The sequence below is a fragment of the Pinus tabuliformis genome, chromosome X (assembly GCF_031772625.1).
Source record: "Pinus tabuliformis cultivar Carrire ecotype Pingquan chromosome X, CPIR1, whole genome shotgun sequence".
In the NCBI taxonomy this organism is placed as follows: domain Eukaryota; kingdom Viridiplantae; phylum Streptophyta; class Pinopsida; order Pinales; family Pinaceae; genus Pinus; species Pinus tabuliformis.
Window position 1 is genome coordinate 800,860,201 of NC_142308.1, and position 144,179 is coordinate 801,004,379.

The following is a 144,179-nucleotide window of genomic DNA, read 5'->3' on the forward strand; positions in this document are numbered from 1 at the left end:
AACATACAGAGCGAGTCTCTAGTGGAGCGTATCAACCAACCAACCCTTAAACAATGAATTAGGGTGGTTTATATAGGGAAAAATATCTAAAAATATCTATTACAACAGACCTTAAACAGGTCTGAGGGAAACGAGTTTTTCAACCTAATCTTGTCCTGAAATTAATGCAAGAAAATATGTTTGAGTTGCGCTGGAGGCAGCTGTATCAAAATGAGTTAATATGGCGTCCTCATGGCTCTGCGTTGTTCATTTAGCCATAACTGTGCTTTGGGTTTTGATCCCCTGCTCTTGAGTGGTTTTGATGTGCATTAACTGTGATTATTATCCAATAGGTCATGTTCTTTCTCTTCCATAAAATTTTGCTATGTATATTGTATTTTAAGTACGAGTTTAAATTTGATTTTTATGATTTTCCTTTTGAAAATTTTGAGGAAAGCCCTCCTTGCACATTAGAACAACAACCTCTAAATGCTGCTGAAGATCATCATACAGCCAAGGAGGAAACAAGTATCAAAGCAAATCATCCTATCCCTGTTCATATCAAGCCCTGTCATTCAATCCCTGTACATACTCCCGTGCCCCATAAAGTTCCTGATAGATATAAACCTCTCATTTTACCTCCCATGCTCAAACCTTTGCCTAAAAATCATCCTGAGTATCTCCCAAGATTTGATGGAGAGAATGGAGTTACTGCTTAGAAGCATGTCCAAGTTTTTGAAGATTATCTTAACTTATTTGAAGTGGATGTTGAGAATGTTAGTATTAGGATTTTCGCTCTTTCTTTGCAAGGCAAAGTCAGTAGTTGGTTCAAAACTTTGCCTCACGCAAGCATCTCAAATCTTGAGAAATTTCTCAAACTCTTCCTTGATAGATGGATAGTCAAAGTCAATCTCCTCATGATCATAGAAAAATATAATCAGTTAAGAAGACATCCAGATGAGACTATACAACAATTTTCAGACAGATTCAATCAAATTTATCGTTCAATGCCATTGAATATAAAACCTCCCCCTGATTTGGCTCTACTGCATTATCCAACAACATTTGATCTAGAGATAGAATTTCATCTGAGAGAGAGAAACCCCTCCACTATGCAACAGATGCAGAACATGGCAGTAGATGTAGAGGTTAATTTGAAAGTTAGGGAGAGGAAGCTGAAAGCAGAAAAAGAGGAAGAACTTGATATCTTGATAAAGAAAGCAGAGGAATTAAAGCAAAAGGTCACAATGAAAGTTGAATGTTCAGATCACCATGACACTTTCGCTCAACAAGAAGAAAGGGTTGACATTTCTGAATAGATTTTTACCAATTCAACCAACCATAGATCAGAAGACAGATTCATAGAACAATGTGTGGAGGAGAAATCCCCTAATTTACTATTGACCATCAGACGGCTGGTGGGTTAATTGGGGTGGCGTGCAACTTTGGAGTGGGGCCCGCGCGTTATATTAAAATAATTACGCGCCGACGGGGGGTATAAAACCTTATGCTAATGCGGGTTTGGGGGTTTTATGGAGTGCTATGCGGGTATGAATTAATTTTAATGTTCAACCAAAACTATTGAACATTAAACATTGGGAAAATGATTGCGGAGGGGTAAAATTATAGGGTTTTGGTGAGTAGAGGAGTAGATATAGGTTATTAACTCAACCAGAGGTTGGATCAATTCCAGAGTTAGGACGCGAATGGGTTGATAATGGTCCCAGGTGGACTATTATTTCCTAGAATTGTATGTACATAGCTATAGTGCTATAGGGTGGGATATGAATATTTTTGGGATTTTATATAGTTTTTGTAGCAATCAGGGATGGGAAAATTTAGTTAGGGAGCTATATAAAATAGAATTAGAAGTTAATATGAAATTGATGAAGAAAGCACTAAGTATAGAAATATTAGGCTCTAAAGGGGAAATAGGACTTTGTAGAAGAAATATGAGATCCTTAAGTAAAGCAGATCTTTACTTAGGCAAATGTTATGGAAAATGATGAATTTAAGAGATATCAAGCAGATCTCGACCTCTTTTAGGGGAAGCTAGTGAATGATTTGAGGGAAAGGAAGAAGAGGAAGTTAGACATGCCTCACTTGAGCTGCTCCAAGGGAAAATTGCCTCATACTTGTGATCTGAATGGATATAACACTTGAAAACATAAAATGGATCACAATTCCTCATTCTGCCACCACAAAACTACCTACCCAGCCTACTTACCTAACATTTTCACTTCTTTTTGTTTGGGTGCACTTGAACTAGCAAACCCAGCTTTTCAACTTGTCTTCTTGCTGTCCTCCTATCTAAATCAATACTTATTTCTGCCGGGGCTCAGATTAAGCTGTTGAGCACCCTTGTTTCTCTACCTATCTACAAATCTGCCAAGATTAGGCTGTTTGGACAAATATCCATTCTCTACATTCTACAACAAGAAACTGAAACCTAGGGAGGCCAAGATTAAGCTGTTTGGCCTTCCCTTAACTGAAAACTCATCAAAAATGGATTAACTCATCAAAATTTGGAATACAACAGTGGCATTTAGACTAGCACACTCTCATGGCCTCTTCTTTGGCCTCTTAAGGAAATATGGAACATTGCAGCATGCAAAGTATGACAAATTTGGCATGTAAAAATGTCGATCATGAAATATGAAACCTATTGGTATAGGAAGCTAACATATGTATATTATGAAATAATTATAAATAAAAAACATTACATCAATAATATAGTATGGAAAGATATGTAAAAATATACCTTCCTAATTTAATGTAAATATATAAATAAATAGTTAATAAGTTATTATGCAAGATAGTTTCATTTATTATTAATATCATAGACAGAAATTGTAAGAATTAACTCACAAGACCCTAACCTATTAATAGACTTATCTAAAATAAAAACAAAAATGAATGATCTAATAAGGATTATATATATATATATATATATATATATATATATATATATATATGGAGTACTAAATAAATGTATATTATGAAATCAAAACCTTAAATCATTAATATAATATGGAATAATATGTATATATATACTTACTGAATTAAATATATAAATAAATAGTTAATTAGTTATTATGCAAATTAGTTTCTAGTAAGTTTTAACTCACATGACCTTAACCTATTAATCTACCTATCTAGAAAGAAAATAAAAATCAATTATAAAAAAGGATATATATATATATATATATATATATATATATATATGGAGGGAGTGAAGGAAAATAGAGAGACGAGAAGGGAAAAAAGGACAACGATCAAACAAGGGAAGGAGGGGGAAAACGAGGAAACCGGGCTTGGGACGGGGGGAGGGAGGGAAAAAACGGGGAGGCGGCTAGGAGGAGAGGGCAAGGATTCGGCAGCTACTAATTTTCCAGCCATCATCTCTATTGAGGTTTCTTGGCCTTCTTTTAATTTCTATGGCTTCCCTAAATTTCCGGTGATGGAAATGCGCCACCTTGGCGATAACACGAGCCTCCTCAATGCATACATGGTGCTTCGTCTTCTCTGCATGTTCGGCCAGGGTGGAAGACTAGGTTCTCCTATGCTTTATGTTGGCTGAGGGCTCATTAATCCTTTGATTAATAGAGCGACTAGTCTCACCAACATATGGGGTCCCACAGGAGCATGGAATAACATAGACACCTTTCATGTCCTTGGGGCCAATCAAGTCTTTTACCGATCTAAGGCAGCTACAGACAGTGTTAAGGGGTCTAAAGGTAGAGGGAACATTATGCTTCTTGAGAATTTTAGCAATCTTATCAGTCGTCCCCTGGATGAAAGGGAGATGAACCCCTGAGACTTGCTCTTTAGGGTCTTTCTTGACCAATGAATTCTTGCTGGCTTTGAGGAAAGCTTTCTCACCGAGGTGCCTACTATAACCATTATTGGAAAAAACATTAAGGAGATGAGCCTTCTCTTTATCGAGGCTCTTTTCATCAGAGATCCTTAGTGCCCGAGTAGCTAGCGTGTTCAGAACACCTAACTTTTGAGCGGGGAAATGATGGGAACTGGCATGAAGATACTGCTCAGTATGAGTTTTTTTTCCGAAACACTTGGTGGGAGACTGAACTGTCATCATTCCTTGAAATGAGAACATCAAGGAAGGGCAGGTGCCCATCAACTTCCTGCTCCATAGTGAACTTTATGGAGGAGGATTGATTGTTGAGATGATTGAAGAAAAGATCCAACTCTTCTTGGCCATGGGACCAGATGACATTCGTGTCATCCACAAATCTCTTCCAAAGCTTGGGAAGGAGTCGAGCAGAGGCCAAAGCCTTGGATTCAAAATCTTCCATAAAAATATTAGCAACAACCGGGGACAGGGGGGAGCCCATGGCAACACCACAGGTCTGCTCAAAGAACTCACCCTCAAAGCTGAAAAAAGTTGAAGTGAGACAGATCTCCACTAAACGAGCGGTATCAGGGTCCGTGAGGCGGTTGATGACATCGATGGCCTCTTTTATAGGAATGCAAGTGTAAAGGGATACCACATCAAAACTCACAAGCATGTCCCCAGGGTCAAGCTTTATGCCCTTAAGCTCTTTGACGAAAGACGAAGAGTCTTTGACAAAAGACTCTGTGAGGCCAACCAGGGGTTTAAGCTTTAAGGCAAGGAATTTTGCCAGAAGGTAAGTAGGACCACCAATGGTATTGACAATGGGCCTCAGGGGGGCCCCTCTTTGTGAATCTTTGGAAGTCCATAGATCCTTGGAGTAATGGGGCTACTCTCAATTAGCTTATGGCTAATGGAAGCCACAGAGTTACTAGACTTGATGGCAAGAGCCACTGCCCTTGAGATCTTTTTTAGGGGATTCTTGGAGAGCTTCTTGTAGCTTCCACTATTACAGAGATGATCCAACATCTTATGTCGATAATCCTCTTTGTCAAGGATGACGACAACCCCTCCTTTAATGGTTTTCAGATAAATTTATTTTGTTTGTTATTTATTTATTTATTTAATTTTATTCTTATTCTGTTTGTTATTTTATTTTTTATTTTTATTTTTTAAAATTAAAATATATATGTTTGAAAATATTAGGAAATTTTAATTAAAATTTAAAACAAATATTTAGAATTTTGTTTTTATTTGTCTTTTATAAATTTATTTTTTATATGTTTTTTTAGTTATCAAAAAATAATTAAAAAAATAAAATTAATAATTAATAATTAATATATATATATATATATATATATGGTTTATTATTTAATATTATAAAAAAACAATTTAGTGATTTGTTTGTTTTTGATTTTTATTTAATTTTTTAAACTTAAAATTATAATGTTAATTTTATAATTATTTTTTATTGTTGTTTTAATTTTTTTTTAACCTACAATTTTTATTTTTATTTTTTTTAATTATTATTATTATTATTTTTTATTTTAAATTTTAAATTTTGAATTTGTAATTATTTTTTTGTTTTTATTTTAATTTTTGTTTTAAATTATAATTATAATTTTATTATCTATATATATATAATTTAAAATGGTATTTTTAATTTTAATTTTAAAATTTTGCAATTTTAATTTTATAGTTTTGTTTTTTATTTTAATTTTTAATTTATTAAAATTTTTATTATTTAAAAATTAAAATTTATTTTTTTAATTTTTGTTTTTAAATTATATATATATTTTAAATCTATTTAAATATTAATATAAATATTTTTTGCTATTAATTTCTTTTTAGAAAATTAAATAAAAAATAAAAAATATTTATTCGTTTAAAAAAAAAATTAATTTGTTCATCGGGCTCGCCCTTTAGCCGTTGGCTAGGGGCCCGGGCCGGCAAATGGGGCTGCGTGCAGCTCCCCTCCGCTCGCCCGAGCCCCCAACCAACAGCGAAAGGGCGGTCTCGACAAACATTTTTTTGTTTTTTTAATTAATAAAAAAATTAATTATTAACAAATTAATTTAATAAAAAAACTTAATTATTAAAAAATTAAAAACAAAAACTTTTATTATTATTATTATTATTATTTTTAATATGTTTTAAAAATAAAAAAATTAAAATTAAAATTAAAATTATATATATATATATATATATATATATATATATATATATATATATATATATATATATTTATATATTTAAAATTAAAATTATAATTATAATTAAAATTAAAATTGAAATTTATTTTTGTTTTTTAATTAATATAATATGTTTAAAAAAAATTCAAATTAATTTTATTTTTAAATTAATATAATATGTTTTTATTTATTTATTTATTTTTTATAATTAATATAATATAATATGTAAAAAAAAAATTAAAACTAAAAGTAAAATTTAAAAAAAATTGTAACTATAAAATTATTATAAAATTTTAAAATAATTTTATTAACAAATTTTAAAATAATAAAAAAACATTTATATATAAATTTTTTAATACAATTTTATTATTTGTTGAATTGAGGCTTTTGTGATTCATATCAGGTTTACAAGAAATTTTTCAGCGTAAATCACAAGATAAATCATTTGTCGACACTTTCGAACCAACAAGTGTGGTTCATCCTCAGGACAAGTTGAAGATACAGATCCAGCTTAGCATGTTAAATAGTCTGAGTAGAGACTCCAACGGTTATCTTGACTAACGGCTAATTTTGAATTTAGGACCAGAGTCAAGATTTAATGGAAATTAGTTGAATTATGTGAATAAATAAAAATATAAAATAATTTAAAAATTGTTAAAGGTTAATACATTTTCTGTAAAATTTAAATATAATAATTTATATATATATATATATATATTATTTTGATTTTATTATTTTTTAATTGAATATCTAATAATTTTTAATTTTTTTATTAAATTTTAAGAATTTTAAAATTCGTATATGTTGAATTTAATAATTTAAAATTTAATATATATATTTTTTTAATTATTATTATTATTATTTGATATATATATATATATATATATATATATATATATATTATTTTTATTTTTATAATTTAAAATTTAGTATGTAATTATATTTTTATAAAAATGTAGATATAAATCATATAAGTTTGTTTTTTTTCTTTTTTAATTTAAAAAATATATAAATAAATTTTGTATACACTAATGTCTTTATAAATTTGTAGATATAAAATTTATAACTTTTTTAAAAATTACATATAATTTAATTTATTTTTATATTTAAATCACAATTATAGTGTTTTTTTTTAAGTAATATATATGGTTTTTTATTAACTAACACACACACATATATATATATATATATAAATATTTGTTTCTTAGGAAGATGGCGTCAAGGAAGGTCTCTGTGAATATGTCTAGAACAAAGGCAACAATTCCATCATCTAAAGTTGTAGGTGGACACATTTTGAACATTGTTGAACATACCAGAAGTAAAAGTCGACCAACTGGCTTATCAAGTGCACCAAAGATTGTTTCTAAATGGATGAATTCACGAGAAATAAATAAAACAAATTATACATGGCATGTTCAAGATGTTGAATCTGATGATATTACACATCTCTATCTATACTATGGTATGATTTATTTGGGTGAACCATATGAGGTGATAGGTAGAGTACGAGACATATGTTTGGTGCCGAATTCAAACACTGTTTATGTTCTTGCAAAATTGCCCAAGTCACATGAAAATGTTAGATATTGTCTCGAAAAGTACAAGTATGACACATATCAAGAATCTACACCATTGTGTGAAGAAATCTCATCCAACATTTCAAATAATATTGTAAGTATGCTTATTTATATTTATGCGTAATGTATTATTGTAATGATCATTAAATTTTTTATAAATGATTGATCATTGACATATTTTATTTTCTTTGATAGGATTTTGCTGAGAGTCTTTTAATGATGTTGGAGGGTATTTATTATATGGAACCAAATATTATGAGTGTTATCAACAATTTCCATATAGAGTCAGAACAAGAAAAGAGAATGTGGCAAAGATCAACAATCCATAACACTACAATGGTACATGCAGGGGATCAACAAAGAATCCATATGGTGGGTCAATCTAACAAAGGTAAACATGTTTCTTTTGAAGATGTGGCAGTTGTAGCTCATGCTGAAGCTCAAAAATATGTTTCCATTAGTGAGGAGGAGGCTAGAATTGTTGTTGAAAAGGAGAAAAGAGATAAAACACCAAAAATAAAAATGCCCATGGATGTCACTCTTCCACTTGATGATGAGGATATTATTTCTGTAGAAGAAGAAATGTTAACTAGGAAGAAGAAGAAATAAAAAATTGGCGAATATGTTAAAATCATAAGCAACAATCAAGAACAAAGTGAAAGTTCTAAAGGCAACAAATAAATCATAACACCAGGTGCTGATTTAGAGGATGGAATTATGAAAACAAAACAAAATGCCATTTAGAATCATATGAGAAAGAATAAATGAATTAATGGTGGCAAAATATTTGAGCTTAATGTCACCCAATTATATAGGCCAGATGAAGGGCAATCTCAATATCAAATTAGAAAGGCACATCACCTACATGTCCATAATTTGAAAACATTGTTTAGGTACAATCCATATGCACATGTGGTGTCTTATGTGATTCTTGTTGATCCAAATCAAGTTCTCAATAAGGAGGCATTTGATAGGACATGATGTTTTGACTACAAATATTATAAAATTGGAGGGAACCATTTAGCAGAGGCCAAAAGACAATTGCTCAAGGAATATCCTGGAAACTATCTTTTTGAAACAATGAAATGCATCATTTATGCTGGTTTAACATAAACAAAGGCAAAGTTATTGGCATGGGATCATAATGCAGATAATGAGTATAGAATGTCTATGACTTTCATTCAAAGGGTCAGATTTATTCATAATGAATTTTTAGAAAAATGTGGTGGGGATAAGCTTAATGTCAGTTTAAGCTTTCGGAAGGAATGTTGTATGGAAACAAGTTATCAAATTGAGGATAGAATCCAATCAAAAGGTGGCAAAGTAAATTTAGAACTATTCAGAGGCATAGATAACATTTTCTAGTTGGCATTTAGAACAGGGGAGATATGGGAATTGATTGATGACATTTTCGAATTGTGGGAGAATATTGGCATAAAAAATCAGAAGGTTAAAAGGTCTAAACCCATAATATGTACCAACAGTAAGACAGGTCCTGAAATGAAGCAACTTCCAGATGATATGACTATCACACCTTGGAGAACAATGCAAGGTGTGAAAGATGAAAAACTAGTCAAATCAATATTATGTCATGTGAAGTCAGGTGAATTGTCATTGGAGGAAATGTGCTCGAAATTTCAAAAGTAAGTTTGTTGATTACTTTTATTTTTTATTGGATCTTTATTTTCTTTTAAATATAACATATTGTTGTTGGTATTATTTGTTATACATATCATTATATTAACAATTTTTACTTTATTTATTCAGTCATAAGATTTATATGAAAATACAAGAACATATGGTTAAAATGTTGAATGAAGAGAGTTGGAATGATGTTGTACTCAACTACCCAGAATCAAGTTCTACAACAACACTTAAAGTTTTTTATCTTGCATTAAAATAGGTATGTTGATTTTTACATTCATTTTATTCATATAATTTTTTATTTTATTACATTACTTATACTTATATTTATTTATTTCATTAAATATGTCGAAGAAGGCTACGAATGGAGTACCAAATACTTTCAAAAGTTTCATTGAAAAAATTAAGTTGGAAAGGCTGAGAAAGCATCATCTTAGGAATGTTGAACTTGATCCTACTCTTACTTATTTCATTTGGAATGGGCTGGAGACTATCTAATATCAAATAATACAAGGTGACTGTGAAGACATTGAAAAACTCATACCTAAAAGGGAATATGCCTTGGTTATTGTGGACATTCCTCATGGTTTCAATTTCCCAAACATTGAATATGATAGTGAGCCTTACACTTATCAAACTTTTAATAATTTGGTTACGGGCTTTCAAGAAGTCACAACATCACCACTTTGGATATTTGTGACATTTCATTCAGACACACAATTTGCAATGAAGCTTCAAGGGAAAATCAAACTCAAGGATGCAACTTACATGGTAAGAGTTTGATTAATGTAATTTTTTTGTATGTGCAAGTGGATTGAACTTTTACTATGTCGTGTTACAGGCAAAAGTCAAATCTTATTTCTTCCAGAGATCAGCCAATTACAAGTGATTGTGAGTTCATCCATGTTGAATGTTGGGCAAAAGATGATAACTATAAGTCCATTCTTCTGAACCAAGTAGATGGAAAGAGTCATAGCCAAGTATTGGTTCATGATGCTGTCGTAAAAAAGTTAACATATGAGGATAAAGATGCAAAAGGAGAGATAGTTAACATTTATAAAAAACCACAAACATTGATTAACTATCTTATAGATTTATGTTCAAATGAAGGAGATTGGGTTTTGGATTTATTTTCAGGTTCAGGTAAGTTTTATTATATAAAATTAAATTTTAATCTTTGTTTTTGTTTTATGTGTTTATACTAATTTACTTACTTATTATGTTTGTTCTGGATGATTAGGTACAACACTAGCATGTTGCCTACAAAAAAAACAAATTGCATTGCGATTGAAAGAGGCCCTCTACAATGCAATTTTATTCAACAAAGAATTAATGCTCTTCAATTTCTTCCAGATGAAATGCAAGAAGTTGGTTTGAGGAAAGGAGATTTTAATGAATCACGTGTGGAAAAAAAGGCAAAGAAACCTCAACCACCACTATATGGAATGATTGGAAAAGGACACTTTGGGAGATTTGCAGACATGAAAGATCCAGTAGACGAGGAAAATGAGGAAACTCAAGCAGGAAATATTGTGGAAGAAGAAAATAATGAAGCTGCAGAAGATGATGAACATGGATTATATGATATTGTTGATGACATTTAAGTTATGATTGCAATTCAAACTCAATTTTGAGAGATCTTCATTAGTTTTATTTGTAATGTTTTGAATTTGAGATTTTATGAGAAGAATGAACATTTGATTATTGTTGTTATATGTTCAATATTTGTATTATCTGATTTTCACTATAATTTTTATGCGGATCATTTTTTTGTTGTTGTAAAAACCATGGATTACTATTATTTTTTAACATAAAATTCATCAAAAATGCTTTTTAAAGTTTTTTCTGTTAGGATCTTCCTATTAAAAATCGTTTATTTGACATGTCATTTTTGACAAAAAATATGAAAATGTGTATTTTTTTTGTGAAATGTTTAAAATTATTGTGTTTTAGTAACAATTGTTTGATGTCCATTGAAATATTAATTAACAATACATAAACGTATAGAAAATAGTAACTTTAAAATATTGACCATTTTTATTTTTTTATTTTTATTATTATTTTTTTTTTAACTACGCGAAAAAATGAAGATTTTGTTACAAAGAAAATTGAAAAGAAAAATGATAACACAAAAAATACACTTAAAAAAAAATATTACGGAACAAAGAAGACATTAGAAAATTTAAAGTGTCAAAAATCAACCCTCTAAAAAAAAGGGGTTTGATGCTGCACCAAAACTTTTCAAAATCAGCGTGAAAATCACTAACATCGAAAAAAAATGTTCATACTTAATACAAAAGAAAATTTAAAGTGCCAAAAATATGCTAAATTTTTATTTTATTTTATTTTTTATTTTTTTATTTTTTTTTTATATATATATATATATATTTTTTTTTTTAATTCTGGGATCACCACTTTTCAAAATCGGGTGATTTTTTGCTACCTCAAAAAAACGGGTACCATTTCACTTTCTCATTTGATCGATAACTATGTTGAAATCCATATGACCTACTTTGACAATCCATGGAGACAGTTTCATTTCCTCAATATAAGACTAAAAATGAAAATCCTAAATGAACGTTGTTCATACCTTATAAAATATCAAGGTTGAGTCGTCAAGATGAGTTTCTTCTTTGAGTCTTCACGATCGGTGGATGTGCTCACCTCTACATCCAACATTGTCTTCAAAATCTATAAGGATCAAAGGTTTTGTCCTTTCAAGGAGTCACAATGTGAGAAGGACATCTTCAACAAAAACACACTCACAAATGTGTTTTCTTCTTTCTTGGGAGAATATGCTTTGTCTTCGGCCGCAACAATGTCTAAAATGTTACTACCCAAATTGTACTAATTGGTAAATGTTTTATCTTCTTTCTTGGGAGAATAGGCTTTATCCTCGACAAAAATGTCTAAAATGTTATTGCCCAAATTGTACTAATTGGTGAAAGCCCTAATCCACAAGGTATGATTTGAGGGGAAATTTCTAGGAAGGTCACCCTTGTCATTTTAGCAACCTATCCTTTGCACTATAGGCAAGTTCTCCTCCGGATAAAATGGATTACTAAGACCAAGCAATGAAGTACAAGGTGAATTTGAGAGTAGCCATAGTAAAATGAGGTTTTGGAGTTTTTAGCATTAGTAATGGATGGACATAAAGATTAGTGTCAAATCCAACTAGAGAAATTGAGTCAAGGTGAATAAAATGGAAATGAGGTGAAGGAGAAACTCTAAGAGTTGGCCTATTTCTTTAGGGATTAGGGTTTGAGACTAGAATTTAGAAAATGATAATCTGTCACCTAATCAAGATCAATAATGAATTTCAAGGTCCACAAGAATGGAGCTTCTATGGAAGAAAATCTTCACCACCCAAGATCAATTATGACTTGATGAAATTACTTAATACTTCAGTCAAGGAACCATAAGGAAAGACAATCCATGCTATCAAATAATCACCAAATCATCAAGAGTGGAAAAACCCTAGAACCTCTTCCTTCCAAGTGATAACACTATCCTTTAATGGATTGATCTTGAAAGGCTTGTAGAAGACTTGAACATTCCATGATTAATCCTTATTCAACAAAATAAAACCAATAAAGAAAAACTCAATAAATAGTGAAAAAATTCCTCTAAAGGTGTGACTAGTGCCTTGGAATATGCATGTTGCCTAGATAAGTTTGAATTACCCTAAAAACATGAAAATGCCAAATGATGAGAATGAGTCCAACCACCCATGAAATATCTTGCCATGTCATCAAATCCTCTTGTTCATCAATATCCATGAATACAAGTGAGTACCCCTCTAATCAAAGCTCAAAACACCACATATAGTGATGAAATTCACTAAGGACACTTCTACCAAAATGAGGGGTAACAATTTCCTTTGGACTTGGTAGCGTGTAATATATAAACATTGGTCGTTGGAGCTTCCTAATCCATTTTGTAACTGATTGTGTCTTGCTCTTGTTTTCAATGGAGATATTTGCCACTCAGTGTGGACTACATTGAGGTTTTCATCTTAACACGAAGGGTGCTCATCATGAGAAGAATGAGACGGTCCTCCATCCATTCTAATTTGTGGTGTTGAATTTAATGCATTATCCATTACATCATTAATGAATGTATAACTACACACATTTCCATGATTTCTTATAGGGTTGCAACAATAGCTTGTCATGGGAGGAGGCCCATGTTGGTTCTCAACATGATAAACCATTATCTTATGCACGGGGAAGGTAGCTAGTATTTCTTGTGGCCTTGTACTATCACTTGTAGCTATATGGGGGATGGGATGGTCCACAAGTGGTAGTATGGATTCCTATCTTGTCACCAACACCTAATTCATATGTGATGCTTATTTGGTTATTGTTTTACAGAAATTTGCAATTGTCTATGATGAATCTTTTGATTAGTATACAAGGTTGTGATTCCATGTGGAATTGAAAAAAGTCATAATTGTTTTGAACATGCAGTTCTCCCACGGTTGGACTTTTCACAATACTATTGAAACTATTGTGATAATATTGCTTAAACCAACATAGGCAATAATATTGGCAGTACATAGCACAATAATTTTCTCTTTCGATTTTTTTTTTGAAATTATCATTTTGTCTTTGTCATTATCACCTTATAACCAAATTTTTGTTCATTTAACTCTCAATTCTTAAATATGAATTAGGGGATTTAGCTTTGAGGATAGTGTGACTATTTTCCATTAAGAAAATGAGGGAAAATAGATTGTTTTTGTTTCTCATGATTTATCTTATGAAGTATATACTTAATAGTTAACGATGACATTAAATTCATTAAGTGATATTCTTCTTTATCTTTCATTTTCATCCTTAGATTTTTACCATTATCATTAATTCTTCTAGTATGTTTGAGAATGGTTTCAACCTCATTGGATCTCTTATGGAGAATGTATAATTTTAGATCCCATTCAAAACTCATCATACTTAATAGTTTTCAAGATTTTGGGACTGATAGGATTGCAACACTTCCACTAAATGAGGCCATGGAGCAAAATTTTAATCAAAAGCACAAATCCCTCTATACACTTCAGTGTTGTTGGCATTTATTGTTGAAATCCTCTGTCATGGCCCTAATAAAAATGTGACCTTCACTCAAGCAAAGTCATTGTTTAGGCATGTTAAGTTTTTTAAACCTTATTTTAATGCTTAGAGGGTGATGTTGAAAAGGAACATCCCAATATAGGCCATGATTTTGATGTTATGTAGCTATTTGTGGTAGTATGTATTTTTTGGGACCCTAGAGGCCATTTAGAACCTCCTTGTTGATGTATTTTTGTTCAAAGTTGGATTTCACTTGGTACTATTTTGCAGTGTTCCATAGGGATGCATCACCTAAGGTGTGGGGCATGCCCCCAATGTTTTCCACACTCTTGGGATGAGGGGATGCAGGGGAAACACAAGGGGAAATGTTACCCGATGTGGGGGATGCGTTTCTCCAAAAGGGGGACTTCTAGGAATTTCACCATTGATGGACTGAATCTCCTAACTCTTAATTGACATCAATTGATCTCATCGATTAATTGGAGGGAGAGGGGGGGGGGGGAGAACAAAGACATATAGATATGAAGGTGGGGAGAGATTTTGAGTGAGAAGGGAGAGAGAGAGAGAGAGAGAGAGAGAGAGAGAGAGAGAGAACAACAAAGACATAAAGAGATAAAGGTGGGGAGAGAGGTTGAGTGACAAGGGAGAGATGGAGAGAGAGTGAGGGAGAGAGGAGAGGAGGAAAAAGGGAGAGGAGGAGAGGAGAGAGGGATAAAAGGGGAAGAGAGAGATAGTGGGGACATAGAGATGGAGGGGGGGAGAGAGAGGGATGGATATGGGAGAAATGGAGAGAGAGGAATTGAGAGAGAGGAGAGAGAGATGGAGTTGGATGGGGAGAGAGGGAGGGAAGAAGAAAGACAACTAGATAAAGGTGGAGAGAGAAAGGTAGGGAACGAAAAGGGAGATATGGAGAGAGAGGGAGAGAAGAGCGGGAGGGAAGAGAGAGAAGGAGAGAGAGGGAGAGAGAGAGAGAGAGAGAGAGAGAGAGAGAGAGAGAGAGAGAGAGAGAGAGGGAGTTGAAGAGGGAGGGAGAAAGAGATAGATAGATATGGAGGGAGAGTGTGTATCTTTTGGGGTGAGATAAAGAGACAAAGGAGAGACAAAGGGAGATAGAGAAATAGATGGAAGGGGGAGAGAGGGAAGAAGTGAGAGACAAAGAGAGGGAGGAAGGGAGAGATATATATGGATAGAGAGAGCATGTTTATTTTGGGGGGGTAGATAAAGAGACAAAGAAGCAGGGATGGAGGGGGAAATAAATATAGATGAGAGAGAGAGAGAGAGAGAGAGAGAGAGAGAGAGAGAGAGAGATATGGGGGATAGAGGGAAGGGGAGTGAGAGGAGAGAGGGAGAGAGATAGACACAAAGATGGAGGGGTGATCTAGGTTATATTTTTCTTATATATGTATTAAAGAATCACATGAATAACTTGTAGCTTAACCATAGAAATTTAATGTGCACATGAGAGAAGAAGAAGAAGAAACACATGAAGCAGAAGAAGAAGACAAGAAGTTTGATAACGGAGTTTGTCCTACTTGGACTACGTCTCCGGGCCTTGCTCGATCAATGGGGAGGCCTTCATTCATTAAATGGCATGAGAAAGAAGAAATACAATCATCAGTTACAAAAAGGAGTCTTATACCTCCATGCTGGAAAATGGTCGAGAAATGGAGAGCTCTGTTGCAGAAACTAACATTACCATTGGAACAATAGACCAAAAAAGACCCACTGGAAATTATGTTCAGGCAAGGTTCCACCCTCTGTTCTCAGCTGCTCAGGGTTCTGCCACCTGGTCTCGAAACCCGTATCTCCATCTCTGACCCGCACCCTGATAGAGATGAGTTTTTAAAAGTGTTTAAGGGCAGATTTACCAACACATCAGTTGGGCGCATCGGTAATATTTAGTAGTGGTTAGGGAGGGGTCGTGCGGTCAAACCCCGCCCCTCCCTTTTTAACACACGTTTGGTTATATTAACAAAACGGTGGCTTTAAATGGTGGACAGTTGTTATGAATGTTGTTTATTACCCATGGGGTGGCGGGACCACATTGGTGGCCACGCCCCTTTACTTTCGCCCGCTGTTTGTTGGCTGGTATAAGGGTGAGGTGGCAGGGCGACAGGGTTGGCAGCTTGTGCCCCCACCGTAATCCTTGCTGCCATTGTGTGGAAGGTTCCCAGAGTGGCAGGTTCATGGCCGCCCACCCCAACATATGTTTGTTATGCCGTGTGGGGTGGCGAGGTCATGGCCGTCCACCCCTTAATTTAATACAATGTGGTTCGGTTGGCAGGGTTGGTGGCCCATCGGCCTATATATATATTGTTGGCATTATGATTCAAGTGTTGTCCTTGATGGCAACTCACTCAGAGGTTGGTACAGGTGCTCAGAGGTTGGTACAGGTGATGGCAACTTAATCAGAAGACAGATCCTAGTACAGCTTGCCAAGGAAGTTCATACACGCAGGTTTGTTAAGCCCAAGTCGCGTGTACACGCAGGTTGGCTTCAGCAAAAGCGCGTGTATGTGGAAAAGTACCTTTGGTCCATGGCGGTTAGTCCTTGGAAGTTGTGCCTATGGTTTCGGACCATTGTGTCTCGACGGGCGTGTCGATCCCTAGTTTTGAAGTTGATGGTATTGTGTTACTATGGTTTTGGCTCTTGGTATTGAGCAAGGCCTATGGCTATATAAGGAGAAGAAGATCATTAGGCAATATCATCTTTTGACAAGGCTTGAATATCTGAAAGAGAAAGAGATCTGATATGCAGGGTCTGGGTTGCTTGATCTGAGCTAAGGAGAAATCACATCGGTTGATGGAAGACTAGATCTAAGGATAAATCGGGATCTAATGGTTTGAAATGCACTATTATGATATGGTTGATTATGTGTATTTCTAGATCTGCATACTGTCGCAATATTATGTTCTAGGTCTAACTGATGTCTGGTACAGCTGCAAGTTGAGAGAATTTATTTTTAGATCTGTACGCAGGTTGGCTTAGGTAAAAGCGCGTGTATACGCGGGTTTCGCTCATTGAAGTAGCGTATATCTCTTGAAGCTTGATTTTTGGGTTTGCAGTTGGATCTGACTGTTATTGCAGAGTTCTGTAGACTGCTCTGTGTTCTGGTATCTGGTGATTGACAGGGTTCAGTGGTTCAGTGATTCAAAGTTTGATGATGCTAGTATTGGTTGTTTTATGCTTCAATGATCTGTTGTGAAAGTTGAATGAATTGTGGTCTACAGATTGTAATGCTGTGCTTCAGGAATATCCAGTCTGAAAATGTATGAAAGGTGGTACCTGAAAGAAAGAAGATTGTAGGTCAGCACCTACGTACTAGTATCTTGGCTAGTACAAGAGCAAAGGGGGTTGGAGCTCCCTTCCAAGGAAGTTTGGAGAACGAGAGAAGGTTGTAGCCTTCTGCAGGTTGTAGCCTGCGTACTGGTATAAGGCTGCACCAGTACAAAAGGATTGTAAACTAAAGTTTCATATTAAAGATAGAAACGACTTGCAGCAGGTGGTTTTCACCCACATTGGGTTTCCACCTTATATCTTGGTGTTCATATGTGTGGTTCTGTGTGATCTGTTCTACTGCATCTGTTTACTCTTAATATGGTGAATAATGTCCTCATGCACTTAACTGAAGATAAACTGACTGAATTATAAGATTTCTAGTTATACGTTGTTTTCTGTATTCACAGTTGCGTGTACACGCTGGTTCACTTAACGAAAGTAGCGTATATGTTTCTGAGCATTGAAAAAGTTTTATAGTTCTGATAATACTGATTCACCCCCCCTCTCAGTATTATTTCCAACAATTGGTATCGGAGCAGGTCCTTCAGAGAAGCTTGATCGCTTGAAGGTAGATCGTTCATCATGAGCAACTACGAGAAAGAAGCATCAATCAGGCCACCTGTTTTCGATGGGACAAACTTCAATTATTGGAAGGTAAGAGTTACTGCATATCTTCAATCTCTTGGTACAGAAGTTTGGGACATTGTAGAAACAGGCTATGCTTTTCCTTCAGCTACTCCTACAGATCCAGCTGAGAAAAAGAAGTATGAAACAAATGCAAAAGCAGTCAGTACTCTATTAGGAAGTATATCCCAAACAGAATTCATGAAGGTAATGCACTTCAAATCAGCAAAAGAGATATGGGACAAAATGATCACGAGCTATGAAGGAGATGAACAGGTAAAACAAGCTAAACTTCAAACTCTCAGGATTCAATATGAGACTCTCAAGATGTATAATGATGAAAGTGTGGCTAATTATTTTCTTCGGGTAGATGAGATTGTTAATTGTATGAAAAATTTGGGTGAAGAAATAAAAGAGGCTATAGTAGTTCAAAAGATTCTAAGATCATTATCCCCCAAGTTTGAATCTAAAGTATCTGCAATAGAAGAAAAGGAAAATCTCCGTGTTCTCACTATGTCTCAGCTACATGGAATTCTAACTGCTTATGAAATGAGAAAGGGAGGTCCATCAGACAGAAGGGAAGCTGCTTTTAAGGCATCAGGCAAAGAAGATTACTATGAAGCAAGCAATGTTCCAGAGGAAGAGGAAGAAGAATCAAATTTTGTCAGAAATCTTCAAAGGGGTTCTGGAAGGTTCAGAGGTAAGCTACCTTTCAAATGCTTTGCTTGTGGAAGAGTAGGTCATTATGCTGCAAAATGTCCTTATAAGAATAAAGGAAAGGAACCTGCTAGATGGAACAAGAAACTAAGTGCAAATAAGAAAAGCTACTACACCCATGAAGATAGTGATGGTTTATCAAACAGTGATGAAGATGAAAAAGGTAATAAATATAAGTTGTTAATGGCATTTGAAGATGATGATTATGAGGATGCTGTAGATGTGAATAACCTCTATGATGAAATTACTAGACTCAAGAGATGTATAGAAGAAAAGAGTGTGATCATTGATACTCTACAATTTCAAATTGATGAAAAAGAAAAACATCTTGAAAAACTAGAAGGTGAAATTGTTGGTCTCAGGATAGAAATTGAGAAAACAAAGGCTATTAATCTTAAGTTTGTCAAAGGATCTGAAACCTTGGATGAGATTATCAATGTGCAGCGATCTCCTCTGATCAAGACAGGTCTTGGATATAATGGAGAAACATCTCAAGCCTCTACCTCTAAAAGTTATCTTGATGCAGCAAGGAGAAGCGAGCAAAGGCCAAATAAAAGTCATCAGGTGAATCAGGGACAATTTATCTCAAGAACAAATAAAGACCATCAAGAAATTCAGGGACAAACAGCCTTAAGGACAAATAGGAGCTACAATCAGCCACAGGTAAAATCTTCCCAGTTTGCTCCAAGAATGAATAGAAGCTATAATCGGTTGGATGATAGATCTGATTATCGCAAAAGTTTCTTTAATGGCCAATTCTTTTCTTGCCATAACTTCGGTCACAAAGCAGCTCAATGTGTTGCCTACAAAACAATCATGACTAAAGAAGCTCAAAAGCAAGGGAGAATGACTGGAATCATGAAAAGGACTTATAACAATTTTTCGGTTCTTGAAAATGAAGTTGAATGCTCTATTTGTAATAACTTTGGTCATGAAGACTCTGAATGCAGGAGCAGATTCCGGAAGACAACACAGAAGGAACAAACCTCAAATGTTAGAACATGGAGAATAAAAGAATCACAACCAGAAAGATGTGGGATAGCCTTTTATGCAGAAGGTCAAGAAAGTCTATGGTACATTGACAGCGGATGTTCGAAGCATATGACAGGGGACAAAGAAAAGCTTGAGTCATATACCGCATTAGAAAAGGGGAAGAAAGTTTCTTTCGGGAACGATATCTCTGCAGCCATAAAAGGAAAAGGTGTTGCTCCGTTGAAAGAAGAGGTCAAAGCAGGAAATGTTTTATATGTTGATGGATTGAAGCATAATCTTCTCAGTGTCAGTCAGATGTGCGATCAAGGAACTGAGGTAATATTTAGATCAAATGGATGTTGTGTTCGCGATCTTGATACAGGTAAAACAATGATCAAAGGAAGAAGGACTCCAAATAATCTATATATCTTTGAGGAAAGACAACAATGCTACTTAAGCAAGGATGATGAACATTGGCTATGGCATCGGAGGTTGGGGCATCTAAGCTTTTCACAAATAAGGAAAGCATGCAAATATCAGGCAGTTCGTGGTCTTCCAGATATCAAAATTCCAGACAATACCATATGCAAATCTTGTCAATTTGGAAAGCAAACCAGAACTAACTTTCCAGAAAAGGAAGGATCAGCTAGCATGCCTCTCGAGCTAGTCCATACAGATGTATGTGGTCCATTTAGGAAGAGGACACCTCGAGGAGAAGAATATCTGATATTATTCATTGATGATTTCTCCAGATTTGTTTGGTTAGGGCTCATGAAGCACAAAGATGAAGCATTCGAAAAATTCAAATCCTTCAAAGCCTTGGTTGAAAATGAATCAGGACACAAAATTAAGTGCCTCAGATCTGACAGAGGTGGGGAATTTACCTCAAACGAATTTTTCGATTTCTGTGAAGAACATGGGATAAGAAGAGAATTCTCTACAGCTAGAACTCCTCAGCAAAATGGGGTTGCGGAAAGAATGAACAAAACAATCCAACAAATGGCTCGTGCAATGCTTGATGAATCAGGTACTCCCGCAACCTTCTGGGGTGAAGCTGCACATGCTGTGGTTATTATTCTTAACAAAACAAATGTCCGAGTAAACAGCACTCAAACACCTCATGAGCTCTGGAGTGGTGAGACTCCTTCGGTGAAGCACTTCAAAATCTTTGGGAGCAAATGTTATATTAAAAATACTGATGAGCAACTTGGCAAACTTGAACCAAGAGCAGATGAGGGCATTCTTCTTGGTTACTCTCCATATAGCAAAGCATACAAGTGCTACAATAAAAGACTTGGCAGAATTGTTGACAGCATTGATGTAGTGATTGACGAGAAGGGATATATTCCTAGGCAAGTTCATCATGAAGACATTGAAGAAGATGAAGGTTACCCCCAAAGGCGGAATGATGAAGAAGAAGAACCTCAAGAAGAAGAAGAACCTCAGGAAGAACCAGAGGAGCAGACAAGAATAGAAGAGAAGACTCCATCCAGATATGTTCAAAAGAATCATCCAGAATCTCAGATTGTGGGGCAGAAAGAAGCAGGAGTACAAACAAGAAGGACACTTGCAGAAGCTTCAAGCTATTTGGCATTACTCTCCTCCACTGAACCACAAAATGTTAAAGAGGCTTGCAAAGATGAATGTTGGGTCAAAGCAATGGATGAAGAACTTGAGCAGATCGAAAAGAACAACACTTGGGAATTAGTTCCTAGACCAAAAGATAAGAATGTAATAGAAACAAAATGGGTCTTCAAGAACAAAGTAAATGAAAATGGAGAAGTAATTAGAAACAAGGCCATACTTGTTTGTAAAGGGTATGCGCAGCAAGAAGGAATAGATTTTGAAGAGACCTTTGCTCCTGTGGCAAGACTTGAGGCCATCCGAATGTTCCTTGCTCTCTCAAGCTTTCAAAACTTCAAGGTATTTCAAATGGACGTGAAATCAGCCTTTCTGAATGGGGACTTAGAAGAAGAAGTATATATTGAACAGCCAGATGGTTTCATTCTTGGGAATGATCCAAACCTTGTATGCAGATTGAAAAAGGCTCTCTATGGACTCAAACAAGCTCCAAGGGCTTGGTACTATCGGTTGGACAAATATCTTCACCAACAAGGCTTTTCAAAAGGATCAGCAGATAGCAATCTCTATATAAAAGTTGAAAATAACAAATTGCTAATTCTTGTTGTTTATGTAGATGATATTATCTTTGGCAGCAATGAAGAGACTATGAGTCAAAATTTTGCCTTGGTTATGCAGAAAGAATTCGAAATGTCACTACTTGGAGAATTGACATACTTTCTTGGATTGCAAATCCAACAAAATGAAGGAGGTATCTTCTTATCTCAAACCAAATACCTCAAGCAGATCTTGAAGAAGTATGGTATGGAAGAGTCAAAGCCTGTATGTACACCCATGGTTACAGGATGCAGCCTCAGTGCAAATGATGGATCAGCAGCAGTGCATCAACCCACTTATAGATCCATGATTGGGAGCTTGCTTTATTTGACAGGTACCCGACCAGATATTACACATGCAGTAGGAATTGTTGGAAGATTTCAAGCCAACCCAAAGGAAACTCATCTTCAGGCAGTCAAAAGAATCTTCAAGTATCTTCAGGGGACACAAAACTATGGCTTATGGTATCCCAGAAATACAGATCTCACTCTTCATGCTTACACAGATGTAGATTGGGCTGGAAGTGTGGATGATAGGAAAAGCACAAGTGGTGGTGCTTTCTTCATGGGTTCCAGATTAGTATCTTGGTTCAGCAAGAAACAGAGTTCGATTGCCTTATCTACAGCTGAAGCAGAATATGTGGCTGCGGCATCTTGTTGCACACAACTTCTTTGGATGATGCAGACCTTGCAGGACTTTCAAATCACTTGCACTCCACCCGTTTCTATCTTATGTGATAATACTAGTGCAATCAGCATTTCAAAGAATCCAGTCATGCACTCAAAGACCAAGCACATACCAATCAAGTACCATTTTCTCCGGGAACAAGTGCTTGAGCAGAAGGTCAAGTTGGAGTATGTTCCTTCTAAGGAACAAGTTGCGGATATTCTCACAAAACCACTGCCCAGGGAAACTTTTGAATATCTCAGACAAAAGCTGGGAGTAGTTGATGCTTCATCCTGCTGTTGAAGCTTGTCTGTTCTACAGAAAAGTTGGTATACGCAAGTTACGAAAGGCATATACGCGTATACACACCGATTTATGCGGGGAAAGTCGCGTATATGGAGTACGCTTGTTGCAGAGATTATATCCGCGTGCATACGCTGTTTTGTACAGGATAAATCGCGTATATGGAGTTCTGAGCAGCAAGGGCAAACTCTGGTTTAAAAGATCTGAGATGGGTATGTCAGAATTCTTCAGACACAGTTTCAAAGGGTGCAGCAGGCACAGGTTCAGGGGGAGCAGCTTACAAGTCTCATAAAGCATTGTTGGCATTTCGATGTTTTGGTTATTGGTTTCTCAGAAAGAAATCCTGGTTGCTGATCTAAAAGATGTTTATCAGATGCTACTGGTGACTTTCATAAGTCTTGGTCTAGATCTGTTGTCTCTATGTCATGCCTCTCTTTTGTGATATTTCTTTTATGGTGTCAAGGTCATGTAACGGCCTATGTTGGTTTCCCCACTATGCCTGGGATGAATGATGTAATATAATTGGTTGTTTCTGATATGGCCCCTCTTGGTAGGGAGTATGGATGTATGTATTGAGTCTTTTGGTGATAGGAAGGTCCCTTATGGTGTATAAGTCTTGGTTCTTGTTGAAGAACATCTTTTGCAGATCTGGCCTACTGTCAGGGGGAGCATGAGTCAGCACAGCCAAGCAGAGGTATCAGCATGTCCTCAGGGGGAGCACAGCCCTTTGCCCTTGATGTCAAAGGGGGAGAGTGACTTGGTGTGGTGGTTGCCATCAAGTCCAAAGGGGGAGATTGTTGGCATTATGATTCAAGTGTTGTCCTTGATGGCAACTCACTCAGAGGTTGGTACAGGTGCTCAGAGGTTGGTACAGGTGATGGCAACTTAATCAGAAGACAGATCCTAGTACAGCTTGCCAAGGAAGTTCATACACGCAGGTTTGTTAAGCCCAAGTCGCGTGTACACGCAGGTTGGCTTCAGCAAAAGCGCGTGTATGTGGAAAAGTACCTTTGGTCCATGGCGGTTAGTCCTTGGAAGTTGTGCCTATGGTTTCGGACCATTGTGTCTCGACGGGCGTGTCGATCCCTAGTTTTGAAGTTGATGGTATTGTGTTACTATGGTTTTGGCTCTTGGTATTGAGCAAGGCCTATGGCTATATAAGGAGAAGAAGATCATTAGGCAATATCATCTTTTGACAAGGCTTGAATATCTGAAAGAGAAAGAGATCTGATATGCAGGGTCTGGGTTGCTTGATCTGAGCTTAGGAGAAATCACATCGGTTGATGGAAGACTAGATCTAAGGATAAATCGGGATCTAATGGTTTGAAATGCACTATTATGATATGGTTGATTATGTGTATTTCTAGATCTGCATACTGTCGCAATATTATGTTCTAGGTCTAACTGATGTCTGGTACAGCTGCAAGTTGAGAGAATTTATTTTTAGATCTGTACGCAGGTTGGCTTAGGTAAAAGCGCGTGTATACGCGGGTTTCGCTCATTGAAGTAGCGTATATCTCTTGAAGCTTGATTTTTGGGTTTGCAGTTGGATCTGACTGTTATTGCAGAGTTCTGTAGACTGCTCTGTGTTCTGGTATCTGGTGATTGACAGGGTTCAGTGGTTCAGTGATTCAAAGTTTGATGATGCTAGTATTGGTTGTTTTATGCTTCAATGATCTGTTGTGAAAGTTGAATGAATTGTGGTCTACAGATTGTAATGCTGTGCTTCAGGAATATCCAGTCTGAAAATGTATGAAAGGTGGTACCTGAAAGAAAGAAGATTGTAGGTCAGCACCTACGTACTAGTATCTTGGCTAGTACAAGAGCAAAGGGGGTTGGAGCTCCCTTCCAAGGAAGTTTGGAGAACGAGAGAAGGTTGTAGCCTGCGTACTGGTATAAGGCTGCACCAGTAAAAAGGATTGTAAACTGAAGTTTCATATTAAAGATAGAAACGACTTGCAGCAGGTGGTTTTCACCCACATTGGGTTTCCACCTTATATCTTGGTGTTCATATGTGTGGTTCTATGTGATCTGTTCTACTGCATCTGTTTACTCTTAATATGGTGAATAATGTCCTCATGCACTTAACTGAAGATAAACTGACTGAATTACAAGATTTCTAGTTATACGCTGTTTTCTGTATTCACAGTTGCGTGTACACGCTGGTTCACTTAACGAAAGTAGCGTATATGTTTCTGAGCATTGAAAAAGTTTTATAGTTCTGATAACACTGATTCACCCCCCCTCTCAGTATTATTTCCAACATATATATATATATATATATATATATATATATATATATATATATATATATATATATAGATATATATAACCAACCTTTGATTTTTATAATACCCAATTTTAGACTGAAGGAGACAAATTAATCGAGCCACAAATTTGCCCGGAATCCGACCCCAGTTGGTCAGAATCCGATGGCTGGGTTTGGTTGAAATTGTGCCTCCTTTAAGCCTGCCACATGGGCAGGTTAATCCTCAACTTTGACTGCTTCTATCTCCTTCATTTGGACTCGGACTGGAGTGTCGTTCACACGGTTGGAATCAGGGCAACAAGCACTTCGATCTGATGTCAAGATAATGGCGTTTCTGCCACTTTGAATTTTGAGCCTTTTTCATGCCCCTGGTGTCTTGGGATCCACCTGGATCAATCCTCCCCATTGAGGAGCTTTTGGACCTCCAAAAGCATTTACACTTAGCACGCTGTTTCAATCCACACTTTCAATCACTTGCACGTGAAACTGGTACATTCATGCACCCCACCCATGGCTCAACAACCCCTCCTTGCCAAGAGTTCATAGCACACACTCATTGGGCAAGGATTACATAAAAAGTAATTAATGCCTCAAATACTAATAAGGAAAGGCCAAAATGTCATCGTTGCGTCTTGAAGTGATGGGAAACACACCATCATTTTTACATTTACTTGCAACGTATGATTTACAATGGTGGCCATAACAAGCTACTATCCCTAAAAAACCAACTTAATAAAGCAAACCACCATGAATAAGGTGGATTCATTTGTTGAACATGTTCACCTTTCAGCTCCTCTGGCGATGTTTCAGGAGCATAGAGCATTATACACGTGGTTTATTGGTGTCCCTCTTTGTTGCAATTACTACAACGATTCCTTTTCCTCCAAACCTTCGGAGCTACCTTGGGGCGCTTTCCCCTAGTGTTTCTTCGATAAGTGTCCATGGAGCCCTCACCATCGCTCGACTGTGAGGAAGGAATTTCATCATCTGTCGTTGGCTAATTACTAGCTGTATTGGAGCTTTTCCCCATTTCCTTTTTGGTGTATCCGAGTCCTGCATGACGCGACAACTCCTTGACTTCGATGGGGTTTATGATGCCTTGTCCTTTGATGCCGAGGCCCTTTCCTTGATACCCCATTTTCTTCAATAGCTTGGATCCAATCCCTGTAGTATGTTTTTTAAAAGCAGCAAATTCATCATCATGAAAATCATATGAGATCGTAGAATCGCTTTTTACCTCCAGATAGCTATGTGGTAGTTTTTCCAAGGCCTCATCCTTGGCTTGCAACTGGGGTAGTAACCTTTGTTTTTCTTCCATTGCCTCTTGTAGAAGCCTCCTTAGCTTAGCATTCTCTACTTGGATGCGGTGGTTGATCTCCTCAAGTTCTTGGAGTTCTGTTGCCCTTTTCATTATGTCAGTTGAAATCCTTGATTCATTGCTGGAATTAGACCCCAAATCTATGGGTCATTTTGCTATGATCCCAAGGGTTGCAAACTTCGTCTCACTTCTGGAATTAGACCCCAAGTCAATGGGCCTGCCTCGTGTGAATTCTACAGCTGTTACCTTCTCATCTTCCTCTAACTCGGAATCTTGGCTTTGCTGTATGGTGGTTGTAGTAAACATGCATTTTTTGTTACCTTTAATATTCATTTTTCATACAAGAACTTGAAAATATTTCAAAAATAGATAAAAGAAAGAGGAAGGAGTAATAATGGTATATCGGGTATGTTTTCTTTGTAAAGAAACAAGTAAAAATAAAAGAATCGACCCAGGTATAGCCAAGGATTAAGCCAATGGTTATATGAATGTATACGTATATATATCACAAAGCACATCGTGTTTCGAAATCAAAAAAGAAACAAGTGATAAAGTTAAAGGTCTGGAGTTGAAATATATATATTATGCTTTATAAAGTTCGTCGGGTCTGTTGCACTGCAGAGCTATGTACGTTGGGTTCCGCTGATTGCGATTTGCGATAGGCGGACCTGAAACATATATATATTATTTTTTATAAGCCTTGGCAGGTCCGCGATCATCGCATAACGTTTATATATATGTATATGGTATGCCGATTGGGATATGTGATGGCCGGACCCAAAAATAAATATATTTCATTTTATAATGTCAGTGGGTCCGTAGAACGCCTTATGTATATGTGTTGGCTCATAGCGCCGATTGCAATATGCGATTGGGATTCCGGACCTGATATTATATATGACATCTTTTATATTTCTGGCGGGTCCGCCATATCGCAGATTGTTAAGGTTTGGGTTAATACATCCATTGATAGTGCCGATTGCGATTTGCTATGGGTTTCGGACCCAATATGATATATTACGTTTTATAACTCCGTCGCGTCCGCCATGGCATAGTTTATTAAGGATTGGGTTGATATAACAATAAAATGGGCCGATTGCGATTTGCAATGGGAAGTTAATGCAATGATGAACAGACGGATCCGATGGAGTTATTAAACTGGGTTAATTCTTTTTCAGTTCCACTTTTGCAAAATCAGTGTTAAAGCCAAATTTGAAGAAAAGGCAGTTGGTCGAGTTTCTTAGTGTTTTGGCCAATTAAAATGTATCTAATACATGTGTAAGCCCAAGTTTATACAAATCAAACACATTTCATTATGATTAAAGCAGATTAAGGCATATACAAAGGAAATCGGCAGTGGATTAACAGAGTCGAAAAGTGAGCAGTCATAGTCATCTTCTATGTTCAATTATTTTATGTTATTTTACGTTCTTTGAGATGTCTTTATCCTCTTTGTAATATTTTGTAATAATTCTTACTTCATATAGTTAGAGAAATAGTTTTAGTATATTGACAGTTTCAGAGATCAACAACTATTTCATAATGTATAAAAAGAGGAAAATTTACAGAGAAGTGGGGGGTGGTTGGAATTTTGGAGAACCCGGAGACTAGGCCACTGTATTCTTGATATCATCGTTGATTAATGAAAGAATAAGAAGTTTCCATGAGTTGTGGGGTATAATTTTCTAACCTTCTCTGTCATGTGTCATGTTATATTTCCTTATTTCAAGTATAGTAATGAAGCTACAGGTCTTTATTTGCTTATGTAGATGAAGTTAAAATTCCTTAAAAGAGCGCTCCTATACTTGAAGTTTCCACCTTCCATTCTAAGTTATAGATAATAGTTTCTATGAAAGACCAGCATATTATCTTTAACTTCTCCAAGAGTCACATATAGTAGTTTTTGTGTTAAGCAACATATTGTTTATGATTCAGTTCTCATTTTCATAATTCTTCTAAGTTACAGATAGTAGTTTCTGTGAAAAACTAACATATTATCTTTAACTTCTCCTTCAAGCTTTCTTCACCCATAATTTATATATAGCAACAAATGGCATTCTGAAATGTTTCGGTCATACATGTATTAAGGGTTAAAGACCAAGTTTTCCAGGTCCTTCATTTGAGAACACAACAAATAATAAGTGACAGTAAATAATATTTATTAATGTCTTAAGCACAATTTCTATACAGTTAGGAAATTGGTTTCTTAAGGTACAACATTAATTGGTGCCGTTGCGAGGGAGAGAAGACAAGAATATTTTTCCCTGGGTTTTCAATATTTTCCTTTGATTGTTCAGTGAGGAGGAAATGTTTGGCTGTTTTGAATAAAAGCAATTGAATAAGAGCACTTTTCCGTGGGTTTATTAAGTTTGAAGCTGATTCTTGAGAATGACAAGTTTCATCAGTTGGTTGTACATTCACACCTGTGATTTTCACTTACAACATTGATTGGTGACTCCACTGCACTTTGAAGTTTTCTTTTTTGGGTTTTAATGGATCTCCCTGCATTCTTAGTCCATAAATTTGATCCATTTGATTTTACTGGGATCACCAACTATCCTCATGATATGCCTAGATTTTATGCTTGGAATGAGTATCTTCCAAAATTCAGTAGAAAGGAATATGAAGATCTAGCTCAACACCTCCAAGAGTTTCCTGAATGCATGGAGAAATAGGGCATCATTCATGAAGATGTGAAGATGAAGTTGTTTTTGTTTTATTTAGACCAAGAACCTAGGGTTTGGTTTAGGTCTCTTCCTCGTTCAAGCATTTCATCTCTGAAATATTTCCATTTAGTATTCAATTCTTATTGTAGAACTTATTATCCACACAAGTTTCTTTTTGAAGGTTGTTGTGAATATTATGATTTTAAATAAACTTTAAAAGCTCAAGATAATCCTGTTGAGGAAGCTAATGATCTTGTTGATAATATATCAAGCATTCAGAGAAGTTATAGTCGGATTAACTATGAGCAAGTCTTTGAAAGTGAGGAACTATTATTTTCTCAAAATGATGCGGAGAAGTTTATAAAGCATCTCTCTTCAATAATCTCCCAAGCAGAGAATTGGTTGACTATGTTCCGAGCAGATTGAGCATCATTTTCTCAAAATGATGTGGAGAAGTTTATAAAACTTTTCTCTCCAATAATATCCCAAGCAGATAATTGGTTGACTTGGTTCCAAGCACATCAAGAGAGTATTCAGATGGAGGAAAGTTCAACCATGCATCAAGGATTTCTGCTCAGCGGTCAAGAAGAGGAAGAAATAATTAAGTTGCAAATAAATCCCTAGAGTTCTTATTCTGTTAAATTTGATGATCCTCTTATCTATAATGAAAATGGTTTAAATGGAGAACATGATGAAGCTCTTCAAGTTCATCAGTTGGGTGTTGAACCTACAAGAAGAAACCAACAAGTGGAATATTTTGGACAACAATATATTGAGCCATTTATCATAGCAAAAGAGGCTATCTTATGTGAAAATAAAGATGATAAAGAGATTGTATATCATTGCATTGAAGAACATAAGGATGCCCATGGATCAGAGGTAAACAATCTATTTTAAGTTGATCATATGCCGTATAGTAATGTGACAAAATTTCTTTTTCTTCTTGAGGTTAGAATTACAAATTATTTTCAATCAAAGCTTAGAAATGAAAAGTGGAGATATGAAAGTGACATAGATTATTTTCTTAAAGATGTTGTTGATTGTTCTGTTGAACATATTATCCCAACAGAAGGTTTAATTGAGCAGGAACTGATGAGCCCCAAAAATGTACAATTATTTGGGCTCATTCAACCTCCTAATTTGGCTTAGTCCACCATCCTCATTTGTTTATTGCATGTTTTTGATTATTTTTATGTTAATAGAGTGAATTTGGTTAGTCATTATGCCAACAAGTCTAATGGGTGCTTTGTGTAGCCAATTGGGTCAACTTGGAGACAAAATTGAAGGTCTTAATGAGCACTTGGCAACCAAATTCGTGGGAGAACAAGCTAGAGGATTTGTAGGAAGGTGTCCCCCTCATTTATGGGCCCTTACCTTGAATTCTCCACCATCAGCTCGGAGTTCAAAGGCCACCAAATCAATGAGCACAAGGGCAGCCAAGCAAGTCAAGTAGGACTGCTGTTAACTACAAGTCTTGGGCAGCCAAGTCCCTAAATTTTAGGAGGACTGTTGGGTCCTCAAATTGTATAAATAAGAAGGCTTAGGGCCTCATTTTGGTTAGCTAGTGGGTAGTCATTTTTGTGTAGCTAGTTAGTCAATTTGGGGTTAGCTAGTTAGTCAATTTGGTTAGTCATGTTGTAGCTCGGTTTTTGCTCCTTGTAAGCCAGTTTTGGCATGTCATTAGATTCATGATTATTCAATAAAGACAGGAAGCTTTTGATCCAATTCTGAGTTTCTAAGAGAGAAATAGACCTCCTATGTGTTGTAATGTTAATTTCTTTTTGTTTCAGCGCTTTAGTTCATTGCTTTACCATGAAATTCGAAATTACAGGTTTTTTGAGTTAGTTTTTATGAGATTGAATGAGTTTAGCTTATGGTTGAATTGCTTTCGGTTGTTTAGTTAGACTAGTAGGTTGATAATACATTGGAGCTCCAAGGAAAAAGGTTGAGGAAGTCCCCACTGCCATCTCTGTTTGGATATTGGAGTGCAGCCTATACCAACCACAAAAATACGCAGTTCTTCACTTTATACATGCTGCAACATAGTCTCGTTTATGATGGATCTTTCTATGCACTTCACTCTTGCACCATACACCTTCATCACAGCTTCATGCACATTCCTCTACACGCTTTATATTGCTGTTCATTGAGTTCATAGCACAGGTAGCATAGGTTAATGAATTTTCATCTTGGTGACAGTCATAAGCCATTTGATTTATTTACACTGATCTTCATCGTTCTATTACCTTCTTCTTCGTCTTGATCACGCATACAACCACATCCTTGACCTCTGCTCCGCTCTGTTATCTCCCAAACTCCTCCACTCCTCATGTAACTTCATTCTTTAGACATTTCGTTGTTATAACCGTCCATCTATCAACCCACTTCATACACTCGTTCTCCATCCTACTTCTCCACTCCTGAGCCATCACCAGCTCTATCCCTACCTTACACATCTCCCCCTACCATTCCATCACTCCACCATCACTTCAAACACCCACGGTAGGTCATCTTGTAGCAATTTGTAGACTTCCTGTAGAAACCCCTGCGTTTCCTGTAGGATCCCCTGCAGACATCCTGTAGGAGGCCACTCACTCGGTTGCTGAGCCTCTGAGCATGAGGAACCGCTATGGACGGATGCTAAGGATCCTTGGGAACCTATCCTAGCCTCCCCAACCTTTCCCAAGCTTCCCTTCCTTCCGCATCACATCTGCACAACCAAACCCTAATAAACACAAAATCACAATCACTCCATCCACTTAAAGAAAAAATACAAAAACATGTCTTTTAAGATGCAAGTAGCTTAGATTCATGCATTTTCACTCATTAGAAGTAATGGCATCATTGGTAGAAGTTTCATTCACATTCTTTGCATCATAGAGGTTAGACTGGTCAAATTAGGGTTTTCCTAGGGTTTCCATGCTTTGGTTTGCTTTCAGTTCATTTTCGCCAAGTAGATTAGTTTTCTCTGAGCTAGCTTTCGTCCATCATTTAGCAAGCTTCTTCTGAGAGCCTATAGAAGCTGGCTTGAGCCCTAGCGGACTTGTGCCAGCTGACCAAGTGACAGCTACGACAAGAGCTAGTACTTGTGCATATAGCACCGTCGCTTCCAAGTTTGTACGAACTACCGGGTTGATAAAATTAAGAGACAGGAAGCCCCAGGAGTTGTAGCATTATTGCTACAATACTGGAGCCCACCAGGAACCTTCATACATAGAGAATTTCTTTTTTGGAGCTGATCAAGAACATATTTTTTCTTATAATTTTGAAGATCCTGTGGCAGATTACATGGAAGAATTTATCAACAGTCTACACATATCATTTTGTGGATATACTTCTAATTTTTGTTGTGAGCTGCTTTTATGCATAATTTATTTTTTGTTTAGGATGAATTGCATTTTCAAGATTCACTGGCAGAATGGTTCTAGATTAAGCACTCAAATGCTAACCTAGTACCATTGGAAGATTGCCTTCACTTGATGGAGATCAATCATGTACATATATATGAACTTGTACATAAATAAGCTGAGGTGTTGAGAATTTGGTTTTCAGTTGCAGTTATTTAGTTTAACTTTAGAAGGATAAATAAAGGTGACTTTCCCAGTTGGAAACTGGTTTGCAGAGGTTTTAGACTTCAAGATTGTTAGGTTCCAGTTTGTCAAATTTCAGGGTTTTTGCAGTTTTGGACTCCATGCCCAGCTAAGGCTACTGATCTACAATTCTCAATATTTTGATATCAAGGTACAAGCATCCTGTCACTGTAGAGAACGACGTGGGTTCATTGTACAAAATTTTCACACAGCTAAGTTGGCAAAGCAATATATGACTCCATGCCCAATGGATAAGGCACTAATCTATGGTTCTTAGTGCTTTTGTGGCAGAAGAACTATCCCCAGGTAGAGCTAGATGTTGTAAACATGCATTTTTTGTTACCTTTAATATTCATTTTTCATACAAGAACTTGAAAAAATTTCAAAAATAGATAAACGCAAGAGGAAGAAGTAATAATGGTATATCGGGTATGTTTTCTTTATAAAGAAACAAGTAAAAATAAAAGAATCAGCCCTGGTATAGCCAAGGATTAAGCCAATGGTTATATATATATATATATATATATATATATATATATATATCACAAAACACATTGTGTATCGAAATCACAAAAGAAACAAGTGATAAAGTTAAAGGTCTGGAATGAAATATATATATTACACTTTATAAAGTTCGTCGGGTCTATTGCACCACAGAGCTATGTACGTTGGGTTTCGTCGATTGAGATTTGTGATAGGCGGACACAAAACATATATATATTATGTTTTATAAGCCCCAGTGGGTCCGCGATCATCACATAACGTTTATATATATGTATATGGTATGCTGATTGCGATATGCGATGGCCAGACCCGAAAACAAATATATTGCATTTTATAATGTCAACGGGTCCGTAGAATGCCTTATATATATGTGTTGGCTCATAGCGTTGATTGCGATTTTCGATTGGGATTCCAGACCCGATATTATATATGCCATGTTTTATATTTCCAATAGGTTTGCCATATCGAATATTGTTAAGGTTTCGGTTGATACATCCATTGATAGCACCGATTGCGATTTGCTATGGGTTTCAGACCCGATATGATATATATTACGTTTTATAACTTCGTCGTGTCCGTCATGCCATAGTTTATTAAGGAATGGGTTGATATAACAATAAAATGGGCCGATTGTGATTTGCGATGGGAAGTTAATGCAACAATGAACAGATAGATCCGATGGAGTTATTAAACTGGATTAATTCTTTTTCAGTTCTGCTTTTGTGTGCTTTGCGTTAATTTTGCCGTGTAAAGGAAAAAATCAATGTTAAAGCCAAATTTGAAGAAAAGGCAGTTGGTCGAGCTTCTCGGTGTTTTGGCCAATTAAAATGTATCTGATACATGCGTAAGCCTAGGTTTATACAAGTCAAACACAATTCATTATGATTAAAGTGGATTAAGGCATATATAGAGGAACTCGGCAACGGATTAACAGACCTGAAAAGTCAGCAGTCATAGTCATCTTCTATGTTCAATTATTTTATGTTATTTTATGTTCTTTGAGATGTATTTACCCTCTATGTAATATTCTGTAATAATTCTTACTTCAGATAGTTAGAGAAACAATTTTAGTAGTTTGACAGTTTCAAAGATCAACAACTGTTTCACAATGTATAAAAAGAGGAAAATTTACAGAGAAGTGGGGGGTGGTTGGAATTTTGGAGAACCCGAAGACTAGGCCACTGTATTCTTGATATCATCATTGATTAATGAAAGAATTAGATGTTTCCATGAGTTGTGGGGTATAATTTTGTAACCTTCTCTGTCATGTATCATGCTATGTTTTCTTCTTTCAAGTATAGTAATGAAGCTGCAGGTCTTTATTTGCTTATGTAGATGAAGTTAAAATTCCTTAAAAGAGTGCTCCTATACTTGAAGTTTCCACCTTCCTTTATAAGTTATAGATAATAGTTTTTGTGAAATACCAGCATATTCTTTAACTTCTCCAAGAGTCATAGATAGTAGTTTCTGTGTTAAGCAGCATATTGTCTATGATTCAGTTCTCATTTTCATAATTCTTCTAAGTTAAAAATAGTAGTTTCTGTGAAAAACCAACATATTATCTTTAACTTCTCCTTCAAGATTTCTTCACTCATCATTTATATCTAGCAACAAATGGAATTCTGAAATGTTCTAGTCATACATGTATTAAGGGTTAAAGACCAAGTTTTCTAGGTCCTTCATTTGAGAACACAACAAATAATAAGTGACAGTAAATAATATTTGTTAATCTCTTAAGCACAATTTCTATACAACCAGGAAATTGGTTTCTTAAGGTACAATAGTGGTGATGGCCTTCTGCTTCCCCTTTCTATCATTCCTTTCAGGTCTCAGCTCAGGGTGCAAATTCCAACAATTCTCTTCATCATGCCCCTCTTTCTCACAATGTGTACAAGAGGGCCTTGCTCCCCTACTCTTGGCTACCGCGGTTCTCTTTGAGTGGTCATCTTGTCCATGTGTTCCCCTGTTTTCTAGATGAATGACCTTTACACTGTCCGAGTCGATGGTAGTAGGTTCAAACAATAATAAGGAATGTCTAATATAACTATGTAATGATTCAACATAGTTAGTTACTACTTCAGGTGAGTCAAGTGCAATGCCCAAATTAAGTGCTTGTTTTCTAAACTCCTCGGTAAAGCTTTGAACATCCTGACCTCTACCCTGCCTTAAGTATTACCACTCCATTAAGATTTTTTGCTTATAACCCAAGGGATAAAAATGTTCTTTTAATGCAGAAACGAAACTGGGCCATGAGGAAGGAAGGTTACCCACACTCTTACTGCTTCGCAATTTTCTCTCCCACCAGACGAGAGCAGTGCCACTCAGCTGAAGAGAGGCCAACTGAATCTTTGCCTCGTCCTCTGCGATCTGCTGAATCCTGCAGTAGATCTCAATCTACCTAATCCAGTTATTAAGCTTCTCTGCATTAATTTCATCGTTATACATGGGAAGATCAAATTTGACATCTAATTTAAAGAAAGGTTTCTTATGTGTATCCCTTGAATTTCTATGATGATGGTGATGGGAGGAAGAAGAACTTTCACTCATGGAAGGAGAAGGAGGTGGGTCTCCTCCATCATCTCTATGCACTGAACCTTGTTCTTCTAGAGTTTTTTCTCTGCACTCTCAAGTTTTTCAAGTCTGGAGAATAGCTTCTCAACACGATCTGCCATCATGTATAAAGTCTTGTAGAAGTTTACCTCCTCTTCATAAGGAGCCTCTTCATCTTCCATGTTTCTCCTTTGATGTGCACGCCCTGCTTCGAGATCGAAAGAATTTAGTTTCCCTTCACCTCTTCGGAGTCTGTTTCTCGTTAGTATACAAACATGCAATTCACATCTAAAAAGACCTGCTCTGATACCACTTGATCCAGGTTATCTTTTTCTTATAGATGTATTAAAGAATCACATGATGAATTTGTAGCTTAACCATAGAAATGTAATGCGCACATGAGAGAAGAAGAAGAAGAAACACATGAAGCAGCAGAAGAAGACAAGAAGCTTGATAACGGAGTTTGTCCGACTTGGACTACGTCTCTGGGTCCTTCTCGATCAATGGGGAGGCCTTCATTCATTAAATGGCATGAGAAAGAAGAAATACAATCATCAGTTACAAAAAGGAGTCTTATACCTCCATGCTGGAAAATGGCCGAGAAATGGAGAGCTCTGTTGTAGAAACTAACACCACCATTGGATTCCTGTCACCGAGAGGTGAAAAATCGATATAAAACTTGTCCAATTCTGACACTAGACCAAAAATGACCCCTTGGAAATTATGGTCAGGCAAGGTTCCATCCTCTGTTCTCAGCTGCTTAGGGTTTTGCCACCTGGTCTTGAAATCTGTGTTTCCATCTATGACCCGCACTCTGATAGAAATGAGTTTTTAAAAGTGTTGAAGGGTGGATTTACCATCACATTAGTTGGGTGCATTGGTAATATTTAGTAGTGGTTAGGGAGGGGTCAGGTGGTCAAACCCCGCCCTTCCCTTTTTAACACACATTTGGTTATATTAATAAAAAGGTGGCTTTAAATGGCAGATAGCTGTTATGAATGTTTTTTATTACCCATGGGGTGGCGGGACCACATTGATGGCCGCACCCCTTTACTTCCACCCGTCGTTTATTGGTTGGTATAAGGGTGAGGTGGCAGGGCGATGGGGTTGGCAGCTCGTGCCCCCCCCGTAATACTTGTTGCTGTTGTGTGGAAGGTTCCCAGGGTGGCAGGGTCATGGCCGCCCACCCCAACATATGTTTGTTATGCCGTGTGGGGTGGCGGGGTCATGGCCGCCCACCCCAACATATAATATGTTTGTTATGCCGTGTGGGGTGGCGGGGTCATGGCCATCCACCCCTTAATTTAATACAATGTTGTTGATATATGGTTAGGCCAGCGGGGTTGGTGGCCCGTCAACCTATATATATATATATATATATATATATATATATATATATATATATATATATATATATATATATATATATATATATATAACCAACCTTTGATTTTTAAAATACCCAATTTTAGACTGAAGGAGACAAATTAATCAGGCCACAAATTCGCCTGGAATTCGGCCCAGTTTGGTTGGAATCCAGTGGCCAGGTTTGGTCGAAATTGTGCCTCCTTTAAGCCTGCCACATGGGCAAGTCAACCCTCAACTTTGACTACTTCTATCTCCTTCATCCGGACTCGGATTGGAGCACCGTTCACACTGTTGGAATTAGGACGACGAGCACTTCGATCTGATGTCAAGATATTTTCCTTTCTGCCACTTTGAATTTTAAGCCTTTTACATGCTTTTGGTATCTTGAGGTCCACTTGGATCAATGGGAGAGAGAGGGAAGAAGAAAGAGACACAAAGAGACAAATACAAATATTATATAGCATTAACCATATAGAAAGAGGAAGCAGAGCTTTTATAAAAAGTAAAAGAAGATGGATTTAGAAAACCATGAATATTTTGGTTTATCCTTCAAATAGATGCATTGATTTCAATGTAGATGTTGATTCCCATTCCTATTTGATTGATTGCACTGGATGCAATGATTTCAATATAGTTCTTGATTTCTAATTTTATTTGATTACTTGCATTATATGCATTAATTTCAGTGTAGATATTGATTTCTAATCCTATTTGATTGCTTGCACTAGATGCATTGATTTTAATGTAGATGTTGGTTTCTAATTCTATTTGATTGCTTGCACTAGGTTTATTGATTTCAATGTAGATGTTGAGTTCTAATCCTATTTGAGTATTTGCTAAGAAGCATTGATTTTAGCATAGATGTTGATTTCTGATTTGATGTAACTAGATGTATGATAGACATTAATTTCAAAGTAATTAGATTAATAGTGTGCAATGATTTTAGTGTAAGCACACATATATTGTTGATGATGTGCATTGATTTCCGTGCCATATTACTTCAACCATAAATAAAATACTTGAATTTTCATCTAAATAAAATGTTCACTTACTTGAAATGTTTGCTTCTTGAAACTGTAAACCGGTTTTAATTGACTACATTCTTATTATTCCCATTTTCCATCATTCAACATTGTTACTCACTTTGCAATCAAACATGGTAATAGAAAACAACTACCATTGAAACTTTCTTAGGGTTTAACACTCCATAAGTCACAATGATTAAATTTGGAGAAAGATACTATTAATATTGGAGACCAAGAGAGACAAGGTTGACATTTACTACAATAGCTCGAGTTAAAGATTTGAATGGTCTACGATTTCAACCACAATTTTCATATGATCGATATGAAAACATGGAAAAAATAACAGGTGTGAAAATAAGAACAATATAAAAAAATAGTTTGAGATTGATTAGTATGAAGACTATTTGTAATTGACTACATTCTTATCACATTTTCTATCATTCAACACCATTATATTGTCAATTTTCATTCAAAATTTTGTTTCCTTATTTTTCATCATTCGAGTTATTAACAACCTCTATCATCTTAACAAACTGAGATAAATGAGCAAATTTAAAATTAAAATGATCATATTAATCTTAGACATATTTAGCATATTTAAAAATGATTAGAATAATTAGACGTTCTACAAATTTTATGTGATCGCGCACGACTGAAACCGACGTAGATCCATCTTTTCCCTGGATTTATCAAGTGTCAAGAGGGATTAAATTTCTCGAGGTGCAAACCTTTCTTCAAGTTTTGCACTCAAAAAAGTGGTTTACACCTTGAGAGATTTGATTCCTCTCGATGCTTGATAGATCCATGGTTAAGATGGCTCTCTGTTGGTATTGATATTGCTTTAGAAAAAAATTCCAAAATTAATTTGATTCAAATATAAAAACAAGCTTTCTTACTAGCTTAAACAATCTTTCTTATTAACATTTAATAACCATAATTTTTTTGTACATTGCTTCATAGACATAAAAAATTATATAGGTGAAGACTTAAATTCAATTCCTAAAAGGAAGGAAACTTTAAATATTTTTCATAATCAGGTAAATAAGCATACTTACTAAGATTTTTTGCCTACCATTGTTATCACAAAAAATTGATTATCTAGCCTTAATTTACTAGATGGATCGAAGTACACCATGTAAAGCCAATTTTACCATAGTAAAATTGCTTTCACTGTGATAAATTACTTAATAAAACACATTTGTTAAGCAATTTATAATTAAACCCATGAAGAATAATTAAATAAATCACTATTTACTTAATTTTCTTCTAGGAATAATTAATTAAACCATTGTTTAATTAATATTCCTTGTCATATTTGACCCAGTGATGAAAAGTAAACAGATTTATTACTTATCTTATTTTTTCTAGTAATAATTAATTAATCACTAATTAATTATTATTCCTTGTAAGTTTGACTAAACCCCTTAGAAATAATTAAATAAATCATTATTTGTTTATTATTGCTTGACCATATTTCTTGAGATGATAAATAAATCATTTATTTATTTATTCTTTCTAAATAAAAGTTTAAATACATTTTCCCTCCTATTCAAATATAATAAAATATTCCAATTGGTTATTTCTAGAATGGGGTTAATAATATTTTATTATTGCTCATTATTCGAGGATAACCTAATATTTTTTTTATTAATATGAGGGTTTTCCATTCATTATTCAATTTCGATCGTTTTCATTGTTGCACTCACTTTTGTAACTTTGATTATTATCACTATCGCACATCATTTTTATTTTCCATTTGAGTTCCCATTGAGCTCAAACATTTTATTTGCTGGGTTTACACATTATAGAGGAGACAGACTCTACAAAAGATGAAGATATTTGAGGATAGCCAAGAACCCATCCCACAAAGGGGGAATACTAACATTTATTTGTTCCTTTCACATGTGTTATTTAATAAAATATATTCTTTGTATATTTGGTTTCCATTGGGTTATTGGAATTACCCACATTTATTACTATTTCATTTTGCTATTTAACTATGATTGTGGCATAGATCAGGACTTTAGCAGGTTTTGTTTCTATCATTTGCTTAAGATATACAATGTTTAGTTACCATTTATATTGTTGAAACTGTTTGTCATCCACAACCTTAAGTGTTTCCTTTTCGTACACCTTTTAGGAGAAAACAATATATCAAAATTGGTGACTCCATTGGGTTTTTACTTCTGATCCAGAAACCTGGGTGACCTTTAGTTTTCAGCTTAACGTTTCTTATTTTTTTAGTCTCTTAATGTTGTTTACTAGATTTCTAACCCTAGAGGTCCATAGCACACCTTCTGGCCCAAAAAGTGCGATCTCCTAGGAATCAGGTCAATACCTGCGATTTTTAAGGTTTTTGGGATTTTTCAGATCTATTTCTGGGTTTTGCCGAGAGCTGTTTGTTGGGTTGGTTGACCACTGTCCTATCCCTATTAGGCCTTGATCTACTCTATTTTTACTCATCGAAGTGGGATTGAGCCCCTTAGGGCTTCTAGTACACTTCAACCTTTATAGGGGGGAGTTTAGCTGAGTAAGAAGTTTGAGTTTCTGAAGCACTTTCAGCCATATTTTCTAGATCTATACCCTTTTGTTTTAGATCTTCAAAGATAGGTTATTTCCATCAAAATTTTCATTTTAAACCTTATTTGGTCATTTTTCCTTAGGGTCCCATTGGTTTCCCTAGGTTTCACACCCATATCCCTATCTTTTTGCAACGATTTTCCTCTCTGGTTTTTGGCTGTTTCCGCACCACTTTCTAGCAGCATAGTGTCATTTGATCCCAGTCACATCGATGCTTATATCTCTTGACCCTTTTAGTGTGCTTTTAGTTGATTTCTCCACCAACCAACATAGTGTTTGCAAACCCAGTTTGGGTGGGGTTTAGTTAATTGATTTGCTGTCCATTTTCTGTTTTTAATTTCAGTTTATTTCAAAAACGATTTTTCCTTTTTCAAACACGATCTAGGCTTAATTAATAAACACACTTGCACACACAAGAACACCTTAAGTGAAGGGCGCTTAGTTTACACTGCCAAGCTAGGACTTAACTTAATTAATTTATCTCCCCACAAAGAGACAAAAACATATTGTTCATCTCCCTTCACCATTTCCATGTCACTTGTGTCTTACCACCATTATGCCACCGAGGCATTTGTCACAAAGACTCTTAGGCCTTCATCCCCAGTTTCTGCTTGGGCATATTACTCCTCTACGTAGGGTTCAAGTTCATAGTCCCCCGAGTCCTCATACTAACTCTTCTCCTAGTACATTTGATTCCTCATCTGATTCCAATCCTCCACCACATATCATCATTGTGTCTGGACCCACCGCTGGTGCAGGAACCTAACTTGGTGTTAGCTCTGGTTCTATCCTGGTAGTCACATCTAGCAGAATTGTCTCAAGAACCATTCTGGCAGCTCCCATGCTACATTTTGTGGCTGCGTTAAGCGTCTAAGATTTTAGCAAGTTGATAAATGATCCTATACACCATGATGTTGGTTGGCCAACTATGACGACTAAGCTTCCCTCCAACATTCCCAATTTTGAGGGTAATCCTTGAGAGGACCCCACCAATAATGTCCGCTCCTTCCATATGTGGCGTTCATCCAATTCCATCTCCGATGACTCATTTCTTCTTCGGTTGTTCCAACACACTCTCATTAGAGATGCTACAAAGTGGTATGTAGACCAACCCACCGCCTCTCATTCCATTTTCGTGATGCTTGCTAAAGCATTCCTCTCATATTTTTAGTTACCTCTCCGATACAACATTGGTACGAAGCTCTTGACCGCATTTCGTAAGTTCTCTATGACTCTTCATGTTTAGGGGTGGCATAGAAGGAGGAGCACATACCGTTCCCCGCCCTTCGAAGACCGTGTCTACCTCTATTGATTTCTTAGGAGCCTTTTATCACACATTGCAAAAGATGTCATGTCTCATTTTCCTCAGACTGAGGAAGAAGCTCTCCAAACCGCTCTGAGATATGACTTGATTTATGCGTAATCTGGTTATGTTTAACCATCATTCCATACCTCCCACTTCCTGGTGGTGCAAATGCACTGGGGGCATCTCACATTGTGACAGTATCATTGGAGCCATTTCACATCCTTCACCATATACTTAGCAAAGTTATGGCTATCCACAAGGGGGCACAAGTTCCTCCAACACTTATGCCCCTCATGCTAGCAACATGTTTTCAAGGCCAGTCAATGCTCAATCTATCTACCAAATTGTTTCCCCTCCACCATCTTATGCCAATGCACAACCGAGCACTCTAGGCCCTCAAGCATTAGTGCTACAACCTCACATGCATCGTCAACCCCAACAACCACTGCCCCCTCAAGGTCAAGTTTTTGCACAATAGAGTGGGACCAATCCCAAAATTTTGAAGAAAAATAATATGGGGAAGGGTAACACAGGTAACTAGGGTAATCAAGGTAATCAACCTAGTGAACCCGAGGGGAACCAACCAAACACCAACAACCAACAATAGGGTAGTCATCCCAAGTAGAAAAAGGCTATTTGTATGAACAAGCCTTGTGAATGTCGTGGTGTACATGGCCATTATACAGATGAGTTTTCTCTCTTACCCAGATTTGCCAAATGTGGGAAGCTCAAGGAGTTTCTAGAGGTCAACCGCCAATCCAGCAATCGCCTAAGAATCCTGCACCATATCAACTGGCAGCGCGTACAAATCCTTTCCCTCAACAAGGATTTGTTGTTTCTCAATCTCAGCAGGGTCATGCAGCCCACCCCCCCAACCTTCTAGTGCCGGTGACTACCAAATCCTCATGATGAATTCTGATGAGGCTAATACCTCTGATATCAACCTGCAAACTCGGTCGCGTCAATATGACAAGACATTGAATTTGTCCGCCACTAAGTCCAAAAACAAAACATCTACTGAGCCTCTTACAACACCAAATGGTACGTTACAGATCCCTCAACCTAAATTTGAGTCAATTCCTAAGATCCCAAAGGGACCATTATGCCGTAACCCGGCTTCTAACCAAGCTGCCCATACATACAGTATAGTAGACGACTTGGCACAATCACCTACTTCCATGTCTACACTGGAAGTACTCTAGTCATGCCCATCTCAAAAGAAAAATATACTAACTAATTTAGGTGTAGTATATCCTCCCAACGATCGTTTGATTTTCTTCCCAGTTGATACATCAAAACACCCCCATTACCTTCATCCGTTGCTTTCTAGATACTAGTCTGAGTCCATAATGCCATCATCTCTCGATGCATTATTGACAAAGGCTCATCCACTTGTGTGATGTCTGATGCCATTTGGAAATAAATTAAGTCACGTGAGCTATCCCCATCTACCATCACTTTGCGTGCTTGGGATGGTCCTTCCTCCCAACCTTTCGGCATGTATCGCAATTGTCAGTGACTCTTGTCAGAAAAGCTGTTCATGTAGACATCGAAGTTATCAATGGCCCTTTATATTTAAATATTCTGTTGGGTCGTAGTTACACATATGCCATGTCAACCATCGCATATGTGATTTTCTGTAAGATTTGCTTCCCTCATGAATGGAAGATCGTCACCATCGATAAATTGACATACTACGAGACAGAATCGATGACCTCTCCTGAGTCCATTATCTCGACGATGTCTGATAAGTAGTCTGCCACTCCTCCCATCGGTGTTTCACCTGGAGTCTACAAATATTCCTCATTAATGGGTGCTTTCCATGGTCCTCCCCCTCTCATCTAGAAAGCCTGGCTCTTCGAGTGTTTGCATGTTACAAGCATCACGAGATGCTCACAAGAAGTCTAGTACATATGATCAACAACGACCTCCTCAACACCCTGCTGTTACCCTCTCAGCCAATCCATCTGGATCCAACCCCCTAGGACCTCCTCCGTATGTGGGTGCCTCTCCTATGTTCCCACTAGGAAATGTTCCTCCAAGTCTCAACCATTTAGGAGTTGCCTTTCTTTTTCCCTCCTCCCAGAATCTTTTCTGTCCCTGTCATGGCTTCGCTTATCCTCCCTAATATGAATTTGGGGACCCCAATATAGTACATTGATCCCCCTGCAAGCACTCTGCGTGGTTAGTGAAGACCTTATCATGCTTTGACGCCTATTCAACCGGTCCCTATGGACCCTTCCACTACTCTGGTTCCATCGCAACCAAAACAAGAACCCCCTCCTATTGCAAAAGCATCCAGACAGGGGGGTAAATCCAAGAGGAAAGAACCTAAGTACAAGGATACCTATGCTCCTCCATCCCCCAAAGCCTCAAAGCCGTCACCTCCATGCGCTTTCTGTAACGTTGTTGGGCATGCCACCAATAATTGTCCTGAACTCCCTCATCTCAAAACTTTGGTTCATGAAACGTTCCCTGATTCAAATATCCCTGAGGTCCAAATTACCTTACCAGGTTCATCCAAGAAACTCAGAACTTTACGCACAAATCACCCTTGTGCCTTGTGTGATCATGATGGTCACTATTCACATTGTTTCCCTCGTCTCGACAAATTTCACGATTGCCTTGAGTTGCTTCGCAAATACGAGACCACTCGTAGTGCATCACCTACTCCTCTACTTGTGGATTCTGGTACAACTAGTAAACTAGAACAGAGGGAATCTGGTCCTGCCATCGTGATCCTTCCCCCCGATGTTGAGATGAAGGAATACCTGGGCCATATCCTTTACCTATAATCATCCTTGAGTTCCTTGCAGGAAAACCTTTCTGAGGTTCCTGCGCACGCTTCTATTGAACCTCCTTCGTCGGAAGCCCAGGTTTCAACATCGTTAGATTTTTCATCTAATAACTCGTCGTCTATCATTCTAGATGATGCATATGTGAACCTTCTTTCTTAGGATGATGCACCAAGTATCACCACCACATCATGTAGTCAATCTTCCTCTCATCCCCCCATCTTCCATTATGAGGAGGGCATCATGGAAGCCATGACTACCCCTGATTATGCTTGGGATGATATGCACCATCGTGTGTACTTCCTTCCATATTTGGAGTCCACCACTCTAAATACATCTAGTACACCCATAACATACTGAGGGGCACATAGGCCCCTACATCTCTTTATCATCCTTTGGAGGATCTCGTGCCAAGTTGGTCCGAGATGCTTGAATCCCTTTTTCGAGCACTTGGAACATAATGGCGCTCCACAAACTCCTCCTGCTAGGGGGCATCATTTCCATATTTGCATACCAGATCAGTCACCTCCATCACATATGCTTGCAGGAAATATCCAATGCTTGGGGGCATGATGGTTTTCCCCTGGCCATATTCTCATTTGATTAACATGATTTTCGGCCCAGATCCTACCGAATCTAGGTATGGTCGATTATCCTCCCATTCCTTGGACAATTTGTCCTACCGCCCTCTTCGACGAGCCATATTCACATCGCATATAGTAGACATTTGATACCATATCTTCAAATATTCTACTCATTGTCCGCATAGTCCCCATTTTTGAATTCATGGGTGAGGGTGATTCTAGACCTCCTCTAGTAGTTCATTCTCGTTTTCCTCTTCCCTTATTTCTTCACTAGGAACCATTGTTCCAAGAAGCATTAAGGACATCTTTAGACAAGTAAGGAAACTTGGCTAAAAGTCGCAGATCCTAATTTCAATGGTTAGTTTTTCCGTTATGATCTCCACAATATTTAGGACCTTCTCCTCCAAATTTGAGGAACATTCCCTTATATAGGAAAGCCCACTGTTTTTCTTTCGCACATTGTGACCAAACCATAGCTCTGCTTGATGAACCGTAACCACCATTGGAAATCTCTCACCAAGTAATCTAATATGTATCTCTTAGTTTTTGATGATTTGACACTTTACCCGGAGGCCTTTTTTCCAAGAAGGGCCACTTCGTTGCCTCATCGGATTTCTTCATATTCGATGCTTGTACTTTGGGGACCACCTTCTGTTGGCACTTGTCGTCTCACGTGTCGATTTTCTTCATGAGAAACCATCATTTTCTCATGCTTTCATGGTCCCCATCAAGCCTATTCTGTGTGGTAGCATCATCAAGTCACCCTTGTTTAAAGCATCTGCAATGAGTCACATTTGCATCCATGGAGTCTGTTTCACGTCCCATTGTATCATGCAACAATATTTCGTCCATCTTTGCATCTTTTTTATCCTGTGTTTCCCATTTTGGCCTCTAGTCATATTGTCCCCCATCTCCTGCAGAGTCGAGTTAGTCGTTGCCAGGTCAACCATGCACTTTATGCTCTGATAAGGGAAGTCATCTGTTTCTCCCTCAATCCGATTTTACCCATTGTCCTTGGTGTCAGTCCATCAGTCACAGTACTATTTTCCCTTGTTCCTTAGTTGAGGATCCTCATTGCCTCACCTATGGCGGGCCCTATTTTATCGACATCAACACATTTATTTGAGAAGAATGACCTAGAGGGTGGTGTATCTTGGTTCCAACTTCCATTCTTGTTCGGTGCCTCAGATCGAGCAGAGGGACTCATTATTTCCCTTTGACTTGGTTGTTTCATGCTTGTGATTCATACACTTTATGGTCCAATGATGCAATAGATTGTACCAGTGATTCCCAGGTGTATGTGATATTTTATCAAACCTCATGAGGGGGTGTCCCTTCAAGCAACCCCCCATATGCCCCGATGCATTACTATTATGCTACAACCTCAGATGAAGTTTCTCATATTTGATGGGTTTGGTTCCTACTGATCGTAGTGTTCATAGCATGCACGTCTCCTTCAGATGATCCATTCAGTTTTGCAAAGCCCTTCCTTGTTAAGCAGGGCTTCTTTGATTGTTCTACCCTCCCTCCCACCCATTTATTGAGGGAAGGGCCATTATATCTCATGTACTAAGATATTATTGTATTCAGTCCTGGCTCATGTTTTATGTAAATGGGACAAATTGTATTATTTTATGGCTCAGTTATGCCAGCATGTCATGTACCATTCAACATCTACTTCATTGCTTAGTTTTATGTTTTTGGGTGCATCATTATTTTTTACTAAGTTATCTTGACGAGTATGGGTATGCCTCCCCCGCCTCACTGAGATCTGGTACCACAACATAAAAGGAGACTTGTATTGGTCTCACCTCCTCTATCCCTATCCTCTTTCACTTCAGATCCATTGGTCTCATGGTGGAGGGGAAATGGTTTGGTAGATAGGTTGAGCATTGGCTGGCCCTGAAAACATGTTGCTAGCAGGAGGGGCATAAGTGTTGGAGGAACTGGTGCCCCCCTGTAGAAAGCCATAACTTTGCTGAGTATATGGAGAAGGATGTGAAATGGTTCCAATGATACTATTGGCGGCGTGAGACGTCCCCAGTGCTTTTGCACCCACAGGAAGGGGGAGGTCTAGAATGATGGTATAGACATAACCAATTATGCATAAATGAAGTCATATCTTAGAGTGGTTTGGAGAGCTTCTTCCTTAGTCTGAGGAAAATGAGACATGATATCTTTGGCAATGGGTGATAAAAGGATCGTAAGAAACCAATTGAGGTAGACACGGTCTTCGAAGTGTGGTGCACGACATGTTCTCCTCCTTCTACGCCACTCCTGAACATGAAGATTGGTAGAGGAGTGACAGAATGTGATCAAGAGCTCTGTACCAGTGTCGTATCGGGGAGGTAACTAAAAATATTAGAGGACCGCTTTAGCAAGTGTCATGAAATTGGAATGAGAGGTGGCGGGCTGGTCTACATACCACTTTGTAGCATCTCCAGTGAGTGTGTGTTGGAACAACCGAAGATGAATGGATTCATTGGTGATGGAATTGGATGAACACCACATATGGAAGGAGCAGACGTGATTGGTGGGGTCCTCTCCAGGATTACCCTCAAAATTGTGAATGTCGGAGGGAAGCTTAGTCGGCATAGCTGGCCAGCCAGCATCATGGTGCATAGGATCATTTATTAACTCGCTAAAATACGAGAGGCTTAACACAACCATAAAACGTAGCATGGGAGCTGTCAAAACGGTTCTTGAGACGATTATGCTAGATGTGACTACCAGGATAGAACCGGAGCCAACACCAGGTTAGGTTCCTGCACCAACGGTGGGTCCAGACATGGTGACGATATGCGGTGAAGGAGGCTTGGAATCAGATGAGGAATCAAATGTACCAGGAGAAGAGTCAGTATGAGGATTTGGGGAACTATGAACTCGAATCTTGCGGAGAGCAGTAATATGCCCAAGCAGAAGCTGGGGATGAAGGCCTAAGAGTCTCTGTGACAAACGCCTCAGTGGCATAATGGTGGTAAGACACAAGTGACATGGAAATGGTGAAGGGAGATCAACAATATGTTTTTGTCTCTTTGTGGGGAGATAAATTAATTAAGTCCTGGCTTGGTAGTGTAAACCAAGTGCCCTTCGCTTAAGGTGTTCTCGTGTGTGCAAGTGTGTTTATTAATTAAGCCCAGATCTTGTTTGAAAAAAGAAAAAAAATTGTTGAAATTAACTGAAATTAAAAACAGAAAATGGACAACAAATCAATTAACTAAACCCCACCCAAATTGGGTTTGCAAACATTATGTTGGTTGGTGGCGAAATCAACTAAAAACACTAAAAGGTTCAAGATATCTAAGCTTTGGTGTGATTGGGATATGGGTGTGAAACCTAGGGAAACCAATGGGACCCTAAGACAAATGACCAAACAAGGTTTAAAATGAAACTTTGGATGGAAACGACCTCTTTGAAGATCTAAAACAAAAGGGTATAGATATGGAAAATATGGCTGAAAGTGCTTCAGAAACTCAGACTTCTTACTCAGCTAAACTCCTCCTATAAAGGTTGAAGCATACTAGAATGCCTAAGGGGCTGAATTCCACTTTGATGAGAAAAAATAGAGTAGATCAAGGTCTAAGAGGGATAGGATAGTGGTTAACCAACCCAACAGATAGCTCTTGGAAAAACCCAGAAACAGATTTGAAAAAATCCCAGAAACCCTAAAAATCATAGGTACTGACCTGATTCGTGGGAGATCACACTTTTTGGGCCAAAAGGTGTGCTATGGACCTCCAGATTGCACTTTTTGGGAAAAAAAGTGCGATTTTTGCTCCTTGATTCCTGATCGGCAAGTCTTGGAAAAATTTGTCGTCTATGTCGCAGTTGATTCCTATGACCTGCAGAAAAGACCAGAAAACTTACGGAAGTTATAAATTTGACAGATCTAGGGTTAGAAATCTAGTAAACAACATTAAGAGACTGAAAAAAGAAGAAACCCTAAGCTAAAAACTAAAGGTCACCCAAGTTTCTGGATCAGAAGTAAAAACCCAGTGGAGTCACCAATTTTGTTATAGTGTTTTCTTCTCAAAGGTGTACGAAAAGGAAACACTTAAAGTTGTGGATGACAAATAGTTTCAACAATATAAATGTCTACTAAAAATTGAAGATCTTAAGAAAATGATAGAAACAAAACCTGCCAAAGTCCTGATCTATGCCACAATCATAGTTAAACAACAAAATGAAATAGTAATAAATGCGGGTAACTCCAATAATCCAATGGAAACCAGATATACAAAGAATATATTTTATTAAATAACACATGTGAAAGGAACAAATAAATGTTACTAGTCCCTCTCTATGGGATGGGTTCTTGGCTATCCTCAAATATCTTCAGCTTTTGTAGAGTATCTCTCCTCTATAATGTGTAAACCCAGAAAATAAAATGTTTGAGCTCAATGAGAACTCAAATGGAAAAGAAAAATGATGTGCAACAGTGATAATAATCAAAGTTACAATAGTGAGTGCAATAATGAAAATGATCAAAATTGAATAATGAATGGAAAACCTCATATTTATAAAAAAAAATTAGGTTATCCTTGAATAATGAGCAATAATAAAATATTATTAACCCCATTCTAGAAATAACCACTTGGACTATTTTATTATATTTGGTTAGGAATATTCCAAGTGGTTATTTCTAGAACAGGGTTAATAATAGTTTATTATTGCTCATTATTCGAGGATAACCTAATAATTTTTTTTTATAAATATGAGGGTTTTCCATTCATTATTCAATTTCAATCATTTTCATTGTTGCACTCACTGTTGTAACTCTGATTATTATCACTATCGCACATCATTTTTCTTTTCCATTTGAGTTCCCATTGAGCTCAAACATTTTATTTGCTGGGTTTACACATTATAGAGGAGAGATACTCTACAAAAGCTGAAGATATTTGAGGATAGCCAAGAACCCATCCCATAGAGGGGGACTAGTAACATTTATTTGTCCTTTCACATGTGTTAAAATATATTCTTTGTATATCTGATTTCCATTGGATTATTGGAGTTACCCACATTTATTACTATTTCATTTTGCTGTTTAACTATGATTGTAGCATAGATTATGACTTTGGCATGTTTTGTTTCTATCATTTGCTTAAGATATACAATGTTTAGTAGCCATTTATATTGTTGAAACTGTTTGTCATCCACAACCTTAAGTGTTTCCTTTTCATACACCTTTGAGGAGAAAACACTATAACAAAATTGGTGACTCCACTCGGTTTTTACTTCTGATCCAGAAACCCGGGTGACCTTTAGTTTTTAACTTAGCGTTTATTCCTTTTTCAGTCTCTTAATGTTGTTTACTAGATTTATAACCCTAGATCTCTAAAATTTCTAACTTCCGTAAGTTTTCTGGTCTTTTCCGGAGGTCACAGGAATCAACCGCGACATAGACGACAAATTTTTCCGAGACTTGCCGATCAGAAATCAAGGAGAAAAAATCACACTTTTTTGCCCAAAAAGTGCGATCTGGAGGTCCATAGCACACCTTCTGGTACAAAAAGTGAGATCTCCCAGGAATCAAGTCAATACCTGCAATTTTTAGGGTTTCTGGGATTTTTTTAGATCTATTTCTGGGTTTTACTAAGAGATGTCTGTTGGGTTGGTTGACCACTGTCATATCTACCTTAGGCCTTGATCTACTCTATTTTTTCTCATCGAAGTGGAATTGAGCCCCTTAGGGCTTCTAGTACACTTCAACCTTTATAAGAGGAGTTTAGCTGAGTAAGAAGTTTGAGTTTCTGAAGCACTTTTAGCCATATTTTCCAGATCTATACCCTTTTGTTTTAGATCTTCAAATATAGGTTGTTTCCATCAAAAGTTTCATTTTAAACCTTGTTTGGTCATTTTCCTTAGGGTCCCATTGGTTTCCCTAGGTTTCACACCCATATCCCTATCTTTTTGCAACGATTTTCCTCTCTGGTTTTTGGCTATTGCCGCACCACTTTCTAGCAGCATAGAGTCATTTGATCCCAATCACATCGACGCTTATATCTCTTGACCCTTTTAGTATTTTTTTAGTTGATTTCGCCACCAACCAGCATAGTTTTTGCAAACCTAGTTTGGGTGGGGTTTAGTTAATTGATTTGCTATCCATTTTATGTTTTTAGTTTTAGTTTATTTCAACAACTTTTTTTCCTTTTTCAAACATGATCTAGGATGAATTAATAAACACACTTGCACACACAAAAACACCTTAAGCGAAGGGCGCTTGTTTTACACTGCCAATCCAGGACTTAACTTAATTAATTTATCTCCCCACAAAGAGACAAAAACATATTTTTGATCTCCCTTCACCATTTCCATGTCACTTGTGTCTTACCACCATTATGCCATCGAGGCGTTTGTCACAGAGACTCTTAGACCTTCATCCCCAGTTTCTGCTTGGGCATATTACTCCTCTCCGCAAGGTTCTAGTTCATAGTTCCCCGAGTCCTCATACTGACTCTTCTCTTGGTACATTTGATTCCTCATCTGATTCCAAGCCTCCTTCACCGCATATCATCACCATGTCTGGACCCACCGCTGGTGCAGGAACCTAACCTGGTGTTGGCTCCGGTTCTATCTTGGTAGTCACATCTAGTAGAATCATCTCAATAACCGTTCCGATAGCTCCCATGCTACGTTTTATGGCTGTGTTAAGCCTCTCGTATTTTAGCGAGTTGATAAATGATCCTATACACCATGATGCTGGCTGGCCAGCTATGCCGACTAAGCTTCCCTCCGAAATTTGAAATTTTGAGGGTAATCCTGGAGAGGACCCCACCAATCACATCTTCTCCTTCCATATGTGGTGTTTATCCAATTCCATCACCGATGAATCCATTCGTCTTCGGTTGTTCCAACGCACACTCACTGGAGATGCTACAAAGTGGTATGTAGACTAGCTCACCGCCTCTCATTCCATTTTCGTGACACTTGCTAAAGCGTTCCTCTAATATTTTCAGTTACCTCCTTGATACGACACTGGTACGGAGCTCTTGATTGCATTCCTCTAGTCCTCTGCCACTCTTCATGTTCAGGAGTGGCATAGAAGGAGGAGAACATGTCATGCCCCACCCTTCGAAGTCCATGTTTACCTCGATTGGTTTCTTAGGATCCTTTTACCACCCATTGCCAAAGATGTCATGTCTCATTTTCCTCAGACTAAGGAAGAATCTCTCCAAACCGCTCTGAGATATGACTTCATTTATGTGTAATTGGTTATGTCTATACTATCATTCTAGACATACCCCTTCCTGGTGGTGCAAATGCACCAGGGGCATCTCATGCCGCCAATAGTATCGTTGGAGCCATTTCACATCCTTCGCCATATACTCAGCAAAGTTATGGCTATATACAGGGGGGCACCAGTTCCTCCAACACTTATGCCCCTCCTACTCACAACATGTGTTCAGGGCTAGCCAATGCTCAACCTATCTAGAAAACTGTTTCCCCTCCACCATCTTATACCTATGCACAACCGAGCACTCTATGCCCTCTACCATTAGTGCTGCAACCTTCCATGCATCGTCAGCCCCAGCAACCATTTCCCACTCAAGGTCAAGTTTTTTCACAATAGAGTGCGACCAATCCATAAATTTTGAAGAAAAATAATAAGGGGAAGGGTAACAAGGGTAACTAGGGTAATCAAAGTAATCAACCTAGTGAACCCCAGGGGAACCAACCTAACACCAACAACCAACAATAGGTTAGTCATCCCAAGTAGAACAAGGTTATTTGTACGAACCAACCTTGTGAATGTTATGGTGTACATGGCCATTATACACATGAGTTTCCTCTCTTACCCTGGATTCTCCAAATGTGGGAAGCTCAAGCAGCTTCTAGAGGTCAACCACCCATCCAACAATCACCTCAGAATCCTACACCATCTCAACTGGAAATTCACACAATTCCTTTCCCTCAACAAGGATTTATTGTTGCTCAGTCAGGTCAGGCAACCCACCTCCCCAACCTTCTGGTCCTGGTGACTACCATATTCTCATGATGAATTTTGATGAGGTTAATACCTTTGATATCAACCTGCAAACTCTGTCGCATCAATATGTGTGGTGAAGTAAAATTATAAGTGCAGACACAAACTAATTCCTTTAGCCTGATAATGGGTCTAGCCACAACAGATACATTCTATGGAACATTTCCTTAGGTTAGAACCAATTAATAGGGCCTACCTCTTAGTACGCATATCCCGTTTGATGATGTCCTTTCTTTCTCGCTCCAGCTATCTCTCACTTTCTTCTTCAAGCACCTGAAACAAGTAAACAACAACAAACAACAACTGTGATAATAGACAAATTGTAATTCAACCTACTTAACAAGTCAAGAAACTTTAAGCCATGAATATGTAATATGAAAAATCATGTAGGAAATCAATCGATAGTTGCATATATATTGAATCAAGAAGAGATTACAACCATTGTCTTGATGTTTCCGTTCTCCTCTGACAAGACCAGGTTCCCACACACTTCTGCTAGCATTCCATGATGGCCTCAACAATAGTAGTTTTAAGGCTCTTCCCTTTAGGCTTCACTCCAAACCAAATCACAGTTCTCCCTCACACAACTAGAGAGCTACAACTATGAATAACTTGCCATTTACTCCAAACCAAAATAGCACTAGCACACCAACATTAACACTAGCTTGCGCTTGGGAAAAGGGAGGTTTATATCAGATGAATGGATGGGAGATGGATCCTCTTCTCATGGGAGAAGGTCTTATCCATTGCGGTAGTTCCATCATTATAGGGGAAAGGAGCCCAAACTGACATCCTCAATCCCATCCGGCCAAACCATTTACCAGACTTCCGTTATGAAGCTTCTAGAGCTGGAAGCTTCGAATCTTAATTAAAAGTCTTTCCATAACATGACCGACGTGACTGGAACACAACTCAGTCGCTTTGGTCAGTGCTAGGGACAATGCTAATCCCTTCACATCGGTGTGAGGAAGACAAGGGCCATTAGCACTGGTATTGTAAACTGGGAAAAACATAAGTTTCAGGGGAAATGGTGCAAAAGGGAATTGATCTGCTCATGAAGAGGAACACAATGGGGGTTTCATCATGAAGGGAAAGCATGTGGGGTTCACTGTAGAGGTCCTAAAGGATCAAGGAATGGGCAATACATGGATAGTGATAAAATGTCGTGTAACAGATGCCCCCTAAAGCATGAAGGTGAAACTAGAGTGAGGGATGAAATGTTTTATGAATTTAGTGCGGGGAACTGTAGTATGCCATCAGAAAACCTGCAAGAAATTATAGATACATATACATAATTGAGAACTCTGTCAAATGATACATGAATCATGGCATGGATGCAGTCATCTAGAGAATTATAATGTAAATGGATCTAGGTATGGGCGCAACCATCTGTCAAAGAGGATCATAATAAAACCAAGGTATGGTCACAACCATCCAATAATGAGAAGAATCACATATGATAACTCATGGTATGGTCACAACCATCCATTTTAAAGAGACATGTATATCAACATAACCATGTCACATCACTTCACAACCTGGACTTTTGTGATCTGAGTCCAGGGTCTTGCGCTCCAACACGACCTGATCAAAGTACAAATTCTAACATGCGAATAGATGTGTTGACGTCAAACATGCTAGAAAGTTGCTTGATTACCAGTCAATGATGTAAACTATTAACAAGCACGAGAGAAATCACCAATAATGACAATGGTCCTCAAGGTAATATCAACACAATCCACAGAATGTGATTAGAGGAACTGAAGTTGAACACCCATGAAATCACTTGATCCAAAGCCAATGATGTGAACTTGTCATCGAGTGTGAAGAACTTTCCATTAGGGCATGCAAGCTCTAAGGTACTGGAAGGCAGTCTCTCGGTCAACTTCCCAGATAATGAGCTGAAGTCGACAGGAAACGACTGTGTCGAAGGAGGGCAATAATGTTTCCCACGTCATCGACACAAGATGAAAGGATGAAAAATGATTTTGGATGATACAAAGAATTAAAGGTTAATGTAGCTACAGAGGGACAACCCTTGAACATATCGGCGACACAACTAGAAGTTTGGCAGCTTTTGGATCCAGAGGATCGGTGGTCATGACGATGTGGTAGAGATCAAATGGACGGAAAAAATGAACGGCCCAACCCAGGAAGATCAATGATACAAACGAGGATATCCCAACCTGACATGAAGCAGAAAGTGTCATGTTCAAGAGTGAGCTACCGACACAATTGATTAGATTTCCAAATTTTCCCCCACGATTTCTAGCAGGTACCCCAATTATTTTTAATAACAAGCTTGAAGGAGATATCATATGATTTCACTGTAGGTTCATCCTTTGGATGAATCCGACCTAGTAAGTTTAATGAGCCCTAGGAAGGAGAAGCTCATGTTCGTCATGGTGACGAATCCGATGTCGTTTAATATTTTAATGAGTCCGAAAAAGGTGTAACTCAGTATCTTTTTCATGTTTCGAGAGTTTGAAAAAGACATGGAAAAGAAAACTCCACATGGTCCCTTTTCTTACATTTGTGTCTCTTGAGCCCAAAAAGGTAGAAAACAATACCTGAGAGAACCGCTTGACCATTTCAGTCAAGGAGTACCTTTTTCCTAAATAGTGCCTCCCAACCCGAAAAGGGGTAAAATTGTATTGGGCACATAACATTTCGCATTCGTTAACGAGTTCGAAACGCCAAGGGCTCGACCATATTTTCACTTTTAAAGGGTCGGAAAAGAGCTTGACAGCAGACCCCCAATTTTATTCTCTTTTACGAGTCAAAAGGGAAAATACTCGGCAATCTTTTCATATGAGCTTAATGAGTCAAGAAAAGAGCTGAAACATGACTCGTCATAATCATTGAATGTCCATCACCTGCCACTACGCAAAAAGGTAAAGTGTATTATCCAGTTCTTGAGCCAAAATAGGTTAAAATATTTACAAAAACCTTATATTTTCATGAAAAAATGAATAAAAAGGAGAAAAGTAAATATATTTTTACCATTTACCATTTTACCTTGCTGTGAAGAATTTTTACTCACTTTTGCCCTAATTGTTCCGGAGCAAATTACGCGAGATTCGGGAGTTCATTTCTTGAGCCGCCAATTATGGGTAAGAGCCAAATCCTTGAGCTCCATTTTCATGTCCTTTATTCCTATTTTTAACCATTTTTTTGGTTTTTTGAGGGGTTTTTCAAATTTTTTTTCATCCTCGGTCGGCACGACTTCTGGGAAAGTAATCACGTCGGCCAAGGATGATTAACAAAGCTTATTCATAGTGCAGAAAGGCCTATTTTTAAGTAAAATTATAAGTGCAGACACAAACAAATTTCTCTAGCCCGATAATGGGTCTAGCCACAACAAATACATTCTATGGAAGATTTCCTTAGGTTAGAACCAGTTAAGAGGGCCCACCTCTTAGTACGCTTATCTTGTTTGATAATTTCATTGCTTTCTCACTCTAGCTATCTCTCACTTCCTTCTTCAAACACCTGAAACAAGTAAACAACAACAAACAACAACCGTGATAATAGAAAAATTTTAATTCAACCTACTTAACCAGTAAAGAAACATTAAGCCATGAATATGTAATATGACAAATCATGTAGGAAACCAATTGATAGTTGCATATATATTGAATCAAGAGGAGATTACAACCATTGTCTTGACATTTCTGTTCTCCTCTGACAAGACTAGGTTCCCACACACTTCTGCTAGCATTCCATGATGGCCTCAACAACAATAGTTTTAAGGCTCTTCCCTTTAGGCTTCACTCCAAACCAAATCACACGTCTCCCTCACACAACTAGAGAGCTACAACTATGAATAGCTTTTTGTTTACTTCAAACCAAAATATCACTAGCACACCACCATTAACACTAGCTTGTGCTTGGGAAAAAGGGAGGTTTATATAGGATGAATGAATGGAAGATGGATCCTCTTCTCATGGGAGAAGGTCTTATCCCTTGAGGTAGTTCAACCATTATAGAGGAAAGGAGCCCAAACTGACATCCTCGACCCCATCCGGCCAAACCATTTACCAGACTTCTGTTACGAATCTTCTAGAGCTAGAAGCTTTGGCTCTTAATTTAAAAAACTTTCCATAACAGGACCGATAGGATTGGAACATAGCTCAGTCACTCTGGTTGGCGCTAGGGATAGTGCTAATTCCTGCATATTGGTGCGAAGAAGACAAGGGCCATTAGCACCAAGCTTGTAAACTGGGAAAAACAGAAGTTTCAGGGGAAATGGTGCAAAAGAGAATTGATCTGCTCATGAAGAGGGACACAATGGGGGTTTCTTCATGAAGGGAAAGCATGTGGGGTTCACTGTAGAGGTCCTCTAGGATAAAGGAAAGGGGAGTACAAGGACAATGACAAAATGCTGTGTAACAATATGACAAGCCATCGACTTCGTCTGCCACTGAGTCCAAAAACAAAACATCTACTAAGCCTCTTACAACACCAAATGGTCCGTTACAGATCCCTTAACCTAAATTTGAGTCAATTCCTAAGATACCAAAGGGACCATTACACCATAATGTGGCTTCTAACTGAGTTGCCCATACATACAATATAGTAGATGAATTAGCACAATCACCTACTTCCATGTCGATGCTGGAAGTACTCCAGTCGTGCCCATCTCAAAAGAAAACTCTACTAACTGCTTTGCGTGTAGTAGATCCTTCCAACGATCATTTGATTTTCTTCTCAATTGATACATTAGAACACCCCCCATTACCTTCATTCATTGCTTTCCAGATACCAATCTAAGTCCATAATGCCATAATCTCCCGATGCATTATTTACGAAGGCTCATCCACCTGTGTGATGTCCAATGCCATTTTTAAACTAATTAAGTCATCTGAGCTGTCCCCATCCACCATCACTTTGCGTGCTTGGGATGGTCACTCCTCCCAGCCTCTCAGCATGTATCGCAATTGTCAGTGACTCTTGTCGAAAAAAATGTTCATGTAGACACCGAGGTTATCAATGCCCCTTTAGATTAAAATATTCTCTTGGGTCCTAGTTACACATATTCCATTTCAATCATTGTATATGTGGTTTTCCATAAGATGTGCTTCCCTCATGAATGGAAGATCCTCACCATTGATCAATTGACATACTAGGAGACAGAATCGATGACCTCTCTTGAGTCCATTATCTCGACGATGTCTGATAAGCAGTCTACCACTCCTCCCATTAGTGTTTCACCTGGAGTCTACAAATATTCCTCATTGTTAGGTTCTTTCCCTGGTCTTCCCCCTCTAATCTCAGAGCCTATCTCTTTGAGTGTTTGCATGTTACAAGCGTCACAAGATGCTCACAAGTAATCTGGTACGTATGATCAACAAACAACTCCTCCACACCCTACTGTTACCCTCTCAGTCGAACCATTCGGATCCAACCCCCCAGGACCTCCTCCATTTGTGGGTGCCTCTCCTATGTTCCCATTGGGAACTATTCCTCCAAGTCTCAACCATCTAGGAGTTGCCATTCTTTTTTGCTCCTCCAGGAATATTTTCTGTCCTTGTCATGGGTTCGCTTGTCCTCCCTAATATGAATTTAGGGATCCCAGTATGGTACATTGGTCCACTTGCAAGCACTCTGCCTGGTTAGTGAAGACCTTATCATGCTTTGAACCCGATTCAACCGGTCCCTATGGCCCCTGCCACTGCACCAATTCCATCACAACCAAAACAGGAACCCACTCCTGTTGTAAAACCATCCGGATAGGGGGGGAAAGCCAAGAGGAAAGAACCTAAGGACAAGGCTCCCTAAGCTCCTCCAGCCCCCAAAGCCCTAAAGTTGTCACCTCCATGTGCTTTGAGTAAAGTTTTTGGGCACGCCACCAATAATTGTCCTGAAATCCCTGTTACACTAAAATTTGTCACCATGACTATTTACAGTTAGTATGGCTCCATCAACTGTCATACTATCCTCCTTGGCAAGTCTCATACCTCTGCTCTCCATGTCAAACTCCAAGAAAGAGAGAAAGTCATTAAAAATCTATATATCTTTGGGTACGCAGTTTCTCTTAGCCTTACCTGCGTGTACGCACCCCAAGTTCACAATACCTGCGTACTTGTACACTCTGTCTGTAAAGGGGAGGGTGCGTACTCCTGTAAAGGTCAAAAGGTGCAAGTTTCACTCTAAAAAAGTTACTTGTAGTCATTTCTAGAGCATTCTAGAAGCTTGTTTGATGTGTATGGAGCGCCTCCAGATGGTTCATGTATCCCTATGAAAGAGGAACTTATCCCATCAAGAGGGGGGCTATCCCATCCAAAGAGGGGCTTATCCCATTGATGGTGGACCTGAATAACTTCCTCTAGAGCACTATAAATACAGGCATTGGGCCAGAGGGAGGGGAGGTTGAAAGCTGAACATTCCTAAGGGTAGATGCTGCTGGAATTAGGACTCCCTTGTAAAGCTTGAGAGGAGAGATTCCCATCCTTTCCTAGCCTTATTTGAGAGTGGGTGAGCTGATCAAAGTAAAGGAAAACTCTTGCTGGACCCTAGGAGGGACCTGCACAACACCAAGGCTCAGGTTGTAATGGTTTCTTTTGTTTCCACTTAATACAAATGAACTCATTTTTCTCAACAGATTGTTATTCATGATTTGTTTCATATACTCCTTGGTCTGTATGATGGATATGTATTATTTTATGAGTTTATCAGGTGCTATTTAATCTTTTGGCTTGTTAGTGAATGCAGGTTTTGAAGAGAAGGAGGAGCTCATCCAGATCGGCGAGGCTGGACTACTACAAAGCGTTGGACTAAAGGTATGTTACAACCACCTGATTACTTGTATTCTAAATGCATGTTTAGAGAAAGGTAGTGTTTATTTGTCTTGTTTGTCACTAGAAAGCCTTTGCTTCTAGGGAGGTCGGTTTTGTCCGCATTATCGACTCTTTCCGCATGACAAAATGGCGACAAAACCGCCCGCCAAGGGTGTACTTCGAAGGTCTGCTTTCAATCCACATGCGAGAGCGGCCCAAAATTACAACATTGTTGAGGATTTAGCTGTTTCACCCTCAGCAATGTCGGCTTTAGAAGTGCTGCAATCATGCCCAACACAGCGAAAATTACTTTTGTCGGCTATAGTAGCTATTGATGTTGAGGACCCGAACCTAATAATCTTTGATCTAGAAAATAGTACACCGCGTTTGCCTCATCAGATGGCTTTCCAGATCCCAGTGATAGTAAAAAACATGCCTATTCATCGGACTGTAATTGATGAGGGAGCTTCCACGTGTATTATGTCGATACAGTGTTGGAGATTGCTTGGTTCTCCTTCACTAAATCAATCCCCGACAATTCTTAAGGCCTTTGATGGCCGTGGGTTCCATCCGTTCGGAATTCTACAGGATTTGCCTATAGGGGTTGAAGGAAAAACCGTTAGTCTAGATGTGGAGGTTGTTGATGCCCCTCTAGACTACAACCTTCTTTTGGGTCGAAGTTGGTCTTACGCTATGACAACGGTCGTTTCATCGGTCTTCAGAGTAATAAAGTTTCCACACAATGGAAAGATCGTAACCATAGACCAGCTAGCTTATTTTTCATCCGACCCAGCCTCTTCAGAAAGTATCCAGCATGTCGGTAAAACAACTATCCCTTACAAGGATGTTGGCGTAGGATTAGTTAAAGATGCTGGTTTACTGGGAACTTTTCCTTTTCCTCCAATCAACGCCGTGTCTTCATTCACATCTATTCATATGATTACTTCAGACACCATTGTTTATGACGATCCTTGGATCGTTCCTTCTGAATCTGAGATAGACTCATTTGGCGATGCAATGCCTTTGAGTCCATATGAAATTGCCTATGAAGCCGTGCAGTCTTTTACCGACACGAGTTCAACCAAAATCGACCAAATGAATGTGGTCCGTGAGGAATCCCTTTTCGCATCAACCTCGGAGTTAATAATGTTTCCCGAAGTTGTGTCATCTGACGAACAACTTTGTGAAGTCCTGTGTGTAGACGATTTACCATGGGAAGATCTTCATCATAGATTTTCGTTTTTACCTGAGGATGATCGTTTTGAAAACGATTTCTCATCAATCTTTACAGCTGAATATGTCAAAGACGCTCAGAGTCCAATAAAACATTCTGATTCAGAGCTGAACTTGGGAAACATTTCTCGCACTATTCCCATTGACATTTCAGTCAAGCCCGGAATTGTTGAACACATTCATATAGGTGCCTCGTGTTCAGATGACGAAATTCAAACATACAAGTCCCTATTTCAAGAATTCCGCGACGTGTTTGCCTGGTCTTACGAGGAAATGCCAGGAATTGATCCCGCCATTGTTGTCCATGAAATCAAGACTTACCTGGACGCTAAACCCGTCCGGCAACGTTTGCGTCAGATTCACCCACGAAAAGCGGCTGCGATTAAAGCAGAAGTTGAGAAGTTGTTGAAAGCAGGTTTCATTTATCCGATCCCGTTAACGGATTGGGTATCAAATATTGTTCCGGTTAACAAAAAGCAGGGAACAATAAGAATATGTATCGACTATAGGGATATCAATCGTGCTTGTCCCAAGGACAACTATGCAACACCCTATATCGATCAAATAATTGATGATTGTGCCGGCAGTGAAATATTTTCCTTTATGGACGGTTTTTCCGGTTACAACCAAATCAATATTCTACCTGCCGATCAAAAACGGCTTTCATTTGTCCATGGGGGACATTTTCTTATTGCAAATTACCTTTTGGGCTTAAGAATGCCGGAGCCACTTTTCAAAGGGCAATGTCTTATGCATTTCATGACATCAAGCACATTGTGCAACCATATCTCGATGATTTGCCCGCTCACTCCTTACATCGAGCTGATCACCTTGTCCATTTACGAGCAATTTTTATGAGGTGTAGGCATTATCGTATACGGTTGAACCCACACAAATGTGTCTTCTACATAGAAGTGGGACGATTGCTGGGATTTGTAGTTTCAAAAGCCGACATTCGCGTCGATCCCTCGAAGGTAGAAGCTATCATCAAATTGCCTCCTCCTTCGAGTCTACGCCAACTCCAAAGTTTGCAGGGGAAAGCAAACTTTTTACGCCGATTCATTCCTAACTACGCCGAGATTACCAAGGGTTTTACCCGGTTGTTGAAACAAAATACTCAATTCTCTTGGGATGAGATTGCTCAAAGTTCTTTTGATGCGCTCAAGCACGTGTTGACCCATGCACCGTTGCTGCATCCTCCCAACTACAACCAGGATTACTTTTTGTACCTCGCCGCCGCTCATTCCACCATTGGAATGGTCTTAGTACAGAAGATGAATTCGGAACGGAACATGTGATCTATTACCTCAGTCGGACGTTAAATCCCACTGAGCTCAAATATTCAGATGTGGAGAAATTGGCCTTGGCAGCCATTCAAGCTGTCCAACGTTTTCGTCACTACATTCTTCTCCGTAAAACTACAGTCATTTCGGATTGCAACCCTATGATCTACATTTTGACTAAAAAATTGCTAGGGGGCAAGTACTCTAAATGGATCGTTATCCTGCAGGAGTTCGACTTGGAATTTGAAAAGTCTAAGTCTAAGAAATCTTTAGTTTTTGCAGAGTTGATGTGTGATTTCCCGCGTGCTGACATGGAAACTGTGGCAGAGGAACCCATTGCAGACGAATCTCTGTTTCTCATCAGCACTTTAGATCCATGGTATGGGGATATACTTGTCTATCTCCAAACCCAATCCTTTTGGGCCGAACTTTCAAAGTCGGAACGTCGGAAAATTCGATTCCAGTCCCAACAGTACAAAATCATTGGAGATACTCTTTATCGTTGTGGGGCGGACTTGGTTTTTCGTCGTTGCTTAACTCATGAGGAATCTGAAAGGGTTTTAAATGACTGTCACTTTGGAGCGTGTGGCGGTCATATATCTGGGTATGCCACAACCCAAAAGATATTGCGCGCTGGCTACTTCTGGCCGTCTTTGTTTAAAGACTGTATTATTGCAGTCCGGAAATGCCAGAACTGTCAAGTGTTTGATCGCAAGATGCGCACACCACCTGCTCCCCTCCACCCTATAATTGCCGTTGGTCCTTTTGCTAAATGGGGTATCGATTTTATTACATGTAACCCTCACTCGGCCGGGGGCATGCGTATATCATCCTTGCGGTTGATTATTTTACTAAGTGGGCCGAGGCGATGCCTACATTCGAGGCAGACGGCAAGACAACTGCGATTTTCGTATTCAATCACATTATTGCTAGGTTTGGTGTCCCACAAGTGATAATCACTGATCATGGGCGCCATTTTCGAAACATTATGATGACAGAACTTACAGGCCAGCTTGGTTTGCGTCACGATAGCTCAACTCCTTATTATCCACAAGCCAATGGCCTGGTTGAGTCTATCAACAAAGTTTTAGTTATCATGATCCGACGAATCATTGGTATTCATCGGTCGAATTGGCACAACATGTTATTTTCCGCGCTTTGGGCATACCGAACCTCTGTAAAAACATCAACATGGTTCACTCCTTTCCAACTAGTTTATGGTTTGGAAGCAGTGCTGCCCATTGAATGCGAAATCCCGTCACTTCAAATGGCTGTCGAATTACTTCCAGCTACTTTCGAAGAGAAGAAGCGTCTATTATACTTAGCTCAATTAGATGAGACTCGACGTAATGCTGCATTAGCAATCGAGACTCACGCAAAACGGATGAAATCTCAGTATGATCGCAACGTGACCCCTCAAAATTTTTCGGAAGGAGACCTAGTGCTATTATATGATCAAGCTAATGATAAATTAGGTGCTGGAAAATTCGTTCCTATGTGGCATGGGCCCTACATTGTCAAGTGAAAGCTAGCAAAAGGGGCCTATGAGCTGGTAGATTTTGATGGGGACTCTTTGGGTAAGCCCAGCAATGGACTTTACCTAAAGAGGTATTATGCTTAAATGATGGGTATGGAGATTTAGTTAGGTTAGTTTTTCTTTCTAGCTGGTGTGTTTGCTAGTATAGACAGTGTGCTTAGCTTAGAGAGTGTGTTTTTCGTCGTTATTCTGGCTTATCTTGGTTTTACTCTTGATATTGCAGATGTCGATGCCTCTCCAAATGTACATTGGATTCGCTGATGGTGCTTGTCGTAGTACATGGAATATCTCTTCTGCAGCTTGGGTTATCTATTCACCCTCTGACGAGTTAGTTTCTATGCATGGGGTGAGCCTCGGTCAAACAACAAACAACATTGCAGAATACAGTGCAGTGATTGAGTTATTGTCTGAATCTATTTCGTTTGGGATTCAGAGTTTGATAGTGAGGTTAGATTCTGAACTCGTTGTATTACAGCTTAATAGAGTGTATGCCATTAGAAATCCAGTGTTATTAAGGTTATTTTTGAGAGTGCGCCTCTTGGAACGTGAATTTGATTACATTGAATATCAGCATATTCCAAGGTCATTAAATACATTAGCAGATGCAATTGCGTCTCGAATGTTAGACATACATTTGCGATAATCATACATGTAAATTTAAAAACATTTCATCACACATGTTTGACAAGATAAGCCGGTAATAATGATATATATAGATAGGAGTGTGTCAAAAAATACATCGTCTTCGATCATAGGTTGAAAAACACCTTATGATCGGCAAAAATGATAAGTACAAAAAACCAAAATGTCACATGTGTCTACAAGAAGTGACTAGCCAATCACTGGTGGTGCTCTCTATACGACACCACTGCACGCGCTACCCTACACAAGAACCTCCTAAAAGGTCCCGGGACTGCAACCACATAGCGCTGAAGTCTGATAGGGATATCATCTATAGTCGTCTCTGGTATGTCTGCCGTAAGACGCTCTAGGTCCTGTTCCAACTCAGCTAGGGTCTCTGCGGCCGCATCTTGTGGGGCCGGTGCTGGTGCAACTGGTACTCTCCTCTCGAAAGGTCGGAGATTGGCCAGATGCTGTGGACCTACATCTGCATTTTGAAAATTGTCACTGTCAGTTTTGAGACGATATAAAAACAAAAAAAAGTAAATAATTTAAAAAACTTGTGGAAAATGAAGTACCTGTGTCGTCCCACTGTTCTCCCGCTGGAAGAATCATGTCCGGATCTCCGCGAAAATCAACTCCGGAATACGGAAAATCCTGAATCGAGAAGACCTGGTTCTCTAACCAGTGAAAATACTCCGGTCTAAATCGGACAACCTCCGTGCCCTCGTCAGGATGACGGGCCATCACCGCAACCCATCGCATCAACTTAGGCTCTCGGGGAAGCCCAACCTCAACAGTGAGTTGTTGCAGGATCAACCTCGGAACCCTCTCTAGAGCAAAACTCACAACTAAAGGCCCATAACCAAAAGTCTTCAGTTGTCCGTTTTTTTCCCTAGTTAGTTGGCCCTTTAAATTGGCCAACACAACATCGCACCAGTTGAAAATGGTGCCCCGATAGCAGTCAATCGCCATCCGAATTTGGGACCCGGTGGCAATGTGCAAAGCGGCAGTGCCGCAAAGTCTGGTAACTGTAAAGGCAATTACCATAAGTTCAGGTAGGGATATCTTTTTGATTTCTATCCCCTTATCCTGGTTTTGGTTGTTACACCACTCTAGCCGGAGGCTAGCAATGGACTGGCCACCCGGCCTAGTCCCGGATAGAGTCAGTTGTTCGCCCCTCTTGGGCAAACCAGTGAGAAAGTAAATATCAGAGGGCTCTATCTCGAGTTGGTGCCCTCCAATGTAGAAGCACTGATCCTGAATGTTCCACCTTTTGACCAGCCACTCTAAAAAGCGCACCTGGGCCCTCATGCCAGGTATGGCCCAGTATTTGTAAAGACCGCATGCCTTCAAAGCATCAATGGAAGGTTGATGATTAATCGCGGCCAAATCAACATCTTCGTGTTCCCTCTCATGCCAATCAAGCATGGTGGGCAATCTACACACCATAGAACATCTGTTAGAGTCCATAAAAATGAAAGTTTTTGGTTCATTTTGGAGAAATTGGAGTTTAAAAATCCACTCCGCGGTGTACGCAGCCAGCCCTTTAGGGACAAGGCGTATGTACGCACCTTCTCTTAAGGCAAGCTGCGTACGCCCGACATTTTCCCAATGGAGAAAATGTTGGGGTACGCAGGTCACCCATGGGGCACCTGCGTACCCCGAAAAGCGGACCTTGAAACCCCCAAGGCCTGCAAAAAATAAATCTAAAGCCTAAAAACGAATTCTAAACGGATGGAAATGCAAGAGAGGATGTTGTAGAATACCTGATGAGACGACGTTCGGTTTTGACGATCGAATTCTCCGCAACGACCACGGGAAGTTTCTTGCCAAAAGCCCTTTTTCTCTCCTCAACAGTAAAATGGTAAAAATGAAATGGTAAAAGCCCTTTTTATAGGTTTTTTGAGTAAATGAATGTTAAATTTGTTTATTTTCCACCATGAAAAGGTATTTTTCAAAGTATTTTTATCTATATTAAATAGGTATGAGTAATGTGTTGGTTTTTGTGTAGGATAAAAGGATTTTCAGGGAAAATTGTCATTTTTCACATACAAAAACATCAGAGTCATATTTTAAGCCCTTTTCTGACTCCTAAAACATGAAAAGATTGTCGAGCATTTCTTTTACACTCGTTAAAACGGAATTAAAAGACGGTCCCCTTATAGCCCTTTTCTGACCGTAAAAACAGGAAAAGATTGCCGGATTTTTGTCGTTTCAAATTTGATAATGGAAATAAAATGACGTGTCCTTGATCACTTTTTACTTTTCAGGTCAAAGACACTAATCATGAAAGTACTCCTTGGTCGTAAGATCAAGCGGTTCTCTCAAGTATTATTTTATACTTTTTCGGGCTTGGGAGACACAACTTTACGAAAAAGTTTGACCTGGAGTCTTCTTAAGTTTTTTCAGACTCTCTAAAATTGAAAAACGCCGAGTTTCTCCTATACTAGACTCGTTAAAATTTCACAGTAAAGGACCTGTTCGATTACAAACAGGAACGGACCACTCCTTCTTAGGGTTCGAATCAAAACTAAGTTGGACTCATCCAAAGGATGAACTTATAATCAAGCATATGTTATCCTCCTCAAGCTTGTAAAAAATAAAGAGGTACTTGCCAGAAATGGTGGGGGAAAAGAGAGAAAAATGAGCCTATTTGCTATCCTTTGTCTCAGAAGAAGCCTTATTACTACTCTTGAACACGACACTTTGCATTCACCTGGGTTGGGAAATCCTTTGCCTCACAGTTGATCAAACCACATTGAAAGTTTTCAGCCAGGTATTAACTTTGGGTCAAATGTCACCAAGCCATATGTTGTGTCGTTATGTGTTCAAGAGGTCTCTGCATATAAACCATTCATCTGCAAAATACCCGTCATCCATCTTGACCATCCCTGAGTCAGTCCTTACAGCTACATTTCTTCAACTTGATCTATGATTTCGTGTTGTGGGCTTGCCTGCAACGGGTCGCTTTCTATCGACATCAGCACATTATCTAGAAAGATGACCTAGGAATCGTCAGTACCTTGAAATCTGCATGCATCAATGGCAGGTTTCTCGCCTTTGACGACGGTTTACATCATTGACTTTCGATCGAAGGATTCCGTGAAATGTTCGACATCAAATCATTCATTCACATCTCATGGATTGTACTGGGTACTTTGAGAACCATTGACATCACAGGTGGTCTCTCTCATGCTTGTTAACAGTTTACATCATTGACTGGTAATCAAGTGGTTTCTACCATGTTCGACATCAACTCATTTATTCGCATGGATAGAATCGTACCTTTTCGGGAAGTAGAAATGAAGACCCTGGATCTAGTTTCCACCATCCAGGCTGCGAGGAGTTTTGTATTCATTATACAGTAGACTAATCATAAACAGATGGCTGCGCCCATGCTGTGTCTACAAAGTCTATGATTATGATGTACTGCAAAATCATTCCTGTATCAGAGCAGTAGATAGTTAATTAGTTAAGGTTTTCAATCTGAGTGTGGGAATGCCTACCTCAGCGATGATATGATCTTATATATGTATTTTGTGTTGAATACTTGCAGGTTCCGACTGGGCTCTCCACAAGATAATCCTTGAAATGATAAAGTACTTCACCCTTCCTAGATGATATGAAACCCTTATCTACTACAGGCTTCGCACTTTAAGGGGCAATCTATTACACTAAAATTTGTCACCATGACTATTTGCAGTTAGTATGGCTCCATCAACTGTCATACTATCCTCCTTGGCAAGTCTCATACCTCTGCTCTCCATGTCAAACTCCAAGAAAGAGAGAAAGTCATTAAAAATCTATATATCTCTGGGTACGCAGTTTCTCTTAGCCTTACCTGCGTGTACGCACCCCAAGTTCACAATACCTGCGTACTTGTACGCTCTGTCTGTAAAGGGGAGGGTGCGTATTCCTGTAAAGGTCAAAAGGCGCAAGTTTCACTCTAAAAAAGTTACTTGTAGTCATTTCTAGAGCATTCTAGAAGCTTGTTTGACGTGTATGGAGCGCCTCCAGATGGTTCATGTATCCCTATGAAAGAGGAACTTATCCCATCAAGAGGGGAGCTATCCCATCCAAAGAGGGGCTTATCCCATTGATGGTGGACCTGAATAACTTCCTCTAGAGCACTATAAATACAGGCATTGGGCCAGAGGGAGGGGAGGTTGAAAGCTGAACATTCTTAAGGGTAGATGCTGTTAGAATTAGGACTCCCTTGTAAAGCTTGAGAGGAGAGATTCCCATCCTTTCCTAGCCTTATTTGAGAGTGGGTGAGCTGATCAAAGTAAAGGAAAACTATTGCTGGACCCTAGGAGGGACCTGCACAACACCAAGGCTCAGGTTGTAATGGTTTCTTTTGTTTCCACTTAATACAAATGAACTCATTTTTCTCAACAGATTGTTATTCATGATTTGTTTCATATACTCCTTGGTTTGTATGAAGGATATGTATTATTTTATGAGTTTATCAGGTGCTATTTAATCTTTTGGCTTGTTAGTGAATGCAGGTTTCGAAGAGAAGGAGGAGCTCATTCGGATCGGCGAGGCTGGACTACTACAAAGCGTTGGACTAAAGGTATGTTACAATCACCTTATTACTTGTACTCTAAATGCATGTTTAGAGAAAGGTAGTGTTTATTTGTCTTGTTTGTCACTAGAAAGCCTTTACTTCTAGGGAGGTCGGTTTTGTCCGCATTATCGACTCTTTCCGCATGACACTCCCTCATCTCAAACCTTTGGTTCATGAAACGTTCCCTTATTCAAATATCCCTGAGGTCCAAATTACCTTACCTGGTCCATCCAAGAAACTCAGAACGTTATGCACAAATCACCCTTGTTCCTTGTGCGATCATGATGGTCACTATTCCCATTGTTTGCCTCATCTCAATGAATTTCACGATTTCCTTGAGGTGCTTCGCGAATACGAGACCACTCGTAGTGGATCACCTACTCCTCTACCCGTGGATTCTGGTACCACTAGTAAACTAGAATAGAGGTAATTTTGTCCCGCCATCGTGATCCTTCCCCCCGATGTCGAGATGACAGAATCCCTCATCCATATCATCATCCTTGAGTTCCTCATAGGAAAAATTTTCTAAGGTTCCTGTGCATGCTTCTATTGAACCTCCTTCATTGGAAGCCTAGGTTTCAACATTGGTAGATTTTTCATCTACTAGCTCGTCGTCTACCATTTTAGATGATTTGTATATGAACATTCTTTCTTAGGATGATGCACCAGGTATCTCTGCTACATCATTTAGTCAATATTCCTCTCATCCCCCCATCTTTCATTCATAGGAGGACATCATGGAAGCCGTGACTACCCTTGATTATCCTTGGGACGATATGCACCATCGTGCGTACTTCCTTCCATATTTGGGGTCCATCACTCAAATACATGTAGTACACCCATAACATACTGGGGGGCACATAGGACCCTACATATCCTTATCATTATTTGGAGGATCTCGTGCCATGTTGGGCCGAGATGTTTGAATCCCTTTTTCGAGCAATTAGAACAAAATGGCACTCCATAACCTCCTCTTGCTAGGGGGCATTATTCCCACATTTTCATACCAGATCAGTGCCCTCCGCCACATATGCTTATGGGAAATATCCAATGCTTGGGGGCATGATGGATTTCCCCTGGCCATCTTCTCATTTGATTAAAATAATTCTCGGGCCAGATCCCACCGAATCTAGGTATGGTTGATTATTCTCCCATTCCTTGGACAGTTTGTCCTACTGGCCTCTCCGGCGAGCCGTATTCACATCGCATATAGTAGACGTTTGATACCATATATTCAAATATTCTACTCAATGTCCACATAGTCCCCATGTTTGACTTTGTGGGTGAGGATGATTCTAGACCTCCTCTAGTAGTTCATTCTCGTTTTCCTCTTCCCTTAATTCTTCACCAGGAACCATCGTTCCAAGAAGCATTAAGGCCATCTTTAGAAAATTAAGGCCACTTGCATGAAAGTCACAGATCTTGATTTCAATGGTCAGTTTGTCCACTACGATCTACATAATATTTAGGACCTTCTCCTCCTCTCAAATTGGAGGAACATGCCCTTTTATTGGAAAACCCACAGTTTTTCTATCGCACATTGTGACTAGACCGTAGCTCCGTTTGATGAACTGTCACCACCATTGGAAAGCTCTCACCAAGTAATCTACTGTCTCTCTCTTAGTTTTTGATGATTTGACACTTCACCCGGAAGCCTTTTTTCCAAGAAGGGCCACTTCGTCGCCTCTCAAAATCGAATTTATTCATATTCGACACTTGTACTTTGGGGACCACCTTCCCTTGGAACTTTTCGTCTCACGTGTCGATTTTCATCATGAGAAACCATCGTTTGCTCATGCTTTCATGGTCCCCATCGAGCCTATTCTCTGTGGCAGCATCATCGAGTCACCCTTGTTCAGAGCATCTGCAATGAGTCACCGTTGCATCCATGGAGTCTGTTTCACATCCCATTGTATCACGCAACAACATTCCATCCATCTTTGCATCTTGTTCATCCCGTGTTGCCCATTTTGGCCTCGAGTCATACTGTCCCCCATCCCCTCTGGAGTTGAGTCAGTCGCTACTAGGTCAACCATGGACTTTATGCTCTGATAAGGGAAGTCGTCTGTTTGTCCCTCAGTCCCATTTTACCCACTATCCCTGGTGTCAGTCCATCAGCCACATTACTATTTTCCCTTGTGCCTTAGTTGAGGATCCTTATTGCCTCACCTATGGTGGGCCCTATTCTATCGACATCAACACATTTATTCCAGAAGAATGACCTAGAGGGTGGTGTATCTTGATTCCAACTTCCATTCTTGTTTGGTGCCTTGGATCGAGCAGAGGGACTCATTATTTCCCTTTGACTTGGTTGTTTCATGCTCGTGATTCATAAAATTGATGGTAGAATGATGCAACAGATTGTACTAGTGATTCCCGGGTGTGTGTGAGATGTTTCAGACCTCATGAGGGGGTGGCCCTTCAAGTAGCCCCCCACATGCCCAGATGCATTCCTATTATGCTACAACCTCATATGTAGTTCCATAGATTTGATGGGTTTGGTTCCTACTAATCACAATGTTCATAGCATGCACGTCTCCTTTAGATGATCCATTCAGTTTTGCGGAGCCCTTCCCTGTTTAGTAGGGCTTCTTCGGTTGTTCTACCCTCCCTCCCACCCATTTATTGAGGGAAGGGCCATTATATTTCATGTACTGAGATATTATTGTATTAAGTCCTGGCTCATGTTTTACCTGGTGCATTATGTATATGGGACAAATTGTATTATTTTATTGCTCAATTATGCCAGCATGTCATGTACCATTCAGCATGTACTTCATTGCTTAGTCTTATGTTTCTGGGTGCATGATTATTTTTTTACTAAGTTATCTCAACAGGTATAGGTATGCATCCCCCCCCTCACTGAGATCCGGTACCATAACATTAAAGGAGACTTGCATTGGTCTTGCCCCTCTTTTCCTATCCTCTTTCACTTCAGCTCCATTGGTCTCTCAATCTCTCTCTCTTTGACTCCACTTTGTTGTCTGGTGATTGTATCTTTACAACGTACTTCGGTCATACGTTTTTCTCCTAACACTTGTACGTTGTGGAGTAATCTGTTATCACAAAAAAATGATCATCTAGCCTTAATTTACTAGATGGATCGATGTACACCATTTAAAGCCAATTTTACCCTAGTAAAATTTCTTTCACTGTGAGAAATTTCTTAATAAACCACATTTGTTAAGAAATTTATAATTAAACCCATGAAGAATAATTAAATAAATCACTATTTATTTAATTATCTTCCAGGAATAATTAATTAAACCATTGTTTAATTAATATACCTTGTCATATTTGACCCAATTATGAAAAATAGCAGATAAATTATTAATTATCTTATTTTTTCTAGGAATAATTAATTAATCACTAATTAATTATTATTCCTTGTCAAGTTTGACTAAATCCCTTAGGAATAATTAAATAAATCATTATTTTGAGAAATTGAATTCGGATATTCCACAATTTTCATCTTTAATTTGTCGACGTTTCGAGTCTAGACCAAGACTCATCATCAGGACTGATTTACAAAGAAGAGAAACGGTAGCCAAATCTGGAAACAAAAAAGACAAATCAAATAAACCCTCGACCACTAATGCCTACCTTCCATATATTCATGGTGTAACTGACAAACTAGCCAAAATTCTCAGAAAGAAGGATATCAAAACCTCATTCAAACTCTTGATAACTATTAATCAAAGAATGAAAGCGGTCAAGGACAACCAAGAGCAACTCTAGCAGAAAGGTGCCTATATTATCAACTATTCCTATGGAGAACTCTATATTGGGGAAAGAGGCAGGTGAGTCAAGATCAGGCTCAAAGAGGATAGTGCAGATATCCGTAAGGAAAGAACTCGTTCTTCAGCTTTGGCTGAACATGCAGGTAAGACAAACCACCATATATGCCTTGAAGACACAAAGGTCATTGCCAATGAAAAAACCATTTTAAGCGTAAAGTTCGTGAAGCACTTGAGATCATAAAACACCCGCATAACCTCAATAGGGATGGAGGCTTGGAAATTAGTAGAAATTGGACCTCACTTCTCACCCCCATTGATTAAAATGACCCTCCCTTTCACATCCCCCTACCTTTCTTCATCTTGCCCACTCCTCTATAGGTCAAAACAACTCCTCTCCTAACCATAAAAATGGCATTAAGAATTATAAAAGGAAAAATTGCGTTTTCAATATAATAACTAAACGTCATAGTAAATATAAGCAAGATTCAATTTAGAATACATTAATAATAATCCATTAACATAAACACATATGAGTTTAGAATCAAATTATTAATAATACATTAATCTCCTACAAATTAAACTATTAAAATTTAATTAAATATAACCATTTTTTTCTTTTTAAATAGTAATAAAAAACTTATTACATTAAATTAAAATAAAATAAAATAAAAAAACCTAATAATCATAATAATTTTAAAGAAAACCTAAAAACAAGCTAATTGCATAATCTTAAACTAAGTATTAATCAAATTATTAAAAGAAACAATTCACTAAACATCCCTCCCTTAAAAACATAGATTAATATAGACTCAATTAAAATTAAAATAAATTAGGTAATTTATCAAAGTAAATAAACTTAGTTGAATAAACAAGCTAATAACATTAACTTAATTTAAGCAATAATTTATAAACTAAAATAATTAAAATAAAATAAAATTAAAAGAATCTTTAAGATTAGGAATATAAAGAAAGAAATACAATTAATAATGAATGCTTTTAAATAAATTATTAAAACAAATTTAAAATTATAAGAATATTATTAAAAAATAAAAATAATAAAAACGAATTTAAATTCAAATCATTTAGATGGTCGGCTTACCAGCTTGACACTTCACCCAACCATATTTATTGCTATCGTTTCTCTTCTTTGTAAATCAGTCCCGATGATGAGTCTTGGTCTAAACTCTAAACGTCAACGAATTAAAGATGAAAACTGTGGAATATCCGAATTCAGTTTCTCAAAAACCACACCACATGAAATCTACAAACCAAAATAATTATTTGTTTATTATTCCTTAACCATATTTCTTGAGATGATAAATAAATCATTTATTTATTTATTATTTCTAAATAAACGTTTAAATAATTTTCCCCTCCTAACCAAATATAATAAAATATTACAAGTTGTTATTTCTATAATGGGGTTAATAATATTTTATTATTGCTCATTATTCTAGGATAACCTAATATTTTTTTTTATAAATATGAGGGTTTCCATTCATTATTCAATTTTGATAATTTTCATTATTGCACTCACTATTTTAAATCTAATTATTATCACTGTTGCACATCATTTTTCTTTTCCATTTGAGTTCCCATTGAGCTCAAACATTTTTTGTTGGGTTTACACATTATAGAGGAGAGGGACTCTACAAAAGTTGAAGATATTTGAGGATAGCCAAGAACCCATCCCATAGAGGGGGACTAATAACATTTATTTGTTCCTTTCACATGTGCTATTTAATAAAATATATTCTTTGTATATCTAGTTTCCATTGGATTATTGGAGTTACCCGCATTAATTACTATTTCATTTTGTTGTTTAACTATGATTGTGGCATAGATAAGGAATTTGACATGTTTTGTTTCGATCATTTGCTTAATATCTACAATTTTTAGTAGCCATTTATATTGTTGAAACTATTTTTCATCCACAGACTTAAGTGTTTCCTTTTTGTACACCTTCGAGGAGAAAACACTATAACAAAATTGGCGACTCCAATGGGTTTCTACTTCTGATGCATCAACCTGGGTGACCTTTAGTTTTCATCTTAGTGTTTCTTTTTTTTTCCAGTCTCTTAATGTTGCTTACTAGATTTATAACCTTAGGTCTGTCAAATTTCTAACTTTTGTAAGTTTTCTAGTCTTTTCCGCAGGTCACAGGAACCAGCCGCGACATAGACAATAAAATTTTCCAAGACTTGCCGATCAGGAACCAAGGAGCAGAAATCACATTTTTCTTCCCCAAAAGTGCGATGTGGAGGTCTAGAGTGCACCTTCTGGCCCAAAAATTGCGATCTCCTAGGAATTAAGTCAGTACCTGCGATTTTTAGGGTTTCTAGGATTTTTTAGATCTGTTTTGGGTTTTGCCGAGAGTTTTCTATTATGTTGATTAACCACTGTCCTATCCTGCTTAGGCCTTGATCTACTCTATTTTTTCTCGTCGAAGTGGAATTGAGCCCCTTAGGGCTTCTAGTATGCTTCCACCTTTAGAGGAGGAGTTCAGCTGAGTAAGAAGTCTGAGTTTCTGAAGTGCTTTCAACCATATTTTCTAGATCTATACCCTTCTATTTCAGATCTTCAAAGATAGGTTGTTTCCATACAAAGTTTCATTTTAAACCTTGTTTGGTCATTTGCCTTAGGGTCCCATTGGTTTCCCTAGGTTTCACACCCATATCCTTATATTTTTTCAACGATTTTCCTCTATGGTTTTTGGCTGTTTCCACACCACTTTCCAGCAGCATAGTGTCATTTGATCCCAGTCACACCAACGCTTAGATCTCTTGACCCTTTTAGTGTGTTTTTAGCTAAATTCGCCACCAACCAGCACAGTGTTTGCAAACCCAGTTTGGGTGGGGTTTAGTTAATTGATTTGCTGTCCATTTTCTGTTTTTAATTTTAGTTTATTTCAACATTTTTTTTTGTTTTTTCAAACATGATCTGGGCTTAATTAATAAACACACTTGCACACAAAAGAAAACCTTATGCGAAGGGCTCTTGGTTTACAACACCAAGCCAAGACTTAACTTAATTAATTTATCTCTCCCACTCAGTGTTCCGGAAGAAAACACATTCTGAGCAGTATCTTCATGCTGATTCCCATCATTTCCCTACTCAAAAGATGGGTGTTCTTAACACCCTCGCTACTCGTGCCCTTAGGATTTCTGATAATGAGAGCTTCGATAAAAAGAGATCCCATCTCCGTAATGTCTTTGTGGAGAATGGCTATAGTAGGCGCCTAGGTCAGAAGGCTTTCCTTAAAGCCTCTAAAAATTCGTTAATTAAAAAAGAACCTAAAGAGCGCCGACTAGGTGTCCATCTTCCCTATGTCCAGGGAACCATAGACAAGATTTCTCGGATCCTTAAGAGGTATGATATTCCCTCAACCTTTAGGCCCCTCAACACCATTCATAAATCGCTCCGATCGGTGAAAGATCCCGTTGACCCTAAGGACATGAAGGGTGTCTACTTGATCCCTTGTTCGTGTGGACCCCCTATATCAGGGAAACAGGATGCTCCATCCATCAGAGGATCAACAAACATGCAGCTGACCTAAGACATGGGAGAACCAAGTCTTTAGCGTTAGCAGAGCATGCAGAGAAAACAAAGCATCAAGTTTGTATAGAGAAGGCCAAGGTTATTGACAAAGTTTCTTAGTTCCATCATCGTAAATTCAGGGAAGCTATTGAAATTGAAAGAAGGCCTAACAATCTCAATAGAGATGACGGCTGGAAGATTAGTAGCTATTGGATCCCTACCCTTTCTTCCTAGTCTTTCTTTTCCTTCCCCCCCCCCCTCTTTCCTTTTCGAGCTTTCGTTGTTCCCCTTGGAGCCTTGTCTTTTCCTTCCTCCTAGGGTTTCCCCTTGCTCTGTGGTTTTCTTTTGGTCCTTTTCCTGACCTTCTCCTTCTTTTTAATTTGTGTCGCTCTTTCTTTTTATTTTTTCCTGATAGATATTAATTGTTAAAATCTTTACTAATATTCTTTATTTTATTAAATAAACCCTCGCCCCCGCCATTTATTTATTTATTTTAATTTTATTTATTCCTTCAGGTATATATATATATATATATATATATTATTATTTATTTATTTTTATTTTATTATTTATTTATTTTTAACTAAATAGTGTTTTATTCTAATATATTTATTTATTAGTTTTTTTTTTCATCTAGCTTTAAACTTAACCTCCTATTTAATAAAAATAAAAATTTTATAATTTTAATAGTTATATACTAATATGTATAATTTCTATCTATCTATTAAATATTTAATACTTTTAACCTTTTATTAAACTACCAATTTAATTAAATTTACTTTATACATTTAATTTATATATAGGTAAGGTCCCTTATTTACATTTAATTTATAACTGGTTTGTTTGAACCTGATCCCTAGTCAAATTTAGATGTTACCCTAGTTAGCCGTTGGAGGCTCTGCTCAAGGTAGTTAATTGGCAAAGATAGATATGATTTCTCAACTTGTCCTGATGATGAACCACACTGGTTGGTTTGAAACGCATCGAATATGATTTTCTGAATGTCATTTACGCCGAAATTTCTTCTTATAATTGTTATGGATCACAGAAGCCTCAATTCAACAAAAACATATTGTTGAGCTCCCTTCACAATTTCTGTGTCACTTGTGTCTTACCACCATTATGCCACCAAGGCGTTTGTCACAGAGACTCTTAGGCCTTCATCCCCAGTTTCTACGTGAGCATCTTACTCCTCTCCGCAAGGTTCAAGTTCATAGTACCCTGAGTCCTCATATTGACTCTTCTCCTAGTTCATCTGATTCCTCATTTGATTTCAAGCCTCCTTCACCGCTTACCATCACCATGTATGGACCCACCGCTGTTGCAGGAACCCAACCTGGTGTCGGCTCCGGTTCTATCCCGGTAGTCACATCTAGCGGAACCATCTCAAGAACTATTTCGACAGCTCCCATGCTATGTTTTATGGCTGGGTTAAGCCTCTCAGATTTTAACAAGTTGATAAATGATCCTATACACCACGATGCTGGTTGGCCAGCTATGCCGACTAAGCTTCCCTTCGACATTCCCAATTTTGAGGGTAATCCTGGAGAGGACCCCACCAATCACATCCGCTCCTTCCATATGTGGTGTTCATCCAATTCCATCATCGATGACTCCATTCGTCTTTGGTTGTTCCAACACATACTCACTAGAGATGCTACAAAGTGGTATGTAGACCAACTCGTCGCCTCTCATTCCATTTTCACAACGCTTGCTAAAGCATTCCTCTCATATTTTCAGTTACCTCTCCGATATGACACTGGTACGGAGCTCTTGACCACATTCCGTTAGTCCTCTGCCACTCTTCATGTTCAGGAGTGGCATAGAAGGAGAAGCACATGCCTTCTCCACCCTTCGAATATCGTGTCTACCTCTATTGGTTTCTTAGGAGCCTTTTGTCACCCATTTCCAAAGATGTCTTGTCTCATTTTCCTTAGACTAAGGATGAAGCTCTCCAAACCACTCTGAGATATGACTTGATTTATGCACAATCTGGTTATGTCTATACCATAATTACAAACCTCCCCCTTCCTGGTGGTGCAAATGCACGAGGGGCATCTCATGCCACCAATAGTATCACTGGAGCCATTTCACATCCTTTGCCATATACTTAGCAAAGTTATGGCTATCCGCAATGGGACACCAGTTCCTCCGACATTTATGCCCCTCCTGCTAGAAACATGTTTTCAGGGCTAGCCAATGCTCAACCTATCTACCAAACTGTTTCCCCTCCACCATCTTATGCCTATGCACAACCGAGCGCTCCAGGCCTTCAAGAATTAGTGCTGCAATCTCCCATGCATCGTCAGCCCCAGTAGCCACTGCCCCTCAAGGTCAAGTTTTTTCACAACTGAATGTGACCAATCCCAACTTTTGAAGAAAAAGAATAAGGGGAAGGGTAACAAGGGTAACTAGGGTAATCAAGGTAATCAACCTAGTGAACCCGAGGGGAACCAACCTAACACCAAAAACCAACAACAGGAAAGTCATCCCAATTATAACAAGGTTATTTGTACGAACAAACATTGTGAATATTGTGGTGTACATGGCCATTATATACATGAGTTTCCTCTCTTACCCCAGATTCGCCAAATGTGGGAAGCTCAAGCAGCTTCCAGAGGTCAACTACCCATCCAGCTATTGCCTCAGAATCTTGTGCCATCTCAACTTGAACTGCGTACAAATCCTTTCCCTCAGCAAGGATTTGTTGTTGCTCAACCTCAGCTAGGTTAGGTAGCCCACCCCCCCAACCTTCTGGTCCTGGTGACTACCAGATCCTCATGATGAATTCTGATGAGGTTAATACCTCTGATATCAACCTGCAAACTTGGTCGCGTCAATATGACAAGACATCGACTTTGTCCGCCACTGAGTCCAAAAACAAAACATCTATTAAGCCTCTTACAACATTGAATGGTCCATTACAAATCTCTCAACCTAAATTTGAGTCAATTCCAAATATCCCATAGGGACCTTTCTGCCGTAATGCGACTTCTAACCGAGCTTCCCATACATTCATTATAGTAGACAACTTAGCAGAATCACCTACTTCCATGTCGACGTTGGAAGTAATCCAGTCATGCCCATCTCAAAAGAAAACTCTACTAACTACTTTGGGTGCAGTAGATCCTTCCAACAATCATTTGATTATCTTCCTAGTTGATACATCAGAACATCCCCCATTACCTTCATCTGTTGCTTTCCAAATACCAATCCGAGTCCGTAATGCCATCATCTCCTGATGGATTATTAACGAAGGCTCATACACCTGTGTGATGTTAGATGCCATTTGGAAACAAATTAAGTCACCTGAGCTATCCCCATCCACCATCATTTTGCGTGCTTGGGATGGTCACTCCTCCCAACCTCTCGACATGTATCGCAATTGTCAGTGACTCTTGTCGAAGAAACTATTCATGTAGAAATCGAGGTTATCAATGCCCCTTTAGATTAAAATATTTTCTTGGGTCGTAGTTAAACATATTCCATGTCAATCATCTCATATGCGGTTTTCCGTAAGATGTGCTTCCCTCATGAATGGAATATCATCACCATCGATCAATTGTCATACTACGAGACAAAATTGATGACCTCTCCTGAGTCCATTATCTTGGCGATGTCTGATAAGCAGTCTGCTGCTCCTCCCATTAGTGTTTCACTTGGGGTCTACGAATATCCCTCATTGTTGGGTGCTTTCCTTGGTCCTCCCCCTCTCATCTAGAAAGCCTAGCCCTTTGAATGTTTGCATGCTACAAGCTTCATGAGATGCTCACAAGTAGTTTGGTACATATGATCGACAACCACCTCCTCAATACCTTGCTTTTACCCTCTCGGCCGAGCCATCTGGATCCAACCCCCCAGGACCTCCTCCGTTTGTGGGTGCCTCTCTTATGTTTCCACTAGGAACTGTTCCTCCAAGTCTCAACCATCTAGGAGATGCCTTTCTTTTTTCCTTGTCTGGGAATATTTTCTGTCCCTGCCATTGCTACTCTTGTCCTCCCTAATATGAATTTGAGGATCCCAGTATGGTACATTGATCCCCCTGTAGGCACTTCACCTGGTCAGTGAAGATCTTATCATGCTTTGACCCCGGTTCAACTGGTCCCTATGACCCCTGCCAATGCTCTAGTTCCATTGCAACCAAAATAGGAACCCACTCCTGTTGCGAAAGCATCCAGATAGGGGGGGAAATCCAAGAGGAAAGAACCTAAGGATAAGGATCCCTAAGCTCCTATAGCCCCCAAAGCCCCAAGGCCATCACCTCCATGCTCTTTGTGTAAAGTTGTTGGGCACGCCACCAATAATTGTCCTGAACTCCCTCATCTCAAACCTTTGTTTCATGAAACGTTACCTGATTGAAATATCCCCAAGGTCCAAATTACCTTACTTGGTCCATCTAAGAAACTCAGAACGTTATGCACAGATGACCCTTTTTCCTTGTGCGATCATGATGGTCACTATTCCCATTGTTTCCCTTGTCTCGATGAATTTCATGATGGCCTTGAGGCGCTTCGCGAATACGAGACCACTCGTAGTGGATCACCTACTCCTCTACCTGTGGATTTTGGTACCACTAGTAAACTAGAACAGAGGGAATTTGGTCCCACCATCGTGATTGCTCCCCCCAATGTCGAGATGACGGAATCCCCGAGCCATATAATTTACCTGTCATCATCCTTGAGTTCCTCGCAGGAAAACCTTTCTGACCTATGCATGCTTCTATTGAACCTCCTTCATCGGAAGGCCAAGTTTCAACATCGGTAGATTTTTCATCTACTAGCTCGTTGTCTACCATTCTAAATGATGCATATGTGAACCTTCTTTCTTAGGACGATGCATCAGGTATCATTGCTGCATCATGTATTAAATCTTCCTCTCGTCCCCCCATATTCCATTATGAGGAGGACATCATGGAAGCCATGAATACCCTTGATTATCCTTGGGACGACATGCACCATCGTGTGTACTTCCTTCCATATTTGGAGTCCACCACTCTAAATACATATAATACACCCATAACATACTGGGGAGCACATAGGCCCCTACATATCCTTATCATCCTTTGGAGGATCTCGTTCCAATTTGGGCCGAGATGCTTGAATCCATTTTTTTGTGCACTCAGAACACAATAACGCTCCACAAGATCCTCCTGCTAGGGGGAATCATTCCCACATTTGCATACTAGATCAGTCCCCTCCATCACATATGCTTGCAAGAAATATGCAATGCTTGGGGGCATGATGGTTTTCCCTTGGCCGTCTTCTCATTTGATTAACATAATTCTCAGCCTAGATCCCACCGAATCTAGGTATGATCGATTATCCTCCCATTCCTTGGACAATTTGTCCTACCGACCTCTCGGTGAGCCATATGCACATTGCATATAGTATACGTTTAATACCATATCTTCAAATATTCTACTCAATGTCCACATAGTCCCCATGTTTGACTTCGTGGGTGAGGATGATTCTAGACCTCCTCCATTAGTTCATTCTCATTTTCCTCTTCTTCACCAGGAACCATCGTTCCAAGAAGCATTAATGCCATCTTTAGACAAGTAAGGCCACTCGCCTGAAAGTCACAGATCCTGATTTTGATGGTCAGTTTGTATGCTATGATATCCATAATATTTAGGACCTTCTCCGCCTCTCAAATTGGAGGAACATGCCCTTTTATAGGAAAACCCACAGTTTTCCTGTCACACACTGTGACCAGACCGTAGCTCCATTTGAAAAACTGTCAACACAATTGGAAAGCTCTCACAGAGTAATCTAATGTGTCTCTCTTAGCTTTTGATGATTTGACACTTCACCTGGAAGCCTTTTTTCCAAGAAGGGCCACTTCATCGCCTCTCAAAATCAAATTTCTTCATATGCGATGCTTGTACTTTGGGGACCACCTTCCCTTGGAACTTGTCATCTCACGTGTCAATTTTCGTCATGAGCAACCATAATTTGCTCATGCTTTCATGGTCCCCACCGGGCCTATTCTGTGTGGCAGCATCATCGAGTCACCCTTGTTCAAAGCATCTGTGATGAGTCACCTTTGAATCCATGGAGTTTGTTTCACGTCCCATTGTATCATGCAACAATATTCCATCCATATTTGCATCTTGTTCATCCCGTGTTGCCCATTTTGGCCTCAAGTCATACTGTCCCCCATTCCCTCCAGAGTTGAGTCAGTCGTTGCTAGGTCAACCATGCACTTTATGCTATAATAAGAGAATTCGTCTATTTGTCCCTCAGTTACATTTTACCCACTGTCCCTAGTGTTAGTCCATCAGTTACATTACTATTTTCTCTCGTGCGGTAGTTGAGGATCCTCATTGCCTCACCTATGGCGAGCCCTATTCTATCGACATCAACACATTTATTCCAAAAGAACGACTTAGAGGGTGATGTATCTTGGTTCCAACTTCCATTATAGTTCGGTTCCTCAGATCGAGTAGAGGGACTCATTATTTCCCTTTGACTTGGTTGTTTCATGCTCATGATTCATACACTTAATGGTCGAATGATGCAACAGATTATACCAGTGATTCTCGGGTGTGTGTGAGATGTTATCAACCTTCATGAGGAGGTGGCCCTTTAGGTAGCCCCCCACATGCCTAGATGCATTCCTATTATGCTACAACCTCAGATGCAGTTCTGCAGATTTGATGGGTTTGGTTTCTACAGATCATAGTGTTCATAGCATGCACATCTCCTTCAGATGGTCCATTCAGTTTTGCAGAGCCCTTCCCTGTTCAACAAGGCTTCTTTGGTTGTTCTACCCTCCCTCCCACCCATTTATTGAGGGAACGACCATTATATCTCATGTACTCAGATATTATTATATTCAGTCCTGACTCATGTTTTACCAAATGCATTATTTATATGGGACAGATTGTATTATTTTATGGCTCAATTATGCCAGCATGTCATGTACCATTCAACATGTACTTCATTATTTAGTTTTATGTTTCTGGGTGCATCATTATTTTTTTACTAAGTTATCTCTACGGGTATAGGTATGCCTCCCCCACCTCACTGAGATCCGGTACCACAACATAAAAGGAGACTTGCATTGGTCTCGCCCCCTCTACCCCTATCCTCTTTCATTTCAGCTCCATTGGTCTCTCTATCTCTCTCTCTTTGATTCCACTTTTTTGTCTAGTGATTGTGTCTTTACAATGTACTTCGGTCATACGTTTTTCTCCTAACACTCGTACGTTGGGGGTTAATCTGTTATCACAAAAAAATGATCATCTAGCCTTAATTTACTAGATGGATCAAAGTACACCATGTAAAGCCAATTTTACCATAGTAAAATTGCTTTCACTATGAGAAATTACTTAATAAACCACATTTGTTAAGCAATTTATAATTAAAACCATGAAGAATAATTAAATAAATCACTATTTATTTAATTACCTTCTAGGAATAATTAATTAAACCATTTTTTAATTAATATTCCTTGTCATATTTGACCTAGTTATGAAAAATAAGTAGATAAATTATTAATTATTTTATTTTTTCTCTAGGAATAATTAATTAATCATTAATTAATTATTATTCTTTGTCAAGTTTGACTAAATCCCTTATGAATTATTAAATAAATCATTATTTGTTTATTATTCCTTAACCATATTTCTTGAGATGATAAATAAATTATTTATTTATTTATTATTTCTAAATTAAAGTTTAAATACTTTTTCCTCCTAACCAAATATAATAAAATATTCCAAGTGGTTATTTCTAGAATGGGGTGAATAATATTTTATTATTGCTCATTATTCAAGGGTAACTTAATATTTTGTTATAAATAGGAGTGTTTTCCATTCATTATTCATTTTTGATGATTTTCATTGTTGCACTCACTGTTGTAACTCTGATTATTATCACTGTCGCACAACATTTTTATTTTCCATTTGAGTTCCCATTGAGCTCAAACATTTTATTTGCTGGGTTTACACATTATAGAGGAGAAAGACTCTACAACAACTGAAGATATTTAAGGATAACCAAGAACCCATCCCATAGAGGGGGACTAGTGACATTTATTTGTTCCTTTCAAATGTGTTATTTAATAAAATATATTGTTTGTATATATGGTTTCCATTGGATTATTGGAGTTACCCGCATTTATTACTATTTAATTTTGTTGTTTAACTATTATTACGACATAGATCAAGACTTTGGCAGGTTTTGTTTCTATCATTTTCTGCAGATCTACAATGTTTAGCAACCATTTATATTTTTGAGACTATTTGTCATCCACAGTCTTAAGTGTTTTCTTTTCGTACACCTTCGAGGAGAAAACACTATAACAACCATACTTTTTTAAAACTGTGGTGAACCAGTAACACATTGGAGTAATTTGGGCGAGGTCCGAGATCAAATCTAACCATTGCCACTATAACACCAAGAGTATATCCAATAGCTTGTAAGCAAGATATCCTAGGAACTTATGACTTAGCAAAAGCTAAGAATCCACGGGTGTGGGGGAGCCTACTCCTTGGGCCTTATCACAATCGGCCAAAGATGTAATCCCGTGGGAATTGAAACGAGGTGGAGGGAATAATATCCCATTGTGCCAACCACTTGGTCATCCCATGAGGAGACTTTTGTCTACTATAATTTAAGCAAGTCTCACACTAGAAAAAATAGGTGAGAATCATGTGTAAATTAACATACCTACCAAGAGTTACTACTCATCAAAATTTATGCATTTCTTAGCTCATATATAGGTAAGAATTATAAAGTAAAAATGCAAAGTTAGGAGAAATTACTTTTCATCAAATTATGCACTCCCTTACATGAATTTACGTAGAAGGTTATGGAATTGATTTCTGTATTTCGTACATCAAATTACTCCAAACAAGTTGTTTCAAATTGCTCTCTCTCTCTCTCTCTCGCTATATATATATATATATATATATGAATAAATTTTCACTATAAAATATTAAACATTATAAATTTTACTCTACCCTAGTAATAACCTAGTTTTCTATAATTATACTATGCCTTGGTATATATTAGATATTTGGGTTATGCATTAATATATGTTTAACCTTTAGATCCTCATACTAGATTTGTATAATGATTTAAAACGTACCATGTACAATATTCTCCTCTTATATTAAACCTAGATCTTACCTCTATAATTGTGGAAACAGGGGAGTTATCAGGTGATAAACCTGTGCACATTTAGATACTCATACTAGATTTGTATAATGATTTAATGCATGTACCACATACAATATTCCATAAAAGAGAAAACATATAACTTTCTTCACTAGCTTTAGGAGAAAAATTTAGAGAGAAAATGGACAAAATAATAGGAGTTAGAAACAACATTTATTTGAAATTTCAAGCTCACAATTGACTTGGGAAGGAGTCTTTCCACCCAATCCTAGGCATAATTTCACTAATAATTTTCACTATTGGCCACCCCATAACCAAGTTATGATACCATAAGGGGGTATTTTCTTCACAAAAACAAAAAGTATCATATAACTCCTATATCTATTGAGCCTAGGGTCTCCACAAATCTCATGTGACTCTTAGCTAGCTAGAATCACAATATAAGAATCCTTGCTCTATAGTCCATGTTCAATTTCCTTGTTCATTTCTTGTCATACTAGCCCAACATGCAGTAGCTTGGAACCCTATCATAAGACTCTTCTCATAATGTTTGACTCTGTATGTGATAATATTCCTAGTGTTCATCATGGGCTTATTAATCAATTATTGTATTAATGAATTAATTAATAAAATGAATTGGTTTCCACTTAAAAATCTTGTGTCTACTGTCTTTGATACTGTGCATTGTTGAATGGTGTTTTTTGATTTATGTTTGATTTGATGCTACTGCTAATCAATGCTTTGAAAATTAAAAGAATTAACTAATTGAAGTGAAATACTGATTCACTCCCCTCTCAGTGTTTCCAACAAATCAGTGATGGGCTTTTAGACCATTGACTAAAATTGTCATTTCCATTTTATTAACATTTCCAAATCCATGGAAGCCAATGGACTTTTTAGCCATCGGATAAATGCATTATGCCAATTTTACTGGCCTTTCCAAATCTTCTGAACCCTCGATGTATTTCAACAATAGGATGATTTTTTCATGTATAACGTTATTGACCTTCTTAAAATTGTCATATGAAATTTTGTTAAGCCTGTCATGTTAAATTTATTAATGTTTCCAAGACGAACCCTTATGGAATTTTTGGACATTGGAAAAAACATTTTTACTTGGTAAAAGTCTCATTGATTTCTCTAGATTGCCAATGAAGTAGATTTTAGCAAGTTCTGAAACAAATCTAAGAAAATTTGTGTTAAGAGTTGAAGATGATGATCTCTATTGAATAAATTTTCCAATTTTTTATCAACATTCTTCACATCTAACTTTAATGGCGGTCGTGGATTGTAGAAAATTTGAAGCCCAAAATTCCCCTCTTTCATATATGAGAAATTTATGAATGTAAGTAATTATGTGCATATATATAGTTTTCATATAAATAATGATAATTTTATCTTTTATCTTCTACTCGATCATTACCATAATTTACAACATTAAACTATGTAAAAAAAATTCTTACTGACATTTACTAACCCTAAAAGTTATGTAGATATTGCTTTATAGACATAAGAACTTATATAATTGAAGATTTAAATTCAATTCTTAAAAGGAAGAAAACTTCAGATTACTACCAAAAGTCATTGCCAACCAAAATTTTAAGAGTAATAAAGTAAAAAGGCAAAGTTACCAAAAACTACTTCCCACCACAATTTATGCACTTCATTGCATAAATTTAGGTAGGAGGATTTATAAGTTAATTTCTCTATTTCAGACATTAGATTACTCCTAACAAGTTCTCATAATCTACGATTATTGTACATCAAATCAAACATAACTTTAGGCCTATACATGATTTCATATGTGTGTGTGTGTGTGCGCATGCATGCCATAATCATATGAACACATTTTCACTTTTAGGAATACTTTGATATTTCTCAGACAAAGGTCAGAATGTGTTATCTGGATGAGAGGCTGAATTTCTTAGTGTTTTGGATTCATTTTTTTTTGCGGGGAATCGCTAGGTTGAGGCCGAGTTGTTGAGGTTGATCTGAGGCTCATTCGAGGTGGATAAGGTCAAGTTTATGTCTGTTGTGAGGGTTGCTTGAGATCAGGTTTGAGATATTGTTGAAGGCCTGGGTTAGAGATATTATTTCCACATAGATAGGCCTATTTACGCCACATGAGGGGGTCGAATTTAATCTTGTTGAGATTGTAGAGAGAGGCCGAATTTGGGCCTATTCTAATCACAGGAGAAGGCTGATTTTGGACCTATCTAAGATGCAGGAGAAAGATGAATTTGGGCCTATATTGGATTCATAAGAAGCCTGAATTTGTGCCTTTATAGGTTTGTTTATGGGAAAACTAGTGTCTTTTCGAGCGACTAGCCCTCTAGGTTTGACAGCTACCCTAGAAACAATAGTTAAAGCAATTCAACGATTTATTCTATGTGTAATGGATAAGAGAAAGATAATGGGACCAACCTGGAACTTTTGCTTAATCCTTTGCTTGATCTCTCTCCCCCTTAACAGAGCTTGCAACTCCTCCCTGTACTTATCCCGCTTGGAGAGTACTTGTAGAAACACAGTAACAAAGAACCGTAAAAGCATCTTGATCTATTACAACATACACATTACATAATCAAATATATAATGAACATATAATAGCATTCACAATTGCACGATCATATGGAAGAAAACTTGAAGAACTTTATTAAATAGAAGGGAGAATTACAACCCAGTTTTCTGATCCAGCATCATCCTTCCAGCATCAAACCCTCTTCACTTCATGAAATAGCAAGATCACACCAACAATACAATGCTCTTAGATAGAGGAGGAATGACCTGTTGTAGAGTTTTGTGAACCCAACGTTTCAGACTACGAAGTGAGTCCATCATCAGGGGAGGCGACAATAGATAAAACGTTTCGGACTACGAAGTGAGTCCATCATCAGGGGAGGCGACAATAGATAATCTTTAAAATTAATGATGTATCACAGAGCTATGATCATTGATATATATAAGAGGGTTATTAAGGAATGGAGTGAGAAATTATGTCGGCTTATTTTATTTAAAATTCATTTGTTTATTATTCATTTTTATTATTATATATATATATATATATTTTTTATTATTTTTATTATTTATTTATTTGTTATTATTATTATTATTAATTTTTACTTTTTATTAATTAATTAATTAATTTGTTATTATTATTATTTATTTATTTTGATATTATTTATTCACTATATTTATTTATTTATTTTTATAATAATATCATTTTATTATTATTATTATTATTATTTTTATTAGAATATTATTTATTTATTTTATTATTATTATTATTAGTTTATTATTTTTGATAAGTTAAATATTTTTTACTTACTTTATTCATGTGTTTAAATTAATTATTGAATTATTAGTTTATTTACTTGTTTAATACAATGCTATTTCCTCAATTACAAACTATCAACACTTCCTTGCAATTCACAACATTCCAACCTCCGGATCTCTTAGATGAGGGATCCATTTATAGATGTGTGCAAGGGTGTGAGTCAGCTCTGGGTTTTGATTAGTGTCATTCCACTTGTTACGTTTGGTTCCACAGGAGGAGAGATAACTGAAGTTTAGATCTCTTACTCATCCTTGGGCGAATTCAGAGAGGAAAGTGGTAGAGGGGAAGTTTCTAGAAGATTCTATGAGCATCCACTTAGCAAACTGTCTCGGACATTTGTCCATCCTCGCTCATCGCACCCTATAGAAGGCCCAAACAGTATGCATCACACCTGAGCAGTGTACCACTCAGTATGCATCACACCTGGCCAATGTAGCAGTCAGTATGGTTCAGTTTAGGCCATTTCTGGATGGTTTTTCAAGTGGAACTTTTGGGGAATGATGTAATCAGATGACCATGTTCTTTTAGGTAATGAAACAACTCTTTTAGGGGTTTATGAGACTTAGTTTATTGACATATAAGATTGGGGTTGAAGTGCCCAAATATGTCTATAAAAATTGCCCCCTAAAGCATGAAGTCGTAAATCTTGATGTCGGGTGAAATTCTTTATCATGAGGATCCGAGGTTTTGAAACTGGAAGGTGATCTATATAAGATACAATACAATACATCATCATAATATAATTTTTCATGTTCTAGTTGAGGCAGGCATTCCCATGCTCAACTTTATAAATTCATTTCATGTACATAGATTAGATAGTCATCAGTAGATGCATATTGATGATTCTTCAGATGTATAGTCATCATCCTTGGTTTGGACGACCATCTTTGCAGCATCTTTGTACATTTGATGTTTTTATATCCCTGAATCTATCATAGCCCAGATGGATGAAACTAGATCCAGGGTATTCAATCTCATTCAATCTTCGCCCGATGTACAAGTCGATCCATGTGAAAATTTGTTCTGAAGTCGAACATGGAAAGACATCGCCTAATTACAAGCCAATAATGTGAGCTGTTAATAGACGTGAGAGGAATCACTGATAATGATGATGACCCTCAAGGTACTACAATACAATTCACGTGGTGTGAATATATGATCCGATGTCGAACACCACGCAAAATATTTCGATCAAAGGCCATGGATGTCAACCTGTCGCCGGAAGTGAGAAACTTGCCATTGAGGCATGCAAGCTTCAAAGCACTGAAAGGGTTGTTTCTAAGTCAACTTCTTGGATAATGAGCTGATGTCAACAAGAAGTGACTCGTCGTAGGAGGGCCTTAATGTATCCCACATCTACGACACGAAACGAAGCAAATGATTTTTTTTTTTTTTTGGAGGTGAAAACGATCTGACGACACAAGGTTCAGGAATGACGGTCATGAAAAGTGAAGGTTGAAGGTATTGAAGTGAATGAGACATTAACTGGATGGTGAATTATTGACTGAATGATTTTTCTTGAACATATCGGCGACACTGATATGAATTGGTAGCGTTAACCCCAAAAGATGAATGGTGTGAAAGACCAATGGTGAGACGACCGGTGAATGGAATAACCAAACCCAACTCAATCACAGAGATGAAGTGAAAGTGTCATGTTCAAGAGTGACTTGCTACCATAAAGTTTTCAAGTTTTCTTCCCTTTTTCCCTAGTCATTGCTGACCAGTACCTCTTTATTCTTGTCAAGCTTGAGGAGGATAACATATGCTTGTTCTATAATTTGCCCTTCGGGAAAACCTGTCACTATGTTTTAACGAGTCTAGCGACAGTGAAACTCATTCTTGTCTAGGTGGACAAGTTTGTCACTATTGTTTTAACGAGTTTAACGACAAAGATAAGTTGGTCCTTTTCATGTTTATAGAGTTTGAAAAGGGACGAAAAGGGAACTCTGTCTTGTCTAGAATTGACAAGGTTGTCGCTATTGTTTTAACGAGTTTAACGAAAAGGATAACTCAGTCATTTTCATATTTAGAGAGTTTGAAAAGGGACAAAAAGGAAACTCTGGAGGCTCTTTTTCCTAGAATAATCCCTTAGGTCCGAAAAAGATTAAAATAATACAAAAGGGATGACTTTTCGATCACTTTAACGAGCCGAAAAAGACAAGCGCTTGAACTTTTTCGTGAGATAATCCCTCGGGTCCGAAAAAGATTAAAATATACAGGAGGGAGGACATTTCCAATCAATTTAACGAGCTGGAAAGGCCGGTGCTCGAAAATATTTTCATATTTAATGAGTCTGAAAAGGGTTTAAAGGAGACTCGATTTTTGAGGAATGAGTGGTGTCTAGGGTAGCAACTGGTTCCGGGTAAGCTTGGAACTTCTCAAAACATGGTCATTTCTGGGAAGAGGTTGGCTAACAAGAACACTTGTCGTAGCTGTTCCTCAAAATGGTAAACAACCAAGTGGAAGCGTATGATCGGCCAAAGTAATGGAGGTGATGAGAGGTGCACAACCAAGGCTCAAAAGGTTGACAGACAACAATCACAAAGGGTATTTACTCGGTGGTGGGTTCATTTTTTAACGAGCTTGAACCGTGGGGGAACTATGCTCGGTTTTAGTTTCATTTTTTTACAAGCTTAAAATGGAAATATATGCTTGATCTAGTTTCTATTTCTACGCAAGTTTAAAACTGAAAAGCTAGAAACGACAAATCTAAAAAGCTAGAAATGTCAAAAGTAAAAAGCGAAAAACTAAAAAATTAAAATGAAACCGAAAAAAGGTTTACATGCCCCCAGCATGATGAAAAGGAGAGTCTCCTGTAACCAAATGGAAACTACTAAGTTTAGGTAGGATGATTTCATCTGTAGAATAGACAAAAAACTTCCTTGGCTTCGTCTGCAAAATAGACAAAGGTGAATGGTGTGTCAGACCAATCACATAACTTATAGGGAAACTTATCTTCTCAGTTGGGTTTGTCCGCAAAATAGCTGAAGGTGCATGCCCCCTAAACTTTGTTACATTCACCAGACTACTCATGGCAATTAGGTGGATGAAATGAAGGTTCAAGAGACACCATTGATATAAAAGGACCATTTAGGGATGATGATTGACTTGGAGCTATGTGTTATAGACATTTTTGTGCCTCGCAACATGGAGCATGAAATGTCAATAATTACAGGGATCCTCAGTCCCTAAACATGTTGTTCTTACCCCTAAAAGAACAAGGTCATCAAACAACAGCACTTCCAATCAGTTCTCCACCTGAAAACACTTCAAAACAGGCTAATTTTGGATCATGTCAGCTGCTCCACTGAGCATCTGCGCTGGAATGCAACTGCTCCTCCTTGTACCTGCGCTGGAAGTCAAATCTAATGAAGGCTACCTGCGCTGGGCGAGATTGGCCAAGTGGCACAGTCATTCTGCAAGGTGTCAACTGCCCAGGAAGCTTCCAAACTGACACTTGGTTCATGAGATTCGCCCTGTGATGAGTAAGAGGTACTTGATCACCATGTGTAAGCAAGGATCTCCAAGTGGACTCAAGAACTGAAGATTAACTGAAGAGGGAGAGGACACAAGGCAGCTTCATGTCAGTCTCAAGCTGACTCATCCTCTCTTCTTCTCTCCTATATATAGAGCTCTTCTATGAGGTCTAAGGAGGCTGGAATTTTGTGTAAAGCAAGGAGGTGCTGTTGGTTTACAGTTAGAGCTATTGGGTGATTGTTTTACTAGAGGTGAAGAGGAGAGTTCTTGCTGCTGGGGAGGTGCTGCTGGATTGGAGCCATCATTGGTTGTAACCTTCTCAGAACCCTGTTACTTCTATCAATAAAGTTTTGCATGTTCTCCTATATACTTGTATTGCATTGATGTATTGTATTTACTTGTATATTTGATTCACTCTAATCCATGCATCAGTTATGAGTACATGTATCTTGTAGTTTCCTCTCTTGTTTTGTGCAGGATCTGTGTGTAGCTGGACCAGCCAAGAGAGCAAGGAGCTGGGAACACGAGACAAAGAGAGAGGATAAGGATCGACTAAGCGAAAGACACCAGGTTGGTTAATCTTTTCTTCCTTCTCTCTGTACTTTCATAAAGGAAAATATCAAAGCTTTACTTTCAGTTGTTGCTAAAGACTGTCACCTTTAGAGTAGGGATAGGGTCATCCGCGTCGGATACTTTTCCCCACAACAAACTGGCGACTCCGCTGGGGAGCCTAGTATCTTGTTGGTGTTTGTAGTATTTTGCTATTCATTTCTTGAAGAAAAGAGTACCAAATCGAAAAGCTTTTGACTATATCAAAAGCGAAGTAGAGGGACTGCTACTCTTGCTCATTTGCTGAGCAAATTCAAGATTTGAAGAGCTTATCTACAAAAGACTCTTTACTCTTTGTGATAGCTTTTCATCCTCTTGATCATCCCTTAGCCTGTACTTGACCTATAGCTTTTTATTTCAGCAAAAACAGTGCATTTTTGAGCTTTTTATGACCCGGAATTCCTTGTAAACGCAACTCTCGTGTCTCAGTGCAGGCTGTGCACAGGCAGTCTGCATTCCAGCGCAGGTACTCCCTTCGGGAACTGCGCTGAGAATCAAACTGACAGACCAGAGCCTGCGCTGGACCTGTTAGCCAGTGTCTTGCTGAGGTTTCCCTTTGTGTCTGAGCCCTGTTTTCACTGATTTTTTGCTGATTGCTTGCTGGTCATTGTGCTTGCTGTAAACCATTCTCCTTGACATTATTCCGCCTCAGTTGTGTGATGAAACTGTGAATGTTCTTTCAGTATTTCTTGTTTCAGTTACAGTTTCCCATTGTGAAAAGCGAACCAGTATAGCTGTGGCCTCTTAGATCCTGAACTGTAAAAGTGTCTTTGTGATCTTATGAGCTAGTGTTATTACTGTTCATGGCTGTTTGAGTTTGTTTGTTTTTCATTTTATGGTTTGGATCTATACATTTCCTGTGTTTAAACAAGTCGATCATAAGGTGTCTTTTTGATTATTGGACAAGCTTGTTTATTTCTACTTGAAATTAGATTCAAAATTATACAACAGTTTCCTTTCTGTCTTACATCAACATTAAGGATAACGAAAATAAATACATGCATTGTGCATTTTGCATTTGACTGTGTGCTTGACGATTTAGGAAAATGTGCATTTTAGTGTGTGTTCTATGATCTGTGGAAAAAGTTGTGTCTTTCTTTTCCCTCAGTAGATTAAGGTTTTCAAAGTTGAAAGATTGAAAAGATTTGCTTCTCATCTTAGATTGCATATAGGAAGTTGTATATATACATCTCGTGGCGACCCTGAAAGGCAAACTGTTAAGCAAGATCAACATTAAAATAAACTCAATTTACATAACAACGCTTTGTAACATAACGCAAACATCTAGAGGTCTAGGTAGAGACGTGTTCCGGCGTCGTTAAACATAGTGACTGTCGATCTCTACGAAGGTGGGTGATTCCTCCTGAGAGTTGGTGGCACTAACACGGACTTGTGCTCCCACGTACCGTCGCGTATATTGGGAGACCCCTATAGGCTTTTATCCTTTATCCTTAGGAAACCGTGTCGGCCACCCTACCGATCGCGATGCAGTGAACACAGCATTCACGAAGATCGACCACCCGTACCGTAAAACGTATTCTGTGGTTTCGCGAAAGGTTTGGCACACCCTCTGCCTAGATCTCTAGAGCAGTTTCTTTTGGCCTTTTTCAAACTCTATAACTGAAAAAGTCCAACCGAGCATTTGTCACTTCGGGCTCGTTAATACATCGAAGGCGACTAGAGTCATCTTTAGCTTTTTCTCGACTCTTAAAACATGAAAAAGCAAGTTTGTGTCTAAAAGCGTCGTTAATAAAATTTATTTTAAGCGGAACATAATCACCTGTTATTCCCACGTTGATCTTTCAGTTGAAAAGTATGGAGCCCACCAACCAAGGAAGTAACCTTGGCGGAAGTCCAAATCCCTTCTCCTCTTGGGGAGATGTTGGTGCGCCTCATATGGCTACATTGTCACTTCCAGGATTGACAATCGGCCTCCCTGTATGGCTCTTTTCAACTAATGTAATCCAGATCGCCACTAATCCTGAGCAGTCGAATCAACAGTCAGAACAATCTAGAACTACCCACCAGCCTTCCACTTCTTATGATACTTCCTCTGATCCTTCATCTTCGCAAGGTAGAGCTGGCAAAAGTCGGCCTCCCAAGGAGAAGAAGGAAAAGAAGAAGAGAGAAAAGAAGCAGAAGGAGCCTCTGGCGAAGGCGACTGGGGGCAAGCAGAAGAAAGCTGACAAAAACCCACACACTGCACCGACCGGGCCTAAATCGCCATGTGTCATTTGCAAAGGGATCCACTTCCATCGTGATTGTCCTTGTATTCCCCGGATACTAAGGGATTGGTCCCCAAGGTTGCACAATCTGGTAACATCAACCTCTGGTTGTCATGTTGATTGCAATCCGTCAACTAACGAGAGTGAAGGACGAAGAAGGGGACCAAGATCACCCTGTCTATTGTGTGAAGGCAATCATGCCATCCACAAATGTCCATTCTTAGATGAGGCAAAGAGAGTTTTGGAAGATCGCCTGGTTTCACCGTTGCGACTTCCTCCTGGATACCAAAAACTCGCGCCTAATCCCTCGATAGTTGAAAATCCAGTTGACCGGCTCAAGTGGTCAGCTGAAGTGTCGGTCATTGAGAATGAACCTACTGAATCCAGACCAGACGAAAGTCTAAAGGTCGAAACGACAGTTGACCCGGTTCTTCCTTCAAAGGTTCTATCGTCCAATGACTTCGTCATTGAAGACCCGTCTTCAAATGACACCGTCGCCGAAGAATCATCTTCATGCGACACCTTCACTGAAGAGAATAAGGATGACACCATCCAGGTTCTTTTCATCAGCACCGACTCCGATGAGCGTCAGGGCAATGTGCCCATTCCTTTATCGCAGGAAGGAACATCATCAGAGTCATATCCGGCCGTATATTCGATCCCACCACCAAGCAACCTGGTTGTATCCTTTGATTGGAATCAACTAGGCAGACCCCGGTTACCAGCCAGTATACCGTTCAGAATCATTGTCCAGATCTATAGAATGATTATGGCTGGTACTATCATTGATGAAGGGGCGTCTGTGAGTATCCTTTCCTCTATTGCTTGGAAAGCACTGGGTTCCCCAGCGCTTTTACCTGAGTTGAGAAATCTCTCAGGTTTTGATAAAGGAACCAGTCGACCATTAGGGATCCTCCCCAATGTACCTGTTACATTGAAAGGGAAGACCGTCGAGATGAACGTGTTGGTCGTCCAAGGACCCTTGGATTATAACCTACTCCTTGGACGCGACTATATTTATTGCATGGGAGCGATAGTCTCCTCACTCTTTAGAGTAATGTGTTTTCCCCACGAAGGAAGGGTGGTCAAGCTCGTAGACCAACTTTCATTTCCGGGATCTCGCATCGCAAATAGTCAAATACCAATCCTAAATGGTCTATTCACTCAAGATTCGCCTCCACCCCCAGTCCTCCTTCCCGATGAATGCGAGTGATTCGGAAAGAAAGACTAGGACCCAGGGGGCATGCACCCTGGTCTGCTTCGGGCAGAAGAAACCCCAGGTATAAGGAAGAATTTCCGCAGAAGAATATGACTAGTCCGTACCCCGTCCGTTGAAGGAAGTGGGGTTGTTCTGGAATAGTGTTTTTTTGTTAAAGTTATGTGTTTGGCAAAAGAGCCATTCACCTTTGTCTAAAAAAGTGGGCAATGCCCAAGTAGGAATTCCCTTATCGCGACGAATAGTAACCATCTTTGAATTCAAGCCTCGCCCATTAAAACATATGTTTTGAAGGATAAGCAGGGGCAGCCTACAAAGTAGGGGACTATATTGTTGTGACAGAGGGTAACCATCTTTGGACAACCCAATGATAGACACCGCCGAAGAAAGAGATTGATTTGCGGCAGCAAATAGAACCCTCTTCGGATAATAAGAAAGAGGCAAACCTCGTTGAAAAGGGGCAGCCTCGAAATTCTATCCTATACCTGGGGGCATGCAAACTTTTGGAATGCAAGCAAGGGACGACTATTTATTTTTTAAATTTTTAGGTCCTCCCTTTAAACCTGTAGGTCTAACCCTTTAAACTCGTAGGATTAGCCGTTTCCGACCTTGCATGAAGAAAGCCTGTGGGGCAAAGGTAAAATTTGCCGAAATTGGAGCATAGCTTTGTGAGATAAAGCTCCTTAAAAAATAGTTATCTCATAGGAGGCGTTCTTATTATGACTGGTATATCGAGCAGTTTTAGCATATAGTTCATGCTCTTTAAAAAATAAATGCAAGATTCGAGCAGTTTTATGACTGAATTTATGCTCGTTAAAAAATAGAAAAGTGTGAGCAAAAGTTTCCCCCAGAGTTCAAGCTCATGGAAAAAATGAACCGGTAAATAACCTTTTGAGATCGTAAATTCATCAGCCATAAGAACCTTGATCGTGTTTTCATCCATCACCTCCACTGTTCATTTGGCCGATCATTCACTTCCATTTGTGTGTTTACCTCTTTTGAGAAACAGCTGCGAAGAGTGATTTCACCTAGCCATCCTTGTGACACTGCCGTGATTGGAAAATTCCAACCTGTACCTGGAATCTGCTGCTATCCCTGTTTATCACTCGTTCCTCAAAAGACGAGTCTTCTTTGAGCTCTTTTCACTGACTCATAAAATATGAAAAGTTTGCCGAGTTTTGGCCTTCCAGCTCGTTAAATGACCGGAACGCTATCCCTCCTCTAAATTTTAATCTTTTTGGACCTGAGGGATTATTGCACAAAAGGATCGAGCGCTTGTCTTATTCGGCTCGTTAAAAGTACCGAACAGCCATCCCTTCTGTATTGTTTTATACTTTTTCGGACTTAAGGGATTAGCTGACGAAAAAGGGATTATGGAGTTGACTTTCTGTACCTTTTCAGACTCTCTAAAAATGAAAAGGACCGAGTTTTCCTTGTCGTTAGACTCGTTAAAATGATTAAATAGCGACAAACTTGTCTTTAGACGAGAACGAGTTTCCCTATCGCTAGGCTCGTTAAATCATAGCGATGGGCTTGCCTGAAGGGCAGGTTATAGAACAAGCATATGTTATCCTCCTCAAGCTTGACAAAAATAAAGAGGTACTGGTCAGAAATGACTGGGGAAAAATTGGGAGAACATCAAAGTTTAATGGTAGCAAGTCACTCTTGAACATGACACTTTTCCTCCGTACCACATCGGGTTGGGTTGTTTCATTCACCGGTCTCATCACCATGGTCCTCGCCAAATCATCCACATTTGGGGTAATGCTACCGATCCATCGCATCAGTGTCGTTATATGTTCAAGAGGGGTCATTCTGAAAGTGTCAACCGTGTCCCATCCACTGCCATACATTATCCTTCATCCATTCATGATCGCCACCCTGAATCATATGTCACAGTTTGTTTTCACCTCCACTAAAATCATTAGCTCCGTTCCGTGTCATTGATGTGGGATTCATTAAGGCCCTCCTTTGACGGATCGCTTCTTGTCGACTTCAGCTCATTATCCAAGAAGTTGATCTAGGAACACCCCCATCAGTACTTTGAAGCTTGCATGCCTCAATGGCAAGTTTCTCACTTCCGGCGACAGGTATACATTAATGACCTTCGACCAGAAGATTTTGCGTGGCGTTCGACGCCAAGTCCTTTATTCACGCCACGTGAATTGTACTGCAGTACCTTGAGGGTCATCGTCATTATTGGTGATTCCTCTCGCGCTTGTTAACGGTTCTCATTATTGACTGGTAATCAAGCGATGTCTTTCCATGTTCGACTTCAGCGAAATTCTCACATGGATCGACTTGTACTTAGAGTGAAGAACGAACGAGTTTGAAGACCCCGGATCTAGTTTCATCCATCCGGGCTGCGATATATATTCAGGAAATATAAAAGCATTTGCCATGTACATCATTGCAGCAGATGATCATCCTATTCAAAGGATGATAATTTCAGCAGAAAATTATCAGTCTACCTTCAGACGATCGTCTGTCATATGTACCAAAATGTATTTATAAAAGCTGAGCATGGGAATGCCCGCCTCAGCTAGATCATGAAAATAGAATGAAAAATAATGTATTGTATTGTATTGTATTACAGGGCGCCTCCTCAGCACTGGAATGAACTTCGGACCCTCTAGATAAAGCATTTCACCCGATAAACGGCCTCATACTTTAGGGGGCAACTGTTATAGACATTTTTGTGCCTCGCAACATGGAGCATGAAATGTCAATAATTACAGGGATCCTCAGTCCCTAAACATGTTGTTCTTACCCCTAAAAGAACAAGGTCATCAAACAACAACACTTCCAATCAGTTCTCCACCTGAAAACACTTCAAAACAGGCTAATTTTGGATCATGTCAGCTGCTCCACTGAGCATCTGCGCTGGAATGCAACTGCTCCTCCTTGTACCTGCGCTGGAAGTCAAATCTAATGAAGGCTACCTGCGCTGGGCGAGATTGGCCAAGTGGCACAGTCATTCTGCAAGGTGTCAACTGCCCAGGAAGCTTCCAAACTGACACTTGGTTCATGAGATTCGCCCTGTGATGAGTAAGAGGTACTTGATAACCATGTGTAAGCAAGGATCTCCAAGTGGACTCAAGAACTGAAGATTAACTGAAGAGGGAGAGGACACAAGGCAGCTTCATGTCAGTCTCAAGCTGACTCATCCTCTCTTCTTCTCTCCTATATATAGAGCTCTTCTATGAGGTCTAAGGAGGCTGGAATTTTGTGTAAAGCAAGGAGGTGCTGTTGGTTTACAGTTAGAGCTATTGGGTGATTGTTTTACTAGAGGTGAAGAGGAGAGTTCTTGCTGCTGGGGAGGTGCTGCTGGATTGGAGCCATCATTGGTTGTAACCTTCTCAGAACCCTGTTACTTCTATCAATAAAGTTTTGCATGTTCTCCTATATACTTGTATTGCATTGATGTATTGTATTTACTTGTATATTTGATTCACTCTAATCCATGCATCAGTTATGAGTACATGTATCTTGTAGTTTCCTCTCTTGTTTTGTGCAGGATCTGTGTGTAGCTGGACCGGCCAAGAGAGCAAGGAGCTGGGAACACGAGACAAAGAGAGAGGATAAGGATCGACTAAGCGAAAGACACCAGGTTGGTTAATCTTTTCTTCCTTCTTTCTGTACTTTCATAAAGGAAAATATCAAAGCTTTACTTTCAGTTGTTGCTAAAGACTGTCACCTTTAGAGTAGGGATAGGGTCATCCGCGTCGGATACTTTTCCCCACAACACTATGCTTGACAATTTTGCCTTCATGTGGGAAATACATCACTTGGAAGAGTGTTGAAACAATAGCCTCCATGTTATAAACATAGTCACGTCCAAGGAGTAGATTGTAATCTAACGGTCCTGGGACTACCATCACGTTCAGGTGAACGATTTTCCTTCCCAAAGTGATCAGTAACTTATGAAGGATTCTTAACAGTCGACTGGTTCCTTTGTTAAAGCCTAACATATTCTGTGTAATAGGCATAAGCGATGGCGTACCAAGTGCTTTCCAAGCAGTTGAGGAAAGGATACTCACTGATTCCCCTTTATCTATGATAGTGCTAGATACGATCATTTTGTAAACTTGTACTATGATCCGGAAAGGTACATAAGAAGGAAGGCAGGATCTTGCTAGTCGATTCCAATCAAAGGAAGTGACTAGATTGCTTGGAGGGGGTATGGAATAAATGGTTGAATTAACCCCTTGAGTTTCAAGAACTGGAGGATTATCCTCCTGTTGCGAAGGAATGGGTAGATTTCCCCCAAGTTCATTGGATTCTGATGTAACAAAAAGAATTTGAACAGTATCATTCTCACTCTCTTTGGGAAGGGTACGATTTTCTGAAGGTAAAACTGGGTCGGGTGCCACTTTGACCTGTTGACTTTGGTCGGGTATAGGCTCATAAGTTTCACTTTTAGAGAGAGTGGTTTCGACCAACAGTTGATTTAAGTCAGTCAGTTTTTAAACTAGTGAAGGACTTGGGGATAGTTTCTGCTAACCAGATGGAAGTTGCTGCGGTGAAGTAGGACGGTTATCCAATACTCTTTTGGCTTCCTCCAAAAAAGGACAACGGTGAAGGAAATGATTACCTTCACATAACCTACATGGTACTTTGACCTTTCATTTCTGTCCATGAACTTCACTATCACTAGTTGATGGTGTATTACCAACATGATCACCAGAGGTTGATGACACTGGTTGGTGCGAACGGGGGGACCATTCTCTCAAGATCCGAGGAAAGCAAGGACAATCTTGATGAAAATGGTCTCCTCTACAAATTATGCATGGAAATTTGGGTTTAGGAGTTTTAATGTGCGGATTTTCACCAGATGAAGCATGGTTGCCCCCTTGCTGAATTTGCTTCTTCTTCTTCTCCTTCCCTTTCTTCTTCTTCTCAACCACTCGGTTACTAGCATCACTACTTTCACCAAGAGAAGAGGAAGAAGGGGAGGGAGAAACAAATGAAGAAGAAGGTGAAGGGTCAACTTCAGTATCAACTGGATGCTGATTCGATTGCTGAGGAATCACGGTATTTTGAACCACAAAGGTTGAGAACAACCATACTGGCAAGCCAATGGTAAGTCCTGGGAGGGAAAATGTGGCCATATGAGGAGCACCAATATTTCCCCAAGAAGTAAAAGGACTAGGATTCCCCTCAAAAGGGATTCCTTGATTGGTGGACTCCATATATCTCAACCTAAGATCAACTAAGGAATAGGGATGTTATTCTAAATTCAATTAATTTTAATGATGATTTGACACAACTTTGATTTTTCAGTTTTTAAGAGTCGAGAAAAAGATAAAGATGACTCTAGTCCCCTTCGATTTTTAATGAGCCTGAAGTGACAAGTGCTCAAATGGACCTTTTCTTTTAAAGAGTTGAAAAGGAATGAAAGTGACTACTCTAGAAAATATAAACAGAGGGATTACCAAACCAATCACAAAACTGCAAAATACACCTTGGTGATAAATTAAAGAAAAATTACCAAGGACTTATGTATGGCAGTCAATCTTCTCGAATGCTATGTTCAGTGCATTGCGATCAATAGGGTGGCAGACTCAACTTCCTATGGATAAAGGATATAAGGCTATTGTGGTCTCCAAATATATACTCGATGGTACCAGGAGCACAAGTACGTGCTAACACTTGTCGTATCAAGGAGGAGGAATCACCCAAACTTCAAAGAAAATGATATTTACTAGTTTTTACGACGTTGGAACACATCTCTAGCCTAGACCTCTAGATATGTTGTGTTAAGTTCCAAAGAATTGTTAAGTTAATTGAGATTTATTTTAAAGTTGATCTTGTTTAAAGTTTTCCTTTCAATGGTTCACTGCATGATGATGATTTTGAAATTCCTAAAATTCAATCTACAATGATAAACAATCGTTGTTTATTTTGATCAATGAAAATCCTAGCTACTAGGGAAAGAAGATTACAGTTCTTTCAAACAAAGAGAAAAGAGCACACACTAGTGCATTTTCCTAAATCATTATTCACACACAAACTAAATGCAAATGAAAATGCATGTATTCGTTTTCATTCCCCTTAATGTGAAAATTTCCAAAAAGGAAAATTAAATGCAACAAAGATCTGAAATATTTCTTTCAAAATGACATTTTCGACAATTTCTTCTTCAAAAGAGAAAGGAAGACTAAACAACACTTTTCAATTTTGAATAAAAATGCTTTCGACACTTGGAATAAAAAACAAATCAAATCAATTACATGAAGAAAAGTTCAATCGACTATCCAGGGAAGGAAGAATCCACGACACTTCTCTTTTCGACACAAAACGACAGTTACACCACTTTTTGTACCAAAGCGACAGATCAATTTAAGCAACTTTTTGAAAAAGGATTATAAATGATGAACAAATGCAAAAAAAATCCACTAATCCTAATCAATGGAGGCTGATCTATGTGATGCAAGTAGGCTTCAGTAAGGAGGCACTGTTCATAAGCAGCAAAACAACTAAACAAAATTGAAAACAAGGACAAAAACCCCCAATTTCTAGAATGGAAATAGGTTCAGTCAGTCATCACACCTGGGCTTCACAGAAACAGGGATGCATCGCACTTTACACACTCGGGAAGTGTGATTCATACTGGTTTACAGTGATAGACAGTGCGATGGGCCAGGGAGCGCAACTGAAGTGGGTTTTGGCTCAAATTTGCAGTTGTTTTCAGTGAGTTAAGCTGAGCTATGATGGACAATAAAGAGAAAAGTATAGAGGAATGTCTTGAGAGGTTACTGTGCTACCAAAAGGGCATCTAGAATTCTTGTAAGTCAAATTTTTAATTCATAAACTAAACCAGAGATTGACTGAAGCAACGTTCATCTACTATGCAATTGCAGAGCAAGAGCAGTTCGAAGGCTACCTGGCTGACTTCCAGCTCTGTCTATAGTTTATAAAACAAACAATAACAACAAACAAACATATATTCTCTCCTCAGTGGAGTCGTCAATTTTTTTATGGGAAAAATAATGTCTTTTCGAGTGACTATCCCTCTAGGTTTGGCAGCTACCCTAGAAACAACAGTTTAAAGCAATTCAACGATTTCTTCTATGTGTAATGGATAAGAGAAAGATAATGGGACCAACTTGGAACTTCTGCTTAATCCTTTGCTTGATCTCTCTCCCCCCTGACAGAGCTTGCAACTCCTCCTTGTACTTATCCCGCTTGGAGAGTACCTGTAGAAACACAGTAACAAAGAACCGTCAAAGCATCTTGATCTATTACAACATACACATTACAGAATCAGATATATAATGAACATATAATAACATTCACAATTGTGCGATCATATGGAAGAAAACTTGAAGAACTTTATTAAATAGAAGGGAGAATTACAACCCAGTTTTCTGATCCAGCATCATCCTCCCAACATCAAACCCTCTTCACCTCATGAAATAGCAAGATCACACCAACAATACAATGCTCTTTCCTCAATTACAAACTATCAACACTTCCTTTCAATTCACAACGTTCCAGCCTCCAGATATCTTAGATGAGGGATCCATTTATAGATGTCTGCAAGGGTGTGAGTCATCTCTGGGTTTTAATTGGTGCCATTCCACTTGTTACATTTGGTTCCACAAGAGGAGATATCACTGAAGTTTAGATCTCTTACTAATCCTTGGGCGAATTCAAAGAGGCAAGTGGTAGAGGGGAAGTTTCTATGAGCATCCACTTAGCAAAATGTCTCGAACATTTGTCCATCCTCACTTATCGCACCCTATAGAAGGCCGAAATAGTATGCAACGCACCTAAGCAATGTACCACTCAGTATGCATTGCACCTGGCCAATGTAGCAGTCAGTATGGTTCAGTTTAGGCCATTTCTGGATGGCTTTTCAGGTGGAACTTTTGGGGAATGATGTAATTAGATGACCATGTTGTTTTAGGGTATGAGACAACTCTTTTAGGGGTTTATGAGCCTTAGTTTATCGACATATAAGATTGGGGTTGAAGTGAAAAAATACGTCTATAACAAGGTCAAAGGTAGAAGGCTGAGTATGCATGTTCTAGCCATAGAATAAAGGAAGTTAAGGTTGCAGATGAAAAGAGTTGGGGTAAGGGAAATTTTGAGACCTGTTTAGGTATGTTCCAAGGGATGATTAAATTTGGTCTTAGGGTATTTCCAAGGGAATAACTCTGGACATATATGAAGCAAGATAGTGACAAGGATGCATACATAGTGATTGCATGATCAAGGCCTATATTTTACTATAGCATGATGACTAGACCTCCTCCAAACTGATATAAAGATCTAAGGTATGAGCTTTCTTTTATAAATTGTATTACTGTCCTATGCAATGAATAGGGTGAATGATTGAAAAGTTTTAGTACAAGGGTAAAATAAATAAAAGTAATATCTACAACAATCAAAATTAATCAACAAACTTGAAGACTCTGACCTCGGCATATATCAACATAAAAAATAGTGAAGTATCCTTTGAATGCTATTGTAAGTGGGTCATTATCCCTGTTATAGGAGCCCACAATTTATTCTTCTATCTTTCATTTAAGGGTGGTAAGGTGGTGCAAGTCGGAGATTGAAGTCTCCTTTAGGTTGGTTCCTAAGAATACTTCAGGGTGGCAGGGTCGTTCTAGGGTAGCAAATTGATGCTAGCAGGGTACTGATGCATCCATTTAGGGAGTTGGTGTTATGTGGAATTTTGCATCTACGGATAAAAATAACTTCCCTAGGTGGGTAGCTACACCTAGAACAACATATTTAAAGAGTTTAACCTTTTCCTATAGAAGATAAATAGGCAAAGGGACCTACTTGTTGTCTTTCAATTCCATTTGTCTCCTTTGAATAGCTCCCGTCGGTCCTCGAACTAAATCTGCTCGATAAGTACCTACAATCATAAACAAAGGACAAAAACCAATCAAAGCAAGAGATCTATCTACAATAAGCAAATAGAATCGAAATCATTTACACATATAATCGTCATACATAGAGACAAGAATATGGGAAAAGGTGTAAACATCTTTATTAAGTAGAAGGAAGAGTTACAACCAAAGAAGTTTGATCCCATGTCACTCATCCAACTTGAGTTCCACCCTTCATCACACCAAAAGCACAACACTCTAACAACATAAAAATACTTGCTTACAATCTCAAACTTCAAACCAACAATATCTCCTTACAAATTCTCAAATTCAAGCCCCTGATCACTATGATGAGTGCTCAATTTATGGGGAAATGGAGGTGGTTTTGTCATAAATTGGGTATTGAATGGCTTTCCAATTTTGGAGTTAGTTTCCATGGAGGAAGGGATGAGAGGATAGGAGGTTATTTGATTCATTCCCTATCAATTTCGAGCTCATAGGAGAGGATAAGAGGTGGGAATCTTCTAGATGGTCTAAAATGAAAGAATATTCCTAGAACCCTATGAAGATTTCACTCAATCTCCCCCAACGAAGGTCAAAGTGGGCCTAGGTGCTCTGTAGAGTAGGCTTGAATGGGCCTAAGTGCTCTGCAGTGTTGTTACCCCTGACTAAGGCTACGCTAGTCCCTCAAGGAGTCATTTCAGGATGTCTTTAGGCCAGGAAACTCTCATGAATGATGGCATTCAATGTGATGACTTTTCTAGGGCTTGTGGCAACTGAATTAGGGTTTGATGAGCCCAAAAAGTACTGATCTGAATGACAGGAGTGATGTGCCCAAATAGACTTGTAACAATTTCCCCCTAAAGCATGAAGTCAAAAATGATAATGTTGAGTGATATGCTTTACGGTGTGATGAGGAGGTTCTGAAGTGGATGGTGACCTGCAACAATTACAATACATAATATCATGATATTTTGGATTTTTCATGAATCGCTGAGAGAAGGCATACCCATGCTCAACATATAAAATTTCATTACATGTACATAGATAGTCGTCTACAGATATAGACCCATGATGGGATGACCATCAATGTAAAGCCATCGTACATATGATTTAGTACTCTCCTGAAATCGCAACCCAGATGGATGAAACTAGATCCAGAGTCTTCTATCTCATTAAATCTTTTGCTTAAGTATGCGTCTAACCATGTGAATATGTGTTTTGAAGTCGAACATGGGAAGACACCATCTGATTACCAGCCAATGATGTAAGCCATTGACAGATGCGAGAGAGATCACCGATAATCATAATGATCCTCAAAGTACTGCAGTACATTCTGAATGGTGTGAATGGATGTTTTGATGTCGAAAACCATACAAAGTCCTTTCATTGAAGGCTAGTGATGTCAACCTATCGCAAAAAGTGAGAAACTTACCATTGATGTGTGCAAGCCCCAAGGTATTGGAAGGGTGTTTCTAAGTCAACTTCTTGGATAATGTGCTGATGTCGACAAGAAGTGACTCGTTGCAGGAGGGCCTTGATGTATCCCACATCAACGACACGAAACAAGTGTAATGATTTTGGAGATGGAATGTGACTGACGACACAAGGTTCAAGAATGGTGGTCATGAAAATGAAGCTTTATGAGTATTGCAAAGGATGAATTTAACTGAGTGATTTCTCTTGACCATGTTGGTGACACTGAATGAATTGGAAACATTGACCCAAAACGAAAGTAATGGATGGTATGATAGACCATAGGTATGACAACCATCAAGCAGATAACCCAACCCAAGTAGTCACAAAGATGAAGTGAAAGTGTCATGTTCAAGAGTGACCTGCTACCATAAAGTGGTTTACCCCTTTTCCCATTTTCCCCAGTCATTGTTGACCAATACCTCTTTATTTTTTATCAAGCTTGAGGAGGATAACATATGCTTGTTGTATAATTCCACCCTTTGGGTGAATCCATCGCTATGTGATGTTTTAACGAGTCTAGCGAAGGTGAAACTTGGTCTTGTCATGATGGACAAGTTTGTCGCTATTTGATGCTTTAATGAGTTTAATGACAATGATAACTTGGTCCTTTTCATGTTTAGAGAGTTTGAAAAGGGACAAAAAGAAAACTCCACAAGTTATTTTTCGTAAATTTGTCTCTCAAGTCTAAAAAAGTGTAAAATAATACGAGAGAGAACCTATTGACCATGTTCGATCAACGTATTCCTTTTTCATAAATAATCTATCTCAGTCTAGAAAAGGGTTAAACTTATACTGAGTAGATGTCGTTTCCAATCTGTTAACGAGCTGAAAAGGACAAGCGCTCGACAATCTTTTCATATTTCAAGAGTCTGAAAAGAGCTTAAAGAGGACTCAAAAGGGGTTCCTTTTTCAATGTTTAGCAAATCTCAAAAAAGAGATAAAAGTATTCTCTATGGATACAATTCATGATCGTGCACGTCAAATTCACTGTATCAGCTATAAATATGTTCAAAGCAACACCAAATGGATCAAACATACCTGTTTCATTGGTAAAATAGGTAAAGACTAAAGTTTATTCATTTAATGATTATGAAATAAACATAAAACAAGAATTTACCATGTCATTTTCACCATTTGATATTTTCCACTCAGTTTGTGCTATGAACCAGTTTTTTACCTCAAACTTCAGCAGATGATTGTGAGAGATTCTGTGGATCATTTCTCGAGCCGTCTAGACCAGGTAGAATACCTATCCCTTCTCTTTCTTTTCATGTCATTCTTTTGCAATTTTAGGCAAATATTTTAGGTTTTTAGGGCCCCTGGGGTTAGTATATTTCGCCCTGGGATCAACGCAAACTTCTACATTGAAAATTGTGCTGTAGAGCACCCAAATAGAAGGATACTTGCTCTGCAACACACTGTCTGCTTGCCTGGGCTGCGCTGGGCGAGTTTCACAAATTGTTTTCACCTGTTTGGCCCAAAATGTCTCCAATTTTTTGCATGAAATGGATCCTAACTAAGCTTATGGTTTGATTTCAGGCTTTGATCGGATCAAAATGTCCATTAATTGGCAAAAAAGAGAGCATGAAGAACAAGACATGGTTTCCCTAAATGGGAACTATTGAGGCCCTCAGAAACTGTGGGTTGCTCAAATACTTCAAGTTGTCGGTATGAGGCAACAATTAGAACTATTTCAGTTCTTAGTTCATGCATGGGATCCAACGGATCAAGATTTTCACATAAGGGAAAAAGTGGTCCCTATTATGATCGATGATGTTTAATTTCTTACCAGGTTGTCAAAACATGGTGCCCCCATTTCTCTTTCAAGATATTACAGTGGGGGTGAATCGGTGAAGGACTACATTCGATAGTTTTGTCGTCCAGGTACACAACCTAGGAAGGATGGGAAAATAAACATCAGGGATGTACGTGATTTGCCTTTGAGAACAATCCTTTTCACTATTACAAAGTTGGCAGGTAGTGTGACACTTCATCTGGCGAATAGATCATACATGCAGTATGCGCTTGAGTGTCTAGAGCCAACTATATTCAACTGGTGTGAGGCCATACTTTCTTCAATGAAAGAGAAACTGACAAAGGTAAAGAGCGGTAAGACGAAGAATTTTAGCTATGGATCACTCTTAATCACTTTTACCTTAGAGAGAATTCAATTGATGCAACCTCAACATGTAACGCTCAATGTAGCTCGTCCTAGAGGTCCACAGATGCAAAGGTGGGTCGAATTGATGGTTAGACATGCTGGTCTGTCATCAATCACATTTTCTACTGCATTCTTCAGTTGGCTCGATCGACAACACATTGTCATCGAGGAGCGTCCATACATAGGGATGGAATTTTGTGGAGATCCAGATTTGAGTTTACCAGTGGGTGCTCAATGGGGTGCTATAGGTAAATCGTTTTTGACCAAATGTTTTTGATTTTTAAGTTTCTACATGTTTTTGTATTTTTGATGTTTCCAAGACTAAAAAAAATCTTCCTGATGCATACAGATGATGGTATTGTTCGACCCATGGGACATCAACAGGAGGCAGGTGGACCAACACGAAGAAATGTCGGGAGAGCACTTCTCCAGGATTTGGATTTGATCAAGACACTGGCAGAGTTGCAAGATCATGTAGAGGGGTTAACCCATGGTATTCCAGATGCCCAGATCGAGGAGTTACCTATGAGGTTGCAGCTCCATACTATTGGTGTTCCTAGCCATTGGATGAGGCTATTGCGCATGATAGCTCAGGCTATGACCTGTTATCATGAACATCACTAGGTATACTTAGGATGATTTTTGTATGAATTTTGAGTTTTTAGGTCAGATGATGAAACAAGTCTTGGACAAAAATTTTCTAAAAACTTTTAAAACATCTATCTATTTTTACTTTCAGAGTTTTTATATATGGTTATGTGAAATCCTAGTCAACTAATGATGTGAATTGAAAAGTTACTTTTACATGTGTTGCAAATGTATGTTTAACACATAGTTTGCTAATGAATCAGTTAATGTGTTGAATTTTATGGAAATATCTTGATATTGGATGTACTCAAAATGTCTTTCCAAAAGACGAACTCTAAGGAACATACGATAAATTTTTTGATTTCAAACGGTATAAACACTTGTTAGTTGCAGTACGACGAGTTGTGAGTCCAACCTAATGATGATTCGGCGAATGCCAAGTGAAATGGCATCAGAGAGAAGTTCGATCAATGTGCTATACTCAATGATATTGTTCGTAGAAGGACCGATACAAATCCCTTGAAAACTCACTATCTCGCCACTTGGAGGGAAAATGGCCCATGCCGATGAAGATAGGTTCTACGTACTACGACTAGCACCATCGACTTAACCAAAAAATGGTTCCAAAGATTCTGATATCTGCAAAAAATCCAAAGTGGATGACTTAACCACATAAAAAATATAAAAGACACACTGTCACACCCATGCAATTAAAGCATATATACAGTGATTTTACTACACTCAATTGAGCGTAGTAACATTTGAGGTACAACCCGTTTCGAGGCTATGACAATGGAATTCCATCATAATCCACCAACTCATAGGCACCTTTCGTTAAAACACGCTTGACAATGTAAGGGCCCATCCATAGTGGTTCAAATTTTCCTGCTCCTAGTTTATTAGTTTCCTGGTCATAAAACAAGACTAGGTATCCTTCTGAGAAAATTCGAGGCTTGACATTTTGGTCGTATTGCACCTTGATTCATTTCTTATGTGCTTCGTTAGCCGATGTGACTTCACGACAGGTTTCATCCAGATGGATGAGTTCTACGAAACATGCTTCTTCATCAGAAGTGTTGGATAACAGGTCAATTGCGAGTTTAAGAGATGAAATTTCACATTGTATCGACAAGATTGCCTCCAGACCATACACCAATTGAAAGGGTGTGAATCTAGTTTCATCCCTTACTGAGGTTTGATATGCCCACAAAGAAGAATATAGGATTGCATGCCAGTTTCGTTTATGAACCCCTAACATTTTTTGAAGCATTCTGTTAAGGACTTTTTGATGGCCTCAACTTGTCCATTAGCTTGTGGATAATAAGGGGTAGAACTATCATGTGAAATTCCTAACTTGGCAGTTAATTCAGTCATCATGTGATTGTGAAAATGCGACCCATGATCGATAACTATAGCCCGTGGTACACCAAACTGTGCAACCACGTGGTTGAAAAAGAAAAGTGAAACCGTCTCACACTATTGTTTAATGTAGGAATTTCCTTAGCCCATTTTGTGAAATAGTCAATGGCAACTATAATGTAACCATGCCCCCCGGCTGAGTGAGGGTTACATGTCATGAAGTTAATGCCCCATTTGGAAAATGGTCCAATAGTGATGACAGGATGCAAAGGTGCAGGTGGTAATATAACTTTACGGTCACATATCTAGCATGCATGATAACTTCTGAAAACAATAATGCAATCTTTGAATATGGTAGGCTAGAAGTAACCAGCACGGGGAATCCTCTATGCGGTAGCATAACCAGATAAGTGTCCACCACAAGCACCTGAATGGAAATCATTCAAAACTTTTTCAGATTCCTCATGTGTGAGGCACCTTTGTAAAATCGCATCAATACTATGACAGTAAAGAGTGTCGCCAATGATCAGATAATCTTTGGCTTGGCATCGGATATGTCCCTGTTGCGAGTGAGAGGTATCGGGCCAAAAAGTTGGGGTCTAGAGATAAATCAATATGTTAGGTCCCCATAATACTAGTGATTCCCCCATTACTATTATCATTGTATCCCTTATTGTTATATTGTGCCCCTATTGTCCCCATATTGTTATTAGTGTGCCCCATAGGAACCCACTATTGTTATTATTATGCCCTTATGTTATTATTGTTATGTCGGCTTGATTATATTGTGACTTGTTAGACTCCTATATATAGAAGGGAGGTTTAGTCATTTGTATCATCCAAGAATTATTCATTTGTGTAAAGTAAAGGAGGTTTCCCCCTTGAAGATGTTTAATTCTAAGGCATTGATCTATATTTTCTATCTTTTTGTGAGCTGGATTCCTAGCATTTGGTATCAGAGCTTTGGATTCTAGGGTTTCAGTGCTCCAAACAGGCCATCGTGGAATTTTCGCTATAACTTTTCTTTTCTATGACATTTTAGAAGCTAAAAAAAAAACCCATTGAGATGAAATCGTTTTAAGCTTGGGGTCTGAATTTCAGAGCTTGTCTTGCTATATTTTCGTAGATATGATATGAGGAAGTTAGGGTTTGTGCAGACTCCCGAATTACATTCCAAAAAGGTGACCTGGGGAAAATCGTCATAACTTTTGTTCTGAGCATCAGATTGAAATTTTGTAAGAAGTTTTAGAAATGGGATGGCCTATAGTTTTCTATATATTAGTTTCAGGTACTAAGGTCGAAACAGTGACACGTGGCACTTCGTACAATTTCACCCTACTGAACTAGTCTATAATCAGGTCATTGTGGGAGATTTCGCATAACTCTTCCTTGGAGAATCCAATCTTGATCAAACTTGCGGGATTAGAAATAGGACTCAAAGGGCTATTGTAGGACGTGATTTCAGATATTCAAGATCCGTAGTTACAGAGATAAAATAGATTCAATATCGAGCTCTTACAAAGTGAAAAAAAGGTGTGTAGTTTTTTTAAAATTTTGCATAATATTGGTTTGAAAAATTAGTTTGAAGGAATTCAAAGGGAATAGTGAAGAATTATTAGCATTAGTTTATGCCCCGAAGAAAAAAAATGGAAACACCTAGTAAGAAACCTGAAATCTCTAGCATGACTTGTGAAGAAGAGGAAGAAATGCAACATGATATATCAAAATTACAAGACCAAGTACAACAAATTTCACTCTCACAAAAGGTAACTGAAGCCAAGATGAATGGCGTGGAAGCTAATATGAATGGTGTGCAAGCTAAGATGGATGGAATTGAAGCTAATATTGTTGGCTTGATGGGGCTTGACCCAGGTTATTTAGTTAAACAAATCCCTGTACTACTGGCCCTTTTGGAAACAGTCCGCGGAGCGCGGACTGAGGTCTCACCCGAAGCATTATGGGGGGATTCTGGAACCAAGTTTCCGCACCCTTGAGATGTCTGAGGGGTAAATTTAGTCCAACTATGAATACCTTCATGCAGGTCACTTCACGCACTTTCCTGACCTGCAAGGCCTTCGTGCCCGGTTATATTTTCCTTTGCGCAGCCCTAACCAGGGGTTGAGGAGCTTTCATGATGCTACGGCAGCGATCTGCGCTATCTCCCCAAGTTACAATACGCATCTTACTTATATTCTTATAATAGTTAGTTATATTTGAGCAAACAGATACTTTATATTATATTCACTTAGTCAACGTATTCATATAAGTTCACGCAACACATAAACAATAAACTTGCAATTCATACCCAATAAACTTCAATGCATAAAACAGTAAAAGATACACAGAAATATTGTAAAATTTCTCTTTATTAATGCTTCAACCGGTTACAGACTCAACCTACCCTACACAATCAGTTGCAGGGGTCCGCGCACTCAGCTATGGACTACTGAGCCTCTATGCACTCAGCTATAGAGCCTCCTCCTACTTTACTACCCAAGGAATCTACTTTACACTTAGACTCAATGTTTCATCATTATATCTTCTATCTTTAATTCCTTCCTCTTAGATGTCTCTTTACACTTTGAGCTTCACTCTATTTATACAATCCCATGGTCTGCAGACCATGAGTAGAACTCTCAAGCCGAAATTACATTACAAAAGTAAGGGCAGACAACCTTATGACTTAATTACAACTTCGCGCTCTGCGCCCACAAATCGTGGAGTCTTTACATCGAACTTAGTCAAAAATTGGGCTTCAAGCCCCAAAAATTACCTTGGGGGGATCCCACACCCAACAGGCCCCCAACACAAACATCGTGACTCGCCCTTGGGTCACTCTATCGGTGTAGAGATCTTCACATGGAGAACTCCTAATTCTACTTGGACTGCTGCAAGGTTAGCAGCGCATTGAGCGACTGCCTACTGTATCTCCTGTATGCATTGTTCCGAGACCGCGGTGTCGGAACTGCTTCCCTGTATCTGCTCCCACGTCCCATACATCTGTTTATAGTCCCGTGCCTCCTTTCAACTACCTAGAGCGCTAAGTCTATGCTTCTATCAGCTAGTTAGATAGCCGAGCCACCCGTGTATTGATTTAACCGACTTCCATTCACTTTGCCTGGGAAAGGTTCTACATTTAGTTTTACCAACTGCACCGCGCCTCCATCTGTGACCTCCTTAATAACATATGGTCCCAGCTAGCATTCTGAACTTTCCTGGGAATTTATCAAACCTACTATCATATAGTAACACCAAATCGTTCACCTTGAAGGTGCGCAACTTAATATGTCGATCATGCCTGGCCTTTTTGTGCTTCTTTTTTACCTGCTGATGGAATCTAGCCAAAAACCATTCCTATTCAAGTTCCTCCAACTGTGCGAGCCTCTCCTCCAGGGCTCCGTAGTCCGTCATACCTGTGAGCACTGCTATGCGGAGACTAGGCACGCTATACTCCATTGACATTGCGACTTCCACTACATAGACTAGTCGGAAAGGCATCTGTCCCATCAGTTTCTTGCATGTCGTCCTATAAGCCCATAATACTAAAGGTACATACAGGTCCCAATCACTTCGCTGCATGTTGCATATTTTGGTCAGCGTAGTCTCCAATATTTTGTTAAATGCTTCTACTATCCCGTTGGCTTGTGGGTGATACAATGTGTTTTTTAGATGATACACCTAGAACTCTTCTGTCAGCGTGCTGATTGTTTCATTCTAGAAATGTGTATCACGATCACTCATCAAGGTATTCAGACATCCGAATAGTGTCAATACGTGTTCAAATAGAAACTTTGTGGCAGTGCAATCTTTTACTGGCTGCGCTTTTGCCCAATGAGTCAGGTACACTATCGCAGTGATAATGTATCTCGCGCCTGTCTTTCCCTGAGGTTTGATAGGTCCTACAAAGTCGATCACCCACTTTTTAGAGGGTTGTAATGTCATTTGCGGATTCAAAGGAATATCGTCTCTCCATGATGGTTTACCTATTCTTTGACATACATCATAGGCCTTGCAATGTGCTTTTGAATCTTGATGAAGGGTCGACCACCATAACCCTGCGCCAAGAATCTTTTCCGCAGTCGCTCTCCCTACATAGTGTCTTCCTGCAACGCCCCCATGCACATCCATGAGGATATGGCTTCGTGCAAATTTAGGTACATACCTTCACAATATCTCATCATTTCCCATCTTTTATAGGTGCCCTACAATGACAGAAAAATCTACCATCTGCACCACCAGTTCCTTCTTCTATTGGACGGAGTACTCCTTCGGCACAATTCCAGTCGTGAGAAAGTGGATCATATTTTCAAAGTGTCCATTCGCTACGTGCACAACAAAGAGCTGTGTGTTAGGTAATCCTTCCTCCGGACTAGTAGGTTCCTCTCTTGTCTCAATCCGCGACAAGTGATCTGGTCCCACGTTCAGTCACCTAGGCTTCACAACGACCTCAAAATCATATTCTTGGAACAATAAAAGCCACCTGCATATGTGCCCCCCAACACAGGCTTATTGACCAAGTATTTCAACATAGAATGATCTGTATACATCTTGAAGTGTCCCCCTAGAAAATAGTGCCGATATTTATGGAGCACGTACACCATAGCCAATCCATCGCATTCAGTGGTGGAATATTTCTTTTCTTCTTTAGACAATCTACGACTCGCGAACCTGATAGGGTGATCCAAGTCCTGTCCATCCTCTTGTGTTGGTATTGCTCCCAATGCTATACACGATGCGTCAACATTGACATGAAAATCCTCGTCCCATTTCGGGAAGACTGGGGTCAGCACAGAGGCCATCATTTCTTTTAGTACATCTAGGATTTTCTTACAGTCATCGTTCCAACAGACTGTGACATCTTTTTTCAATAGCTTTCCATCAGCGTGGTGATCTGGGCATAGCTTTTGATGAACTTCCTATAGTACGTCGTATGTCCTAGGGTAGCATGTAGCTGTTTCACACTTCACGATGCTTCCAAATTTAGAATCACTGCAATCTTCACGGGGTCTACCATCAGTCCTTGTTTGCAAACCACGTGTCCCAGTAGGTTCCCAAAAGGAACGAGGAACGCACACTTCTTGAGGTTCAGTGTGATTTGGTGTCTTTGATAGGTATCCAACATCAAGCATAAGCTTGCTCCATGGTGCTTAACCAACCCAAATACTGTCCAATCATCATGATAAACCTACAGGAACTTGTGGATATATTCCTTGAATGCTGAAACAACTATGCACGAAAAGATGACGGTGAGTTCTTCAACCCAAATGGCATAACAATGTATTTAAAGTAGCCCCACTCAGTCACGAAGGTTGTCTTGGTCATATCTTCTGGCGTGATTTTGATTTGGTGGTACCCTGAGAACCCGTCAGTGAAAGAATATGCTTCTTGCCCTCCGACATTTTCTAATACTTCATCTGTGAACGAAGTTGGGAATGGGTCATGCATACACGTGTCATTCAATTTTTGGAGATCCATGCATATTCTTATCTCACCCTTCTGCTTCTTTTCCTACACCACCATAAGGCTTACCCAATCAGATTCTTCCACCGGCTCAATGATTCATGCTGCGAGCATTTTGTCTAGTTCTATGAAAACCTTCTCCTTGTATTTTGCATTCAAGCGGTAAGGCCTTTGCTTAATGATTCCTTTTAAGTCCATGATCTTGGCCGGGAATAAGTCCTGGTACTCATGGAGTAACTCAGTGACCTTATCCACCATCGCGTAATCCTAGTAGTCGCCGAGCGTTGCATACTTAGGTTCGACATCGTACCAATTTTCACCTGCTTTGTCTTTACTGGCGCAATTATATCAGGGTCTTCAATCAGTGGTCCTTGAACCTTGCGATAGCCTTCTGTTTTTGGAATGTTAATTTTCCGCGGATCCTCATCGCCTTCTTCAGTATTTACATTATAACATTCCAACACGCAGCTCAGATGAGTAGCCCATTCAGGTTGAATCAATTCTAGTAGCTCTTATGGTATCCTAAATATAGCTGCTTTTACTGCTTGTAGCGCGCCATCAATAGTGTCCCACCAACGAATCTCAAAAGTGAAGGTGAACAGGAACCCTTCACGTAGGATATCCCATTCACTTGTCCCATGGCGGAGCTCTGTCTCTATATATCAGGTCATGGGTATAACATCTAGGGTATGATAGAACAGGTGCACCCACTGAGATTGTGGCTCTTCTCTATAGACCTTTGTCCACTTGGCTAGGTGCACGCGTGGATAATCTTTTCCGTCATAATTGCCTGTTAGTTGCATCTGAGGCTTCCCAAAACACATGCGCATCATTCTCCTGCATATGTGCCAGTCCTCAAAGATTCCTTGGTGCGTACCCCACCACCTCGCGGGCATAGCACGCAGTACCCACTTTAAAGCCTCGAGACATTGCTGTTCTGGTACCTCCCTTTCAAATATGTTCAAGAAAGCATCTACCTCACTTAACCGATCACAAGTAGGTAGATCCCTCACTTCCATTGATACGCAACACAACGATCTTGTCATCATGTTACAGTTCAGCGTGGTTACCTCGTGTAACCAGTTCTGCCATCACTCTATCTCTTCATTCGTTTCCGACATAAAGGAGCTTTCGTACTCCCATGAGATCCACCCATCTATTGTGGGATTTACGTAGTCTTTCTCTTGCTCGGTTATCTTGTAGATGCAGTCCAAATTGTCGTCGCTTTCATAGTCATGCATTGGCTCTGTGTAGCACGATCCTTATGCAGGGTCCACATGTACGACTACGTGCAAAGAATTTTTCTCAAAAATAATCTTGTGCTTCTTTAGATTAATCACGCCATTCATGTTAGTGGCCAATCGATTCCTAAGAGTGCGGGGTAGGGATTGCTGTCATCAACAATATCTATCACTTCAAAGTTAGCTAGCATGCTTTCCCCTTCAATATCCACCATAATTCCCTGCAATCTCCCCGTAGGTATTATCTTTTGTTGGTTCACCATCCACAACTGGATAGGAGACCATTGCAGCGTAGGCCTTCCCATACGATCCCATGTTTTCTTCGGTATAACGTTCATGTCTGATCCTAAGTCCAGAATTACCTGGTCCATCTCATATTCTCCAATCTGCGCGGTCAACCTCATTTCTCTTCCTATCCTCGCTGCATGTTTTCCAATCTTCTAGACTATGCGCGGCTCTCCTGGTGTGGTCCCAACACATCTGTTAATGAGTTCATGTAGTCCCTTTATAGCCTTACTGTGGCATAGTAGCTTCATGCATGTTTCTAGGAATGTTGTAAGCATAGATGGGTCCATTTCTGACTCCAATATATCTTTGCTTCCTGAAGTGGAGACATCAGCGAAGCTCTTCCTAGCTTCCATGAAGATTTCCTTAATGCGCTCCAAATCAAACTATGCTTTTTTTGTCACAGCCTTGCGAAACCAAGTACTATTTTTGGGCTATTTTCCTTTATCATCTCCCGTTGTATTTCCACTTTAGAGCACAATGTTCACATTTGGATCTTCATTGCGTGGCTCAAACCTCATCATCTGCAAGTTCTGAGTAGGGGGAGGATGGAACGCTCCCTTGTCGCGCAGCTTAGCTATCGGCATAGGAAAATCCTCCATCTCGTGATCAAACAAGGTACAATATAGACATGATGGATGCATTGGATTCATACAATCATGGGAATAATATCCTGTCCCTTCATAATTGTAACACATCAGCTGTCCGCGACCTCTTCCAGGTCCTCCTCCACCTCGGCCTTGTCTGCGCCCCTGAAATCTGGTTCACGCCACTCCTACGTTCTGGTCAAGGGGCCGCGTTTCGACCTGAAATATGTAGGTGGGAGTCCTATCCATCATCAACTCATAGCTTCTATAGGTGCACTCATCGTGTCCAACCGATCTGCAAAAATTCCAGAACAACTATTGCAAATTCTGTGTGTACTTCTATAACAAATGGTAGTTGTCCGTAGCATGCTTTCCTCCTATCTGAAAAACTGCACACCACAAGGTAGGTGACATGCTAGGTCCTTCTTGTGCCTCTAGTATTAACAGCATTGGCCCTCCTCTTGCGAGGTAATTTACAAACACAAGGAAATGGTATTTACCATGACCCTGACCCTTGCATTTTACGCACCATACTTCTTCGTGCACTTTCGGGCGAACTGTCTTGTCCTGTTTCAGGCTCTACATCTCAAGGCATAAGTTTTTTAATTACACGTGGATCTGATGAACTCCCAAGTTAGGATCCTGTATCGGTGTCTCATGCAGCCTCATCACAATCTCCAAGGCCTCTACCTGAGTCGTTAACCTTTGTTGTGACAACGCGTTCATCAAATGCGGCGTCAACGATGCTACAAACCATTCATGGTGCTATCCATCCGTCAAAGTCATATTATCTTCACAAATTGTGCACTTCAGTCTCTGATCCGACTCCCACAGAGTCTCGCCTGGTAGCATTGTGATCTCTTTGAATCCAATGATCAAGTGTGCCTTTGACTTCGGCCTGCTAAATTCTCTATTCAGCGAAATTTGGATATCCGCGATCCCCGCATTCAAATTTTCATTAGAATGCTTAATATACCAGGTTAGCGCGCGATCCTGCAGAGTGCTGACCAACGTCACTTTCTTTGTATTATCATTTGTAACTCCTTGTGCTTCCCATACGGCTCTTATTACGAACCAAAACTAGTTCGGATCTTCATTTCCTACTCTCTTGAACACATGAAACTTTATCGTGCTTGCCATACTAGCTCACTATGGTGGCGGAGGTGGTACATGGGAAGATGGAGGTGAAGGTGGTGAAGCTGGTGGTGGTATGCATAGAATCCTCTATCTTATCGAATTGATCACACTTCTCAGTGAGACCCTTATGAGCTCTTCCTCGTCCCCTCGCAGAGGTGAATTCAAAGGGCTATTCTCTGGTCCCTTACTTCCTTCGTTTCTATAGGTTTTTCCACTTCGTGTGGCTCCGGACATCAAGGTAATCACGTAACCCTCTTTTCACACAATAACATTTTAATCCAAGTATTCAGAGACTTTACGTACTTACCTCACGGTTATTTGAGAAAGTGTCGCTCTGCCTTGCTATAGATGACTGAAGTATCTACCACGAAATCAGTAATGAATCCTCCTATAATCCGATCAAGCCACTGGTCAACAACGCGCGTGATCTTATCCTCCGATGCTTCCAATTCGTGCACAAACTCTGGGGTCCACATAATAGGATTATCGATTTTCCACCTTCCTTGGTTATCTGCTAGCTTTGCGATCCACTCGTATAGCTCAGTAGGGAATGATGCGAAGAAAATTTTCGTGGATCTCTGTGTGTAGGTAGCAATCTAACCACTCTTCTTTTGATAGCCGTGGATTCCTGTTCTCCTACACCGCGAACTCATGGATTCTCCTGTCCAATCGACATTCAATTTCTTTCTTAGTTGGATTCCGATGATATGATATCAGACATCTCTATGCAGATTCCAGTCTCGACAACGGAACCATTTGTTGGCTTGATGGGGCCTGACCCAGTTTTGGAGTTATTTAGCCAAACAAATCCCTGTACTATTGGCCCTTTGTACTATTGTTGCAAGTGGAGCAACCATAAATTGCTCTGGAAAGTGCCATAATATCAATCTATCCATGGGAGAATATGTATTGAATAGCCCAATGCTTTCCATTCCAATGGGTGGTACTAATGTTGTACTAGGAGTCTAATGGCTACAATCCTTGGGTATAATAGCTTTTAATTTTCAAGAATTTTTCATGAAATTTTGTGCAAAAGGAAAGGAAGTTGAATTAAGGGGTATTGTAGGGAAATTAGGAAAGATAATCATCTCTAACGATATGACAAAGCTTCTAAAGAAGGAAAAATGAGGCGTAATTGCACAATTATGTTCACTAGAGGTTCCCACATTGAAATCATCAATTTCTCCAGATCTCCAAAAAGTCAAGGTATTTGAGACTCCCAAAGGCCTCCCACCTATTTGTGATCATGACCATGCTATTCATTTGATTCCAGGAAGTGTTCCTCCAAACATCAGGCCATACAAATATCCCTATGCCCGAAAGAGTGAAATTGAACGTATGGTTGCATAAATTCTAGAGGCTGGTATAATTCAACCTAGTCAAAGTTCTTTCTCTGCTCCAGTAGTATTGGTGCACAAGAAGGATGGATCATGGTGCATGTGTTTGGATTATAGGGAGATAAACAAGATCACTATTAAAGATAAATTTCCCATTCCTGTCATTCATGATTTTTTGGATGAATTGCATGAATCAATTTACTTCACCAAGTTGGATCTTCGTCCAGGATATCATCAAATCAGAATGAAGACTAAAAACATTCCGAAAACAACATTTAGAACTAATGAGGGGCATTATGAACTTTTGGTCATGCCTTTTGGCCTTACCAATGCACCTTCTACATTATAAGATTTGATGAATTCCATTTGCAAACCCTTCCTTATGAAATTTGTGTTAACATTTTTAGATGATATACTAATCTACAACAAGTCTTGGAAGGATCATGTCGAACATGTTGACAGGATGCTCAAACTATTGGAGGAGAAATAATTATATGAAAATATCTCCAAATATTTCTTTGGATTACAAGAGGTGGAATATCTGGGTCCTATTGTATCTCATGAAGGTGTTAAGGTAGACTCTAGCAAAATTAAAGCCATTAAGGAATGGAAAATACCCACATCCATAAAGCATCTGCGAGGATTTCTCGGGTGGATAGGGTATTATCGCAAGTTTGTTAAGAATTATGGGAGAATAGCAGCACCTCTAATAACATTATTGAAGAAAGATGCATTTTCATGGACTCCAGAAACAATAAAGGCCTTCAAACATTTTAAAGAGGCAATGTGCCAAGCACTGGTCTTAGGTACGCTAGATTTCACAAAAACATTTATTGTGGAATGTGATGCTTCAAGAAATGGAATTAGTGCTGTTTTAATGCAAGATGAAAGACCCATTGCTTTCGAAAGTCACCCAATCAAAGGAAAGTATTTACAAAATGAGAAGGAAATGTTGGCAATACTACATGCACTTAAGAAATGGCGACCCTACCAAATGGGAAGACACTCCAAGGTAAAAACGGATCATGATAGTCTTAAATACTTTTTAGAAAAAAGTTTATCCTCTAAAGAGAAAAAAAAATGAGTCACAAAGATGTTGGGTTATGACTTTGAAATCATCTACAAAAAAGGGAAGCAAAATGTTGTCGCAGATGCGCTCTCAAGAAAGGATGAGGATGTGGAAGCATTGCTGTGCACCATTTCTATTATCCAACCAGATTGGATAAACGAAGCAAGGGATGAATGGAAGAATGACGAAGAAGTGTGGGCACTCATTCAAAGGTTAGAACAAGATCCCAGTACATCTAATACATTTAGCTGGAAAAATGATTCGTTATGGTAGAAATATCGCTTATACCTATCTAAGAATTCCCAACTCAAACAAAAGATTCTTATGGAATTGCACACTTCTCCCTTAGGAGGGCACTCAAGATTTTTAAAAACTTACCACAACGTTAAGAAGGATTTTTTTTGGGATGGCGTTAAATCGGATATTCAAAAGTTTGTGGCAGAATATTTGGTTTGCCAACAAAATAAAGTTGAAAGAATTAAGACCCCAGGTCTATTACAACCTTTATCCATTCCAAGCCAAATTTGGGAGGAGGTTTCAATGGATTTTATCACAGGTTTACCCAAGTCCAAAGGATATATTGTCATCATGGTGGTAGTTGACAGACTTACCAAGTATGCAGACTTAAAGCCAGTACAGTTTCTGTTGCATTTATGGAAATAATTCAAAAGCTACACGGAAACCCAAAGATTATTGTAAGCGACAGAGATCCCATTTTCACTAGAAATTTCTGGACATAATTATTTTCTTGTCTCAGTACTCAGTTAGCTCATAGCTCATCTTATCATCCTTAATCTGATGGGAAAAATGAGATAGTAAATAGATGTTTTGAAGGATATCTTCGTTGCTTTGTATCTGATAAATAGACACAATGGGTCAAATGGTTGCCTCTGGCTAAATGGTGGTATAACACTTCCTTCCATACTGCAGCAAAAATGACCCCATTTATGGCACTTTATGGATATCATCCACCATCCATCACGTCATAGTTATAAGAAAAATCTAAGGTTCAAGCAGTGGAACATCACATCGAGCATCAAGAACAAGTTCTCCAACTCTTAAAGGATAACCTCACGTTGGCGTAGAATAGAATGAAACAACAGGAAGATCAACATCGCAGCGAAAGAAGTTTTGATGTAGGTGATTGGGTATTCCTACGGCTACAACCATATAAACAAATGTCCCTCAAGCAAGCTAAGAAGGATAATAAATTACCACCAAAGTATTATGGTCCATACATGCAAAATATTTGTACTATGGCATACAAACTGGAGCTTCCTGCAGGTTCTTGAGTGCACCCAGTTTTCCATGTTTCATGTTTAAAGAAGGTTATAGGTGACAAGCTCCCAGTTCAAACAATATTTCCAAAACTTGATGAGGAAGGAAAAATCATATTGGAACCGGAAGCAGTCACATAAACAAGAACTTGACAGCTACCAAATCGATCAATTTCAGAGTATCTCATCAAATGGAAGAACTTATCCGCTGAAGATTCCACATGGGAGGATGAGAATTTTATACAGAAGCATCCAGAACTACTCAATCATTGAGGACAATGCTTTTCAGAAGGAGAGGGGCATGTTAGGTCTCTATAATACTAGTGATTCCCCCATTACTATTTTCATTGTATGCCTTATTGTTATATTGTGCCCCTATTGTCCTCATATTGTTATTAGTGTGCCCCATAGAAACTGACTATTGTTATTATTGTGCCCTTATGATATTACTATTATGTCGGCTTGATTATATTGTGACCCCTTAGACTTCTATATATAGAAGGGAGGTTTAGTCCTTTGTATCATCCGAGAATTGTTCATTTGTGTAATGTAAAGGAGGTTGCCCCCTCGAAGAGGATGAATTCTAAGGCGTTGATATATCTTTTCTATCTTTTTGTGAGTTGGATTCCTAACATAGTATATCTCCATACCACGGGTCAGATGATGAATTAAGGAACAGAGATTCATCCAGAATTGATTGTTCTAATGTTGAATCAATGGTACTCGAGGGAAGGTTGCAAAGAAGCTCGACGAAAACTAGAGATTTCTTTGATTTGGATTTGATGAATTCCAAATAAAATTTCTGCAAAATGATGATCCATTTTGAGTATTTTTCCCCAAACAATTGACATGAAAAAACATATGTCATAGGGTTGCAATCCGAAATGATAGTGGTCTTTCGGAGTAGGATATAGTAGCGAAATCTCTGTACAGCTTGAACAACATCTAAAGCTAGATTTTCGACGAAAGAGTACTTAACTTCTATATTCTTGAGATTGCAACTCAAATAATATATCAGATGTTCAATCCCATCTTCTTCTTGGACTAAAACCATCACAATGGTTGTATCTACAGTGAAAAGATATATGAAGTAGTCATTTTGATAATTCGGGGAATACATTAATAACACTCTAATCAAGGTATCTTTAAGAGCATCAAAGGAAGCTTGTGCAACCTAGTCCCAATGGAAGGGTATCCCCTTTTTCAAAAGATGAGTAAATCCTTTAGCCATTTTTGTATAATTAGGAATGAACCTCCTCAGAAAGTTAGCCTTCCCTTGGATTCTCTATAACTGTAGTAGATTGGAAGGTGGAGGCAAGTCAAGAATTGCATGAACCTAAACCAATTGAATTCCTTCCTTAGACACTATGAAACCAAGAAAATGACTAGAATCAACAAAAAGCAAACATTTGTGTGGATTTAGTCGTATTTTATAGTGTCATAACCATAAAAATATAGCTCTCAAATGCTGCAGGTGATCAGTCTGCTTTTGTGAATGAGCAGGTAAATCATCAAGGTATGGTTGAACTATATGTTTGATGTCATGGAATGCATAGTTCATTGCTCTCTGGAAATTTGCCCTTGCATTGTTCAAACCCAAGGGGAGTTTCCTGTAAGCGAACATGCCCCATGGACAAAAAAAGTAGTTTTAGATTGGTCCTCTTAGTAGATATTGATCTGATTATAGCCAGAAAAGCCATCCATAAATGAAAATATTTCACATCCGATACATTCATCAATAATCTGGTCGATAAAGGGAGTGGGATAATTGTCTTTTCGACAAGCCTGATTAACATCCCTATAATCGATGCACATTCGTATTTCCCCTTGTTTCTTCATGATAGGAACAATATTGGAAACCCAATCAGTAAGTGGAATAGGGTATATGAAACCAGTATGCAAAAGTTTTTCAACTTCTGTCCTAATGGAAGTAGCCTTCTTTGGATGAATATGATGGAGGCACTATTGCACTGGTTTGACATTAGGATACATTTTAATTTCATGTTCAACTATACTAGAGTCAATACCTAACATTTCCTCATATGACCATGCAAATATATCTTGGAATTCACGAAAGAGAGCATGGTAAAAATCAAGTTCTAATGGAGAACAAGCTTTTCCAACATGAACGTTTTCTACAACTTTAGGTTTGGTCAAAATATTGATAGAAATAATTTCTTCGATATTTGACAAGTTTCGCTCAGAATCTACTGTATTTATAAAAACAAAATTAGAAAGAAAATCAACAACTGAAGGGTGATTAAGTTCATTTGAAAAATATTCTATGTGATCTGGAAGATGGGAACGATGATGATAATCTTACCATGGTTCTTCTTCTGTCATCATTGATTTGATGATCCCTTCATCAGTAGAAAATATACGTGGAAAAGGACCAGAAGAAGTACCAAATTCTAATGAACAATCTACCCATACAATTGGCGAAGATGGATTTGGGTTCGCCGCGCAAGCCAGAAAGATTGATTACTATGCAAGCTCAATGGGGCTTAATGACATGATTTCATTACTACTATCAACTTCATAACTATTGGTAATCTTCCTTAAATCATATGAAGTGGAAGATATCATGTTGCAAGTCTCAACTTTTTCCACTTCCACCATGTTTTATGGTGATGGTAGTGAAAAAGTACCCATTAGGGAAGAATCCTTGAAGACACCTACACCAATGTTTTGAAGAGATAGTAGGGGTATGTGAACTAACGGAATGCTTCCAGTACCCTGTGAACTAGAGGCAAAGAAAGCGAGTTGATCAATAACTGTGATTCCACCTTTATGAGGGAATGCAATCATATGAAAGTATGTCGAAACCACAACAACCATAGCATATACCCATGGTCTTCCTAGAAAAATGTTGTAGTCAAGGGGTCCGTCAACAACCTCAACTTCAACAGTTACTATTTTTCCCCCTAGTTCAATTTGTAGATTACTCAAGATTCCACAAGGCGTATATGTGTGACTGTCAAAATATTTTAACGTTGTTGGTGAATGTGACAAAGGCAGTGAGCCAAGTGTTTTCTAGCAATTCATTGACATAATACAAGTAGATGCCCCCTCGTCAATAATGGTTCAGTGAATAAGTTTATTCAAGGCATTTACTTGAATCAGGAATGCTAATTGTGCTGGTAACTGTGGTGTATAACCCGCATGGTTGAAAACCACAACATTGGAATCCGTTGGATCGATTCCACCAATTGCTGACAACAAAGCCTGCTTCTGGGAGGAACAATTTTTAAGCACCTCAAGCGTGACATAGCAGAAGGCGATTGAGCCAAATCTTCTACTATGTTATAGTTCTGTGCTGCTCGAGCTCGAGGGTTAAATGTTGATATATGTACAAATGCCTTAGGAGGTTTTACTGTTAACTCTGGTTCAATAGGTGGTGGAATGGGATCAGACAAAGTCGAAGTCGAAGAATTAGGTTGATTAGTGGCGTGGTTATTTGAATATGACGATGGATTTCCATAATCTTTACTTTGAGTTGACACAAAAACATCAATTTTAGGCTTAGAGGAAGATAGCCTAAGCACTTGGGAAGTGGAAGCATGATCTGTAGCAACCATATGTGTATTCGGGTTTGTAAAAGGATTAGTCAACACTGCAGATGTACTAGAAGTCTTAAGAAGATTTGAGACTTCAGAGCGGTGAGGACAATCTCGCATAAAGTGATAATCATTACAGATTAAACATGGATAACCAGGTTTCCTAGCTGAAGAAGAGGAATCAGATGATTTCTCTTGAGGGGGATTATTTTGTTTCTTCTTGTTTTCCCCCTTCCTCTTGCTTCATGGTTTCCTTTCATTCTTGCCTTTTTCAGATGACACAACATTAATTTCAGAAGCAAGAGTGTTATTATATGCATTTGAAGTTTGATTGGAAATGACAAGTGTTTGACCAGATGGTCTACCTACCATTTGTGTGCTCGAAGAGCCAATCACATCGTCATCAGCATGAGAGTCCTTACTCGATGGTGGTGGAGGAATAGTGAAAGTTGGTTTGGGTGCATCCAGGATCTTCTCATAGAGCGTGCCAGACTATGTATAAATCAAGTCCAAATATTGGGCATGAGAAATTACTTGCTCTTCAGTGACAACTCCACCTTTCGCCACATCCTCGGTGAAAGATGGCAACAAGGATTTTATAAACCACTTAGCTAAAATCTGATCAGTAACATAAGTTTTGACCATTCGACGATGATGACACCACTCATGAATATGATTAGAGATATGAGTAGTAGTAGTCTGTTTAAAGTTGGTCAATAGTTCTATTCCAGTTTCATATCGTACGGGTAACTAGAAGTGGGTTAAAACCATGGTAGCTAAGGATGTAAAGTTATCAAAAGAAGCTCGTGGTAACTCAATGTACCACTTTGTAGCCAGACCAGTAAGCGTTCTATGGAAAAGGCATAGTCTAACTGAATCATCATTCAGGGAGTTTGATGAATACCATAAATCAAAAGTCATGAAATGGTTGGATGAGTCTTCTCCAGAGTTTCCATTGAATTTCGGAATATCAGAATGTAATTTATGAGGATCATTGGTGAACCGATTTAGATCTGGTAATTCAAGTGTTGCAACAAAAGGAAACTGTCTATTGAGGTTAGGTTGAGCATAACCAAAGTAAGATGGGATTTCCTGGGAAATTGGCCTTTGCATACTAGCATAAGGCATCTACTGCTGGTAACCTTGATAGGGGTAAATTTGTTGAGAATATCTAGTATAAGGTGGTTGTTGAGCACTAGGATAATTTGCTGTTGTCCAAACCCAACATAGGCTTGTTGGCCAAGACCTAGGTAAACTTGTTATTGACCAAACCCAGCATAGTCTTGTTGACCAAGTCCAGGATGAGGTTGGTATTGTTGGAATTGCTGCTGTTGATATTGGGGTTGCCAAGGCTGTTGGAGAAACTATTTCTGTTGTTGTTACAATGGTTGTTGTCCACCAATGTAAGCTTGACCAGGTTGTGAATACACTAAACCAGTGTAAGTCTGAGTCATTCTAGTAAAAGGTAAACTGGCTTGAGGTTGTTGGACTCCAGGCACAAATGGTTGTTGTAAAACTGCCTGAGAAGGCTGAATCTGTAAACTTGAAACTTGGGGGCCTGAGGTTGAAGGACCAGCTTTCACAAGTTGAGATACAACTAACTGAGCTTGTGACTATGGTAAAGCTGTAACAACAGGCGTAGTAGGTGTTGATGAGACAAATTGCATAGGTTGTGATGGCTACACAAGTCTATTTTGAATGGGCATTAATGGATACCATTGACAGACAGTCATTCTAAGCTAACCTAAAGACGACGACATACCGACATATGGTTGTCCCCCCAGAAAGTGGAGGATAAGGAGATTGTGCATATTGTTCTCCATATGGGGGTAGTCTAGTGTAAAACGGATACATTGGACGGTAACCAAATGAACCAGCTTGATATTGACTTGATGGGTCTTCCTGTTCGGTATCCGTTAATGAAGAACCAGATAAAATTCTTGTAGAGGACATACATGAAGAACAAGGGCTAGAAGAAACACCTGAATGGGTTCTAGATAAAGATTGATAACCCGATGGGATGGACGGAACACCATACAGATGTGACTCAGGTTTTGTAGTAAACATCGAAGAGGTTACAATAGAATATTCTACCGTAGCTGTAACAGATGGTGCAATCTGGGATGTTGGCTCTGCCATAGTCAAATGTCCAAATAAATTTCCTAACGAATCAACGGGTGTCTAAAAGTAATAAAGATCAAAAGGAGCAGTAAAATGAGGAGTATGAGGATAAAGATAAAGTCTAGTTCCAAAATGGAATGGAGTTCTGGGTGTTTCTTCTTCAAGTTCCTCTTCTATCGAAATCAAACCAGGTGGAAGGATTTCATCGTCAGCACTGTAATAGATTTCCGGTATTTGTTCTTGAGGTAAAGGGGAAGTCTCGACAGTTACGGATATTTGAGTATGTACCGGTCGATCTTCTTCCGGTATGGTAAAAACTTCTCATTGTTCAACTTCAAGATCCAAGTGTTCTGGTAAAAGAACAACAGGTTCAGGTTGGGCTTCTTGAACAACTTCTGGTTCATATTTAACTTCTGATTGAACAATGATAAGTTCAGGATCAACTTCTGGTTGAACAGATTCAGGTTCAGAAGTAATTTCTTGTTGAACAACTTTAGGTTGAGAATCAACTTCTTGTTGGACAACTTGGGTTATCGTTTCACTAGATTTAGTTATAGTGACCTCAGGTAATTGTGGATATTCCACTTTAGTAATAGATGTACCAGTAATTATAAGAGTAACTGGAGTCACAAGACTTACTGGTATAGGTGTTTCTGGTAATTCAGATGAAGAACCAGAAGTTTGTGAAGTACTAGATTTAGTAAAATGAGACCACTTTGACCGGATAGGTGTAGCTTCAGGTGGTAAAGGCGGTTTACTCGTTGTCCTCGACGAATGGTGGGGTAAGGGTTGATGTTCCTCCACGATTGCTGATTGATTTTATTACAAAAAAGAAATAAACAAAAAGGGGTAATCTAGGTAAAAGGATTACCAAGCAACTGTGAACTGCAGAATACCTCCTGATGAACTGAGAAGTATGGGCAGGAAATGTCCCCGAATGTTGTGTTCGGTGTATCATAGTGTACAAGGTGGCCGAATCGGTTACCTAAGGATGGATAGCAACCTAATTTAGTCCTCCCATATATACCCAAAATTACATGGAGGCCCAATCTGTGTTAGCGCTTTCTAATGTGAAACCGCATAGTGAGAGCATTCCTTTATACTTTACATACTGTAACACCGCCCTATATACTCAAAGGTACGTGGAAGAGCTACGATATACTCACTTATGTGGAATGAGGCATCACACTCGGAATTTATCGTAGTCAAGTTGGCGACAATTACTATGTTTTACGACGCCGGAACATGTCTCTAGCCTAGAACCTCTAAATTTTTTGCGTTAGGTGACAATGCTTCATTAGGTTAATTGAGATTAATTTTAAGTTAATATTGATTAAGAATTTGCATTTCAAGGTTCACCACATGATGTCTTTGAAATTCATAGAATGAAACTAATATTATAAGCATTCTTTCCATTTGATTTTCAACAATGAAAACCTTAGCTAATAGGGATAGAGCAATCAGATTCTTTTAATCAAAGAGCAAAGAGAACATCTAATGCAATTTCCCTAAACTATTCCTATAAGCACACTCAAACTTTTTCAATGCACGATGCAAGCTTTTCTTTTCAATTCCCTTAATGTTGAAATGATCAAAAGGAAACTAATGCACATACAATCAATCCATCTTTTTGCAAGAACAAAGACTTTATGACAGCTCCTTTTCGAAAGAAATGAAGACTTTTACGACACTTTCTTTTCAGCAAAGATTAATTGACTATAATCTAACTTTAACAATGAACTGATAATGATAAAGAAATCATTTAAGAAACACTAAAAAATCAAGGCCAAAGTAGGGCTAGGAAAGGAAACACAATTTGATTTCAGAGACAACAATCATTGATCTTTCAGCAAGCAAAAACAAAAGGAAATTTGGAAAAAACCAAGCCAAAGGTGGGATTTTTGACCTACGGAGGATCAACGCAGCCCTGAATGGGAGATAGTGTGCTTCAGAGCACTGTCCTCAAGACAAGGGTGCTCTACAGTTCTCTGTGTCTAGACCAAGCCTGTGCTGGTGCTAGAGAGGCCATTCAAGCACAATTTTTTACCAAAAAACACTTCAAAACGGCTGAAATAAGATCAATGGAGGCAAGAAAAGTCTACTAGGGTGTACTAGAATGAAGGTAAACTACCCAGAACAATGATCGTTCCCAGTGGACGCCAATTTTTTATGTGGAATTTTGCATCTACAGATAAACACAAGTTCCCTAGGTGGGTAGCTACACCCAGAACAACAAATTTAAAGAGTTTAACCTTTTCCTATAGAAGATAAATAAGACAAGGGACCTACTTGTTGTCTTTCACTTCCATTTGTCTCCTTTGAATAGCTCCCATCACTCCTTCTCGAACTGAATCTGCTCGATAAGTACCTGCAATCATAAACAGAGGACAAAAACCAATCAAAGCAAGAGATCTATCTACTATAAGCAAATGGAATTGAAAGCATTTACACATATAATCATCATACATAAAGACAAGAATATGGGAAAAGGTGTAAACAACTTTATTAAGTAGAAGGAAGAGTTACAACCAAAGAAGTACGATCCCATGTCACTCATCCAGCTTGAGTTCCATCCTTCATCACACCAAAATCACAACACTCCAGCAACATAACAATACTTGCTTACAATCTCAAACTTCAAACCAATAGTATCTCCTTACAATTCTCAAAGTCCATCCCCTGATCACTATGATGAGTGCTCAATTTATAGGGAAATGGAGGTGGTTTTTTCATAAATTTGGCATTGAATAGCTTTCCAATTTGGGAGTTAGTTTCCATGGAGGAAGGGATGAGAGGATAAGAGGTTATTTGACTCATTCCCTATCCAATTTCGAGCTCATAGGAGAGGATAAGAGGTGGGAATCTTCTAGAATGGTTTAGAATGAAAGAATATTCCCAGAAACCTATGAAGATTTTTCTCAATCTCATCCAGCGCAAGTCAAAGTGGGCCTAGGTGCTCTATAGAGCAGGCTTGAATGGGCCTAAGTGATTTGCAACGCAGTTACCCTTGACTAGGGCTACACTGGTCCCTCAAGGAGTCATTTCAGGATGTCTTCAAGCTAGGAAACTCTCAAGAATGATGGAATTCAATGTGATGAATTTTCTAGGGCATGTAGCAACTGAATTAGGGTTTTATGAGCCCTAAAAGTACCGATCTGAATGATGGGAGTGATGTGCCCAAATAGACCTGTAACAATTGGTGCTTTCTGATAAACTAGAATGCTTTTCTAATTGAGTAATAGGGAGTTGGTACTTCCCTTCAGTTGGTGTTGATAAATTATTTTACTCTTCATATATATTAGAAATCATTCTATGATTTTCTCGTGCATTGAGTTTCCATATAAAATTTCTTGTGTACTTTTCATGTGATGTGATACTGATTTGATGCTAATGATATTTAATTCTTTGTAAGTGTAAAATCAATTAATTGAAGTGAAATAATGTTTCAAACCCTCTTAGTATTTCCAACACTCACCATCATTATTATAAGTTGGCAGGGCCTCAACACACTAAGTAGTCTACTACCATGATAATGTACTTGTTCCCCCTAGTTGAAGTTGGGTCACAAGTCATAAAATCCACCCCCCATTTAGTGAATGTATCGACGGTAAGAACATGGAAAAGAAAAGTTGGATGGGTGCACATATTTCTCATATAATCTTGATAAGGGAGACATTTCTTGATTTCCTCAATATAGTATTTGAAAATTAAGGGCCAAAAATACCTTGCATGCAATTTTTTTGAGTTGTTACCAGCTCAGACAATTGGTTGCCATAAGCTCCACCATGACAAGCATTTATTTATTTTTCAACCTCTTCATGGGTTAAGAATCGAAACGGAAATGAGTCTACCCTATGATAATGCAACATATCATCGAGGATTAAATAATGTTTAGCTATATTACGAAGCCGTCGACGATCATCCCTTGAAAATGATCGAAGAAACTTCATTGTCTAGAGATATACCAAGATATTCCCATACCAAGGATCTTATGAGGAAATTAAGAAGAGATGTTCGTCTTGAAATGAATCCTCATCATAAGAAACATATCCCTAACAAGGTAAATTTGAGATCAACTTAGCAAAAACCAAGGATTTTTAAAATTTTGTTGACATAAATTCAAGATCAATTCTTGTAAAATAACTATCCATTTGTTGAATTTTCCTCTAGTCACCCCCCTACAGAGGACATATTGGAATGGATTAATGTTAGCAACGAAATTTGTTTCCCTAAGAAGAATTTAATTCTGAAGTCTATGGAAAATATGCATTATTGCTAATTCCAACTTATCCACATGTGAATATGAAAGTTCAATATTTGAAAGGCCATGAATAAAGTAATAGATGACATGCTGTTGGAGAAAATATGTTGGAATTTGGTTGTCATTGATGTCAATCCAAGCAAAAAATAGAAGAAGCCCCATGTTTTTCTGAGGTAAATGGATGGGAATATAAATGAATTTTCTAACAACACCATCATTAGCTGATTGTAATTGTCATGCCATTTCTAATGGTAGGTTGCATGCCTTATGCCTCCTCACGGTTGATGTGATATCCCATCTTGATGATGGAGCCCCGAAGTGCGGTCATGATGCATAAACTTGAATGATTCTTTTGGCCCAAAATTGTCTTAAAATTAAATGGAAATATTATGGTCCTGATGGTTTCAATTCATTAACAAAATTGGTCCTTAAAAGTGGAATATTTATTATTGAAAATAGAGATATGTCAGACCTGATTACAAATTCAAATTTATGGATTTAATTTATGTCTAATGAGTAGGCTAGATTTGACTTTAAGGGAAAGTCAACCCTTTTCATGTCCCCTACTATATGTATATATAGGGCATTTGAATACCCTATTATTAGCACCAAGATCTCATGGATTAATCTATTTATATTTATGGAGTGACAGGATTGTGAAGAAAGGAAGCTGTTGTAGCGGCTACAACCACCCTCCAAAGTTTTGGCTTGCATGCAAATTTAGGAGCCTACCTTGGATCCTACGATCGATCATCCTTGGTCACTTGTTAGTAAGGTGATGATTTCAAGATATCCTCCTTGATCTTAAGAGTTGTCCATGTTATATTTGGGCATAGGGGTTGTTGTTTGTCATGCAAAGGGGATGTTGTTTTTCATCAAGGGAAAGCATGTGTGCATGAGTTGTTATCATCACGTAGACATGTTCACACTCACTACACACACTCTTGACATGAAGGTTGTTGCACTAGGAAAAGTATGTTTATACATTCTGGGTGGTCTACGTTGTATCACTAAGTGTTGGTGCATGATCACAATCAAGTCTTATCAATGTCTACACATGTTTCATTGATCTCACACTTAGCCAATTTCCCAAGCAGCTTAGCCTCATCTAGCCTCCTAGAATTGTGCACTTTTCTTTTGCAACTATCAAGATTTTTCCCTTGCCTACTGAAACCCTATAGTGCACAGAGACCCCAACCAACACTTCTCTCTAGAAATGCGTAGATTAGTCAGGAAACCAACACTTCTATCTAGAAATGCGTAGAGCAATTCAGTTGCTCTCCATTTAGAAACTGCACAGAGGTGTCCTCCCAGGACCCCCATCCTGCAATAGTGTCCTCTGCCTCAAAACTGCGCAGTGTTATCCAAGTTGTCCTGTCAGTATTGCATGCAAAAACTACGTAGATGGGTCTCCTAGGGCCTCATCTCGACAGCAGTCACTTTCCTTTGAAACCGTGCTGATCCATCGCCCAATGACTACAGGAAAAGGTGACATGATGAGATCACTCCCAAGGAGTCGAGGAAAAGGACAAAGAGACCAAGTAATGGAAAAATATTAGGACCACATGAAAACTCCATCAGATGCATGATCATCGCGAGGGTAAGTATGGTAAGTAAAGAAAACCTTTCTAAGTGCACCTCTTAGTGAGTTTGCAGAACTACTTGTCATTGTCATATCATATTGTCCTTAGTAACATGCATGTGCACAAACACAAAAGTTCATGTCACGTGTTCCCTCTACATGTCTTGCTTCCTTTTCGACCAACTATCGTCTTTGACATATTGATTTCTATGTCATTCTTGTGACCCTGTTCGTTTGATGTTGAAGGTTTGTGTTTGAGTTGTGTTTTCTATATAAACATCTATCGAACTCGTGCACAATGTTGTAAGAAATATCACACAAGTGTCATTTGAAGGTCTATCTGAAGTCTCGCATTTGTCACTTTCACCATTAGACAGTTTCAGAGTCAGTCACACTGAGCATATGTTGTCTTGTTGGTTTGAGATGTCTTGTAATAAAATCATGTTAAGTGTGTGTTCACAAGGTCATGTATACATGAGTTTGCTCGCTCACACACTTAACCATTTCACTGAAGATCTGTCAACTGTACCACCCTCCATCAGCTAGACCTCCATTGAGATGCATTGCGCAATATCAGCCCTAAGTGACCAAGTACTGCTGCCCAAAATTGCGTAGATCTTGAGGCTTCCTCCCACGTAGTCTGCACTGTGCAATCCTGGCATCGACCTGGCTGACTGTCACCCAAAAAAACACAGAAATTTCCAAATAATCCATCTCAATCTGCGCTGCTCGCAAGCCAATCCATCAAACCTCCCACTGGTCAACTAGAGAGTTTGACAGGGTAGTGACCCCGAGCTTCACTCCTCCAAAAAAATGTACAAAATATGTTAGCATACCCGCATCTGTTGACTGAAGAATTTATGCAGACATGAGGGATAGGAACCCACTACCTGTCACTTCACTATCCTTGAAAATTGTGCAGTTTTGTTAGCCAGTCCCCTTTTGAGCTAGGTTGATGCTCCTATTGAAAACTGTGTAGTTTTCTTGGACTGTCCTCCAGCTGCCCAACACCCCACTCAGCCCGGAAAATGTGCATACATGTCCTACATGCCTCCCTCCCAGTTTTGTGCATCTTTAGCCAACAAGCTCCCATAGTCCGCTCCTAGGATCCCCTGAGAATCTACGTAGTTTTCACTTCCAGTGTCCTCCTTGCTGCCTGCACTGCCTCCCTGAAAAAATTGTGTAGTTTTGCCTCCTAGATGAGCCAGATCCAGCCGAATATCAATGCTATTCCAGACTGCTCATCCTAGCCTCCTAGTGACCTCTACAAAATTTTCCTTGACAATGCCCCAGAGCATGCATCTTGACCTGGAATGTTCTCTAAGTAGTTTTAGAGCCTTGTGCTCTCTCCCGGTCACATGCACTCAAAAACGAAATATCATGGATTATGGTAGACTAAGTGATTTATAGATTTGAAGTCATCTTGTCATTAGTGATTGCAGATACAGGTACATGGATGAGACATGGCACAACAACAAATGATATGAATAAGGAGTGCATGCTGGGAGACTCATTTGTGAATGGATGAAAACATGAAGCATACCAAGTAGCAAGCGCAGGAGACACATGCGCAAGCATGAAATATCAAGTGAACACCAATACCATTGAAGATTTCGTGCACTCTACCATGCGGAGGTGAAGTTATGGTACACCACGGGCACACTCATCACTCAACAGCTTAACAGTTCTCCATGAACAACACAACCAGAATGTGCATCCCTGCATCATCATGTCGAGTTGTGTCATGAATCGCCTCAGCCACATCACTACTTTGGGTCATAATTGTGTAATCAATCTAATGTAACGTGGAAGTCCAAAAGACCCAGGAATGAAGTCAAAGAGTCATGTAAGTCAAACAGTCATGTAAGTCGACTAGTCATGAGGGAAGTTGAATAGTCACAAGGGTCAGTTTCACCCTTGGCTATATATACCCTTCATTTGTACATGCAAAAGAGTTTTCACCTTGGCTCCTCCCACATAGCCTTGAGAGTCTATAGTATTTTCTTTGTGGAGCGAGCAATGGCTCCAATGCCCTGCTATCAAGGCTAGTGATGTAATTGTGCACAAATGCATGTTTCTTTAACCTGTATTAAGATAATTGAATTATTTTGGTTGTTCTAGTACATATGCCATTGGAAATGTGTTGTATCAGTTGTTAATGCTGTCTTTCCCATGTAGACTATTCTTCCGGACACTCCACAGATTCATTCTCATAAAATTGTTATAATGACCATCGCACTCGTGTGGACTATTCCTCTGGGTGTTGTACGTGCTATCTATTCACTTCGTGTTTGGGACTGCTGCATTTCCTGCTATGTTGTGTGTCTCTAGCAAAGTTGGGACTATTCCCTTTCGACTTAAGACTCACTCTCACCCTCTCCCTCTGTAGTGAAAGAACCTTGAATCAAGCAACACTAAGCACTCACTAGGCACACGAAACTCACTGTTTGAAAAAAAAGTAAACCACTCTCATGTGATGACAAGCAAGAGCTAAAGAAAATATTTAAGATAATGGAAACCTGGCCATCATACTAGATGGGACTCTGACACCAAACGGTGTGAAGTCTAGTTGGGACTTCATACTAGGGAGATCCCCTAAATGTTGGTGGGTCCAACACCATCATTTCTGGCACTAGAAGGAGGGTTTGATGACAATTTGAGTCCTCACAATCTGTTTTGAATCTTCACATATTTATCATGACTAACCACATAATTTCTCTTTCGGAGTGTATGTCTTATGGAAACGAATTTGAAATCACGCAAGAGCTCTGGATTAACTTGTCACGTAAAACATACGATGGTGGAGGACAAGTAGCCTTGGTTAGACACGCGGTTGGGGTTGTAGGCTCCTATGAAAGCCATGAAATCTATGAAGATTACATGAATTATGTGTTGTTCTCATACACGCTTCGAGGGAACCCACTGCATTGGTGTGCCATGCTGCCCAAAAAATATATTCAGCTTTCCATCATCTGATTGCAAAAGTAGACTGTGCTTTCAACCATTTTGACTGTAAAGCACTAAATAAAGAAATTTTGAAATTAGGGAAAGCACCTGATGAATCCGTCGAGTAATTTCACACATGCTTTTGTAATCTTGCATACTGATTTCCTAAAGATGAGATTGATTGGGAATTTATGGATGGAAGATTTAGGTATCTTCTTTACATATTTGAAAATACACAATTCTTAGAATCATTCAAACCCCTCCCAGCATACCTCAGTGTTAGAGCTACCAAATCTAAGAAGGACGAGGTCACTGTCTCAAGTGACTGCTCGTCCTCTTCTCATCAAACAACTCTAGCTTCATAGTACGAGGTGGGAGAAGGTGCGCACACATCTATTGAACTGTCACATCTTCCCGCCCCACTCGCTCTTAGTGTCTGCGCAGATTTGGCTTGCAAGCCTGCTAATTGTCACATTGATTTGTTCCCTCAACCTTCGTCCCTGCGTTCCATTGATCCTCCGAGTTGTACTATCTTGTGTTCTTCCATTCTGGACTCCACACTTGTTGTGAACAAGGATCAAGTTGTTGATGGAGATGGTGTTGTGTAGCCAACCTGCACTATCATTCATGATGAGTGTGTGCGGGAATATAAAGAAGAACCCGTGGTGAAGGATGAATCCCTTCCCTCCGTGCCTCATTTGCTCTATCCTGACATCCCTTTTGATTCTGGCACTTTTGATTCTCCCTGTGAAAAAACACTTCCAGATGTTTCTACTTTCGATCATTCATAGGACACACTGGATGTTAGCCTGTGATTACATTGCGAAGAGGACACGTATTCCTTTGAAAATCCGTCCCATCTGTCATCTGTCATTTTTGAAAACATAGAGGCTGAACACCCTTGTTTCTCATGTACCCCTCTGTATGATTTATCAAATCATGAGGATGCCGATGAACATCCCGAATTTTCTGATCGTGGTTGTCGTGATCTCTGTACTTCTTCATTTGATCAAGATGTTAATTCACTCGCTATTAATATCTCTAATCCACTGGTCTCTGATGATATATCTATTGATGGAGTGGAAACCTCGCAGGCTATCAAGGCACTTCAACCTGGGTTGATGGTTATGTCAGGCCTTCGCTGTCCTAAGGTTAGTTCCACTTCCGAGCAGAAAATTTTCGAAACACCCAAGGCTCTTGATCACTCTCTACTTCACATTGAAGATCAACCAAACACACAGATTTCGTTTCCTCCAATCCAATCACATGATCCCATCGCTTATGCAATGGAGGAATCATACAAAGTAAACACACTTCTAAGGTGTAATTTGTCTCTCTTTCTCATGTTTTCTTGTCTGTCACAGTCGAGAGAGTGTGCATGCTTATCATCTGCACGTAGTGTATCGAAACACCTTGTTAAGTCCGCAGAATGTCTATCTTGTGCATTCACTCTTTTATTTTTTGTGGATGTTTTAGAACTCAGAGCTTGATGGTCTTCATTTATCAATCTTTCCAGCTCACTGGTTTACATGCATAGTTTTCATTCCTTCGTCAACATGGGCCAGCCAATGCACCAGTGGATTCATTGGAAATATCACTTCATGTGAGTAGGTCCATGCATTGTTTAGCGTAGGAGTAGGAGTAGTATTTGCTTCTTGATTTTCTTTTCTTTCTAGTTTAAATGTCTGTTTGCTTGTTGAATTGGTTTGGTTTGCTTTCTTTCTTTCTTTTATTACTTGTTTTTTCTTTCACTTTACTTCTGCTTTTTCTTTTTTCTTTCTTTTCTTACTTGCATCCATAGGTTAGCCTCTCATGAAACTGTGTTTGGCTCTCGAGAAAAGTTAGGAAAATATATGAGGACTTGTACAACTATCAACACTTGGTTATCTGTTGTCCTCTCTATTTTTGAAGAAATTTTTGTCTTCATTCGATGATGCCTTGATGGAAAATATGTTCTATTCAGAGTGAGTCTTGGTGAAAACACAACACTTTCACTGTTAACTAGTACCGCTTACTCTAATTGGTTCTTTTGGGTTAACCCTTGTCAGCTCAGACAAGTAGAGTAAGGTGAGGGGAAAAACATTAAGAAGTATGTCAGAGGTATACATAACATACTAGTCTGAAGGAACAACCTCTTCTGCTCTCAATAAGTCAGGATCCCTATTCTACCTTTGAAATAAATAAGTACCTATGCACAATTTTTGAAAAAATAAAAAAGTGAGAAAACGAAAAATGAATAAGGATAAAAGAGAAAGGCTTCCTGCGTAGAGAGGTGATGAAAGTAACTCTGTTGGGGTACTGACCAGGCTCGCAAACAATAGAGCGATGCTTGTGTTCCTGCGTGACTCCACCGGGGTACTGTTCAGGACTGCTAGCAACGGAGCAACACCAGAGATGAAACTCAAACTCTGACATCTATATTACTTGTGCATCAATATACCCCTCATCCCCAATCGAAACAACTAAGTTGAATTGCTTGGAATGTGTGCTGACCGATCAAGTGAATGGTAGGGACTACATCTTTCACACAAGCTAGTGCAAAAGCCATCACGTCCAAAGAATCGAACAATACTTCTGAAAGTGTTAGGATTGCTTTTCAAGAAACAAGGTCCATACAAAGAGTTGGAGTTCTGCCAGTGTGTCACCAATGTTGTAGCGGCTATCACCACCCTCCAAAAATTTGGATTGCATGCAAATTTTAGAGTCTACCTTGGATCCTGCGATCGATCATCCTTGGTCTCTTGTTGGTAATCTGATGATTTCAAGCTCCATTCCTTCATTTTAAGAGTTCTTCATGTTCTCTTTGGGCATAGGGGTTGTTGTTTTTCATGCAAAGAGGATGTTGTTTTGATTCAAGGGAAATCATGTGTGCTTGAGTTGTTATCATCTCATATATATGTTCAAACTCACTACACATGAAGGTTGTTGCATCAAGAAGAGTATGTTTATACATTATAGATGGTCTATGTTGTATCACTAAGTGTTGGTGTGTGATCACAGTCAAGTCTTATCGATGTCTACAAATGTTTCATTGATATCACACTTAGCCAATTTCCCAAGCATCTTAGCCTCATCCAACATCCCGAAACTGTGTACTTTTCTTCTGCAACCATCAATATTTTTCCCTTGCGTGATGAAACCTCATAGTTCATAGAGACCCCAGCCATCACTGCTCTCCAGAAATGCACAGAGCAGTCAGGCAGCTAGCACTACTCTTCAAAAATGTGCAGAGAAATCCTAATTCCCTCCATCAGAAACTACGCAAAGGTGTCCTCCTAGGACCCCCATCCCGCAACAATGCCTGTGCTTCAAAACTGCACAGTTTTGTCCAAGTTGTCCCGTCGGTCTTGCATGCAAAAACTGTGCAAATGGGCCTCCTAGGGCCTCATCCCTCTAGTAGTCACTTTTTTCTGAAACCACGTTGATCCATCGCCCAATGACTATAAGAAAAGGAAACATGATGAGATCAATCCCAAGGAGTCGAGGAGAAGGACCAAGAGACCAAGTAATGGAAAAATATCACGATCGCATGCAAACTCCATCAGATGCATGATCATCTTGAGGGTAAGTATGGTAAGTAAAGAACACCTTTCGAAGTGCACATATTACTGAGTTTGCAGAACTTCTTGTCATTGTCATATCATCCTGTCCTCAGTAACATGCATGTGTGAAAACACAAAAAGTCATGTCGTGTGTTTCCTCTACATGTCTTTCTTCCTTTTCAACCAACTGTCATCTTCAGCATGTTGATTTCTATGTCATGCTTGTGACCCTATTCTAGTGATGTTGAAGGTTTCTGTTTTGAGTTGTGTTCTATATATAAACATCTATCGCACTAACACACGATTTTGTAAGCACCGTCACGCAAGTGTCATCACGGTTGTTTGAAGGTACATCTGAAGTGTCGCATTTGTCGCTTCACCATTAGATAGTCTCGCAGTCGGTCACACTAAGCATATGTTGCCTTGTTGGTTCAATATGTCTTGTTGTCAAATCATGTTGAGTGTCTGTTTGGAAGGTCATGTATACATGAGTTCGCTCGCTCAAACACTTAATCATTTCACTGAAGATCTATCGACTAGACCACCCGCCATTACCTGGACCTCTACTAAGCCGTACTGTGCAGTCTTAGCCCTTAGTGACCAAGTACTACTGCCTAGATTTTCATAGAGCTTTAGGCTTCCCCCCAGGTAGTCTTCACTTTGCAATCCTGGCATCGACTCGGCTGACTGTCACTCAGAACAATGCATAAGTTTCCCAAGAATCCATCTCAATCTGCACTACCCGCAAGCCAATCTATTAAGCCTCTCGTTGGTCATCCAGAGAGTTTGACTGATAGTGACCTCGAGCTTCAATCCTCCAAAAAATTGTTCAGAAGATGTCAGCATGCCTACCTCTATTAACTAAAGAAATTACGTAGACATGAGGGACAGACACTTGCTGCCTGTCATTGCAATGTCCCTGAAAGTTGCGCAGTTTTGTTAGCCAGTCCACGTGTTAGCTGACCTGCTGCTCCTCCTAAAAACTGCATAGTTTTCTTAGACTATCCTCCAGCTGCCCGATACCTTGCTTAGCCCAAAAACTACGCAGACATGTCCTGCTTGCTTGTCTCCCACTTCTATGTAGTTTTGGCCAGCAAGCTCCCGCAACCCTCTCCTAACCTGCCTGGAGAATCTGCGTAGTTTTCACTGCCAGTGTCCTCCCTGTTGCCCGCACTGCCTCCCTGAAAAAATTGCACAGTTATGCCTCCCAACTGAGATAGATCTCATAGAATGTCATTGTTGATCTAGACTGCTCATCCCAGCCTTCCAGTGACCTTTGTGCAATTTTCCTTGACAGTGCCCTGAAGCCCACATTCTGGCCTGAAATGTGCTTTGTGCAGTTTCAAAGCCTTTTCCTCTCTTCCGATCACCTGCACCTGAAAACGAAAGATGATGCATCATCGTAGACTATGGTATTTATGGATTTGATGTCATCTCATCATGAGTGACTGCATATACAAGTACATGGATTAGACATGGTGCAATGATGAACGATATGAATAAGGAGTGCATGCTAGGAGACTTATTCATGAATGGATGAATACACGAAGCGTAACAAGTAGCAAGCGAAGGAGACACATTCCCACACATGAAATATCAAGCGAACACCAATACCATTGAAGAATCCACACACTTTTCCATGTAGAGGTGAAGCTATGGTACACCATGGGCACGCTCATCACTCAGCAGCACAACTTCTCGACATGAACATCACATATAACATGTGTATACCTGCATCATCATGTCGAGTTGTGTCATGAGTCGCCTCGACCACATCACTACTTTGGGTCATAACTGTGTAATCAATCTAATGTAATGTGGAAGTCCAAGAGACCCACAGATGAAGTCAAAGAGTCATGTAAGTCAAACAGTTGTGAGGGAAGTCGAATAGCCCGAAGGGTCAGTTTCACCCTTGGATATATATACCCCTCATTTGTACAGGAAAACAAATTTTCACCTTGGCTCCTCCCACATAGCCTTGAGAGTCTGTAGTATTTTCTTTGAGGAACGAGTAGTGACTCTAACACCCTGCTATCGTGGTTAGTGATATTATGGTTTATGAACATGTCTTTGAAATTTCACTTAATTCAGAAGCCTGTTAACAAGCCAACACGTTTTCACACATGTATTGTATTCATTTGTTAGATTATTCTTTGGACACTTGTAATGCATGTTTCTTTAACTTGTATTAATATTGTTGAACTATTTCAGTTATTCTAGTACATCTGCTGTTGGAAATGTGTTGTATCGGTTGTTAACACTGTTATACAACAAAATGACCCCCTCATTAGCGGAGAGGGGAAAGACATGATAGCTGAAACAAAGACCAAAATCACATGCCTTGTTTCCACACTAACGCTGGCTATGCACTGACAACTTGAATTATAAAGCTTCTCTGCAAGCCCAAAGGTGAGTTAGTGGCCCAACTAACTCAAGTTTCTAGTATGGGAACAACGT